This window comes from Lynx canadensis, chromosome A3, assembly GCF_007474595.2.
Source record: "Lynx canadensis isolate LIC74 chromosome A3, mLynCan4.pri.v2, whole genome shotgun sequence".
Classification (NCBI taxonomy): domain Eukaryota; kingdom Metazoa; phylum Chordata; class Mammalia; order Carnivora; family Felidae; genus Lynx; species Lynx canadensis.
Genome location: NC_044305.1, coordinates 14,377,001 through 14,518,225, shown reverse-complemented (window position 1 = coordinate 14,518,225; position 141,225 = coordinate 14,377,001). Strand labels below are relative to the sequence as shown.

The following is a 141,225-nucleotide window of genomic DNA, read 5'->3' as shown; positions in this document are numbered from 1 at the left end:
CAGGCCCTGCGGGTTACAGCAGGCAGGCTGGAGCCCGCATGTGTCCCCATCCTCAACCCTGCAGGTCCCTGTGGGACGGGGAGCACCTGAAAAGGCTCTCCCACTTCCCCACTCTGTGACCTGGGCCTATCACTTCACCTCTCTGAGCCTCGGTTACATGCAAACAGGTGCAATGATGCGGCCGTTGCCCTTCGGGGTTGTGAGGGTCGGAAGGTACACCGCACTTGCTCATTCAGAAAATGGGGCTTTGTATTCTAAAGGGGTTACCAGGCCCGCACTCTAATAAGCAGGCCCCGGAAATTGCCTCCAGCGAGGGTAGAGTCAGAACCCAAATCCCTCAGCTGAGAGTGATTTTATTTTATTTTTTAAAAGGGAAACGAGTAACATTATCCTCAAAGGATTTTTCCCTTTTGGAGAGGGAGAGAGAGAGAGAGAGAGAGAGAGAGAGAGAGACGGAGAGAAATTTAAAAAAAAAGAAAGAAAAACTAATATCTTCATTTCCATCCCCCCCTTTCAAGCTAATTTGTGGAAAATTAAAATGGGGAACTCACAGAGGCTGGCATTTTAATTGGATCTTGTCTGGCGTCCTCTCTAGGATTCCCTGATTAGCTTCCTTCATTAATTCCTCTGTACTCCGTTTAGCCTGTTTCCTGTTCTCCATAGGGCCCGGGTGACTCCCCACATAGAGAAGGGGGCTTCGGGCTGGTGCCCGAAGGAGGCTCTGGGGTCAGAGTGACCCGGGTTGGAATCGTGGCTCTGCCCGGTGATCTGTGCAAGGCGCCCTGCCGGCTAGGCCCCCGTCCTCGTCTGGAATCCCCCTGAATGATTTACCTGGTGCATACAGTCAGTGCATAGTATTTCCTCCTTCAGCCCCACGGTGCCTTTGTGCCCTGGAGGGAAAGCTTTCTCCCGCATCCATCTACCATCCAGCCTCTGGTTAAAAGGACAGTTTGCTGCTTTTCTCACATTCAGGGATTTGAGTAATTAAAAATAAAAATGATGTTTCTTGAGGGCTCACTTCCTGTCTGGCGTGTCACCCGCAGAAGCCGATTTTGTCCTCATGACAACCCAGAGAGGAAGGGACTATTATTATCTTCCCATTTTATGGATGAAGAAACTGAGGCCCAGAGAGGTTAAGTAATTGCCACACAGCTAGTTTAGGTGGCCGAGCCAGCATTGGAACGCAGGCGGTTTGGCTCGTGAAGCCCCCTCAACCCAGCCTCAGTTTCCCAGGTTTGGGTTTAAGACTTGTGTCTCCTGGCCTGGGGTTTCTGGCCCATTCCTCTGGGGCTCAGATCATAGCCGCTCCCCCCCGCCCCCTCCAGGAGCCAGACTCTTCCAGAGCTGGTGGGAGAGGGACCAGGTGGATGAGAGGGACCCCCAGTGCCCTGCACTCCCCACCCTGCAGGCCCAGCCTCTCTGCCCCGCGGGGGGCTGCAATCAGCGCTAATCAGCCTGGCTAATTACTCAGCCCGTGGGGAGGTGAGCAAGCAGAGACTCTAGGAGGGTTCCAGCCCCACGGCTTGCTCAGTGGGACGCTGGCACGTCGCTCTTCCTTTCTGGGTCTGGGTTTCCCTGGCTACACGCAGGCGTGGGTGAAGGCAATAGGTCTTTAACTCTGAAAGGCAAGGGGAAGAGCCTAGCCACCCACCTCAGAGAAAACTACGGTGGCTGCATAGCTCCTGACCACAGGTATGGAGGGGCTCAGCCGGCTGCCGGGTTTGAAACCCCGCGCTGCCCCGAGATGCCGGGGTAACCAATTTAGCTGGTCAGCTCTCACTTTTCCCATCCATCAGATGGGGATATGGGGATAAGCTTCAAGGACTCCTATCTGCTTAAGATGATTGTTACGAGGATTCAGTGTGGTCCTTGGAACAGTTCCTGACACACTGCAGAGCTCAATAAATGGCAGCTATGGTTACATTTCATTCCCAGAACAGCTTCCTTCTCACAGTTGAGGAAACTGAGGCATCGAGAGGAGAAGAGCCTTGCTTTGCGGGGCCGGCATCCGTTCACCCAGAGCATTTGCAGAGCCCCGACCAGGCTCTGAGCCCACTGCTGAAACAGACAGAGAGCTCCCACCCTCTCGGGGCTCAAGTTCCAGCAACGTGAACACCACCCTGCCCCCCTGCCCCTGCCCCCGTCCCCGACTCTCCTGGGGAAGGACACTTCCCCACACCCTTGTAGTAGCTGGGAAGGAAATAAGGGGAGGGGGGGTCCCAGCAAATGGATATCCTTGGGGTTCGGGTGCCTAATGATCCCCTCCTCATAAACATCTCATGTAAATTTCTTTCATAATTACACTGAAAGCTATCAAACTATCTAATTTAATTTCTTTGCGAAAATAAATAGCTAAAGTGGCCCTAGGTACTGGCATAAATACTTCAGGCAGAACGGTCCGGGATTGCTGCTCGTGCAGGCCTGACTGGCCGCTGTACACACTTAATAAGTACATATTTATTGGGCCTGTGGTTCCCCCCCCGCCCCCCCAGAAGAGGCAAGCATTCTGCTGACTCAGCCAGAAGGAGAGGAAGGCAATTGGGGCCATGGTGGCAATGTGGGAAGGAGGGGAGGGAGCGGAGGGAAAATATGCCGGGTAATTAATTATCCGTCTTCGTACATCCATAACTTTTTATTAAACAAATATGCAAATGCTGCCTAACCAGCTGCCTTCGCCCGGGTCTGCCGGGGGGATGACTGTTAATCTGTGGCCGGCCCGCGGGGGAACAGGCACGTTCGCAAAGTGGGTCAGGGCTGGGCCAGCCTCTCCTCCTTCCCTCACTTGCTGGGGCTCCTCTGGTCCACTGGGCCCAACGCCGTTACTCCGATCCGCTTACCCACGGCCAGTGGATTTCGCCTTCTCTATTCTGCTCCTCAAGCTCCCACCGCTCGTCCTTGCTGCCAGGGCTCAGCATCTGGCACTACCCTCCCTTGTTCTGGCTTCTGTCTACTACTTCTGCCTCATTTCCTGTTCTTCTCCCTCTTGGCTAGTATACCTCAGCCTGGCTGGCCTCCAACCAAACCCGCTCCACCCCAGGACCTTTGCACTAGCTGTTTCTCGGCCCGGAGTGCTGTGTTCCCACAGCCAGTTCTTTCTTGTCACTCGGGTTTAAAGTCAGTGCGGCTAATGTGGTCATTTCTGCTTTTATGCTACTCTGCTTTATCATTTTCCTCATGGCATCTATCACTTCGGTAATTTCCCCTTTTATTTATTAGCTTTCTAAGTTTATGATTTTTTTCCTTCCACGAGAATGTAACTTCCGAGACAGAACGGCCTTGTGTTATTTATTGCTGTATCTCTGGGTGCCTAGAGCAATACATCGCCGGCCCTTGCTAAATATCCATTACCCAAATGAATGAACGAAGCAAGGAAGAGCCTCTAACTCCTCTCTTTGTCCCCAGCCATCCTCTTCCATTCTCCACACGGTTTAGGATAGTCTTTTAAAAACACAAAACTTACTGTGGACAACCTTCCGTGGCTCCCTAGTTCTTTGGAATAGTATCCAGATCCCTTTACCTGCCTGCCCCTTTGCATCCTGGCCTATCCTGTTCCTTCTCCGTCCTCCCTTCCTCCCCCCCTCACGCTGGCCTTCACACAAAACACCAGTCTTCCACATGAGCCGTGACACAAGTTGCTCTGCTGCCACATTTTCTCCCACACTTGTCTCTGCTTGGCCAACTCCGCCTTCCCTCTTGTTTCTCAGATTGGGCATCACCTCCTCCAGGCAGGCTTCCGGCTTCATCTGTTTCGCCTTCCTCCGCGAGTGCACTTTCCGTCTCACTCTCTGACTTTTCTGCTTCTGTCTAGATGGAGAGCTTCCGGAGGGTGGGGCTGGTGTCTAACTTCTTATCATCCAACCATCAGACGATCGTGGAGCTGGGATATCAATCGGGTTCATGGATTCCGGAGCCGTCTCCCTGGATTCATACCCCGGCTCCACTATTTACTGGCCGTGCCACATCCCCACTAAGATGGCTTCCCAATGGGGTGGTGGCCTTTGCGGGGTACCTTTTTCTTGAGTGTGGCTTGGACCTAGTGATTTGTGTTTGATACACACAATACAGCAAGAATGGTGGGCTATGACTTCTGAGAGCGGGGTTATAAAAAGCGGAGGCTTCCCTCTTGGACACCCTATCCTGCCGGCTCTCTACGAGGGAAGCCGGCCGCCATATTGTCAACTGCTCTATGGGGAGGCCCACGTGCCAGGAGCGGATGTCTCCAGCCAAGAGCCGAGAACACTGAGGCACCCGGGTAAATGGTGTCTAGATTCCTGACCTACAGAAACTGCGATAATAAATGTTGGTTGTTTTACGCTGCTAAGTTTTGATCTAACTTGTTATACAGCAGTAGGTGACTAGATACTGACTGGGTGATCACGGGCGCGTTACTTGACCTGTGTCTCAGTGTCTACATCCGTCAAATGGGCATAATAATCGCACCTACCTTGTAGGGTTGTGCAGACCGAATGAGTTAGTACTTACGACAGTGCGTGGTACACAGCAAGTGCTATCTTGGCTATGATCCTATTCTCAGCGCTTTGGAGATGCTTAGGAAGCACTGAACAGAAGCAAGCATAGGAAGAATAATAGTCACTAAGTTTATCGCTCTCTGGGCACGAAGGTCCAGCGTCTCAAGATGGTACTCAAGTCACTTTATGATTCCTCTGTTTTCTGGCCAGCTTCATGGCGGTGGTACTGGCCATTCTGTTCAGCCCGTCGCATCTTATACCCTCCTTACAACATGCCTGTGAGGTGGGGACTGTTTTGTAATACACGTGGAGGGCTTGGGGGACACAGTTCGGTTGGTTACGCGTCGGACTCTTGATCTCGGCCCACGTCGTGATCTCACCGTTCGTGAGTTCAAGCCCCGCGTCGGGCTCTGTGCTGATGGAGCGGAGCCTCCTCGGGACTCTGTCTCTCCTTCTCTCTGACCCTCTCCAGCTCGTGCTCTGTCTCTCCCTCTCCAAATAAAGAAATAAACTTAAAAATGTTTTTATAATAAACATGGAGACCTGGGTACAGAGAGGTTAAGTAAATTGCCCAAGGTCACACAGCCAGAATGAGATTAAACTAAGTTTTGCCTCCAGGAATGTCTGGCTTCCGGACACACAGCCTACCTGTGTGTCCCCGGGGCTCCCACAGGCCTGGCATAAAGCAGGAAGTGGGTGCATGGTCCCTGAGGGGGCGCCTGCCTGGATGGATACTGCGTCTCCCCCCACCTCCCATTTGTCAGGTGAAAAGGCAGCAAGAAAGCTCAGCCTTGCCGAGAGACGCGGAGAGCAATGCCTAACCCAGAGGACTGACTGGCCAATGGGGCCTGGGGCATCAGCCCAACGACCCTGTTCGGTGGCCTGCTTTGACAGAGGAGGAGGCATCAGGACCCAGCAGGGACAGCTGCCATTAGCCCTAATTAGCAGCCCGTCTGGAAAAGAGCTTGGGCGGAAATTAAGATACCGTCAGTGGGTCCCAGCTGGGTCATAGCAGAGTGGCAGCTGCAACATTTCCAGAGCCTGAGCTCAAACACTCAGCTGGGAAGCCCTCTCTGCCTGATTCCACCTGAACCCAGCGGCCCCCGGGAGGCAGCCAGACCCTGCTTCACCAAGACGATGATTGCCCAGAGCCCCTCGTACGTCAGAGGACTTCAAAGCTCTGGCCATCGGATCATCTCCTCCCACGGTGCTGGGAGATGGCACCTTTGTACCCATTTTGCAGAGGAAGAAACAGAGGCTTGAGAGTCTTAATGATGTTCCTAAGGCCACACGGCTGGGAGGTGGCAGAGTTTCGGGGGACTCTCGAGCCTGTGCCCGTCTGAGGCTGGGGGCGGATGGCAAAGGGGAGGCCCAGGAAGATGCCGACTAGGTCTTGGGTGGGGGTAGTCACCAGGAGGGCAGGGGACGGTGCCCAGGCTCCAAGTCGCTATCTTTGACTCCATCCCCTCCTCCCTTGCCGGGGCAGGGTAGAGACCTTTGGGGGAAGAATCAGAAAAGCAAGAATCAAGAAGGATCCAGCCTGCCCCCAACTCTCCATTTTTTTTTAAGGCGCTAAGAATAAACCAGGCTTTAAAATCAAACTACAAAAAAAAAAAAAAAAAAAAAAATCACAAATACCCTAAAGCTGCCTTCCAAGAAATCGATCGCAGTGATTTGTGCAGCAGATGTGTGGCGGGAAAGCCCTGCTGGACAGCGGGAGGGGCTGCGTGGCGGGAGGTGAGCCAGGGGGTGCTCCGCCTTGGGTGGTCAGTATTGTTATTCATAATAATAACAGGTACCGAGTTGAGGGCTTATTACCTACTAGATACTTGGTGAGTGCTTTGTAGAGATTAACTTTTTTTTTTCTCCCTTGCAGTTCACTTTATGAGGATGGGTACGTATCAGTCCTGTCCTTTTCTTTTCTGTAGCTGAAAAACACCAGTGCAGAGGGTGAAGACGCTTGCCTTCATGACAAGTGAGGAGGGAGAGTGGAATTTCAAGTTCAAATCCGTTAGGGTCCAGAAATTTGTGTGTGTCTGGGCTATGCGGGGTGGAAATGCCCTGTCAGCTCGGAGGGAGTCCCGTGATTTCGCCTCAAAGAATGACTTGGAGCTTTTCCTACGAGTAAGTTTTGAAAGGGGAGAGAAGGGAGCAGGATAATGGTGGCCCAGGAAGCATGTGGTGGGGCATCCTGGGACTTCACAGGGGACCTACGCCTGGCCCATTGCAGACCTTGTGGGGATTTCCTTTGACCCTGGGAGCTCCTAGGTCCTCCTGGATCTAGACTAGGGCTTAGCAAACCACGACCTTTGGTGAGTCCCTGCCTATCCTTGTCCAGAAAGGTCTACTGGACCATAGCCATGCCCACTCGTACTGTCTGTGGTGCTTTCACACTACAGTGGCACAGATGAGCAGTTATCCAGTACCGTATGGCTCTCAAAGTGGGAAATGTGTATTATCTGATCTGGCCCTTTGCAGAAAAAGCTTGCCAACCCTCATCCTAGACAATATTATCATCCCCTTTTACATCTCAGAATTTTAGACTATCAGAGCTGAAAGCATCCACAGAGGATGTTCTGTCGAACTGAGGCACGGAGAGGGGAAAGGATTCACCCCAAGACACACAGCAAATGGCAAAAGGTTCAAGGCGAGCAGGCACCCTCAGCTGTTGCATTGGGCCACTGCAGCGGCCGGGCAGGTCAGCCCTGAGAAACCCTGACAGCACCAAGCCTAGTGTGCTTCCAGAAGTGTGACTTCCATGACCTCAAGACCCATAAACAGCATAAAAGAACACCGAACTGTCGCTTGGCAAGAAAGGGGGCTCCTTCTCGGCTCTCCTTTCTTCCTTTCTGACTGTGTCAGAGAAAGGATGGTTTTGGTGCTAGCGTGTCTAAAACACCTGTCTAATTCTCCATAATCTTCTTTTGTTATAAAGAGGGTGTGAGACTCAGATTGAAGACTTCAGCAGGACAGGATTATCAGAGCAGGGGTTGATAATATCATTTTACCTGAGTGTGTTTGTTTTTACGTCACCATCTATGTCCTGTGTTACTGTTTTTCCATTTAACGTATTGATGCACATTTTGCTTCCCAAATAAAATTAAGTGTAAAAAGGGGGTCGTTGGAAGAAAAAGATTCAGTAAATAATAGCCCAGATGGTACTTGGAGATGGCAGAAAATCATGAATATGGTATTCGAATAGCTGAAATGGGGAAAATGCTGATCGATTCAATAATATTTCTAGAGCTGAAGTTCCAAGGTTGTGTGATTTAACAGCAGAATCTCATTTCAAAGCAAAGAGAGGGCTGCTATGCATGATGGTGCGGGCTGTCCACTGCACAAGGTTGCCAGGCCCTCCCCTGGAGGAAGGGGTTGCTTTTTCTAATTCACGTGAAGGTGTTCTATGGGCTAGCAGACTCCCTAGCCAGGTTCCATCACCCCTGTCCTCTGACTTGAGATGCAAGTCCCACGGGGCTGGGAACTCGGAGATAGCCAGATGACTGGCAGAAGTCAGAGGTTAGATGTCGCCGAGATACAGGCTGTTCTCTGTTGCCACGTGGCCACTCCTGTCTGCAGTGAGGCTGCCCTCATCCCAGGCTGCTATGTGGCAATGACCTTGGTGCCATTGGGCGACCTGGCTTCAGAGGCTGCCAGCTGCCTCCGCAGAAGCCAGGCTCTGGAGTCAGATCAGTTTGGGTTCAAGCGCTGACTCTGTCACATCCTTGCAATGTGACATTAGGTAACTTCCCTCACCTCTCTGAGCCCCAGGTTCCTCGACTGTGAAATGAGGCTCCTTAGTGATCAGACCTGACTGCTAGGGCGGAACGTGAGGGTCTGGATTAGGTGGTGCAGGGGAGTGGGTGGCATACAGTGGGAGTGGAATAAATGGAAGGTGGATGGAACATTCCTCATCCTGCAGTGGCCCTCTGGGAGGTACTGGGCAGTCAGCTCTGCCAGGGGTCATGGCTGGATCTATACAGAGCTGGCAATTGCAGAGGCGGGGCTGGTGACTACAGCCTGTGTACCCCTGTTTCAGCCTACCTGCCCACCCCGCTGCCAGGCAGAGTTGATGGCAACTGGCTCCCCAGCCAGCAGGCAGCTACTGCCATTGTTATGGGCAGATGACAGGTGATGAGCTTTCCTTTCAGTACCTGGGGGACATCCTAGAAAATGGTATTTGAATTGGAGAGTGGGAACAGGGAGAGTAGAGCCAGGAGGTGAGAGGCCCTCCCTGCCTCTGCCCATCTCCATCCCTACCCCCATCTCCACTGCAAAGGAGAGAATCCGGTGAAGCCATCAGGCTCACATGGGCACCCAGAACCACTAGGGGTGAGACGGCAAGCGGGCTTGTCTTCTGTTTCGGGATTACTTTGTGTCGAACTCTGGTCCCAGAGGCTGATTTCCTGGAATTACCGATGGCACTGATTTTGCCTTGAAGGTCATCCTTCCTTCCTTCCTTCCTTCCTTCCTTCCTTCCTTCCTTCCATCCACCATCCATCACCCATCCATCGATCCATCGATCCCTCCATCCCTCCACCATCTGTCGATCCCACCCACCCATCCATCCACCCACCCACCCACTTGTTCATCTGACAGGTAGTTATGGAGCATTCTCCTTGGCTAGGCACTGAGTAAGGTCCTGAGGAGAAGGTGGCCAACAGGGCAAAGAAGTTCCTGTCCTTCCCAAGAACCTTCACTCATTCATCTATCCAAAGGATGTTTATTGAGCTCCTATTATGTGCCAGACACTGTGGCTAATGGAGATACAGTGATGACCAACAAGGACACAGTCCCTATGCTTGGGGGCATCAGTGAGGATGCCGACCCAGGGCTTTGGAGATGGACACTGATGGGTACTCCTGAGAGTGTAGATGATGGGCTTGCAAGGGAACTGAGGATGAACCTTGATGGTGCCCCCAGATCACTGTCAGTGTCCTCAGGGGATTGGCGCTACGTGTTGTTGTGCTCCCAAGGACATTGTTAATGACCATTGATGGCGCTCCTTTGGTATCAATGGTGGGCACCGGTGCTGAGCCCTAGCGATGCTCTCTGCAACGTTACCCACGGGCACAGGGAGGCTTTGCTCCTGACTGATCTCAGTTCGCCCTCCCCATTTGGTCTCCCTTTCCCCCAATCAATTACAACTCCTGCAGGCAGACAGACCTTGGGATGACACCGGGGTCCACAATGTGATGTGATGGTGGTCATCCCACCGCCTTCCCCCACCGGCAGGGCTGGCTCCCCAACTGGAGGCTGATTGATCCCCTTGCTGGGGATTTTCTTCGTGGCTAGACTGTCATTTTCCACAGAAAAACCCTCTTTCTTGCAATTACTGAGAATTACTTATGAAGAGAGAGAGAGAGTGTGTGTGTGTGTATTGATTACCACCCCCGAGAAGCTCAGGAATCATTTAGAGTAGATTAACCTAACTTTCTTTTGCCTTTTGGGAAGTTGGACTGTAAGTTATTTAAGGAGATTAATCAGCTCATCAGAGAACCAGACAATCTTCCTGGCTCTCCTTTTCTTTTTGGACTACCTGGGACCATGTCATTTTCATCTGGCCTTTGAAATATCTTTTTTTTCCACAGCACTGCCTGTATTTTCACCATTACTTCTGTTCAGTCAAGCAGGGTCCTCTGTGTGGTCCTTTTTGGGGAAGAGGTAGGCACATCTCTGGCTGCCATTAGTTTATCCGGATGGCCTTGTTGCCCAGACCTCAGTCTGGACACAACCTCAGAGAGGCCTGGGCCACCCCGGGCAAGTCTCCCTCATCCAAGCCCTGGCTCTCTGCAGCTGTCACCTAGGAAGGGTCCAGCCATTCCATTTACTAAAAGGCAGTGGCTTCCAGAGGCTTTTCTGCAAGGCTCGCACATCGATTCTGCAGATGTCAATCCTATGCATCCACACCTCTGAGTTTCCAGGTGCAGCTCAGGCCCTCCTCCTGCTTTCCAGGAAGCCATCCCAGACTGTGCCATCATCCCGGGGACATCGGTCCTGCTTAGGAGGTGGAGAGGATGGGAGGTGAGAGGAGAGTGAGACAGCCAGAGAGGTGCGAGGGAGAAGGCAGGAAGGAAGAGAAGGGAAAAGGCAGGGAGAGGGCCTGCGTAGGAGTCAACATCCACCTGACTCCACTGCACATCTTCCGGAGTCACCCTGTGCAGGTGGATAAAGGGCAGGTATGGAGTCAGACAGCCTGGAGTTCAGGTCGCTGCTCCAGGCTTTCCTGGCTGTGTGACCTTGGGCAAGTCACTTCACCTCTCTGAGCTTTAGGTCCCTCATCATTCAAATGGTTCAATAACAGTTCCTATCTCGTGAGGTTTTCTGATGGCAAATGGTCATGCATGTAACATGCTTAAAACAAAGCCTGGTGCTTAGGAGGTGCTCTACTGACATTAGGCAGCTCTCCCTGGGCCCCCGACGTGACAGAGTGACTCCCAGGAGATCTTCTGTGAAGACTTGCTGTGTGGTCTGGGACTTTGTCTCCGCCTTGGGGACCTCTATTCCTCTTCCCTGTCCCCAGGTAGATGCTGATGGGGCAGCCGGTGCCCCTGGGTCTCTGGGAGGAGAGTCTGAGAGTCTCAGCTCCTGGGGTCCGGGCTGGGAAGCAGCTCCTTTTCAGAACACTGCAGGCCCTCGCTGCCCCCTCTCTGCCATCTCTCTCCTTTTCCGGGAAAGAAGTTTGAAGTCGAATGGGTCCCGAGGTGGGATATTTTCCAAATGTCAGTGCAATCTGTGGTACATTACAGCTAAATGTGATCATCTCAATGCTGGGTTCTGAATGTCAGCGCACCGGTCGTGATGGAGTGACAAACAGCAGGTTGACAGGGAGGGCCTTGGCTCCCTGTCTCCTGGGAAATCACCCTGGGGGCAGAAGGAACTGGGCCATTTGTGGGTTCAGCAGGCAGGACCATGGGTGTCTGTGGGGACATGCAGAGGGCCAGTAAGGTGCGTTGTGTGTTTTGTGTGGGTGCGTGTATGCACCTGCGCCCGTGTTTCTGCGCCTGTGCGCCTCTTCACTGTCATTGTGTGTCAGTGTCACATGCTCAGACACCCTGGGGGGATGTTCAGTCAGTACAGCCTGAAGTCTGTGTGTGGCTGTGTTTACGTGTCCCCTCCACCTCAAGGTGTCACCGTCTGTCCGTCTGTGTGTTCCCACACATAAGCAGAACTCCTGGAATGCTGTACACATATTCCCACCAACCGAACACAAAACTGTGTGTCTCTGGGTAGATACAGACACCATCTATCTCATGGGGCCTTTTGTGTGTCGTGTGCTCTCTGTGCTTCTATGTGTGGTTGTGTGTGTGCGTGCAATTGTGTGCACTTCTGCGTATATGTGATTGTGTGTATGTGTGTATACAGTCTCAGGATTTCAGCGTGTGTGCGTGTGTGTGCGCATGTGTCTAGGTTTGCAAATCCCGTCTCGACTACAAAGGCAGGTGGGGACACCGGAGTGAGGAGGGGGCTCTCTGCTTCGCTGCCCTCGTGGCGGGTCATTCTGCTTTGCTGCCTGCTCTGTGGAGCCTGTGATTGGCTGGGCGGGATGGAGATGAAATCGCCTCCAATTGCCAGGGAGTGAATGGTGAGCTGTGAGGCCAGAGGGATGCTGTGTATATGCCAGCAGCTGCCAGCCACAACGGGATTAAAAGGTCCTGTGTGTGCAGACGGGCTGTGTGTGCGCGTGCACGCGGATGCCCGTGTCCGTGTGTTTTGTGACTTTGCGTGTGGGGATACAGACCTATGAGAAGGCACGTGAACAGAGGTGCATCGTGTGCGATGGTGAGGCCATAGACGTGTCCCTGCGCATCCGTCTCAACGTGGCGGTCATTGTGCCCAGGTGGATGTGCTAACACACGGCCGTGTGTCTGGGGAAGGCGTGTGAGTTGCGGTCTGTGTCGGTGCACGTGTCCGTGGCTGTGAGCAGGTGCGTGTAGGATTAAGATGTGTAGGATTCTGCCTGAGTGTCTGTGTGTGTGTGTGTGTGTGTGTGTGTGTGTGTGTATCTGCAGTTAAATATAAGGTTCTGAGTGAACCAAGGTGTATGAAGGAAGAAGAGAAGAGGAAACTATGTCCCATCCCTACCCCATCCCAGCTCATGTCAAGGTCCCAAGACCTCCTCCCTCAGACCGCACCAGCCTCCACCAAAGGGTGGAGGTCACACACAGCCTCAGTAAGGGAGCCCGGCAAGGGATCTGCGGTGACAGGGGTTGCTGAGCCCGAGACGGGGGATGTTATGGGCTGAATTGTGTCCCCCTAAAATGCACGTACTGAAGTCCTTACCTGCAGTACTCCAGACTGTGATCTTATTTGGAAATAGGGTCATTGCAGATGTGATTCGTTCACACAAGGTCATACTGGAGTTGGGTGGAGCCCTAACGCAATGTCACTGGTGTCCTAAGAAGGGGAAATTTAGACAGAGAGACACATACAGAGCAGGAAGACAGTGTGAAAAGACAGGAGAAGGCAGCCGGGGAGAGGGGACCGACTCTCGCAGCCCTCGGAAGGAAACAAGTCTGCTGACACCTGCATTTCAGCCTTCCAGCCTCCAGGACTGCGAAATAATAAAATCCCGGTTGTTCAGACTACTGGGCTTCTGGTGCTTTGTCGCAGCAGCCCTACCAGACCGATGCAGGGGATGGGTGGGGTTAAAAGCGTTTCTTCCAGTGTCTTCTGCTCCCGGAAGACCCATTTCAAGGTTTCCGTGTGGTCCTCAGCTGGCTGGCACCTCTTCTCTCTGCCCAGGGGGATCCAGCTCAGAGCACACAGCTCGCAAGGCCTCAGTTTATCAGGCCCTCCTCTGGGCTAGCTAACCCTACCTCTCCGCCCCTCTCCCAACCCCTCTCCCATCCCCGGATCTTCACTTTCTCCCATCACTCCTGGCAAGGGTGGGCTTTGTCACCTTTCCAGTGGTAAGCGTGTCTTCTCCCCGTGTTGTCCCTCTCCCCACCTGGCTCTCTGTTCTGCATATAGCAGTGGCCCCCTAGAGGTCTCAGCCAAGGAGCCCAGGGTTCCAGACTCTTTCTGGGCTTGGAGCGGGAAGAAGACTCATCCCCAGTGCTCCTTTGCCCACGTGAAGCCCTGTGACCACGTCCTGACGGCTGCCATGTTTTGTTTGTTTGTTTGGTTGGTTGGTTGGGTTTTTTCCCCTTTTACTCTATGCCAGGGCTGAGCTGGGCAAGAGCGTGGGTCACTTTGTCCTCCAGACAACCCCATGAGGTAGGTACTATTCTTAGCCCCATTTTCCAAAGGGAAAACTGACCACTGGGAGGGGAAATAAGTGGTCTGAGATCACACCTTAGAATTCTCGAATGTTAGATCAGAAGGGAACTTTAGGGATCAGTTAGGTCACCCCTTTCCGCTGCCCCCATTTTACAGCCGGGGAAACTGAGGTCCAAATGGCTCCTCTCCCTCCATCCGCCCGTGAGGCTTTCTCAGAATTCACCTAGACCCTCTGATCCCATGACTCCACACTCTGCTCAGGCCTCCCTTACTCTTATGGCTGTAGCTGTCCTGTAGATGGGGGTGACAAGCAGAGGTCGTGAGCCCCTCCTCTTTCCTGAGCTCCAGCCCTGAATTTCCACACCTAGGGCACATGGCCTGTAGGCCCCTTCAAACTCAGGATCCCCAAACCAAGCTGACTTCCTGTGATCCCAGACTGTAGGCTTCTCTGAGTTCCCTGGCTCATTACCAGCTCCGTTGTCCGTATCACTCAAGCCTGACCTTCTTTACCCTTTGACTCTGGACGTCTTCTGTCCCCCGTCCCTACATACACACCTACTCCTGCCAGATCTTCCTCTGAAATATTTCTCAAATCCACTATCGCTGGCCCAGATTCAGCTTCAATGTCTCTCACTGAGATTCCCGTGTCAGTTTCTCGTATCTGCTAGAATTAAGCGTGGCTGCTTAGGACAGGAAAAATAACAGTGACTTCAACATGTGGGAAGTTTATTTCTCTCTCATCTAATCCAGGTGTGGATGGGGGCAGTTCAGGGCTGGTATGGTGGCTCCATGAAGTGGAAAGGAGCTAAGTCTCTTTCTACTTCTTTGTCCATCCTTAGGGTACAGCCTTTGCCCTTGTGGTCCAAGGTAGCTGCTTGAGCTCCAGCCATCTCAGCTGGGTTCACGCAGAAGAAAGGAGGAAGAGCAGGAAAAAGAGGCAAAGGCATTGGTCAACAGTCTTTTTATTTAAAATTTTTATTATTTATTTTTGAGAGAGAGAGAGACAGACAGACAGAGACAGAGTACGAGCTGGGGAGGGGCAGAGATAGAAGGAGACACAGAATCTGAAGCAGTCTCCAGGCTCCGAGCTGTCACCACCAGAGCCCGATGTGGGCCTGAATTCACAAATCGTGAGATCGTGACCTGAGCTGAAGTCGGCTGCTTAGCTGACTGAGCCACCCAGGTGCTCCTGGCCAACAGTCTTTCGAGGAGGTGTCCCAAAAGCTGCCACATGACAACTCTGTTTCGACTGTATTGGCTGCAACTCGATCCATGCAATGCACAGTTGTGATGGAGGCTAGGAAGTGTGGTCCTCGCAACAGATGGCTATGTGCCCAGCTAAAAATTGGGGATTGCTTGACGAAAGAGGAAGGTGAGGTTGTGACCTCCTCACTTCTTCACGGGTCTCTCTCTCCCTCTCTCCTCTCACCCTCTAATCTATCTTGGACGCTGCAGCCATGGGGATCTGTCTGAGATGCTAATCCATAAATAGAATTGGCAGATTTGGCAAATAAAATACAGGGTGCCTAGTTAAATGCGAATTTCAGATGAACAACGACTAAGTGTTTTAGTGTTGTGTCCCGTGCAATGTTTAGAATATACTAATGCTAAAATAATTATTTGTTATTTATCTGAAACACACATTTAACTGGGCACCCTGTATTTTATCTGTCAACCCTAAGTACCTTTTATGGTTCTCTGTTGTTCTCGGTGAAAAGGCCCCAGCCCTTTGGAAGGGTTTTCTGGGCCCTTTACAACTTGCCCTCCACCTGCCCTGCCCAGCGTTTCCTGGACAAGCCCTGCATGGCTATTGTGCCTCCAAGCCTTCTAGTTCTTGCTTATGTTGTTTTGTTGGCCCGGAATGCCGTTCTCCATCCAAGCCCCACGCACTGAGGGACTGTGGCCTTTGTGTTTCTGTGTTCCTGTGACATGGGGTGAGAGATGGTTTGGTGAATGAAACAAGTCCAAGCCTGCATAGCAAACAAGGGGCGAGCTTGGAGCGGCCGCCTGGACTCATGACTCCCTCCCCAGTGCTCTCGGCATCCGGGCTGGCTTGCGTGGGCCCAGTGCTGCCATCCGTCTCCTGGGCCTTCGTGCTCTGCGAGCATGGTGCCCCCGGCACACAGGGGGTTAAGCCAGCCTTGGAATTGGGCGCTGGAGCCCATGGAGTCCTTCCTGACAATAACGCTAATGAATCCCTCCTTGCCGGTTTCTCTTGCACAATAACAGTTAATCATCATGTGCACAGCGGATGAGAAGTTTGCGGCAGATGCAATTCTGCACAAGTGGCGATTTCTGTGTGTGGGCACTATTCCTGCTGTCCCCAGCACACCTGACAATCTGGGACTGGGGCAGGCTGCACCCCGGAGGGGGATGTGTGCACCCGTGTGCCAGGGCTGTGACCTCACACACACAGGGGAGCTGGGCTTCAGAGGCACATGACTGTGTGCACGCTTGTGTGCGGAGTTAGGTTCAGATGGCGAGGCTGTGAGTGATCCATGGTGGCCTGCCTGAAGGGACGCGTGGATAGAGCTGGTCAGGTGCCTGAGGACTGCATTCTGGAAGCGGAGGTACACACGTGGAGGCTGGCAGCGGCCTGGGGGTATATATCGTTGCACGTGTGTGCGGTTCTGAACGCTTGTATGTTTCTAAGAGATCGTGTTCGTTACGTACACACGGACTTATGTGCCTTATGTGCTCATGCAGGCAAACGGATCCATAGGCATTATGTGCTTGAGCTTAGAGTTGGTAACAGCGTTCCTGAGCCTATACATGCTTTCCTATGCAAGCACGCAAATGTGCATATGCACTATGAATGTGTGCATGGAGCTATGGGTTCGTGTGCATGTGCACGTCTGAGGGGATACGCATACATGTGCGGGGTTACTGCGTGGGGGTGCCGTGAATGCGCATGGGTGCACGCCTGGAGGGGAAGATGGAAGCGTGCCAGCGGACACACACGCACACGCGTGTAAGAGAACACAGCTACAGAAGGCGTGTGTATGGTTTGTGTACAAATGGGAGTGTGCACGTGAGAGCTTGCCTCCAGTACACGTGCGGTGTATGGGCATGTGACCACATTTGCAGAGCTGCAGATACGCTCTGTGTGCATGGCATACGTCTGCACCGTGCACGCAGATAGGAGCGTGTCTGGGGGTCCACATGTGCATGCATCATGAGCCGGCATGGGCACGTGGCCGTGTTCCCACACTCATGTGCAGGCACTGAAGCGTAAACCCTCTCGCCTCAGAGTGAGGGCTGACAGGGTTACGTCTTCCAAAGGCTCAGCGGCCAGTGACAGAGCTGGCCCGAGAGCGCTTGCTGGCAGGAGGTAAGTGGAGCTGCTGATTCGTGACCCGGGGGTGGGCCGCGATGACGGCCGGCTGACGGATGCGGGCGCTTAGCCGCCCCCTAGGACAGCAGCCGGCTCTCTGGGCCGCCGGCCCCCGGAATCCGGAATCGGGAGGCGGGAGGTTAGTTCTTGACCCGTGTGCTTGAGTGCTGGCTTCCCACTTCTCCGGTGCGTGCCCACAGCCACATGCAGACACACGCACATCAGGACGCCCCGGAGATGCAGAGCTGGGCACGCACCGCAGCCCCGGCCCCACTGCCACCTTGCCTCCCGGCTCGGCCATCTGTCTGCAGGCCCCCCCCTCACCAGCTGCTCCTCTCTCCGCCCCCAGCCCCAAAACTCCACTCCGAATCTGAGCTGTCCAGGTCCTGGGCAGAATCGAGGGGCGGTGTGCGTGCAACAGTCCCGCCCTTACAAGCTCTGTGGCCTCCGGCAAGCCTCTCCTCCTCTGCGAGCGCTGGATCCCTCGTCCGTAAACTAGGGCTAATCACCGACTTGTTTGCAGTTCAACACTGCAACTTACGTAATGAGCTGAACACAGTAAACACAGAGCCCACCCTCCATGGCTTTTACCTGTGCTTGTGATAATTACGTTCAGGGCTCAGAACAGGGCTTAGGGCACGCAGCAAGCGCCAGGCAAGTGGGCTGTCACCGTCACCGTCATTACCATCACCGTCGCGGTCATTAACGTCCCTGGTTCTAAAATCCTTGGCCAATTACATGCCAATTCTTGCTCGTGACCCCGAATCCCCTTCTGTCCTGTGACGAGGACGGGGATGGAGATGATGACAATAAAGGGGGATTCTTTTCATTTCCCCAGACGCCTGGCAGAGAGGGCAGACATGGTAAATGGAACGCTCATTGTGTTCTGAGCTCCCTGATGGAGCTGGGTGTGGCCAGCGAGAGTCTGGGGGGGGTGGGGGGGTGGGGGGGGGGGTGGTGGCCGCGCTCTCTGCCTGGCACAGGGAGAGGATTTGGAGCTCCCCCGGGGGAATTTGGTGGGAACCCGGGAGACAGATGGCGAGAGGCCGTGTGCTCCACAACAGGACCCTTCTCCGCGCCCCCCAGCTCATCAGAACAGTCGCTCGCAAAATGCTCGGCATCAGTGGACGCCTCGCGGAGCCCAGCGCAGCAGCTGGACCCACTGCACTTCCCTCTTGGACTGGCTCAGAGTCCAGTGGGGACGGTGAGTGTGGCCACAGGAGCCGGAAGCAGAGGAGACGGGGGAGGCATCGCCTCCACACCCCACCCCGGAATTGGAAGAAATCATGGGGAGGCTTGAGGCCTCCCACGGGCCAGAGACCGCAGCAGGGAGCGGAGAGCAAGCTCTCCCGGGGCACAGGCAGCGACATCCCGATGTGTCCAGGCCACTCGTTCACGATTTCCTACGGGCCGGCCACTGGGCGTGCCGCTGAGGGTGCGGGTGCCGAGGGCCAGAGCACGTGGCTGAAGTCTTGGCATCTCTCTTTATCAGCTGTTTGATCTTGGGCAAGGTATTCAACCTTTTTTGTGCCTCCGTTCCTCACCCATAAAATGAGGGCTGCTTACCGGGTGGTTGTGGGGTTAGATGGGTTCGTTCACCGTGACATGCTTTGGGCAGTGCCTGGCACGTGAGAAAGCCTCAGTATCTCCAGTCATGACAGCATTTCATCCTCGCCACAACCCTATGGAGCAGGTGTGCTCAGCGTGGGCACTTTGTGGATAAGGAAACGGAAGCACAGAGAGGGCAAATGGTACGTCCAAAGCCACACAGCTGGTTAATGGTAGAGCCCGAGGCTCAGAAAGTGAATCTGGATGAATAATGTTCTTGATTTCTGGCAAGATCTTTAAAACTCTGTGTGACCTTGGGAAGGTCATCCCCCATGTGTGGAGTTTGGACAAGATATTCAAGGAGGCCCGTTTGTACGTCCCTCTGGGCATGTAACCTCTTTCTTGGCAGGGTCAGACTCTGTCAAGGCAACCAGCACATGTGCAAAGAACAGAGACTTGGAATGAGGGGTCCTCTGTTGTCCCAGCTCTGTCCTGTACCAGCCGGGCCAAGTGACCAGTCACTTCCCTCCTCTGGGTCTCAGTTTCCCCCGCTACAATGGAGACAGCAATAATCAATCTGAGAAATGTCGCCGGGATTCTGTGACAGTGGAGTACACGCGGGTGAGGGAGGGGATGGCGTGTCTCCCCACAGGGCCCTGTTACCGTGCCCACTTGTAGAAGAGCTATGGGAACCATGGGCCAAGTGTCCTGCATGGGAGGAGGGTCCCAATACCACCCCACTTGGGACTGCCTCACTCAGCCCATATACCTGCCATGAGCCACCCTCAATGGACATCAGCAGACATGCTCGAGTTGAGGAAGGTGTGTTGGCCTGGACCTTATGTTCTTTCCCCTCCTGCCTCCAACCAGCCTTCCCTGCCTCACATCTCACCGTTTCTCCACCCACTGATCCAGCCCCTGGGACCATACGCTGTCCCCGGAACCACCACAGGCTTCCGGCCTCCGCCCCACCACCGCCTTGGAATATGCTCTTTCCTCTGCTTGGAACGCTCTTGCTTGCTTGGTCATCTCGTACATCTCATTCTTTACGATCCAGCTGGAGTCACCTCCTCCGGGAAGCCCTCCACAAATGATTCAATCTTTTTTCAGTGCTGGCAGGACCTTGTTCTGTTAGTTCTGCTACAACTCTTATCAAGTGCGTTATGATTGGCTGCGTCTGCCCACCGCACCCGGCCCAGTGGGGCCTTGGCTGGCTGGAAGGCAGGAAGTACTTATGACCTGTGTAAACTTGGGTGCACTACGACATTCTGTGCCCCAGTTTCCTCACCTGTGATGTGGGGCCGACAGTATCTAACTTAGATGAAATGATAAGGCACTCAGGACAGAATGACCATCTCTGGATGTGTCACAGTGGACCTTGGCAAATGTGGAGGGAATCAATGAATGTTCCCTGGAAGAGTTTAAAAAAAAAAAAAAAACGCTAATGAACATTTATTGAGCACTTGCAAGGCGTCAGGAAGGCACTGGGATCAGAGCTTAACATTCATTAGCTCCTTTAAGCCTCTTAACAACCCTTTAAGGGAGGAACTATCATTAGCCCCATTTTACATATGAGTAAACTGAGGCTTCAGCAGTTGAGGACCTTGATGAAGGCTGCCCAGCTAGCAGGGCTGGAATTTACAACTGATCAATGCGGGATGAATGAATCACTTGGGGGTGGGGCAGAAGGACAATTAACCAACCAGTCTTTTAGAGCTGGAGGCTCTTAAAGACGACTTAGCCCTGAAGTTCTTAACTTGGGGTCCATGAATGGGGAGACTAATGGGCTCCTGGACCGAACAAATAAGGTCCCCATTACACCCAGTGGCTTCTGGCCCCTCCACCCCCTGCCAGCCCTCTCACCTCACCCAAGTCCTACAGCTGCCCAGCTTCTCCTCTCGGCACCCCTGCCAGGGGTCCTCTCTCTCCCAGTCCCACCTGAGACTCTGGAAGGGTCCACTGTCCCTGAGAATGTCCCTATTCCCTACTCAGGGCAGGGGCGGAGCCAACAGCTGGGACCATTTTCTTCTCCCTTGGAGATGTTGGGGAAAGGGGGAGGGTGACTGGTCACAGAGAGAGCCATAAGGGGAGGCAGACGCGGTGGGCTTCTAATAACGACAAAGATAACAGTAGTGTCAAAGGCTAACATTTATTGAACACCTACTATGTGCCAGGCACTGTCCTAACCACGTGACACATACGAACCCTTTTTTAATCCTCAGGACTCTTCGAGGTAGGTTCTGTTATTAGCCTCACGTGACACAGGAGGAAACTGAGGCCCAGAGAAGTGAGGTCACTTGCCCAAGGCCAGGCAACTTGGTAAGTTAAGTGCCAGAGGCTCCACCGTTTTGGCTAGGTGTCCTTGGACAGGTCACAGCCACTTCTCTGGGTGGCCTTCTCCCTCTGTTCCCTGCAGGGCCCCACCTCATGGTTTCTGTGAAAACAGATGGTCTCTGCAGTGTCCCAGCACACAGTAGGCGCTTAGTAAATGAACAGCCTTCCTTCTCTCTTAACTCCGATGGGGGAGACCCGGGAGGGGGGACACCTCGGCAGCGTCGTCCCTCCTCCCTCACCTGCCAGGAGTGAGTAACCCCCCTCTTCTCCACCCAGCAACGCGGCCCTATCCCCCCTTCTCACCCCAGAGCCACGCAGTGCCGGGTCTCGCTGCAATTTTAATGACGTTGGTGGTAATTCCCGTATGTCTGGGCAAAAGCTGCCCCACCCCACCCCCGGGAGGGGGGGTGGGGGGCCAGAGGGGGCGTCGGGGTGTCCGCCCCCAACGAGTCCTCCCTCCCGTCCGGCCGCCCTGGGAGGGTGGGAGAGCTGGGGAAGGCGGTGAGCAGGGGAAATGCTTGGTCCCGGGGCCCCGTCGGGCCCTCAGTGGGCCTGGAGGCGCGCCCCGACGGCAGGACGGGGGGGGGGCGCTAGGAGGGCTGGGCCTCGTCGTCCGCGCGGTGGCCGGCGTAGAGCGCGGCCAGGGGCCGGAAGCGCGGGCCCCAGCTGCTGAGATAGGCGAAGTCCTGCTCGGAGCCCGACGAGCCGCTGTGCAGCGAGCTGAGCGAGGCGGCCGGCGAGTCCGCGCCCTCGAAGGCGTAGGTCTGGAAGGCGTCGTAGGGCGGCACCGACAGGTCCCCGTCCGCCAGCGCCACCTTGCGGCTGATGAAGTCCCTGAACACCGAGAAGTCCGGCTCGGGGCTGGGCGGCCCCTGCGGGAGCGAGTGGTGCTCCGAGGGCAGGCGGGCCTGCGGGGGGCTGCCCGCGCCCCCGCCGCCGCCCGGGCCCCCGCCCGCCGGGCCCCCGCCCCCGTCGCCGCCCTTGAGCTCGCCGCCGAAGTCGTAGAGGCTCCGCAGCGCCGACATGTCGTAGGCCTCGGTGTCCTGCTCGCCGCCGCCCTCGTCGTTGTATTTGATGACGTTGTCCCGCATGTCCTCGTCCTCGTCCGAGCTCAGGTGGCTCTTGTGGTGGCGCCTGAGGGTGAGGATCAGCAGCACCAGCACTGCGAGGGAGACAGAAGGGGGCGAGTGAGGGCCGAGGCCCGCCCAGGGCATTCCGGGGGACCCCCCCACTCCTCACATCCCAGTGGAGCTGGCCCAGCCTAGACACTGGTGCACATTTCCTAGATTTCTGTGCACAAAGACGTTTCTTACGGTCAGAACTGTGCTGGCTAGATGGGCAGGTAGTGAGCTACCCATCTTGAGAGGCGTGCAAATAGAGGCTAGACCACCGTGCCGCGGTGTTGAGGGATTTCATGGGTGTTGGGGGCTGGACCCAACCTCTGAAGTCTCCATCCTCAACTCTACGGAGATACAACCTGAGACGTCTCTAGGCTCTGGGGGTGGGGTGTACAAAGGGGGCAGCTGACGCGGGGTAGGTGGGACTGGGGGAATGAAAGATGTGTTGAACCTGACCTCTCTTTCATCCTGGCCCTCCAGAAGGGGGAGCACCTGCTTAGCCCTTTGGGTCTCAGGTCAAGATGGTCTCCAGCAGGAGCCCTTCCCCGAGAGCTCCAGGCCAGCCAGGTTGAGTGCCTTCACCTCCAAGCTCCCCTGGTGAGCCCTTCCTCCCTCTGTCGCAGGGGTTCTCAACGCCCACTTGCTGGTCCAGCAGCATCAGTATCTCCTTCGAACTTGCTGGAAATGTGACTTGTCTACTGGCAGTTAGAGCCGCCTCAACATACACACTCTAAACTCCCCTCCGGGACCTGGGGAGCGTTCCCCTAGCCTGGTTCCAGGCAGGCGGTCAGCCCCTTGAAGTGTGCTTGTTGGCTGAATGACTGAACGAAGAGGCGGATGGAGACGTGGTGCGTGTAAGGCTGAGACAATGACTTTGCTTTGTGCCCTTGACTTCCAGGACTCCACATTCTCTCCCCCGCCCCCATCACCTCACCGAGCACTCATTCTGGGTCTTCTAAGCAGGTTTCTCCTCGCCTGTCTGACCCCTTAACATCATATGTCCCAGGATTCAGTCCTTGACCCGTTATCCACACCCCTGTCTGGGGGCTTTTGTACGATCTGCTGGCTTTGCATTCCACGTGGAGGCTGATAACTGCCCCCCATCTCAGGCCCCGGGCTCGGACTCACTTCTCCCCCGAAATCTAGATTGTATGCCCAATTTCCTACTGAGCAAGTCCTCCGGGTCGACCCGGAGCATTTCAAACTTAACACGTCCAAACTTGAAATAATCTTTCCCCTTCTTCAGTCTCCCCCGTCTCCGTGATGGCTACTTCAACTTTGTAGTTACTTCAGGCTTTTTGTTTCTTTTGTTCACGGATGAATTCCAGCGCCCACAATAGGTTAGCACATGGGGGGACTCACTGGATGGATAAATAAGGAGCCGATGAACCAATGAGAGAATTAAATGGGTAGGTGAGGAGGTGGATGGAGACACACACGCTGGGTACCACGCCAGGCTCTGGATTTTTCTTGCTGTGCCTAACACCTCCGGCCGGGCCAGCTGCTAGGGCCATGGGGCCGGGTTCCCGCACACGACCTAACAAGGTGGCGCGTGACAGGGAAGGGGGTAGGGCCTGGGAACAGCTCCGGAGGGAGGGAAGGTGTCAGGAGAGAAGTGGGAAAGATGGATGGACGGCTTTCGGAGCGGAGGCTGGGAGCGGCGGAGGGGGATGCCCGAGAGAGCAGATGGTGGGGAGCGCGGGCAGCGGGCAACAGATGTGCCAGGCCTGATCAGCGATTCCGCCCGTCACCTTTAGAGCACTGATGTGCACTTTCTTCGTTTGTGGGCAATTAGGCAGAAATTTGTTTGCACTGCCTCGGAAAATGAAACCGCTGTAAAGTGCACCCTCTGGAAAAAGGGTTTCTGAGCCATGGGCTGGGGAGGGGAGACAAGGGGGGGGGCGGCCTCCCAGCTAGGAGGAGCCAGCCCGGGGCCTCTGCAGGGGGGGTGGGGGCTGGGGAGGAGCAGCGTGGCCGCAGGCAGGTTCTCAGGGGGTGGGCAGGGCCACGCCAGTGGCAGTGGGTGGGTAGCTGACATCTCCCAGGGAACTGGGCCAAGCTGGTGTCTGCGATCTGGACCGCGCTCGAGTTCCTGGGGCTCTGGCTGGTTGGCGAAGTCCAGCAGCCAGAGCTGAGGGGAGGCCTTTGTGCTGCGACAGTAAAGAGGTGGCCTTATGGCCACTGGGATCCCCCTTAGCTCCTGGAACTTGGCCTCTTCACTGGTGACACCAGGTGGGTTCCACTGGCTGCCCATAGGATTGCTACAGGAGGAGAGTTTGCTTCCACTAAGTGTCTTTCGGATTTTGCCCCAGCTGCCCCAAGAGTTTGTCCCAGCTGCGATTCGTAGCAGGTGGTGTCGTTAAAGGAGCAAGGCACACGAGGTGAGCAGGCCTGATTTCAAGTCAGAAGACCACGTACCCTTATGTAAGCCACTTAACCTCTAGGGGCCTCAGTTTCCTCATCTGAAAAACGGGGACGATAGCCGGCTAAGTGGTTGTGAGATTCACAAGAGCCCTTTTGTCTAAAGTCCTAGGGCAATGGACATATTTTTATAAGATGCTTGGTTTTTTAAACATTTTAGGGAGAATTTGGGCTGTGTAGAGGGCGGCCAGCATGAAAGTGGTCACGGGTGGGGGTCGACACTTTCTGGAGCTGGTGGGGGGACTGCCGCGTACTTAGAAGACTTGTCACGGGAGCCTGTCATTCGGGCCACCCTTCCTTGTGGGAGGGGCAGCTGAGGCCCCGTGGGGGCGACTAGGAAGGAAACCCAGGGCCTCAGGGTGAAGGCCAGTGGGGCGGGGGTAGACTCACCGACCAGGATGAGGACACAGACCAAGAGGGCAATGAGGGCGCCTGGGCTGAGGGAGGCGGCCATGACGAAGGCTGTGGTGTTGCAGGACTGGATGGTGCCGGAGCTGTCGCAGCCGCAGATGCGGATGGTGAGCGTGCCCGTGCTGCTCAGGGTGGGCGGCCCGCTGTCCACCACCAGGATGGGCAGGAAAAACACATCCTGCTCCTGCCGGTTGAAGCCCATGTGCTGTGTGTGCACCGCTGCTGTGTTGTCTGCTCCGGAAGAAGGGAGGGGCGTGCGACTCGGGGTCCGGGGTCAGCCCCCCCCCCCCCCCGTCCCGGCCACCTCCTGATGCCACCGCGGGATTTGCCTCCCTGTGTCCCCAAGCTCCTGCCTCCCAGGTGGCCCACGGATCCTTCCCCCCCACTCCAGCTCCCCCAATTCCGCCCGAAGATCCTGTTCCCAGCCACATAGCCCCCGCTTCTGTCCTTGGCTGTCACGAGATTCTATTCCCAGCTGTCTGAAGATTCTGTTTTCAGCTATTCCAAGGTTTTGTCCCCAGCTGTGCCAAGGTCCTGTCCCCAGCTTTTCCAAGATTCTGTCCCCAGCTGGGCCAAGGTCCTGTCCCTGGCTATGTCATTTTTTTTTTTTCCCTCATTCATCTCAACACCCTGTTTTTGTTCCACCCCGGACACCCAGGCACCCTGACCCTGGGGCCCCGCGGTCCTTGGGTTGTGGCTTGCTGGGCCCTGACAAGTCCCGGGTCACAGAGAAGACTAGTCTTCTCCAGCACGGGCTTTGGCTGAGGGCTCTTTCTGGCTGGAGTCTAAGTGGCTGAGCCTGGAGGGCTGGGACCTGGCCCCTGGGGCCTGATGAGGGGACCCTAGTGCACCAAGGTCTCCTTTCTACACGTGTGACCACAGAGGACAGTGAACTAACACCAGCCGTGGTCATTGCACCACGCCAGCCGGTTCCCGGGGATGCCAGGCAGGACGGCGGTGGTGCTCCAGCCTCCGAGCGCGGGCTCACGCGGTAGGTGGCGCCCACTTCTCCTGCCCTTCCTGCCTCCTCCGTCCCTCTCCTGTACGGGCCAGGCCATCCCTGAGCCTCCATCACCTTGATGGACGTCAGTGCAGTGACCCAGAAGCACTCAGAGCCCGGCGCTGCTGCCCCCGCCCTTTGCAGCCAGCCCCACACAAGGGGGCCCTGCCTTCCTGCCCAGGGCCCAGGCTTCACTCCTGCGTCCTTCTCCCTGCCCCCACAGTCTTTCCGCTAACCCCTCTGACCTCAGACTTCAGCAGTCTGGGTCCCTTCCCTGGCTTGGTGGCCCCAGTTAGCCCAATTCAGTCCCCTAGTCCTGTATCGTGGGCACGATACAGGAGAAAAGGGCTGGCCTGTGACCTTGAGCACACCTATGAACTACAGATCCAGCTCTCACAAGATGAATCATGGGTCGAAGCTCATGGGATGAGGAGATTTCATGGGATGAGTATCAGGAGATACTCATGGGATGAGTATCAGGAGATTTCAGGAGATTCTATCTACTTTTATACATATTTTCAAGTTTCCACTAAAATGTTAAAAAATAATGCCAAGTCGATCGTTTGCCAGCTCAGGAGCTCACTAAGCTACCCTGGGCCTTGGGTTCCTCATCTGTAACCGAGAAAGATGGTAACACAGAGGTGTGAAGGGTAAATGGTGAGATTCACGAATAACCCTTAGAATGGGTCCCGGCACAGAGAAATTCTCGGTAGCTGCCGGCCGCTAAGTCGTTTGTGCCCCACCCCCTGTTCCCTACGCGGCCCACGTGCCCACTCTCTGGGTGGGCCCACTCCACCTTCTTGCCTGTGCAAATTCCTCATCTGTCATGCTCGAGCTAAATGTCACCTCCTTTCCGTGGCCTCCTTTCTCTGCCTCCCTGGAAAGGAAGGATTTATGGCTTGTCCCTCCTTGCTCTGACTATGCAGGTGCCACGCACACTTGTGTTACAGGACTTGTCACGCGGCATTAGGTTCGCGTGTGCCTGACTCTCCCCTGGCACCGAGCCAGACTTGAAGAATGACACTTGCATGACCTGCAACGTTTAAGGTCACTGGTGGTCCCGGGTCAGCTCCTCAAGCTCTGCCGCGACTCCAGCCTCCCCGTCAGAGGGAGAATCACCCCCGGCTGTGAAAATATCTGCCTTCCCCAGGGGAGGAAAGGAGGCTCGAGAGCAAGACGAGGAAGAGGAAATGATGTGGGACTCCTTTGTGCTGACTGCATGCTTTTTATGCATCAAGGATTGTGTAGATGCATGAAATATATAGTGATGTTTAATCATCACAGCCACCAAGTGTTGTGACATTATTCCCATTTTATACACGTGGAAGTTGAGGCTCAGAGAGAAGTGACTTGTCTGAATTTAGTCTGTGAATTGGTGGCATAGCTATATTTTCCATTAAATCATCCATCCATCCATCTATCCATCCATCTATCCATCCATCCATCCTCCATCCATCCATCCATCCATCCAATAAATCTTTACTGAGTAAGTACTATGTCCTAGTACCCTACTAGTCGCTGGAAGAAAACAATGGAGAGCTGAACCAATCATAGTCCTGGATCTGAGCTCAGATCCTACTGTGAGAAACAGATGTTAATTAAATAAACTCACAATTTAGTCTACAATTACAAACCATGGTGAGTGCTAAGAAGGAAAAAGTACAGGAAGAGCACCTAACGGAGGACCTGACTCGGTCTCAGAGGTCAGAGAGATCTTCTTGGAAGAAGTGATATTATTGCTGAGCCCTGAATGATGAGTTCAAGGAGAGGGAACAGCCCATGCAAAGGCCCTGAGGTCGGAAGAAGCACAAGATGTTCAAGGAACTAAAGCAGTGCTTTGTGACTGGAGGGATGAAGGAGTGGCTAGAGTGAATCAAAGTGAGTCTGGGAGTCGGGGTGGGCTCCTCATGGGAAGTCTTGGAGGCCGTTGTAAGGAATTGGGGTTATTTTCTTAAAAGCAACAGGAGGCCACTGATTGGTGGGTTTTAAGCAAAGAGACTAATCCCACAGCAAATACTAATTGAGCACCCTCTGTATGCCAGGATTAGTCTAGCCCTTGAGGATACAGCATTGAACAAGACAGACATGGTCCCTGCCCTCGCTGAGCCTATGTGTGGGGCAAGGGAGTTTCTAATCTAAAACACGAGTGGATGTGGAAGATCAGTCAGGAAGACACTGTGTGTTTTAGGTGTGAGAGGATAGTGGTTGTAGAGGGACAGAGAAGTAGACAGATTTGAAAAATGAGTGCCTGGCTCTGGCTCAGCCTCAAATTCCCAAGCAAGAACAGAGGAGGGGAGAGATGTTTGTTTCTCGGGGTTGCTGTCTTTGGCCACGAAGCCATATGGTCTGAGAGCTCTGGTCCCTGCCACTCCTCGACAAAGGGGAATCCCTGGGCATCATCCCTGAACCTCCCGAGCTGCCCTCCTGGGCAGTGGCTGGCTTCATCTGGGGAAGTCGCTGGCCACCCCAGACCCTTACCCCACCCTTCCAGGCAGGATCTGCGCCCAGCACCGTATCCATCCATCTGGCCTGACATACATCAGTGTTAATCCCTGGCTGGGAAAGCAATATTTATAAATCACGTTTCCAAACTGGCTACAAATGTGTACAAAGAAACAGATGGGTTGGGGTAGCTGTTTGTCACCCAGGATATTTATACGGTGAGGAGGAGGGGGCTTGGCAGGCCGTGGGAAGGGGCTAGGGGGCTGGCGGAGGAGCCCTTCAGCGGCTGTGCTGAGCTCAACACATGGCCCGCCACCCTTCTCCTGGAGCTCACACCAGGTGGTCGCGCCGGATGGGAGCTCCTGGCGGCTCCCCATCAAAGAGAGGCAGTTGGGACAGAACTTTAGGCCCCTTGGGTTGGAAAGACTTGCGAACTTGATGAGGTTAAGCCAGGCCTATTTGTGTCTCCCGGGGCCAACTCAGGATACCACTGGAATAATGAGCAGGCGAGGCACTACCAGTTGTTAAGATATTGAAATACTTCCAGAAAGGCTTAAATAGCTATGACTCTGAGTGTCCCACGTACCTCCCTGCTGCCTTAGCCTTTTCCCCATGCCCACCCCCAACAATCAAGCCATTGAGGGGGTGAAGCCGGGCCCAGCAGGGGTTCTAGGGTCCCGTGCCAGGTTATTTATGGTCAGTGTCCCTTTTGATTGGTTGTGAGATATTTTTAATATGACTCTCGGAAATACAGAAGGTCTGGCTTCCGAGACCACTGATGTCCCTTCTTTCGGAGGGAAGCGTTGTAAGGGTCTTGGGGGTGATCCCAGAGATGTTCCGGGGTCAGAAAGAATCAACATGGCCTGGTCTCCTAGTCCTGTCACCCCCTCATTCCAACCACGCAGGCTTCCTGTTCCTTGAACATCCCAGGCCTGCTGCCTCCTCAGGGCCTTTGCACTTACTGTTCTGTCTACCTGGATCATTCTTTGTCCAGTTATCAGCATGACTTACTCCCTAATTTCCTTTAGATCTCCACCACTCTTGATTCCCTCAGAGAGGGCTTCCCAGACCCCTTTATTTAAGATAGCTCCTACTCGGGGCGCCTGGGTGGCTCAGTCGGTTAAGCGGCCGACTTTGGCTCAGGTCATGATCTCACGGTCCGTGAGTTCGAGCCCCACGTCGGGCTCTGTGCTGACTGCTCAGAGCCTGGAGCCTGTTTCAGATTCTGTGTCTCCCTCTCTCTGACCCTCCCCCGTTCACGCTCTGTCTCTCTCTGTCTCAAAAATAAATAAACGTTAAAAAAAAAAAAGTAAGATAGCACCTACTCTTACTCGGCTTTACTTTCCCCCGTTTTGTTTAACACGTTTGATTGCACACCCACTATGTGCCAGGCACTGCTCTAGGCACTCGGGGCCCAGCACTGAACAAAACAAGGTCCAGACTCTTGGGGAGATTGCATGACCCACGTTCCAGCCACTTAGCATGCCCGACATATTATTTATTTGTTTACTTTCTACCTCCCCTCACCAGAAGGTCAACTCCATGAGGGCAGGGGTTTCGTCTTGTTTGCCACTGTATTCTCAGGCCCTAGAATAGTGCCTGATATATAGGCACCGTGTTTCAATAAGCGCTCAATAAATAATTGCTGAAAGCAGGAAATGACACGTTCTGGGTACTAACAATATACCTTGGTAGCCCTCATCTCGTTGGGGCCACCTAGCCACCTTCGGCCGAGCTAAAGGGCGAGGACAGGCGTTTTCAGCCCCATTTTGCAGATGACACAACGGAGGCTTAGGGAGGTACAGACCTTGCTGGGTTTGCATCGAGAGGCCCTGGCTGAGCCTGGGCCAGGGACCTCACTCCCAGCGCACTGACAGTCCCCCTCCCGTAGCTCATTCCTCAAAGGTTCAGACTGAGGCTTCTTGAGGGATGTCTCACAGTGCGATCAGCTCAGGCTGGGCCATCACTTGCAAGGTGGTGAGTGAGCTAAAGCAGGAAGCGTGCTGGATCTGAGACAGGGGTGGCTTGGAATCCCAGCCCACCACTGACTGACTCCCTGCATGGCCCTGGGTGGGTCCCCTTCTCTTAAATGTTTATTAGAGACAGAGAGAGAGAGAGAGAGAGAGAGAGAGCGGACGCGTAAGCGGGGGAGGGGCCGAGAGAGAGGGAGCAGATCTGAAGCAGGCTCCATGGTGACAGCAGAGCCCATCGTGGGGCTAGAACTCACGAACGACTAGGTCACGACCGGAGCCCAAGTCGGATGCTTAACCGACTGAGCCACCCTGGCCCCCCGGCCCCTTTCCTCTTAGAGTCTCCGTTTTATCACAGGGGGCAAAATAGGAGGAGGGGTAAGAAAACCACCTCCCACTTCCCAGGACGGCCGTGAGGAGGCAAAGAGAAACATGAGTGGGACACAGAGCTTTTTAAACCGAAGGGTGGGAGTGTGTGCACGTGGGCTATTTCAATCTTCACTCAGACCCGGGGCTCTTTCCATCCAGGACTCTGGCCAACCCACTCCTCATCTGTTCCTTTTCTGTATCTTTCCATTCTCTTCTCTTGGGGTGCCCCCTCTCCACTCTGCCAACTCACCCCCAGCTTGTGCTCCAGGGTTTGGCCAGTGGGCTGGCTAACAGCTCCGGCCTGGCCCTGATTTTCTGGGTGATGTTGGACCCGACGCTGGTCCTGTGCGTGCCCCAGCCTCTCCCCCTGTAATATGGGAAGGGGAGGCTAGGCCCCTCCCTCCACGCCTCCTAGGATTTGGTGGTTCAGAGGTGACTCACCTTGGATGTCAAGCAGGGAGAAATGAGGGTTGCTGGGTGCTTCAGGCACCAGGCGGAAATAGAAGCGATGCCCGCCCTGAGGCTCGTCTCTGTCCACCACGCTGATGGTCTGGATAAGCTGAAGGGTGAGGACAGGGCAGGGAGCTGAGGCGAGGCTGAGCCCACTCTGGACCTGGATAGAGGGTGTCCCGGCCAGTCCTGGCAACAGGCCCCCGGCCCCAGCCCCTCAGTGTACCTGTCCTGGCTTGGCATCCTCGCACACCGCTGCCTCGTAGGGGGTGGCCAGCTCCGGGGGATTGTCGTTCACATCCAGGATTCGGATCCTTAGGGATGCCCGGGAGAGCTGGGCATGATTGTCTGCGGCGAGATCACAGGAGCAGGGTGAGAGGCATCCAGTGCGAGATCTAGACAAGCCCCCATCTGCTGCTAGGACCAGACTAGGCAGTGGGATCATGCTGAGAGATCTGTGGGTTGATCAAGCAGGTAGGAGGATCAGGACTGAGGACGTCTGGCATGAGTGGGTCACCAGCACTGTTGCCGTCACCATCCATCACCACCCACTAGGTCATCGGTGTAATCATCACTGTCACCGTCACCGTCACCACCATTGCCTTTGGCACTGGCACCACTGGTATCATATCATGTATCGTGGCAACCTCCGCCACCATAACCCCCAGTGCCGCCCCATCACCGTCGTCAACACCATCGCTGTCACCCATTACCAGCGCCATCGTTACTGCCATTAGTCCCACCGTAAAGACCCATATCACCGTCATATCACCACCCCTACTCCCACCCCCAGCAAAACTGTCACCGCCGTTGCCATCAGCCAACATCCTACGCTCAGCATCCCATCACCATCGAGCGCACAGAATGTGCCTGGAGTATTCACATCCATTATTTCAGGTACCCTGGCGGAAATCCTGGGCTTTGGTTCCATGTAGATCCCCGCCTGGCAGCAGAGAAACTAAAGCACGAGAAACATGAAAGGAATGGGCCTCTGGCACCTGGACCCCCAAACCGCTGCCCTTTCGAGAGCTGATCCTGAAAGGGCAAGACAAGGCCACTGGGTGTGAGTCTTGGCCGGGGCCCTCAGCAAAACCATGACCTCCCCACGCTTCTACCTGTGATGTCTTTGAGGTCAAGGTCCCTGTTGTATTAATCCCTGGGCCCCCGGCATTGTGGGATACGGCCCAGAGTAGGTTCTAATACATCTGTTGGACGAATGAATGAAGTCTGGGAGGACTTTCACGGAAAGAGGCTTGAATTCCTGGCGTGGCTCTGTCTTTGACCCAGTGTCTGATCTTGGGTAAAACCTTTCCCTCCCCGACATCGCTTTCCACGTGTGGACAATGAACGGAGAGCATAGTGATTCAGAGCAAGGTCTCCGAGCCAAGGTGTTCCGATCTCAACTCCGCCACTTAGTAGCTGTGTGATCTGTGGCAGGTCGCTCGACCTCTCTGTGCCTCCACTTTCTCACCAGCAAAAAGGGGCTCCTAGTAATGGGTTGGTTAAGAGGACAGATTGAGTTAATTATCTGCAAAGCACTTAAAAGTGCGTATGTAACACATAGCAAGTGCTATATGAGGATTTGTTAAATAAACAGACATCCTTCAAGGGTCCTTTCAGCAACGACATCAAGTGATTCAAGGATACCTCGTCCCAGCCTGTCCCCTCTGAGCAGCACCTTGCGTGCTGGCCTTTTCTGCCCCTTGCCCCTCAAACCTCTTGGGTGCTCGTTGGTGCCCTGCTCTCAGCTATCTTAGTCATGAGTTCGTTACCGACAAGCTTTACCAGCCAGCGACCTCGAGGACTAGGAGAGGAAGCCACCCCTTTCAAGCAGTGACCTGATGGCTGGGTCTCTGGCCGGGAGCTATTTTGGGGGGAGCCTGGAAGCTGCCAGGCAGCCAGGAACCCCACGAGTTCTGGCGGGGAGTGAGGTTGATCAGCTGCCTCTTTTCACTGAACTCAGGGGCCACCGCACACAAAGAGAAATGGGGTTGGGAGGCAGTTGCAGCCATCTCCCGGGGGTCAGGGAAAGGAGGGGGGCGAGGCCTTAATTAACTCAGACCCTGACCCCTCTCTGGAGCTCCCCGTAGCCAGGGGCACCTTATCTTCTCAGCTCACCCAGACCTGCTGCTTCAGTGATTAGAGGGGGCTTTTCTGGGGGCGGGAGATTGGAGTCGTGACTGGGAATGCCCGGCAAGCCGTTATTTTTAAGAGCGTGCTGCCGGAGAACTTAAACAGACAGAAGGTGGGTGCATTTGGGAGGAGAGGAGGTGGGGAGGGTGAGGCCCGCTGCCAGGACCAGGCACCTCTCTCCCCGCTGAGGCAGAGGGAAGGGGTGATGGAGCCTATGCGCCATGCAGAAGCGGGACCCCAGAGCGGGGCGAGCTTCTCCGCGGCAGACCCACTGTGGAGAGTGGGGGTGGGGCGTGGGGGGCTGGGTCCACTGCTGGCGAGACCCGCATTATTGCACCATTCCTTTGGGATCTGCTGGGCCTCTTCTGGCTCCCCCCCCATCTCTAGCTTTATTGAGACAGAATTGACATATAGCCTTGTGTAAGTTTAAGATGTGACGATCTGAGACACGTGTATCTCGTGAAACGTGTCCCATAACCAGGTTAGTTAACCCATCCCTCACCTCACACAATTACCTTTTTGTTGTTGTCCTACCTTAAAATGTCACAGGTCACCACTTGGGAAAGGCCTGAACCCTTTGGCATAGCTGAGGGTCCGGGATCTCAGAGGCGGGGCAGCTGAGTGAGCGGGGAAGGGGGTGCCTCTAGGTTGCCAAATTTGCCACCTGCAGAGCTTATCCCGGGGCCCCCTGAGTTTGGGGCTGGCCTGGCACCCCCAGAGCTTGTGGGCCAGCCCTCCGTCAGTTTCCGGTGCCCATGACATCACGGCGGCCTCCAGCTTGGCTGCACATTTAGAATCGCCTGGGAAAGCCTTGAGAAAGCACTTATGCCCAAGGCTTAAGGTTTTTTAACAGCTCCAGGAGTCTAATGTGTGCCAAGGGTTGCCAGCCACGGCCCCGGGTGACTGGCGGGTGGGGGGAGTCCCATCTGACGTCTTACTTCTGGTGGGCTTCCTCCAAACCCCTCCTGATCAACATCGTTTGTGATAATTGCTAATAATGAATTTGTAATGTTACCCATTTAAATGTTTCTGGGAAAAAAACAAAGAATCCATCAGTTAATTGACCTTCACCGCTGTGCGGGACGTTCCAGTTTATAAAAAACTTTCGTATCTGTGACCTCATTTGACCTCAAAACAACCTGTAAAAGAGGTCTGGCTAGACCCATTTTGTAGAGGAGAAAACTGAGGGCCAGGACTTTGCCCAGAGCCCCAGGCGAGTCCGTGCAGAGCTGGTTTGGGACCTGGGTCTCCTGCCTCTCAGGCCAGTGCTTGGTCTAGACACAAGGCCGGCAGACTCTCCTGCAGCCTGGATGTGTGGCCCTCTGGTGACAGCTACTGCTCGGACCCAGGCCCAAGCCGACCTTCCCCAACACCCAGCAGCAGGTGCCCTGGGTGCCCCATGCGCCTCAACCCCCCTCTTGGCATCTATGTTCAGCTGACTGACATGCAAATTAGTTTAATTATTTCTTCTTCTAAAATAAATTATATTTTGCAGTAGCTGCAATATGTTGTGTCAGGCAAAATTGCATTCAATATTTTTAAACTAATTGATGCAGCCTTGAGGAAGGCTGATTGACAGCCCGGAGCTGAGCAGGCCTGCAGCCTTAACAGATTCCTAAATGAAAATTAAACGTGCTTCGGCCTGGTGCTTCCTCCCCGAGCTAGCTCACTACGAATCCGAGAAGGTGGCAGGTGAAGCCCTGGGGGCCTGCGCGGCCGAGGAGGCTGGACAGTTCAGTGGGTGCCCCAGGAAGAGACTGGACTCGGGGCAGGAGAACTGCTGTACCACGTGGGCAGGTCTCCTTCCTTCTCTGGGCCTCAGAGCCCCTGACGTATAATGGACAGGGGATTGGACTGAGCGGTTTGGAGCTGAGACTTCTGGGTTTTGCTGACAATTATGAATTGAGTGCCTCCTTTGCGCCAAGGACTTAACGGTGAACGAGACCAACGCGGTCTGTCAGTCTGGTGGCGGGGATAGACATCACTCCAGACTCCGATAAGAGCTAAGAGAGAAAGGTTCGGGAGTGGGGTGGGTGCAGGGATGTTTTCCCTGAAGTAAGTGACCTTTGGGCTGAGATCCAACGAGGAAGTAATCAGGTGAGGGGGATGGGAGGGAAAGGGCGGGCTGCAGATAATGAGGTCCTGGATCCCCTCCAAGGGAGACCCCAGCCCCTGGCAGGTACTTACCTGGTATCTGAACCAAACCGGGCTTGGAGGGCTGGGGGCCACTGGGAAGGGAAGAGGAGCTGGGAGCTGGCCTGGTAACTGTTAGGGGCACCCCTAGGAACGTGAGCCTGCCCGGAAAGACATCAGCAAACACCTACGGAGCATGTGCTGTGGGCCAGGGTCTGTGCTGCCCCATTTCATCCTGTCAACCGTTGTGGGAGGTAGAGACTCGTATTATTGGCGTTTTACTGATGAAGAACCCATTCAGAGAGGTCTCCTAGGGAACGACCGATCAATCTGGGATCGAACCTGGGTCTGGCTCCAAAGGGGGAGCCTCCAATCACCAGGCGGTACTGCCTTTCTTGCCGTCTTTAGCTGTCAGAGTCCTACTCGCCTCAAAGTCCTGAACGAATGTCTCTGCCTCCTCCTGGAAGCTCTCCCTGACTGCCTCAGTCCTGGGCCATCAGAATATACACCCAAGTCCTACATGCTCGCAGGCCGCACACAATCTTGCCGCTATCATCTCCCTGGCTTTGTCCCTCACCCACCCCTCTTTGGCTCTGCCCCAACTTCGATCCTTCAGTTCTTTGCCCAGATGCCTTTTCAGAGAGGCCTCTCCTGATGACCGTATTTAAATACGCCCCTTGCCACCCCACCAGACACTCCCTTCCCTGCTTTCTCTCCATAACGCTTACCCAACACCCCCTCTGTTTTGCCTTACTTGAACTTGCTCATCACCGATCTCCCCCACCGGAAAGTAAGCAGAATTTCTGTTTTGTTTACCGTGATGTGCATGGCACATAGTAGGTGCTTAGTAAAGATTGTCGAAGGAATGGATGTCACTGTCTATGGCATCCCTGACTACGCTGGGATGCTGGGGAGGCCACAGGGAGAGACCAAGCCCTCTCCGGATGGACTGACCCTGTGGGGGCTGCACCCCCTCCAAGGTCTCTCCGTCTGGGAACCAGTCAGCCCGTGTGACCCTGTTCCTGCCTCTCTCTTTGGACTAAGGTTTTCTCATCAGTAAAACAAATAGGAGCTGCACTCTGAAGTTCTTGGCTGCCACAGAGAGAGTGAGAAGTCAGGGCGAGGAGGGAGGGACTGGTGGGGAGGGGGTGGGGGGAGGGGCAGGGGGAGGGGAGGGAGAGAGGTCGGTGGGGGGGGCAGCTCAAAGGCACCTCCTTCCCACTCACTTGCAGTGGGGGGTGGGCAGCAGAGCCGGACCCTCTTCTCCAGTCCCCCCCCAGCCCCTCCCTCTCCCGAGAGAATTAAATTGCATCCAAACACCAGGCTCTGATTAGAGCTGGCCAGCTGGGCAGGAAGATTTATCATCCCAATTACCCGCTGGCCAAGACAAGCGTGCAGACCGGTGAGGGGGCTGGGTGAGCAAGTGGGGGCGCTCCAGGGGAGGGGAGTCAGGGCTGTCGAAAGCGGAGTCCTTACACCCCTGCCCTGTCCCAACTCCCCTGTAGTGGGACCACCAGGTTTAGGCACCCTTCCCCGTCTCTCTCGTCTCTCTCGGGGCTTTGAGATCTCTTTGGCTTCCTCCTCTGGAGGCTCTGACTTTGCTGGGGGGAGGGATGTGTAGTCCTTCAAAGGGTGAGGGGGGACTTCGGGGTGAAACAGGAACCGTGGAATGGGCTGGGTGGGAGAGAGTTTTCCTTCCTAGGGCTGAACTCGTCCTGGAGACTCCACGGACGTCACGAACGCTTTATTCCAGGCATCATCTGTTAGGTATTCAGATGGCACAGGATTCTGGGAGGCACCCATGGCGCGAGGAACCCAGGCCTGGTTTACATACCTCTGGTGATGGGGAGTCCAGTGCCTTTCAAAGCAGCCCCTTCCATGCAGGGTCGTGCCAAGCCTCTTGCCCAGACTCTGCTCCCCTGGCCCTCTTCCTGCCCGTCCTAGCCCTGCCCTCACACCCCCGGTTCGTGTCTAAGCCTGAGTCTTCACAACGGCCTCCCCTCTGTTTTCCTGCTCCGGGCCAGCCCCCTCCTGTTCAGCCATGAGCCCAAGCGAACGTTGGGACCGCTCATCTGACCATATCAGTCTTCTGCTCAAAGACTTGCATTGGTTCCCCATTGTCTCCAGGAGATGTCTGGCTCCGCACAGGACATCCAAGGCCCTTCCTGTAGAGGACCAGTGAGTTTCTGCATGCTCGCCTCACCGGCCTGCTGCAGCCGGCCCCCAGCTCCGGCCCCTGGCCACGCTCCGTCTCCCTGTTAGAATGGCCAGTGGACTGCCCGGCTTCTAGGTCTTTCTGCCTGGAGCCTCCAAACCCTCTTTCCTCAGCCCTTTAGACCCAACTCAGATGTGCCCTCCTCTAGGAAAGGCTTTTTGCCTTCTTCCCCTCCGGGTGGGCAAGTCCCTTTGTGTTCCTCCTGAGTGCCCACTGTCCCCTTACTTCCACTTTGTGTTCTAGCTGACTGTTGGCGTGTCTAGCTCCTGCCCCACCCCCCTCCATGAGCTCGGAAGGCAGTGGCCAAGCCTTGTTTACCACCAGGTCCCAGCACCCAGCCCAGGATGGGTGGTGGCCAGAGGCCCTCAGAAAACACTGAAACACTGGCCCAGGGTAGACGTGGGGGAGGGGCGTGTCCTTGTGGCACCCTCTCACTCCTCTGCAAGCCCTCACCCCCATCCCTGCTCCTTCCTCCAGCCTCCTCAGATCCCCCTCTGTTGTCCTCCTAAGGAGCACTGGACTGGGAGTCATAAGGCCTTACTGGTGGACTTGAGTAAGTTGCTTCCCTTCCTTGGGTTCAGTCTCCCCAGCTATGAAGCGGGGGCGGGTGGCGACTGCAGTCCGTCATCTCTGACATTCCTTCTGCCCTCCGATTCTTTCTCTGGCTATAAATAGCACATACTGTGTGTTGGGAACCATGCTAGGCACTTTACATGCACAGATTAAAATGTACACGACATGAGATGCTTTATATAAAGCCTTCGACATGATGTCTGGCATACCGTTAAGCGTCAAATAAGTAGAAGCGGCTATTATCGTAAAGACATCGTAAAGTTATTATGTTTGCAGCCATCTAACAACAGTGCCACTTTACAGATGAGAAAACTAAGGCAATGAGTGGGGGGGGGGGAAGACTGACCTGTCCAAACTCACCCCGCAACTGGCACAGAGTTCTTGCCTGCCACGCCCCCTGCTTTCCTAACTGGGCGGGTCAGCCCATTCATCCGTCCATTTGGTAAATATTTACACACGCCTACTAAGTGCCAGCCCTGCATGAACGGGGCAGATGCAGATGAGACCCTGCCCTCATGGAGGGTACCGCTTCCTGGGGAAAAGAGATTAGCTACACACGTAAATGCATATGTAAATCATAACGCGAGCTCCGTGGTATGACGGAAAAACCAGGGTGCTGTAAGACGTACTCGGCCCGGGGTGACCCAGATGGGGAAGCTTCTTGCTAATCTGGTTAACTCTTTGCTGTTCCTGGCAGCTAGTGACCACCCCCTCCAGACCAGCGTGGGGCCAGACGATGCTGGGGGAGTGGGCCGGATGCAGCCCCTGGCACCCCCATCCCTGACACTGGCTTTCCAAGTCCACACCCCCGTCTCTTTGAAGACTGTCCCTTTACAACTGCCCTTTCCACCGAAGGATTCAGACACAAATTGTACTTTAAATTCAATATTGGTCATTAATATTTCATGATTACAAAACGTTAAAGATAATGTCAGTGGAAGGAGCGTCTGCATGGGCAGAATGGATGACTCAGAAGTTCGGGGAGAGGGGAGCCGGCATACTAAGTGGCTCGGGAGTCTTTGAGGTAATCCAGTATGACAGTGGCGGTGGCTCCTGACCGAGTGCAACGTTCTCCAAGGGGGCTCACCAAGCTCCGCCACTGTGTATAAATATTTCCCCTCTGATTCTTGTCGCCTCGTGTTTGTTACGCCCGGAGCAAGTGGGGCCACTGTGACCCTGCCAGCATCCTCGGTCTCTGAGCAAGTCAAATGGATGCTTCCGCAGGGGGGCATGGGCGGGCAGACCCACTGGCATTGCACTTGGCTGGCTGCTGGGAGGCAGGAGGGCTGGGGTGGAGCCCTGGCGCCGCACGGATTTGCTCTGTGACCATGGTGCCGTCGCTGTCCCTCCCTGAGCCTTTATTTCCTCATCTGTAAAGTGGGGATAATCATTTTGCCCCTGTCTCACACCCATGGTGAGAAGCTGGAGTGGGTGGGTTATTTGTGACACTCTCGGATGTGTGCCTGGCACCAGAGAAACGCGACTCGAGGGGCATCTGGGGGCGAGCCGGGCTTTGGGGTCAGACGGGCTGGGGCTGGGAATGTGGACGAACGACTTCACCTCCCATCCACACGTTGGGGATAAGGGCAGAGCCGACACCTCTCAGGTGGGAACATTCAGCGAAGGCAACACTGTAAAATGCCTTGCGCCGGGTTGGTGCTTAAGTCAAGTGCACAGAGTCAGGATCAATACATACCACTAATTGAGCACTTATTAAGTACTAGGCTAAGTTCTTTCCAGGCGTGATCCTACCGAATCTTCCCACCAGCTCTGTGAAGTGGGAGCCATTCATTTTCCCATTGATTAATACCTGGTGAAGGTTGGGCAGGGGTTGTTGATTGCAGCTCAGAGGGGGAGGATGTCTAGCCCAGTAATCAGTCTTCTCCCTTCCGAGCCTCATCTACCCCATGCTCAGCTGCTAGGGACGGGTGGGTGCGAGAGGGGTGGGGCTGGCTGCCGAGAGTACCAGGAAAAGGGAGCCCACGTGGCAATGGCGTAGAGGGAACCAGGCAGGCTTGCTGCACCTCCTTGGGCCAGTTTCCTCTCTGGGCCTCCATCTTCCCATCGGTAAAATGGGTGCTGATAGGCTACGGATCCTGATTCAATAAAAGTCCCCCCTAGAAAGCATCTAGCCCAGAACGTGTATTAGGTTAACGTTGTAAAATGTTTGTGGGAGGGTGCCCTCCACCTTCTCCTGTGCGATGGCAGCCTTACCGACTTTGTCTGCTACTCTAGCTGCTTTCTGAAAAGAGACCCACTGGCTTCACCCAAGAGTGGGGTATCAGGCAGTGTGACAGGCTAGCGGGGGACACGTGTTTGCGGGCAGGGGGAGGAGGCATCTCGGCCCAGCAGCCAGGCCTGTCCCCCCAGCTGCCCAGGGAGCAGGTTCAGGGAGGTAAGGGGGGGGGAGCTCTCCTCCCCCCTAGTCCAGCCGCCACTTCCTCTCCAGCCACCTTTCTTATCTCCCTTTCATGCCGTGGAGGAGTGGATTCAAAGGCTCCGGAGCTTTGTATTTTCTTTTAAACTGCAGTTGAAAGAGACCAAGGGAACTTCAGCCGAGGGACTTCCTTGGCCCACGGGCCAGTGGGGCCCGCAAAGTGGGAGGGGGCCAGCAGGCGGAGGAGGAGGAAGGCCGGCAGGGGGGCTCACAGGGGCAGGAGGGGCTTGGGGCCGAAGTGTGCAGAGGCAAGCCTGAATGTCGCCCACCCAGCCGAGGCTCAGAGGCTCTCTGCTGTGTCAGGGCTGCTTCCAGACAGCTCTGCTGGCTCCTGTAGCCTGAGAGCTGATGGGGGGCGGGGAGGGGGGGAGGCTTGGGGCTTGGGGACCAGGGCCCGGCAAGTGCACTCTCCCCTCTCCTGGGGCTCTGTCAACCCCTGCGCTCTTAGCTCCTCACTTCCATGGCCTTACTTATCTGGACCCCGTGCATAGACACCCCCCCTTTTCCCTCCCAGCCCACACTCCTCCCCGGTTGCCCACGCACACACGCCCTCCTCCAGAAACCCGGGCCAAGCACCTCAGAGTAGTCCTGGAGCCCTCTCCATCTCTTACCTCCAAGTCGGTCATTCTGTGGTGCCATTTTCAGCCTGTCTCCCAAAGCCGATCACATCTCGCACCCTCCGTGGCTGATCGCCCCGGCCCAGGCCACTGTCACATTTAACTTCCAGTTGAGCTCCTGCTTTCCCCCTCAGCCCCCAGTCTATTCTCGAGCAGCCACCAGAGGTATCCCGTCAGGCAATGACCCCTCCTTGGCTCAAATGGCGACACCATCCCGTGATTCCCACCTCATTTAGAGTCGAGTCCAAAGACCTTACAATGGCTGATCACTCTGCCCCTCACCAACCATGCTGGTTTCCTCGCTGTTCCTCCAACGTGCTGGGCAAACTACTACCTCAGGGCCTTTGCACTGGCTGTTCTCTGCCCTTAGAACACTCTTCCCTTAGACATGGGCCCGACTCCTTCACTTCAGTGAGGTCTCTGTTGAGATGTCTCCTTCTCAGAGAGGCCTTCTTCTAAGAGCAACAACACCCTCTTCTTCCCAGTCCCTTTCCCTGGCCTTCCTTCCCGGTTTCTTACTAGCCCTTCACACATCTGACATATGTACACCCTTTCCATCAGTTTGCTGACAGTCTAGCGCTCCCCCACAAAGCCAGGAGCTTTTCTGTCTTGTTCAGGGCTGTATCCCCAGACTCTAAAACAGGGCTTCGTATGTAATGGGTGCTCAATAAATGCTCAAAGGAGGAAGCCAGCTTCAAGACCGGCTCTTCGCCTTTCAGCTTGGGATCCTTCCCAGGTCTTTGCTCCTGCCCATCAGCTTTTGCCTCCTGCAACTCAGCCATCAGCGCTGGGTTTCTTTCTCTTTGCCCCGCCTCAGCCCCGCCCCTCACTCTGCCCTCGTCCCTCCCCCCCCCATATCCGCCCCGCCCCCCGGCTCACCAGCCTCCATGGCCAGCACCGTGATGTTGTGCCAGCCCGCGGTCTCGCGGTCCAGCCCCTTGCCCGTCACGATGGCGCCCGTGTCCGCATCGATATCAAAGATCTGATCCAAATCCGAGTCACGGTCAATGGCGTACCTGAGGGAGGCAGGGAGGGGCTGATTGGAGGTGTCCTGGCATCAGGTGGAGCCCATGCCCATGTCCCCTCCAACCCACCCTAAAAGAGGGACCACCTGCCAGGGAGACCCCGGGAGCAGAGACACTCTTTCCAACAGAGGAGGGGTGGAAAGGGATCTGGGTTTGGATCTCTGCTGCCCCGGTACCTGCTGTGTGACCGCGGGCACCCTCAACCTTTCTGAGCCTCAGTTTCCGCAGCTGGGTAATGGGGCTAGTAATTTGCACCCCACAGCTGTGAGGGCTGGAAGCGGGCAAAGCCCCTGGCACAGCGCTATAGCACCCACTGCACATTCTATCATCTTTCCATAAGAGGTGACCCTAGAATTGGGCTTGTCGAGGGGGCGGGGCAGGCAGTCCGGGCGGGGAGGGAAGAGAGGTGCAAAGAATCCTTCCGAGAATGGCGGGCAGGGATTGTTCAGAGAATGGCAAACGGTGCCAAACGCGCAGAACGGGGAAGCAGGCAGAGCGTGGCCCCGGCCCCCCCGGGCGCAGAATTCAGGGCTTGGACGTGTCCGGGGGGGTGGGGAGGGGAATTCGGAGCAGGAAAGAGGGGGTCGGCGTGGAGGCCCCAGCCCAGGGACCCGGGCTGAGCGAGTGCGGTGGCGAGGGGTCTGGGCGGCGGTGGGGGTGGGGGTGGGGGTGGGGGGGTGGCCGGCGGCCCCTCCCCGCCTGCGCAGCACGCGCGAGCTAATCTGCGGCTTTTCAGTTGCCGCGTGAAAAAGCCCTTTGTTCCGCCTTCTTCCCGGGCCTTTGTGCGGCGGCTCCAGGCCTGAAAGGCCCGTGTCCAACACATGTCTCGGGCGGCGGCCCAGAGAGGCCCCGCCAGCTCCGGCCGCCGCTTCCCCCGAGCTGATAACGCGGGCGGGGGGCGCCGCCGGGCTGTGCGGCCCACAAAGGCCTCGAATGCCAAGCAAGGGCGCATTGTGCGACGAGGACAAAGAAGCTCGGCAGGGCGGGGCTCAGCCTGAGCCGCCAGGCCCCTCCCACAGGGCGGAGAGGGGCCCTTTCCCCATCTCCCAGAAGGGAAACTGAGGCCCAGGAAGGTGAGGACACGAGAAACGCCCCCTGCTGGAGGCACAGAGTCCCGAGGTGAGCCTTCAGTGGGGCTTAGCTGCATTACCAAACTTTCGGGGGCCTCCGTTTCTTCATCTGTTAAATGGGAATGATGACACCCAGTGGAACTGACGGGTCTGAGACAGAGCTGGGTTTGAATCCTGGCCTGCCTCCTCTACCGGTGTGACCTTGGACAAGTCACTGACCTCCTTGGCCTCTGTTTATCTGGAAAACGGGTGATTTATACTCACCTCACACCGGTGTGGGTTAGAGGAGCTAATTCATGGGACTGGGCATAGCTGACAGCCCTTATTCTTTGCATAGTTACTAGGTTGGGGGCAAAGGCAGCGAAGGCAAACTGTGTGACCAACTGTAAAAGGCTGTGCCTGTGGGGATAGTGGGCATTACAGCCAGGCTCCCCAGCCCCCACTAACTCTCCTTCCTGTCCCTCAGCTGCTAAACCCACCTCCTCCTTGCCCCTGACCAACCTGGGCCCTCCTGACCCGGGTGAAAGTGACCTAAGATGACACTTCCTTCCATTAGACAGCACTTAATAGTTTGTAGCCTGCTTTTCCTGCAGCCAGCTCTCTGTGCGTTCCTTTATGCCCAGACATTGAGTGCCTCCTCTGTGCTACGTCCCGGGGATAAAAGGGCAAAACGAGATAGATGAGGTGACCACCTAGCATCCTGTGATGCTGATGGGATCTCCCCCGTCTTACAGAGGAAGACACTGGGGCTCAGAGAGGAAACTTGCCAAGCTTAGGACTGCCACGTACGGTTGTGCAGGCTGTGTCCTGCACAAAGGTACCAGGCTGAAGGGGTGAAGCGGAGTGAAAGTCTAACCAGTCAGTGTTCAGCTTGCCAAGCCACGTGTCCTAGCTGAGGGAGTATCTTCTCAGAGAGGGATTTTTTTCCTTATTTATGCAAAGATGCCATGTGGGCTAGTGATGACCCTGCCTAAAATTGCACAGGGACTGTCACAGAATTGGAATTTGTACCCATACTGGGGACTCTATACCCAGAGTTCTTTTCAGCTCGTTGAACCGTCCAAAACGGCGAAGCACGGCGCCTCAGGTCCCCTTTGCCCCCAGCCTGGCCCTGACAGATGTTTGGGTCCAGAGGAGGAAGAACCAACCTCTGAGTGTCAGCTCAGCTGGAAGGAACCTCCTCTTGGTTTTACCGGTGGGAGAACAGAGTCCAGGAGAAGGCCAAGGCCTGCATGTCAGAGCTTGTGGAAGGCTGCCTACCACCTTCTTGCTTCTCCCCTTCCTGCTCAGACCTCCCTCCTGTTCTCTCTCCTCCCAGCTTCTCTCTTTTGTTCCCTCCTGGAGGGGAAGGGGGCGGCTGGAATCTAAGTGGAGGCAGCTGTTCCCAAGGCCGTGGGGCGGGCCGCAGGGACCTGCCATTAACCAGCAAAAGACTTGGGGCTGCAGGTCAGCGTGGCTGGCTGAGCCCAGGTGGTTTTGTTCCAGCTCAAGAAGCCAGCCAGTGAGCGGGAGGGAGGGGTGGAGGGGCGCGGCAGGAGGCAGGGAGCACGACCTGGCAAACATGGGGGGGCGGGAGAGGGGAGGCTTGTGGACCTCACGTGTAGGTGCATGAGTTGTGCAGCTGGTCTGTGTTGTGGGTGGAAACCGTGTGTGTGTGTGTGTGTGTGTGTGTGAGAGAGAGAGAGAGAGAGAGAGAGAGAGAGAGACTGCTGTGCTGTTGGAAAAGCAAACGCTCGAGAGAGGCAGCCGCTTAGCCCTGGGTGTGCGTCCAAGTCTACGATGCCCCTGACAAGTCACTTCCATCTTTGAACCTTAATTTTGAGCAAAATGGAAATGATAATCCTACCTTGCGAGTTGCTGGGAGGATTAAATGCCTAGCTGGGGGATAAGGTGCCTAGCTGAGCTCTAGGAAAATTACTCCGTGAGAGGGAACTATTGTTATTCTAATTATTATTCAGAACCGTCTGGTTAGGGGTACGCAGGAGCCCCTCCCACCCAGAATGTGGTCCGTGTGCTCTGGGTTGGGGGGGGGGGGGTTGTGGGAGGCACCCTGTATGGACGGCCGGGGCCTGGAGGGCAGGAAGGGGAAGTAGCACAGGTGTGGGTGGAGAAGCGCAGCGAGAGAGTGTGGGTAGGTGTCAGCTAGTGTGTGTGCGCGTGCGTGTGCACGCTTGTGCACGCGTGCAGGGGAGGCCCCGGGATGGAGGTCTGCAGTGCCGATCTGGTGCCCAGCGGCGTACGTTTGAAATCTAGCTGTGTGGCCTTGGGTAAATCACTTAATCTCTCTGTTCTTCAGTGTCCTCCTCTTAAGAATGGAGATACTATCAATACCTGCCTTACTGCTGACCCCGTGGCGGCGAGGATTAGACAAGCGACTAGCAGCACAACACTGGCGAGAGCACTGGGCACCTGCCGCGTGCCCGGTGGGTCAGCTCTGATGCTTTTTGCCAGGCCTGAGGGCGGGCTTTACACGCGTGAGCTCCTCAGATCTTCCCGGGTACTCTTATCACCCCCATGTCGCAGATGAGGAAACTGGGCTCTCAGAAGCCGGACGCCTTGCCCTGGGTTGAAAGGGCTGCGTAGTGGCAGAGCCAGGTTCCCAGCCCACACGGGTCCAGGGCCTCAGGTCTTAAGAACACTCCCCTCAGGGCCAGCCGGGTACACCTGCGGGCACTCCCACACACTCTAACAGCCCCAGCTGCCGCTGTCGTCAAGGTTAAGGGTGGGAGGAGTGGGGAGGGTACTGCTTCCTGGCCCCAGTGTGCATGTGGTTTTTCTCCAGGTAACTATCTGTATAGACAGCGCACACAGGCACGATAAACACGAAAGGCTGAGGCTCCCGCGTGTATGGCCTGCCCAGCGCTCCCCTGTGGGCTCGGTAGGAGGTTGAATGACGGAGCTACTGGAGGGAGAATCTCTTCAGATGCAAAAGGGGCTCCCCCACCCGCCAGCAGGGAGTCCCCTCTGCCCCCTCCACCCTGTCTGTGACTCTCTCTCCTACCCGCCCACACCCTGCCCCCCTCCCCAGCCCCGGCTTAAGACACCCACTTAAAGCCCACACATGATGCCTGGGAATTCGTATGTGGTTAGTACTGGCTGCGAAATGAAGGGTAGAAACGGGTGGCCAGGCCACGAAGAAAAATAGTAATGTCCATTTCCTGAGGACCTACTATGTGCCAAACAAGCCTCCCTCCAACCCTGGGAGCGCAAGTACAGAACCTAGTAGGGCACAGGAGACATTTAATACCTTTTTTTTTTTTTTTGAGTAAAAGAATGAGGCAGGTACTATCGTGATGCCCATTTTAGAGATGGGAAAACTGGGGCTCGCTGTGGGCCCAGCGATTTTCCCACGGTTCTATAACTGAGCTGGGATTCCGAGCCAGGCCCTCTTTGATTCCAGAGCCTACGTACTTTCTGCCGCACCCCACTGTGGAGAGCTGGGAGGAAATGAGATATTTGCTCCCTCTGGTCCGGTGTGGGCTTGGCTGTTTTCAGTGTTCAAGGGAGACCCGCCCGGCTGTAGGGCTATGCTGGGCTGATCAAGGGCCTCTCTGCCCCTCAGAGATGAGCCCATCCGAGCACCGTCCTTCCTCCCTCCAAAGCTTCCAAGGCTTCCCATCGCCTAAGCACAGAGTCCTACTGCTTCGCCTGATGTTCAGGGTCCTTCCCAGCCTGTCCCAAGTGCCCCTCTGTCCTCATCGCCGCACACCCTGACACGAGCTCGTCCAGCTAATCATCCTGCGGCTGGACTTAACCTCCTGGCTCCATGGCTCTGTTCCTATCGCCCGGCGCTCCCCGTCACCCCAACCTGGAGCGCCCTCTCCCTGGTCCAACCTCGCCTCTTCAGCCTTGCTCTGGGGCCTTCTGGGGAAGCCCGGGCTCACTCCCCTCCGTGGTGCGCACCGATTACTTGCCCTTCCGTGGAGTTCTGTACTCCCCCAGCCCCTGCCTCAGGCCAAGACCACTGGGACTTAGATCTGTCACTAGATGCCTTCACGTGGGGGCCTAGCCCTCCTGTCAGCCCGCGTCTGATTCGCCTCTGTGCCTTCCGCACAAGGGAGGACACCTAACCACACAGAGAGTAAGAAGCAGGGGTGGACACGAACCGGAGGCTGGACTCAAGAAGCTGACAATAATGGGTTAAACCATCCCTTCCTCTTTCAAGCGGCATGACACTGGGAGAGCCACTTCTCCTCTCTGTGCTTCAGCTCCCTCTGTAAAACGAGTATGATTCCTCCTGAGGGGGAAATGCCACAATGCGAGGCACTGTCCACTCTCCCCAGTGCAGAACTCAGAAGGACATCACTCTGTGTATCTGCACCTCTGCATTCCCCAGGTGCCTAATGTGGTAGGCAAAATCTCCCAGGACACCACTTAATGTCTTCACCTCCAGGAACATACCAAGCCGCCCCTGCCTCAGGACCTTTGCACTCGCTGTTCCCTCCACCTGAACCTGACCGCTCTTCCTCACAGCTTCACAGGTCGGCCTCTCTCTTTATCTGATCTCAGCTCATCTGTCAACTCAACTACTCATTCCATAGTAGCCCCTGCTGCCCCAACCCTCCTTATCCCATTACCCTGTTTACTCCCTTCATAGCTCTTCTCAGCAATTATTTCAAGACTGTCAACGAATGCTTCACTACTTGTAGACTGTGTCCCCGCCCCGGGAGAAGGCAGACTACGCATCCGGGGAAGAGGTTTTTTTTAACCTTTGTTTCCCCCTTGACTCAACGTGTAGGTGGTGACTTGAGTCCCTGACCCTTAGAGACCAGGAGCTGGGATACAAGCTGGGCTCTGGGCAGTACATGGGTCCCATGAGGAGCCCTTCTGTCTCTCAGTGGCACCTCACCGGCCTCTTGTTTCCATGTCTGTCCTCTGTAGACGGGGGTGCTCCTCCCCAGCTCTGCCCTTGGCTGAGTCAGCTTCCCCGGGCCTGGCTCAGGGCCGGGCGGGCATGAGGAGGAGCTGGGTAAATGTTTGTGGTGTTAAATTGGACCCGTCTCGAGCTCCTCCTCGCTGAGGAGCCCCAGGGAAGGGGCCGGCAAAGAGAGATGAAAGAAGGTGAGAAGCTGGTTTCAAAGTTGGCCCTTTCCGAGCAGATAAAAGCCGGAGGAAAGGGAAGCCAAGGGAGGGAGGAGGGGGGAGACTAGGAGGGGATGTGAGAGCCACACTGCAGGGGAGGGGAGCAGGCAGACAGGAGCACTAACTTGGGAGGCAAGGACTCAGCTCCTACTCCTGGCTCTCAACTCCCTGGGAAGGTCCGGGGGCACCTCCTCCCCGGCCTGGCCCTCAGTTTCCTCCCGAACGTGGGTGTCGATTCCCTCCTGGGAGAGGTCGGCGGTCCAGCCAGAGGCTAGGGAGATGCCGCCAGATGCCTGGGCGGAAGGGCAACGGAGGAGCTCAGAGGCGGCAGGACGGCTCTGGCAGTGAGGAGGGCAGGAGCGGCCCAGGCCCTCTGGATAGAGGCCCTCGAGGCCCGTCAGACTTGGCTTTCGCTGCCTCGTCTCCCTCAGTCCACTGTAGCCATCACAGCTGCTCTTCTCCAGGCACATCTACCACTCCTCTGCCTCCATCTGTCTGCACATGCTGTTCCTCTGCCTGGAATGCCCTTCACCTCGTATTTACACCTGACCATACGCAGGGACCAGCTCGGTTAGTTTCCTGCCTCCTCCAAGGAGGTCTTTTAAGACCCCTGAGGGCATTTCCCAGTCTGGGAGCCCACAGACAGTGGCAGGATGGCCTCTCTGCGTCCTCACCCGGGGCTGCCACGTAAGATTGCACAGGCTGTGCACTGTACAACTCAGAGAACCATTCCCGTGGATGGTGATGGGAATGTTACCCATCCGGAATTGTGTAATGCAGAGATCCTCAAACTAACCTCCTTTCTCCCTCTCTTCACTGCTCAGCCACATAGTTGGTTCAGGGACAACTTACTGATTATGTACAGGGGTTTCGGGGAGGAAGCAGGGAGCTCAGGAATCTCCTTCCTGTCTGTCCAACAATGGCCATTGCCCCTACCCCCTGACGTCCTCTGGATCAGTTTCTGCTGCAGCCTTTCTTCCCTTCTCTTCTGTCCGACCTTCTTCCAGCTTGGGTCACAGTCAGGGACACCGACAGAGCTGCAGCGTCCCCTCCCCTCGACCCTCCTGCCTCCCTCCCTGCTCGCCCCTCTCTCTCCCTGTGTCTGTTTCTCTTTCTTCCCCTTTCTGGCTTTCTCAGCAAATCTCCGCTGTCTCTACATTGTCAGGTAGGCCCCCTGCCTCTTTTAGGTACTCCCCCTCTTTCCACTGGCTCCCCCCTCTCTCTGGCCTCCTCCTCCCATTGGGGGTCTCTCCCCATCCCCTTGAGTCTCTCTCTGTCTCTTTTCTGTCTTTCTCTGCTTTTCTATTCCAGTCACTCACCATGCAGGCAGTGAGTGTCCACTGAGTGCTGGGCGTCAGGCTAGGCCCTGAGGGTAAACAGAATCCCCTACCCTCACGGAGCTTATCTTATAGTGGAACGGAGACACGCAAAGTAGTCAGAAAAATAGGTCGTATGTTAGATCGTGATGCGGTGGGGCTGGGGGTTGGGGGGGGTGCCGAGCAAAGACCGGGGGGAAGTAGGACGACAGATTGCCGGGGTACTAAGGAGGGGAACATTCTAGGCAGAGGAATCAACAGTCACAAAGGGCCGGGGGGGGCCGAGAGTGAGCTTGGTACATCTGTGGGGCTGTGAGGGGGCCAGTGTGGCTGAGCAGAGAACTAGGAAGCAGGGCCATGGGAGCAAGGGTCAGAGAGGGTACAGAGCTCATGGCTCTGGGGGTCATTGTGAGAGCTTGGTCTTTTATTCTGAGCCAGATGGGCGCCTCTGGGTGGTGGGGGGGGGGGGGGGGCGGGGAGGCTCTGAGCAGAGGAGGGCGGTGCTCTGAATTCTGTTTGGGCAGCATGGAGAGCCTCCCGGGCCAGTTCCGGATTAAAGAGGGGGAGGGGCAGGAGCAGGGAGACCAGCGCGGGGTAGGGGGAAGTGCAGGAATGGGGGTAGCAGCAGACGTGGAGAGAGGCGGTCGGATTCCGGATAGCCTGCTAAAGCGGGGATGGCGGGGACGTGCCGGTGGTTCGGAGGGAGGTGTGAGAGAGAGGCGGGAGTCAGGGGGTCTCCAACATTTTTGATCTGAACAACCGTTAGGGCGTTTATGTTTTTGTTTTCTTTGGGTGGAGAGACCTGGAGCTGAACATGGTGAAGTCTGGGGTGCCTAGGGGAGCCAGATGGCCAGGTGAGCGAGAGTGTGGAATCGGGGGTCATAGGCATGTGGATGGACAGGCTGAGGGCACCGAGGGAGCCAGTATAGACAGAGGAGAGGGGCTGAGCCCGGTTCACTCTGCGGCGTCTGTCGCTCCTGGGTCTCCCTCCTTGTCCTGAGTCCCTTGCCTCTCGGTGACCGTTCTCACACCTGTTTCCTTGGTCTCTGTGTCCACCCTCCTTCTCTCCCCCCCCCCCGACCCCTCCCCCTGTGCCCGCAGTCCGTCCGCGGGGCGGTGGCGGGATAGCAGGCAGCAGGCGTGGCCCCGGGCGGGGGTCTCACCGGACGGGCCGGTTGGCGGCGTCGGGGTCCCGCGCCGTCACCACGCCGACCAGGGAGCCCACCTGCGCGTCCTCCTGCACCTCCAGGAGGCCGGAGGGCGGCCGGAACTCGGGGGGCTCGTCCACGTCGGTCACGGCCACGCGCACGATCGCCTGGTCGCGGAACGTGCCCAAGTCAGCGAAGCGGGGATCCACGAACTTGTTGAGGGCCTCCAGGACCACGGTGTGCACGGGCTGGGACTCGAAGTCCAGGCGCTGCGGGGAGGGAGCAGAGGGCGGGTGAGGGGGCCGGTGGGGTCCGCGTCGGGAGAGGAGGTGAGGGGGGCGGGCCCAGAGGGGGCGGGGCTGGCCCAAGGTCACGTCGACCCTGCCGGGGAGCCCGAGTAATGGACTGCACCAAGGAACCGGCGGTTGGAGACCCAGACCAACCTTCCCTGGTCGCAGGTGGGCAAAGTGAGACGGCAGGGGACAGTCTTGCCTAGGGACACACAGCCCATCAGGGCTAAAGGCCACTGCCCGCCCCCCCCCCCAACTTCCCGCCTCCCAGCACAGAATGTTGGGGCATTTGATTCATGTATTAATTCACGAAGCACTTACTAGGCACCAGTGCTTTAAATACATTAACTCATCTGATTTTACAACATCCCTAAGAGGCTTGGGTTGTGATTCATTTTACACAGGAGCACGTGGAGGCCCAGAAGGCTCTGTAACTTCGCCCAAGGTCACTTAGTCACCGGCAGAGGCAGGATTCAAACCTGGGCCAGCGCAGCTCTCCAGTCCTGGCCCCTCCTCACGGGAGAGGACAGCGCACTGGTTCTGCGGCTGACTCGCTGTGTGCCTGTGGGCCATCTACTTAGCCTCTCTGGGCCTCAGTTGTGAGGGTTAAAGAGACATTCCCCCGGTGTGCTGTGTAGGCAGCAGCAACTAATGTGAGTTGAGCCTGATAAGCCAGGCTGCCTTAGAGCTTTCCTTGGAAATCTGGCTAAACCCATGCTGAGCCTTGCTTCTCATCGGGGAGTACTAATGGGTGACCTTCTGATGAATGAGCTCCAGGGCTGTGTGTCCGCTCCGGCCTTCTAAAGACAACGCCTTACAGCAAAGAGAAATCACAGTGGCGGAGCTCAGCCACCTCAGTAGTGTGGGGGGAGCTATCTGAGTGGCAAGGGTAACCTTCCCGGGGACCTGCCCTGTGCGTAGCGACCCTCTGTTTCTCTCAGAACATCCCCCCCCCCCCCGCACCTTCTCCAGCAGCAAAAAGACCACCTCCGTCCTCTGTCCTGTTGCCTGGGAAATCAGGACGCAGGGAGGCTGGCGGTAGCCGAGCCTGTGAGTGAGCGATGGGCTTTGGAGCCAGGCCATCAATCAGGCATGGGCTCGGCTCCCCGAGCCAGCGTGACTCCACAGAGACGCCTCAGGCGCCAGGGCTGGAGCAGGTGGGAGGGGCCCGGGATGGGGGGAGGGGATTAGGAGCAGCCTGGGGATGAGAGCAAATGCAGAGGCGGGACTTGGGACCTGACTCTGCTGCTCTGTGATGCAGGTCCCCATCTGTGAAATGGGCTCATCTTCCAGTGAGGACAAATGGAGCTCAGAAGACTGAAAGCCACGTAAGCTTAAAAGGGTAGATTCTGGGGGCGCCTGGGTGGCTCAGGTGGTTAAGCATCCCACTCCTGATTGCGGCCCAGGCCTTGATCTTACCGGGTTCGTGAGATTGAGCCCCACATCGGGCTCCGTGCTGGCAGCACTGAGCCTACTTGGGTTCTCTCTCTCCCCTCCCCTCTCTCTCTGCACCTGCCCCCCCAATACATAAATAAACATTAAAAAAAAGTGTGGGGTGCCTGGATGGCTCAGTCATGATCTTATGGCTTGTGGACTCGAGCCCCATGTCGGACTTCACCCTGACAGCGTGGGTCCTATTTTGGATTCTCTGTCTCCCTCTCTCTCTGTCCCTCCCCCCGCCCCAAATAAATAAAAACATCTTTAAAAATTATTTAAAAAAAAAAAGGGTGGATTCTGGAGCCAGACTGCCTGGGCTCATAGCCCTACTCTGCTCTGCAAGGTACGTGACCTTGGATGCAGATTATTGAATTTTCATGGCCTCAGTTTCTCATCGATAAAACGGGCAATAATAGTACCCTAGGGACCGAATAAGTTAATACATGAAAAGCAGTTGAAGAGTGCCTAGCACACAGTCTACACTTTATTATTAGTAGTAATAGCTATTATATTTTAATCTTATGGGAAGTAGCTGGAGAAACTGGGGGTCTTCTCTTTTCCCACCCTGGAGGCCAGGTAGGGAGCAGGTCGTTAGATGCTCATTGAGTGAAAGAAGGGCCCTCGGGGCAGGTGTTGCTGTGGGTCCCAGAAGGCAGGACCCAGGCTGACAGCAGCAGATTTAGGGCGACACAATCTGGCTGAGTAGGGGCGGGGGGAGAGCTAGCTTCTGGACAAGGGCAGGGAGCGAGCATCCCATCCTGGAGTGACCAGACCAACCGGGGTTCAAATCCGGACTCTGCCCCCTCCTGGTGTGACCCTGGGCCAGCCCTTTTACCCCTCTGAGCCTCTGTTTTCTCACTTGCAAAAATGGGCCGTGAAGGACTGAAGTCTCTTCAGAGGGAAACACGAGAATTAAAGGAAATGATGAGAGTCAAGGGTGTGGACTCGAAGGAGCCCGTGGCAGTGATTACACGAGCACAGAGCCAAATCTGGTTTGAATCCTGGCTCGCGTAACTAGCTGTGCATCCTGCACAGGCCGCGTATCCTCTCTGGGCCTCATTTTCTCATTTGCAAAATGGGACCGGTACCATCACTGTTTCCCCAGGCTGGTCCTGGGTCTGCGGAGCGACCTCATCTCTGGAGCCGAGTGGGGTGGGGCTGTCTGGCTGCTGTGAGGCCTCCCAGACCTGGTCACCCTGGGTCTGCCTCCCCTGTCCCTCGAGGCGGCGGGGGCGGGGGGGGGGGCACACCTTCTGCACTACAATGATGGCCTCCTGAGTGTCGCTGTCCGTGGTGACCTTGAACACATGGCCGCCGCTGCCGCTCTCCTCCTTGAGGTGGTAAGTCATGTCTGTGTTCTCGCCCACGTCTGAGTCCTCGGCCTTCACTCGTCCCACAGCCGTGCCGATGGGGGCCGACTCCTGAATGCTGAACTGGTACATCTCTGTAGGGGACACAGCTGTGAACAGGGATGGGGAGCAGCCCCTACCCTGACTTCCACCAGCTTTAGGGGACAGGAGAGGGGGGTCCAGATGGGCTCCGGGGAGGACAGTGTCTGCAAGGGGCTCCCGAGCGGGCAGTGCAAAGAGGAGGGTCCTCATTCTGACCCTGGGTTTATTTGCTGATTGGTTAGGGAAAGTGCCTGCAGATTGGAGGGCTTCGGTTTCCCCATCTGCCCACGAGGGGCACAGAGGAGCACAGCGGTCAAGGCCCAGGCTCTGGAGTCAGCCCTGGCTGTGTAATCCTCAGCCTTGGTGTCCTCATCTGTAGAATGGAAATAATAATAGTGTCTTCCTAACAGCCCTGCCATTAACCCGATTAACTGAGATGATGGGGCATGAAAAGTGCTTAGTACAGAGCCTGGCCCATGGTGGCTGCTCGATAACGGGAACAAACTATATTACGGTAGTGGGGCTTCATGCTGATTTTTCTGTTGCCGTTGGTGTTCATGACATTGATTCCTTCATTTCCACAGATTTGTTAAGCACCTGCGACATCTCAGATGCAGTTCTAGGCACCGGGCTTATGGCAACAAGCAAAACAGACCCAAATCCCAGCTCTCAGTGCCTTCCTCTTAAACAGGAAGAGAAAGACACAAACAATCACATCAGTAAAACAGGCAGTATATCAAATGGTGATAGGTGCTTTGGAGAAAAATAAAGTAGGGGAAGGGGAACGGAGAATACCGATGAGGGTGTGTGTGGAGTTTTAAATAGGGGAATCAAGAAAGGCTCCCGGGGAAGATGACATTTTTGCAAAAGTCTGAGGGAGGTGAGGGAGTAGGCCAAGCAGATATTTGGGAAAGAGCATTCCAGACAGAGGGAATGGCAGGTGCAAAGGCCCTGAGGTGGGTGTAAATGCCTGGCGTGTTTGAAGACTGGCAAGATGGCCGTTGTGGCTGGAGGGGAGAAGCAGAGCAGAAACAAGAAGAAATGAGGTCAGATGGGACACAAGCAGTACCCTGCTCTCGTCCCAGAGTCGAGGCCGAGATGAGGGTCATTTGCGAAATGATGGGCCAGTGCAGGTGATGCAGGGGCCGTGGAGCTGGGGATGTGCCTCTTGGAGTCCCCAAGCCTGGATGACTTGTGTGAAACGGCGGCCTCTGATTCATTCTCACACAACAGCCGGCGCGGGGCTCTTTCTAAAACAGGCTGATGGTGCCACTCCCCTGCTTGAATCCCTTCCATAGCTCCCGCTGCCCTGAGGTGAGGCTGTCCGAGACCTTCGGCCTGCCCCACAGGACGCTTGCTGCCTGGCCCCTGCCGAAGTCTGCAGCCTCAGCCTCCCTCTCCCCGAGCCCAGACCTGCCCGAGGTACTTGTAATGCCTTATCTCCCTCTCTTTTCCCTTCTCTTGCGCCCTCCCCAATTCCTACCCTTCCTTCAGTCTTCCTGAATGTTCCCCCCTCCAGGGAGCCTTCTCAGACTAACCTCCAGGCTCTGCTCCTGTGCCCCAGGGCCACCAAGCTCATCCCGCTTCGTAAGGCTTCCCTCATTTCCCTCTCCCTTTCTGCCTGTTTTCTCCCCGCTCTCTCCTCTCTCCTCTGTCTGGGGTGTGAGCTCCTGGAAGGCAGGAACCGTATCTCTTATTCATCAGGCGTCCTCGAAGCCTGGCAGAACACCAAACTGTCACATAAATGAAATGTGTGAGTGACTAGGGAGTGAATGAACGGAAAGGAGCAGGAGTTACTCGTCTACGCTCGCCGGGTTAACCCGGATTCAAGAGTCTGACAATAGCAAGTGGTGGTGAGGATGTCCTACAGCGGATGCGTGCATTTTTTCGTGGGGGGGGGGGCAGTCTGGCTTCATTTAGTAAAGCTGAAGATGAGTACATCCCATGAGGCAGCTATTCCCCTCTTCCTCTGTACATACACTGGGGAAATGCACGCCAAACGCGACTTGGAGATGTTCAGCGAGGTGCAACAACGTATGCAGCAGTATCCTTCATAATGGCCTCAAACTGGAAACAAACCAAATGTCCGTGGACATAGAATGGGTACATGGTGGAACACGATCCAGCAATGAAAATGAAAACATTGTAGCCACAAGCATGACCTACGAATTTTAAGAGGGGGGGGGGGAGCAAGACAACTAGGTTATATGGTAGGATTCTGTTTATATAAGGTTAAAAAAACAGGTGAACTTAAGGAGGGACGTCAGGTGATGCGCGTATAGGTCAAGTGACTCCAAAGCAAAGAGGTGGCAATCACAAAAGCAGATGGTGGTGAACTCTGGAGGAGGGGGTGTGGGGGTGAGTTATGATCAGGAAAGGCACATGGAGGCTTGGGGGGGGGTGGTCTTCAAGGGTGGTTGCGGGAAGTGTCCGCTTTAGAATTATTTGCCAAACGGGCCATTTATATTTTACACCCTCCTGTTTGGGTGCGTGGCTCACAATAAAGAAATGTTCAAAAGACGGAAAGAATGAATGAACGAATGAGTAGACAAGAGTCTTCCGGGGGCCCGGGGGCCCTCTCCTCTGCTCTGCCCCACTCCTTGCAGCTCAGAGCTGGCACAGAGCCCCGCCCAACTGGGCATGAGACTGGGAGGTCCCCACCCGTCCCCACGCTGCCTCCAAGCGCCCCCATCAGCAGTGCGGCTGGGCCGGGGGAGTGGGCGGGCCAGTTTCCGCACCGGGCTCCCTGGCCCCCCGGCGACACAGAGCTGGCTCCCGGCTCTGCCCACCCCACTCTGAGTCTGGGCCGAGGCGCTAGGCCCTGATGATGGTGCGCTCTCAGCTAAGGGATTGGATTCCCTTATCTCGCGGGGGTCAGTCCCCTGTGGCGGGCCTAATGTGAGAGCAGCAGACCTCAAGTAATGACTCTCCGATAGGGATCAGCCGGCTCCCCGCGGCATTTAGTCTCTGCCAGCTTCGGCAGCTTCCCCAGCGCGGCTCCCAGCCGAGGCCTGGACAGAGGGGCTGGCTGGGCTGATGGGGAGGTGAGGGGCTCGGCCAGAGAGCCACCCTCCCATCCCCGGTTGTGCCAGGAGAGGCGGAGAGCGGAAAGAATTCAGAACAGGGTCCTGTCCTCTGGGCTCACTGTGGGGACGGGCCTGTCACCCCGGACCTCAGCTTCTCCGTGCAGCGTGGGTGGACCTCGGCCTGGGTCTGGCTGCGGTCGCTGTCTGTACCCCCGTGTCCCCCACCAGTCCTACCCTTTGCAAACTTGGGTCTGCGGCACATCACATGGAATAAGCCGAGTGGGGTGTGCGGTCGGGCCAGCGAGGGGCTGGAGCAGGTGGACGGATGGGGCTCAGCCTCGGCAGGAAGCAAGGTGAGGGGTGGGAAGGTAACCGCGTTACGTGGCCGCGTGGGAAATCAGACAACTCTGAGGGCTTCCTCTGCGGGCCTGGGGGTAAGTGGGTGACTTGGATGGACAGACAGACAGATTCCAGTCCTTCCTTTGGCCGAAGCCGAAGGGGAAGCATGAGGTCATGCGGTCGCTTGGTGGCCTGGAAGGAAGAAAGGACACCCCCAGGACCCCCACCACGGCAGCCCGACGGGAGAGGTGCTGGGCGTCTACCGGGCAGATGCAGATGTGACCGTGTCCCCCTGGGAAGGCCTCACTCACTCTGCGGGAAGCGGGGTGGGTTGTCGTTGACGTCGGTGACCACAATGGTGACGGTGGTGGAGCCCGAGAGGCCGCCCAGCTGGCCCGCCATGTCTGTGGCCTGGATCACCACCTCGTAGCGCTCCTGGCTCTCGCGGTCGAGGTCGGGCACGGCCGTCCGGATCACGCCTGTGGGTGAGTGAGAGTGAGGCCACGGATGCGGCCCCCCCCCCCCTCCACGAGCTGGCGGCTGACACGGAGACCCCGCCACGGGCAGCGGCCGGGCTCGGGCAAGTTCAGGAGGGGAGCGCGGCAGACGCGGAGGTGGCAATGTCCAGAAGCAGGCCCAGCGGCCGGCGCGCACGAGGGCACACGCTCCCCCACGCGCTCACGCAGATGTGCTCGTGCAGATAACTCGCACTCACACCTGCTCAAACAGATGTGCTCTTCATCTGTCGGTGGCGCTCACCAGAGCCAGGCAAGGAGCAGCGGCTCGCGGAGTGACTCACCCGGATTCACACACCGGGTACGTCCCATACACTTACATAAGAGCGCACGCAAGAACATACGTGAGATCGCACACACGCCCACGCACGTGCACCCTCACAGCTACAAGTGCGCACTCTTATTTTCACACACCCCTCTCCACCCCGGAGTCAGCCCTAGGGTCCCCGTGCCCGGCCCTAGATGCTCTGTCCAGGCGCTAGCTGATCACTGATCAGGTGATCCTTCAAGCTGTCAGTGCAAGAGGGGCAGGGGCCGCAGGAATGGGGGTGACCGCAAGATTAATTCTGCCGAGCGGAAGGCCGGGCTTCTTGTCTCCCTGCCAGTGGAGGGGAGAGTCGATGAGGCATTCAGAGCCTCCCCCCCGCCACTCACTCCAACCTGCCGAGGACCAGGTGGTGACAGGTGGTGCCCGGGGCCTGAGCGCCAGGTGGAGTCATGCACCAGCAGCCCCGCGATGCGCCCCATAAAACCCAATCTCCGGCTCCTGATGTCCCCAGACAGCCCCCAGACTCCAATACAGGCAACGGAACGAGGGGAGAGGTTGCAGCGTGTGTGTGCATTTGTACGTGTGGCTGGGGGAGCCAGGGGGAGGGCACCTAGGAGGTGGCCCTGCGTTTATGGGATCGCACGGAGATACGGAAAATGTGTCGTCTGTCTGATCAAGAGCCGTACAGACCCTCCATCGGCGGCCTCCCAGTCCCCTCAATAGGCTCCCTGCTGATGACCCCTCTGAGAATGGTCTTCCCCAGGTCAGAGGGGTCTTAGAAGCAGCTGAACTTTTGGGATAAGTCCCAGATCTGCCATTTGTTGGCCATGTGATCTTGGGCAAATCCCTTCCTCTGAACCTCCTTATCTGTAAAATGGGACAAATACAATACCTCCCCGAAGAACGGGCATTCTCAACCTTGGCGCGATGGCCGCTTTGGGTGGCATAACGCTACCCACTAGATGTCAGTAGCAGCACCCGCCCCACCAACCCCAATTCTGGTCAGAGCAGGCCCTCCTTGACCCGCCCCAGGTGCTGCGCCCCGACACTGGGACTGGGAACAGGGCGCCCTTCTGGTGATGAGGGGAGGGCCCAGGGCCTCTGCTGGTCTGTCCGCTGAGGCTCTGCAGCCCCAGATGGCGGGGACTGAACGGGGAAGGTGGGCCCACCAGTGCTCTCTGCCCCGGGGGGCTGGAAGGAGGGAAAGAGCAGAAGACGAGAGAGAAGAGACAGGAAAGACACGGGGGGCCTGGGGAAGAGAGATGGAGAGGAACCTAGTGAGAGGCAGGAGGGAAGAGACGAGAGAGACAGGCACTGGGGACAGTGCCTTCGTGACCAGGGAACAGACGGTGAGGGAGACCTAAGGAGCCCAGAAAGAGAGAGGAAAAGAGGGGAGTGGTCAAGCAGAGAGAAATGCACACTCAGGAGGACACACGGAGAGAGAAGAACGGGAAGCCAAAGCCTGGAGAGAGAGGAGCAGGGAGAGAAAGAACGGAGCGGGGAAAGAAAGGCAGAGAACAACCGAGACACGCAACGGAGTCACAGTGCTGGGAAGGGGTGAAGAAAGGTGGTGGGAGGGAGGAAAGGGAGAGCAGACAGACCGATGGTGGCATGGCCACCGGGCCAGAGACAGGGGCTCCCTGAGTGCACCAGTCAGAGGGGCCCAGAGGGGAGCTGAGCAGTGGAGTCTGCTAAGCTGTGTGCATTCGCTTTGCATCCAGGACCTCACTGAATGTAGAGGGGTGTTGGGGTTCGGGGCCGCCGAGCATCTGTGAGCTCGTGCTCCAAAAGCTCGTGAGTGGGGCTGAGGGCTAGGCTCTGGCCGAGGTCCACCCCCGTGGGTGGACTCCTTGCTGCCCCTGCCACTTCTAGCTCCAGAGGACGTGGGGACACTAAACTCTTGGAAACTGGTCACGAAGGCATGTAGATGATCAGCTGTCATCTCTGGGAGACTAGGAGGTGGGTACCCAGCGGCTCTGCCGCCTCTAGACCCAGCCCTGGGATCACACCCAGCGGTAGGTTGCAGTGCTCCCCCTAAAGCACACCAGCTGCCACGCACACCCTTGGGTCACCGCCTCGCACACAGACTCTTGGCCACGCAGTTTGCTTTGGCCAACGCGGCATCAGCGAGTGTGACAAAAGCGGAGGCTCGACAAGCCCTTGTGTGCTGGGGGCCTGTCCTCTTGGAACCCCCAGACCACTGTGCTGGAAAAAAGCCCAGGAGGAAAGGCCACACGGAGGGAGGGGCCCAGCCACGCCAGCTGTCCCAGCTGACTGGCCCGCTGACTGTTGCCACACGAGTGACCCCAGCAAAAGAACTGCCCAGCCAACGCACAGAATTATGACCAATAATAAACTGTTGCTGCTTGAAGTCACTATGTTTGGGCGCAGTTTGTCATACAGCCGTAGATAGCTGATGGCGAAATCACGTTCCCGGGCCCGTTCCTCTCCTGGGCTCACTCGTGCAGCCGCGTTTCACTGGCTCATCAGCCGTGCGAAAGGCCCAATGTGGCCTCATGCCTCATACGTGTGGCAGCTGGTTCTGGCTGTCAGCTGGGGCTTCTCCTGTCTCTAGCAGCCCGGCTAGCTTCCTTAGATGGTGGTCTTCGAAGAGGAAGAGTGAAGGCCACGAGGTCTCCTAAGGTCTAATCTGGGACTTGGCAGAACACAGTCTCTGCTCCCAGATTCAAGACTCCGCCTCTCTTCTTTCTTTTGTTTTTTTCGGTAAGCCCAACGAGGGGCTCAAACTCATGACTCTGAGATCAAGAGTCTCAGGCTGTACAGATTCAGCCAGCCAGGCACCCCTCAAGACTTCCCCTCTCGATAGGAGCAGTGGCCAAGTCACTTTATCTAGAGGGGTGGGAGGAATTGACGGCATATTTTGTTAACCTGCTATGTTCCGCTCCCCACTTCCCACCTTCTGATGCTGGGAGGAGCACCCTGGAGGCTGGTGCCTTTTCCCCCGGCTCTGGGGGAAAAGTCCCAAATCAGCCCACGACTGAGTGAGACTGAGTGAGAGAGACAGAGACAGCACTAGTGGGGGAAGGGCAGCTAGAGAGGGAGAGAGAGAATCCCAAGCAGCCTCTGTACTGCCAGCACTGAGCCTGATGTGGGGCTCGAACCCACAAAGCTGTGAGATCATGACCTGAGCTGAAACCCAGAGTCGGACGCTTAACTGACTGAGCCACCCAGGCGCCCCTACAGTCGTTCCTGAAACCTTCTGGCTCGGTTAAGTCCCTTCGTTCACTCATTTATTAGATCTACTTACTGAGGACCTACTATGCTACTTACTACTTATTGAGGACCTACTATGCATAAGGGCCACAGAGTCACATATGAGGCAGTACAAAAAGGAGGGACTTTGGAGTCAGACAGACTGGTTCGAGTCTTCTTTCCGCCATTTACATGCTATCTGACCTTGAGCAAGTTCTTGAGTCCCCCTGAGCCTCAGCTTCCTATTCTATAAAATGGGGCTACGGTTCAATGAGACAAAGTTGCCAGTGACAGGTCTCACATTCCGGGGATGCCTTGATGATCCCCCCACTCCTCAAGTCCTGGATTTGGGTACCCGATAAATAAGTTCCATGAGGGCAGAGGTTCATACTGGCCTTGTTCATCATCTTACCTATCGGGTCTGGCACATAGTAGGTGTTCAGTAAACACCTGGACTGCCTGACCTACGGCCACGGACCCTCTGTCCCCCCTCTCACTGTGTGGGTGGCATTGTCTGTTGGTCTCTGGCTTCTCTGTTGGAACAGAAGCCCCGTGGGGGCAGAAACCGGATTTAGTTTATCATCCTGACCCAAGGATCTGGCACTTAGAAGGCGCTCGGCAAAGGTTTGTTTCATTCATCCCGGGAAAACAGACATGTCTGGCCCCAATTGAGACTTTTCAGCAGGTATCTTGAAGTCTCTGAGAGAGCCTTGCTATTCCTGCGGGGGCGGTGGTAGTGGAGGGGGCTGGGAATTAGAACCTGGCCACGGCTCCCTGCAGCCTTGTCCTCACCCATCGCCCCCAGTTCCAGCTGTCATCCTCGCCACCCCTGCTGTCCCCTCCAAATTCTGCAGAAGGGGCCCTGGAGCCCAAGCGATGCCTCATTAGCCCACAAATGCCATCCCCGTAGCCCCTGTGGGGGGCTTGCTGGCAGGCCTGGCCTTTAAAACACACAAGTTAATTCCTCCTCTGGCGCTCGGCCTCATGGCACCCCGCCTCCTCCTTTCCCTCACACCTTCCTCTCAGGGCCCGTTCCGGCTCTGCTCCCTGCTATCTGCACAGCGAGAACAGACTGTACCTCGCAGCAGCTGCTAAATATAGACCCGCATCAGCGGAATATTCCTGGCTGGGGAAATGGAGCTCGGGCTGGGAATGGCACCAGGGCGGCTCCTGCAGTGGGGCTGAAGGCAAGGGTAGGTGGGGGGCGGGGGAGGGGAGTCTGGTCCTTCCTGGGAAATGTCAGCAAAGACCTTCTCCGACTGAGCAAGTTGAGGACCCTAGGACGGGGAGCTCGTGTGCGCTGCCTCACCTTCCTAGCCTGGTGCCCGCCTGCTGGTCTCTTGGGAGCCCTTCCTGCCCCACCCCCCGGGCCCCACAGCCTCCCACTCGCCACCCTCCTCCATGCTCTGGCTTACAACCTGGCCGTCCTCATCGTCTTGGAGTCTGGTCTTCCAACTGCTCACCCCTGCCACCTCCCAGACTCAATCCCGGCCCCTCCCTTCTTTCCACGTCCGGTCTCTTCCTCTTTCTGAAAGGGGATCAACTCTAAGGCCCCCTCGTCGGGCTGAATGAATGAAGGCTTCAGCAGCGGCAGCAGCCCCTCGGTGTATGGGCAGGTAGCAGATACTGAGCCGAGCACTTCGTATGCTTGCTGCTCCCTTGGCCTGCACGCTCCCTCCTAGACACTCATACCCTCACTTCACTCGCATCTCTGCCCGAGGTCACCTCCCCAGAAAGGCCTGTCCTGATTTCTTCAGCTAAGTCAATCCCCTTACCCTGCTTTCTGTGTCTTGTTGCTACCTGACGTTCTGTTACACATTGATATGCTTACTGTCTGTATTCCCTCCTTGGATGAAAGCTCCTGGAGGGTAGGGTCTTAGATTTGCCTCCTGCCATATGCTTAGAGCCGGGCACTTAGTAGGCACTCAACAAAGAGCTGTTGAGTGAGTGAAAGAACTCTCCCGTTGGACCCTCACAGTAATCATGTGAGATGAGAATTTATTATCCCTCTTGTGTGCATGGGAGACCAAAGCTTAAAGAGCCCCGGCTATTCAGAGAGCTCTGGGCCCATATTTCGGACGGCCTCCTAGATGTTCTAAACGTTTCTTTCCTCCCTTCGCTCATCTTAAAGCCACTATGGTTAAAATGGAATTAATTAGCTCTGCACCAGATCCCAGGGCACATTCACTCATTCTTCTGCTCCCAGTTTTCTTAATCCACATTCCTCCTTCTGTTGCTGTAGATGGGGCCCCTTCCCATCCCAAGACCCAAAGGTGGGAACCCCTCAATCTAGTCCCCTACATTCATCCAGGTCCCCAAGGTTTGCCCTGGGCAGGATCTCACTGTCATCCCTCATTCTCCCTCCTCCGCATCTCAACTAACCCTCACCACCAATCCTGTGTCATCTTTGGCTCCCTAACTGGATGGAGCAGGCTAAGGAGGCTGGGTAGGGGCTGAGAAAAGGCACAGACCTTGGTGTTTGTCCTTTGGGGCTCTCTGCTGGGCACCCCAGGCTGCTGAGTCTCCCTGAATTCAATTCCCGCCTCTGAGCCATGCTATCGAGAGCAGCCCGAGGGATCTTGTTAAAATGAAAACCCGAGCATGTCACTTCCCTGCCTAAAAGTCATCAATGAACCCAGAGTGTTGGTGAGGAGGAGGGGAAACAGGTGCCTTCCTACGTGGCTCTCGGGAGTGTAATCTGGTACATTTCGGCATTATCTATCCAGACTCCAAATGCATGTGCTCTTTGACCCAGCTTCTCCACTTCCCCGAAATTATCCTGCAGATATACTCACACAAGCACAAAATGATATATGTATGAGGTTATTCACTGTAGCATTGTTCGTTGTAGCAAAAGATTGGAAACAGCGTAAGTGTCCATCAATAGGGGACTGGTGAAATAAATTTTAGTGTATCCACAACAGCTGTTAAATAAAAGAATGAGGAAGCTCTTTATGTACTGATATAGAATAATCTTCAAGATGTATTGTTAAGTGAAAAAGGCAAGCAGTGTGTATAGTGTGTGTTTATAGCTACCGTTTGTTAGAAAAATAAAACAAATACATGTACCTATTTTCTTGTACATGCATAGAATAGCTCTGGAAAGATATCCAAGAAAATTACATTGGTTGCCTTGGGGACACAGACTGGGCGGCTGGGGGACTGGAAGGGGTGAGGAATTTCCACTAAATATCTGTTTGGACTACTTTTTGAGTTTTGAACCTTGAAGTGTGTTACCTATTTAAAAAACTTAATATTTTTCAAGTGAGTGAGTCCAAAATCTCCTAGGATATATACACCAAGTGGCTACCTTTGGGCCACAATTACTGGAGATAAGGGTAGGAATTTTGTTTTCTTTTTCCTTTTCTTCTTTCTTTCTTTTTTTTTTTTAAACGTTTTTAAATGTTGGAATGTTTCCTAAAATGTATTACTTTTGCAAGGAGGAAAAAAAATGACAAAGATACTATGTGTGAGATAATACAATTATAACTGTGCTCATAGCCTGGAATCCTTAACCCCCGACCCCAAGAAAACAAACACACAAGCAAAAACCCAAAACCCAGATCCATCACTCACATACACCCTCCCCCACTACCCTTAGAATAAAATCCAAGGTCTTGAGCCTGGCTTGTACTGACTGGGCCCAGTCGGGCCCCCGCCAGCCAGCCCACGTCACATCTCAGCCTGCCTGCTTCCCCAGTCTTGAGTTGCTTACAATTCCCCTCATGCCTCAGGCTGTTGTTTCCCTTCCTAGTTTTTTGCCCGCACCATGCCCGCTGCCTAGAATGCCCCTCTCTGAGTCGCGTTCAGGACCGCACTTTCTGGGCCTTTGGGGGATCAGCTGCCACCACCTCCCACAACTTTGCATCCCAACTGCTCGTGCGTGTGCCCCAGCCCCCGTCGGACTGTGAGTCGCAAGACGGCACCAGGTAAACATTCGGGGCTGCCGCGTCTCATCTCCCGCCGTGGCCCCTGCCCTGCCCTGCCCTGCCCCTCCCCGCTGGGCGCCCGCAGCCACGCCCCGCTGTGTGACCTCAGCGCCGCGCTTCTCTGGTCTGGGCCTCTGGCAAGGCCCCTCAGAGACGTCATCGGGTTCTAACCTCAGACGAAGGGAGTGGGGGCTGTGTTTGGTGGTGCCGGGGGAGGGAGAAGAAGCCAGGAAGTCATTCTTCTCCAACGGGGTCCTCCCAACAGATCCGTAACAACTGCCCTTTGAACAGAGCGTTCGCAACTGCTGCAAAGATGCCCTCCACCAGCTGACTCCCCCGAATACACGTACGACCGGCCCCCTAAGGGCTGCAGACCACACTAGCCTCACTTTGGCACCAAGGACACGAGGGCCGCTTAGTTCGGACCTCCGAAGTCCTTTCAGGGCGCCCCATGTGGCCGCATCCTGCTTCTTTGTTTCTCTGCCAGTCTTGCCGGCGCCCCCAGGCCTATTCTTTTTTTTTTATTTTTTTTTTTTTAAAAAATTTTTTTTTTCAACGTTTATTTATTTTCGGGACAGAGAGAGACAGAGCATGAACAGGGGAGGGGCAGAGAGAGAGGGAGACACAGAATCGGAAACAGGCTCCAGGCTCTGAGCCATCAGCCCAGAGCCCGACGCGGGGCTCAAACTCACGGACCGCGAGATCGTGACCTGGCTGAAGTCGGACGCTTAACCGACTGCGCCACCCAGGCGCCCCAACCCAGGCCTATTCTTTTCTGTCCCTCAGCCCTTCGCTCTTTCTGTCTGGCCGCCCTTCCCTCTCTGCAACCCTGGAACAGGCAACACGCTTCCCGCTCCGGCCTCACCCTCTGCGCTGTCCGGTTAGAAGGCGGATCGCAGACCTTGGCCCGCCCTCTGGCCCCGCCCTCTCACGCCCCTCCTCCGAGTCCGCCCAGGCCCCGCCCCTCTGGCCTGGCCCTGCCCCTCACCGGTCTTGGGGTCCACGGTGAAGTGGTGCTCGCCGTCCAGCACGCTGTACACCAGCCGAGCGCTGCTGCCGTACGTGGGGTCATCCGCATCCGAGGCCATCACCTGCATCACCGACGTGCCTGGGCCCGGGGGACCAAGAGAGACGGGGGGGGGGGGTCACCCGGGGGCCGCTGTGCCTGTCCTCCCCACCCCAGGGAAGCTGGGGGAGGAGATGCGGGCTGGAGGTCATGGCTAGTCCCCTCACAGTCCCCATCCCCACACCGACTCCCAACCCGCTTCCTGATCTGGGGCCTTCCTGTGGCTCAAGCATGACCATGGAATCAGAGCAGGATTCAAATCTCCCTTTGGTGGCTCCCAGCTGTAGGAAGGCAGCCTCTCTGAATCTGTTTCCTCGTCAGCAAATGGGGGTAGTCCTTGGTTCTTAACGTCGAGGGAATGCATTTCAAACTCTCAGGGCAGACTAGGCTCAGTCTCTCAGTGGGTGGTGGCAATGGTCATCTTCATCAGTTAAGGCCATAAGGGTCAGGGCTAGAGCCAGGACTGGAAACCAGGCACCTGACTCACAAAGCAGGGGTCTCCCTACCCACCCCAGCCCCTCCTGACTTCTCAAGGGAATTCTCTTTCTCCTGCCTCCCTCCCCCTCCAACCCGATGAGAGTTGGGGCAGCCCAGAGGATAACCAAGTTCCCTGGGGCTCAGAGGCCAGTGTCATTTGTATCTGGGGCAGGAGGATGGCAGGGCCCAGCTTTCCCTTTGGAAAGTAGTTGGCTATGGGCCCTCCTGCCCTCCTCGCCCCTCCCCCTAGGTGCCCAGACAGTCCCTGCCCCCAGAAACACACACACACACACACACACACACACACACACACACACACTTCTCCACATGCTCCGCACGCTCTGCACGTAGGCTGCTGGGGAGAGTATAAATTGGATAAAAGTCCATCAAACAGCGGCAATTAAGTTATTGATTTTCGACGCTGCCTCATTAAACTGGGAGCTTCTCTCGGCCTGTCCCAGAGATGGCTCTAATTTGACATCATGTTCAATTTGACGAAATCAGGGCTTGGGACGTGAGGCTGGACAGGATGGGGGTGAGGGGAGGGGTGGGGGAGGGGTTGGATGGAGACACAGGCAAAGCCTTCTGGGCCATCTGAACCTTTCCAGAAAGCAGGGGGTGAGGTAGAAGACTCAAGAGGAATCTCGGGGAGGGGGCTGCTCAGGACCTCAAGGGGATGAGACTTGAGACCTCAAGTTTCACCCAAGGGGATGAGACTCAGACCTCACTTCCAGCAGATGCTGTCTTCTGAGTGCCCTGCTAGGGAGGGGATGGCGCCCAGACCTGATGAGGTTCTGGGTGGGGCCCTCCTGTGGCTGAAGTTGGACTCTCTGGGCCAGCAGGGTGGCACGCTGGGAGGGGAGGCCCATTCACTGCTTGGCTAATGAGTGAGGCTCTGGAAATGCTACTGCAGCAATTCTGCTAAGCCCAGCCTGCCGCCCGCCTCTCCCGCCTCCAGCCTGGGGCCCTCGATCATTCCAGACAGACACATGTATTTATTTTTCACTCTTTTGCATTTCTCATTTCCTTCTCCGTGTCCCCCCTCCCAGCCTGAGCCTCTTAAACCGGCCCTGCAATGCACCTCTCTTTGGCAGCTGCGGTTCCATGTCAACCACGTCAGGGCTGCCCAGAGAAGCGAATGTCCAGCTTCACCCGCCACTTAAATCCATCATCTCTAACCCTCATAGTGTTTCTGAGAGGCAGAGTGGGCCCCTTCAGGGTGCAGGTGAAGAAACAGGTCAAACAGGTAGAAAGACTTGACCAAGAGCACACAGAGAGGAAGTGGTGGGATTTGAGCCCAGGACTCTCTGAGACCAAAGCCCTCCTGGGTGGCAGAGTCAGCACAGGCAGAGTGGCTCTGGGGATGGTGGCCCAGGGTACTTAATCAGGATCAGTGATGACTCCACCACTTATTAGCAGTTTGACCTTGAACACATCACAAATCCCTTTGTGCCTCAAATTCCTCCTTTGTGAAATGAGGATGATAGCACTACCAAACTGCTGGGATTGGTTTTGAGAATTCAAATAGATTTCCATGTTCAGCACCGAGGACAGTGCCTGGCCCTTGCTAAGAACTCCGTGAACGCAGGTTGTTGTCTCGGAGGCAAGGCACGCCAGTATACAAGAGTACAATCATGCCTCCCTCACAGACATGCTGAAAAGGGCGAAGATACATAAAGCATCAGGCTCATGGTGGGTGCTCAATAAACAGTAGCTGTTGTAACTGTTATGAGAGAGGGTCTCCCTGTCATTCTCCTCTGCCTGTTCCCCCCACCCTTGGACAAGGCACAATGTCAGGCTGAGTGACTCCCCAGGGACATGGTTGATCTCTCTCTCTCTCTCTCTCTCTCTCTCTCTCTCTCTCTCTCTCTCCCTCTCTCTCCCTGTCTCCCTGGCTGCATCCCAGGGACTCCTGCGGGGATGATGGAATCATTTCCCCAATCCGGGATTCTTTATTGCAGCCATTATAGTTAATGCCGACACGTGGGGATGGTGAAGGGCCAGTGATTCACCACTGGCTCCCCTAGCTCCAGACCCCCTCCTACTTTCTTCACAAGTCAGCCGTAGCCCAGAATGAGCAGAGAAAAGGGTGCCAGGCCTATGGCTGCTATGAGGCCACCTCAGGGTCATACCCCCTACATTCAGCAGTTTGTATTTTATAATGACCATCATGTCCAATCCCTCCTTTAGTCCTCAGGTCAACTGTATGATGTGGATGCAGTGTTGTGCTGGTAAATGTTTAACCATCGTCTCCAAGGGGTAGATGGGTGGGGAGGAAGGCCCTGCTTTGTAGTGGTTGTTGATTTCCATGTTGATTTCCAAATACTCTCACCAGGGCCAGTTTCAAGCTACCAATGTGCATCAACTGGCTCACAAAACAGAAAATCACTATTTCCCTCTTGTGAGCTGATAGGAACAAGCATAGTACAATCCTACATCAGTCCCATTTTACAGATGAGGAAACTGCTATGCACAGGGAAGGGTGAAAATGTGAATTAATAATAAATGATAACAAAACCCACTATTATATATCATTATCCGATGATAATGATAGATTACATTTATTGAATAACTACTTTGTGCTAGATACTACAATAAGCCATTTACGTATATTATCTCATGGAATTTGCAAAATAAGCTTGAAGTAAGCTCTAGTAAGATTTCCCCTTTACAGACAGAGAAATGAGGCTGAGTGAGGTAATGAAGCCCTTTGTGCCTCAATTTCCTCATTTGTGAAATTAGGGTAGTATTACTCCCAAACTCTCGGGATCATTGTGAGAACACAAATAGATTTCCCATGTTCAGAACTGAGGACAGCGCCTGGCCAAGTTCACCTGGCAAGAGGCGGGATTCAAACCCAGGCCGATCTGATATCAAAACTCACACGTGTCTGGACTTGTAAAGTAGGAGGTCAATAAGAGTCGAAGTAGACAGGCAAGTGAGAGAGGGAAGAGTCAGAGAAAGGAGAGGGAGGGTAGAGGAGGGGAATGGCAAGGAGCTGCATTCAGGATTCTTCCTGCCCAACAGCTGGTTCAAGCTCAGACTTCCAGAGGCAGGACTGGGATTGGCTAGGATGAGCTGGTCACTGTCGTGGTGCTTATGCCAGCCAGCTGTTGAGCTACATGGGGTCAAGGGCCTATAGGCTGGCATAGGAAGGGTTGCCCAAATGATTCTTGGGTAAAACAGGATCTCAGGGCCCAGGGTTCCATGTGGAATGTTAGCTATGGAAAGGCTGGTCCTTGGAGAGCACAGAAACCAGTGTTTCTCAACGTGGCTGCACATTAGAATCTCTTAGGAGCTTTAAAATAAAACTGATGCTGAGCCCCACCTCAGACCAATTCAACAGCGCTCTCCTGGGGTGAAGCACAGGCAAGGGTATTTTTAAAAGCTCCCACAGTGATTCTAAGTTCATCCCAGGCTAAGAACGGACGCCCTAAACCAAACCCCTGATTGAACTGATGAGGAAACTGAGTCATTGAGCCTTTGCTCCATGACCCTCCCAAGGTTCTACCATTAGTAAGTGGTAGGGAAGGACTCAAACCCAGGTCTGTTGGAGCCACCAGGTCACCCTCCTGGACTCACTGCACTTGTGCTGAGACCGGAACCTGGAAGGAAGAAGTGAGGATGACACACGCCACCAAGTCAGCAGTGCTCCTCCCAGGCAAAACCAGCACGAGACAGCTGACCCTCCTGCGAGGAGATGACCCTGGGTGACCCTTGGGTTCAAATCCCACCACTTCCTCACTCTCCCTGTTTGACCTCTTTCCTCACCTTTAATCTAGAGGACGCCCCTCTGCCTCTCAGGGATGCTCCGAGGACTAGAGATAATGGATTTACCCGGCTGCTAAAGCTGACCATGTAGCAGCGCTCAGTCGTTTATTCCTCTCTCCTCTCTCTGCATGGTCAGAAGGTCTCTGGGGCTGCGTCCTCGGCCTGGAGTAGGAGATGCCTGGGCACCATTATCAGGAGGGGGTGGGGGGACATGGTCACCCCTCATCTCTGGTTTATCTGGGTGACTCTGACATGGTTTGTCATGGAGTCAGAATTGGAACCCGGGGCCTGGTTCCCAGGCCAGAATTCTTTCCTTTCTTGTCCCCTCAACTTGACTATCTGTGCTCTGGGACTCCCAGGAGGAGTCCCAGTTAGCTCAGGAAGGAGGTGGTGCTGTGTGGAAGGGACTTTAAGGAAGTCATCCCCACCGACTCCTCAGCTGAGTGGCTGTGGGAAAAGTAACCTGACTGGGCCTCAGTTCCCCTTCTGTGAAATGGAGATAACACCTCCTCCTTCCTGCCTCCCTGGGTGAGGGAGGCCCTTTAATGAGATGAAAGAGAAGAAGCACTTTGGAAAAGAACAGAGTCCTCAAACGAGGTGACCAAGTGTCATTATTACGAAGATGTTTGTAATTATTACCATCCTGCCTCTTCCCTACCTCCCTTTGCTGCCCTGCTGGGCCTGGGGAAACCCTCAGCTCACATTTAGCTTCTCAAACATTTATAAAAAATGAGTCCCACCCCCTGCTGCTGCTAGAACGGCGCGGAATGCTTTCTATTAAAAATTAAAAACCACTTGTCGAGTCCCTGGGAACGTTCAGATTACACGGGAAACAAACCCCTTCTCAAACTCTCCCTCCCAGCTCCCTCTTTGATCATCACTTATAACGCCGGCTCACTGGGCTGACCTCCACAGCTTTCGCCCGCCCAGCCAGGGCCGCCTAATGACTTGCTGGAGAATGCAGGAGTGTGGCTGCAGGGGAGGGGGATAGAGGGATAGAGGGGGAGGATGCAGGCCCAGAGACAAGTGACAGAGAGGGTGGCACTGAGAGAAGGGGCTAGAAAATGGGTCAGAGACAGAGAGACAAGGGATTAGAGGGGCAGAGATTCAGAGAGACGGGCAGCAAGAAAAGTGGGAAAACAGATACTCCGACATATGGGCAGAAATTAGGACAGAGACAGAGAGATGAGCAGCAGAGAGGCAGAGATACATAGAGACAGGGAGAAAGTGGAACACGGAATGTGACAGAAAGAAGTAGAAATGCAGAGATAAAGTCAGAAAGTAGACTTATATAGAAACAGAGACAGGCAGAGATACATATTAAGCAAGAGGAGAGTGGGAGAGAGTGGGAGGGGGGACAAAAAGAAGAAGCAATTCTGGCTCCGTTGGATGAGGCTGCCCTATGTTGCCAACACACTTCTCCAGGGGCTCCAGTGACCTCTGCGACACTGTCCCCTCCCTTTCTCCTCATAGGTCCCAGCCACGGACTCACCCGTGCAGGCCACCCCTGAATATTTGTGGGAGCCTAATCTGTCCCCCTGAGAGAAAGGACTCTCCTCCATTCCAGTGTGAGACCCTTGTGCTCTCTGTCCTTTCCGCGTTTAAAGGGGACCCTCTAGTAAGTAGTCTGGTCACCTTGTTTGTTTGGGACAGAAACATTGCAAGTGTCTGCGACAGGATCCCTCTGCCTGTTGCAGAAAGCAAACATTTTTTTTTTTTTTTTTTTTTTTGCTTATAGTTCAGTTCCATTCAGTCATCCGACATCTACAGAGCACCCACTGTGTGCCGTACCCTTTTGCACGGGGCCTGGCCTAGAGACGGTGCTCGTGTTTGTTGAATAACTTGTTGATGGAAACGACAAAGAAAGGCAGGGATACCGTCTTCACCGTCCAGGTTCCCTGGGCCATGGGGACGACTCTGAGGGCCAGGGCCTCTGCTCCTCTCTGCCACCTCTCCCCACCAAAAACTCTCCTGTCCTCTGCCCCCCACCCCCGCCCCCGCCGATCCTGGGTGGTGAGAGCCAGTGCCGTTGCTAGGCAAGGAGATATTGCACATATAGATCTTCCTGGACTTTAATTAAAAACATCTTTAGAAGTTGTCTCTGCAGAGGCCAGCGATTGATTCCTGGCTTGGGCCCGAGGGCTGCTGAGCCACACTCTCTCTGGCTGCAGACAGGACAATCGGAGGCTCCCAGCTTGCTGCTGCCCTCCCCAAATGAGACCCTTGGGGAACACACTGCCTCCTGCCCTCCTCCTTTCCTCCCTGCCACCGCCCCCCTCCCCCTAGCACAGGATTCAGCAGTCAGAGAGTACGTTCTTCCAATTTTTATCTCCTTCCCCTCATGAGTCTCAGTTTCTTCAGCTTTGAAATGGGCATGTCAGCACTTGACCCGAGAGCGCCCGGGGGAGCGAAAGGAGATCAGGGACGTGAAAGCGCTTTTTGCAAGCCGTCAAGGCCCTGTGCCTGGCTGTTTCCCACACAGGCTGAGGCCAGTGGCTTGGGTTCTGTTTCCGGGTTCTGGGTCCGGTTCTGGCCCCAGCTCTTACTCTGGAAACTCAGGCAAGTTACTTTATCGCTCTCTGCATTTATTTCCTCATTGGTTAAATGAGGACAGTAATACCTGCCCTGCTTATTCCCCAGGATTGTGAGGATAAAGGGAAATAGCTCTGCGAAAGCAGTGTTGGCTGACAGCTGTTATTTAGTAAATGTCCCAAGAAGCGTGGACTGTACTGCAAAACGGCCTCTTTTCCATCTATTAAAGATGCTGCTCACAGAGGAATTGGGATACGTGGAAAAACCAGCCATGGCAGAGCCCCTGCCCATTTCCACAGCCCACTGAGCCCCAGTCCCAGGGCCCAACAATGCCAATCCTCTGCCGAATGAGCCACCCCGGGGGCGCCTGGGTGGCTCAGTCGGTTAAGCGTCCGACTTCAGCTCAGGTCACGATCTCGCGGTCCGTGAGTTCGAGCCCCGCGTCGGGCTCTGTGCTGACGGCTCCGAACCTGGAGCCCGCTTCGGATTCTGTGTCTCCCTCTCTCTCTGCCCCTCCCCTGTTCATGCTCTGTCTCTCCCTGTCTCAAAAATAAATAAACGTTAAAAAAAAAAATTTCAAATGAGCCACCCCGTTCTCTTGCCTTTGCTCGCAGCAGACATCACTAATCGATTGCGGCGTTTTCTCCAGAGTTTGAACGAGGCCTCAGACTCCTTCTCAACACAACCCTACAGTCACTGCCAGTTGACCGGAGTTGGCCCCAGAGACAAAACTGATCTGACACCACTTTGAGGTCAGGGGGAGTGTCTCGCTCATCTCTCCATCCCCACATACCTAGCAAAGTTGCCATGTACCCAGTAGGCACTAACACGTGTTTATTGAATTGAAAGCAATTGCTTATTTTTCTACCCCCTTGGGGCTATATATAAAGTAGGTGCTAATAAATGTTTGCTAAGTTAGGTGACTCATCTTTGCAACCCCGACAGAGCCAAGTATACTGGAGGCCTTGTACATAATGGGTGCTAATAAACATTTGTGGATTTAATTCAATTACTTATCTTTACATCCCCTGCAGTGCCCAGAATAAAGCAGTGGCTAATAGATGTGTGTTGGCTTGAACTTCTCATTTCTGCATCCTCAACAGTGCCAAGCACACTGTCTTATACGTAGTTGGCATTAATAAGTAGGTGCAGTTGGATCGTGCATGAAAGCCCTGCGGAGACTTGCTGTCCCCTGGCCAGGTTGTGACACTCGTGGGTAGGGGTCTGGTGCCCCCAACATGAAGCGATTGTCCAGTCCAAGTCTTTTCTCTCAAAACTCACTCTCTTGTTGATTTCATCCAGCCTCGACCTTTAAGTTCCTCCTCTCTGCTGATGACTTCCACAGTTGAATCTCTGACCCTGATCGAGCTCCTGACCTCCAGACTCAGAGATCCAACTGTCCCCTTGACAACTCCACTGGCATTTCTGGTAGACGTCTTAATGTTAACATGTCTGAGAGTGGAGTCTTAATTTTGTGCTGTAATCTTGCTCTTTCTGGAGCATTCCCCATCTCAGCATCATCCTTGCCTTGTCTCTCTTTCACCCCCCAATATCCAATCCCTCCCAAACCCCGTTGATTCTACCTTCAACAGGCATCCGGAATCCCATTCCTTCTTAAACCCTACACTCGCCTACGAATCAGCCTCACCTCTCGCCCGCATGATCGCAGCTGCCTCTGCGCTGATCTCCCTACTTCCAAGTGTGTTCCCGAAAGTCTATTCTCAGCATGGTGGCCAACAAGTCGGCCTTTAAAAGTATAAGTTCGATCACGGCACAACCAAAATCCTTTCAATGGCTACAACGTCCTACATGATCCGGCTTCCGGAACCTCTTCTGATCTCATTGGACACCCTCCCCTCCTCTCTTACTCCTCTCTTCACCCACACTGACCCCTTGCTATTCCTCAAAGGTGACAAACACACAATGCCTCAGGGCCTTTGCACTTGCTGTTTTCGCTGCCTGAACAGTCTCCCTCCAGCTTAGTGATTCTCCAAGTGTGGTTCCTGAGCCAGCAATAGCAGCATCGCCTCGGAATTTATTAAAAATGCAAACATTTCTAAAAGCCCAGACCTGCTGAATCAAAAACCCTGGGGGGAATAGGGGCATCAGTCTGTATTTTAACAATACACTGTAATGTGGGTGCACAACAAAGTATTAAACCGCTGTTTCACATAGCTCCTTGGTTCCTTCAAATGTCCTCTTTTATTAAAAAAAAAAAAGGCCACCCTGACTCCTCTTTCTAGAATAGCACTCCCCCAATATAATGCCCAGTTCCCTTAGCTTCACAGCATTTGGACCACAGGGCTGATGCTATATTGGCTTGTTTATTTCTTTCTTGTCTGTCTCCTTGCTCTATATGTATGTAGGTTTCCTAAGCATCCCCAACGCCCGGCACAGAGTAGGCACTCAGTAAATGTCTGTTGCGTGAACGAACCCCTTCGGTGCTTAGAAGAACACTTTGTGCCCAGAGAGAGGCAGGGACTTGCCCAAGGTCACGTAGGGAGCCAGGCCTCCTGACTGTCGGCCGCAGGACCTGCTTCACCGCATCAGGCTCGGCCTGCCTGGCTGCCCCTCCTCAGAAGCGTGGCTCATCGGAGGCCCCCGGCACACTTCCCTTCCTTTTTAAGCTGTGAGCGGTTTAATTTGCGAGTGCCGCCGCCTTTCATGTCCCAAGCTGCGTCCCTGCTCCCTCTGATCTCCGAAGCTGCCCAGATCCTGGTGCCGCCTGTCGGGCCCGCCCTCCTCAGCCCAGATCAGGAGGCTCAGTAATTGTGACTGATTTTCAAAGCTGCCTGCAGTCTCCGCAAGCACCCCGGTGTCAGATTTGCTTCCCCTTCAAAAAGTTGCTCAAATGAAATAAACTAATTTAATTTCTGCTTCCTCCCTCCCCCTCCTGGGTTCCTTGGCTTGTCCGAGTTGAGTCCCAATGCCTGACTCTTCCCTGAGCTGAATGTCAGAGTCAGTAGGCTGGGAGAGGGAGGTGAGGCAGCACAGGGGCGCCTGAGGCTGATACGAACCCGGCGGTGGTGGGTGCGGGGGGGGGGGGGGAGGTTCTGCCTCCAACAATCTGGGTGACCTTGGATGTGCCCTTGCCCTTCTCTCGGCCTTGGTTCCCCCAAGTCTGACACAGAGACATTGCCACTCCAACAGTCTGGGACCCAAGCCCTGACTTCCTCAGTCACCGGCTTGCTGTGTGACGGTGGGCACATTTTCTCCTCTCTGAGCCTCAGCGTTCCCATCTGTCCAATGGGGATGCTACCATCAGTCCTGCCATCTCTCAGAGTTGAAGTGGGGGTGAAGTGGTGGAGACCTGGTGGATGCCTCCCTCTGAGTCCCCTGTCCCCACCCGTTCTCCGAACTGTAGTAGAGGGAGCTTTCTAAATGTCCATCGCGCCCTTGCTTAAGTCTTTCCCAGGTTCGGTGCCTCCCTCAAGTCCTTCGGGTATGGTTCTTGCTTCCTTCTCCAGCCTCATCTCTTCCCACCTTTCTGGTCTTTTCTGGTCTTTCTGGTCCGTTAGGGATGAAGCGAGACAGGGCCAGAGTCTGAGTGGGTGAGTAGGGGCTGCAGGACCAAGGAAGTCCGAGACTTGCCGTGTGACCGTGGACACATCACTGCCCCTCTGAGCCTCAGTTTCCCCCGTTTTCAAAATTGATTTCTAGGTAATCACTGGGCTCTGAAAGTCCACGGGTCTTTGCTCCTGACAACTTCCGATTTCTCTCTCCACCGAGCCCATATATTGAAGTGCCTTTCGCAAGGTCTCCGCTTGGCAGTCTCATCAGTACTTCCAACTCAGCACGATGGAAACCAACTCCTGATGTCCCTCTGTCCTCCAGACCTATTCCTCCAGCTGCTCCTCCCGTCTCAGTAAATGGAAATCCCATCAGTTTAATTGCCCAGGTCAGAATCTCGGGAATCATCCCCGAATTGTCTCTCTCTCGCACCCCGCATCCCATCCATTAGCAAATGCTTTCAGCTCTACTTTCAAAATACACCTCACAGTCGACCTCTTCTCTATACCCTTACTGGTCCCACCTCGTTCCAAGCCACCATCATTTCCTGCCCAGGTAATTGCAATATCCTTCTCAATGGGCAATCTGCTTCTGTCCCTGCCCCACGGCCAGCCCCACCACCATCTAATTTTCACCGAACAGCACGGGATCCTGTTAAAACTAAGTCAGATTGTATCCGTCCTCTGCACAAGCCTCTCCACTGACTTCCCGGCTTGCTCAGCATAAAAGGCAGAGCCCTGACTGTGGTCCACAGGGCTGCACGACCCGATCGCCTCTCCACTTCTCCTCCGGGCCTTTGCAGCTACGGTTCCCTCTGCCTGGAATGCTCTTCCCCCAGGGCCTATCCTTCACAAACTTCAGGCCTCCATTCAATGTCGTCTCCTCAGATAAGCCTTCCCAGACCAATGACGCGTGTGTTCACTTGCTTCCCGCCTGTCTTCCTCAGCCAGAAAGTATCCTCCGTGATGGGGAGACTTGTCTGCCTTTTCAATGCCATGTTCTCAGTGCCTGGCACCTAGTAGGTCCTTGTACATGCTTGTTAAGTGAATGAATGAATGAATGCACTCAAACAGACACATAGCACGTCCTGTGCACGCACAGGCCTTAAAGTGCCGTTTGACCAGCCACATCTGGTCACTGCACACTCACGTGTGAATGCACATGCACACCAGGCATACGTGCGGACCTGCGCGCGCGTGTGTGTGTGTGTTTACAGCAGCCTACACCCACATTCATGGCCTCCTGTAGCTACACTCTGGTGGAGCCTGGCCCGCGGGGGGTAACGTCTGTCTGTGGCTCTTGCCCGTGTCTCTGTAGGGGTGGCTGTGTCTGTGCGTCAGCTCCATGTGTGTGGGGGGCTGTTTCCTGAGTGGGGTCGTATGTGGCTGTGCTGGGGGTGAGGTCATGTCTGGTTGTGTGGCTGGGCCTCGTTTCAGCTGTGTTCGGCTCTGGCCGTTTCCAGGTACAGGTGCGCCTGCGGGCAGGTGCACCCGTGCCTGTGTAGGGGCTGTGGCCAAGGGCCGTGCGAGGTCTGCGTGGGGCTGAGCTCCGGGGAAGGGCCGTGTGCAGGTCAGCCGAACTTGTAAGTGGGGCTGGGCCCGTGTGCGTGACTGCACGTGGGGCGTGTCCGCGTCCCAGGGTGTCGCTGCGTCCACACGTAGGGCCGTGTCCGTGTGGGGTCCGTGTCCGTGAATGTGCCCGAGGTCACGTGTGTGCCTTTGTCCAGGGGCGCAGCTGTGACCGGGTCATAACTATGCCTGAGCCCCTGCGGGCACCTGGGCTCATGCCCGTACCCCCTGCCTGTCTGGAGCAGCGGTTCCTGTCTCTCCTGCCCCTCTAGGGTGTCAGCCAGTCCCCACGGCAGGCCCCCACTCAGAGCCCCGTAGCTCCCCTTCCCCCACGCCCTGGCTCAGCCCCGCGCCTCTGGAGCCCGCCGCCCACCTGTGGGTGAGAGCTCAGCCACGCTGCCAATGTAGGGGCCGTGCAGGAAGCGGGGCTCGCTGTCGTTGATGTCCTGGACCTTGATGATGAACTCCGACTCAGGCTCCAGCAGGCGGTCGGTGGCGCGATCCCGGGCCTGAGCCCGCAGCGTGTAGAACGTTTTCTGCTCCCGGTCCAGGCGCTCCATGGCATGGATGTCTCCCGTCAGCTCATCAATCAGGAAGATGGTCCCAGCGCCCTCGCCTGAGATGGTATACTTGATGGCCCCGTCACCCTCGTCCGAGTCCGAGTGGATCTGGGGAGGCAGGGGTGGGGGGGCAGGTCAGTGGGTCTGGCGGGGGGGGCCTCGGTGCTTGCATTTCGAACAAGCTTCCAGATGGCTGTCTCTCACCTCATCCTGAGTTCTAGGTCCAACCCCCGCCAGACTCTGAGCCTGGCATGTGGTGGGGACAGGGAGCAGAGAAAGGGAGGGGGGAGGAAAGGGAATGCACACCGAAGGGGCACCTCCTCCGTGCCAGGAGCTGTGCTAAGCAATTCACGTACTTCTTTAAAAAAAAACAAAAAACAACCTGCTAGAGGAGGTTTTCTATCCTTATTTTACAGCTGGTTTTCTTTTTCCTTTTCCTCCTCAGGACTAGAGTAGTGTTATTTTACAGCTGGTTTTCTTTTTCCTTTTCCTCCTCAGGACTAGAGTAGTGGGATGGTCTGCTCAAGGTCAGACAGCTAGAGGAACGGATCTGGCCTCCGGCTTGGGCTTTCTCACTCCGTCGTCAAGCCTTCTGGGAGCAGCCCTCGGGGAGGAGGAGGCAGTGCGACGTGGCCCTGGCTAGAGCATCATACCCCTGGGTGTCCCCGCACAAGTCACTGCACCTCTCTGGGCCTCCCCAGTCACCTCCTCTGTAACACGTGGATCATACGGGCACCTCCCTCCTCGAGGTGCTGGGGGGCTCAGTTTAAAGTCCACAGAAGATATTAGCACTTGCCTGGCACCACGGGGCACGTGATATTTACCAGCCAACATGGCAGGGGCACTGCCATGGCATCGCAGCAGGGCCCTTGCTGGGCCAGGCAGGACCCTGTGGCTACGGGACCAGGGAGAGGTCCAAGATGCTGAGGCAACTGGGGCCAAGGGAGAGGAGAGAGATTATTTACTTTTCCACTATCTTAACGACCGGCTCAACTGTACTGGTGTGTACCAGCTGAAAATCAGCCCTGCCAGAGACATAATAAGTGTCCAATAAATGGTAGCTATCGTTATTATTATATTATTTACTAAATGTTAGCTATATATAACTGGGATTTAATCCAGGCACAGTGAGGCTCCAAAGCCCAGCCTGTTTTCACTGAACTCAGATTTCTTAGGCAAGGGACCAGGAGGAAGGCTATTCTCCGAAACGGAAACACCTAGGTCCTGATCCTCCAATGCCCAAATTTCTGAGGCAGCTCTAAGCACAGGGAAAATCATCCAATGAAGCTGGTGACCTTGGGGGGGGGGGGTCCCTGCCCCGCTCTAAGCTTCTACAGAGATTGAATGCAAATGACAGAATCTTTAAGGCCCCTTTCGGGCCAGAATGCCACGTACCCCAGCCCACTCAGCAGGATAACAGGTGCCAATGAAGTCGTCGCGGAGAGGGACGAAAGCCCACCCCTTGCCACGCGGGAGGAACCCGGGTATAAATTCTGCTAGTGGAACTCTGTGTCTGAAAGGTGGATTATAGAAGTGCCATTTGGAAGATTGAATGGCCCATAAACATTTTCATATTTCATTAGCCGATTAATGGGCATCTCTCTCTTTTTGGCGAGTCTGCTGATTCTCAGCAGAAATTGCGGGGAGTAAATGGAGGCGTCTGGTGGAACCTTTCCGGGTCCCCGTCCTGTTATAGATTGCCCCAATTAATGCCCGTTCTGGGCTCCACCGAGAAGCCTTCTTCCTGTCCAGTTACTGTTAATAGATTTCTCATAAGTGGCTGGATTGTAAAAACCTCATAACTCAGTTTAATGCCCCCAATAAAATTATCTCAGGACGTCAGCCCTGAATCATCGGCAGTGCCGGGGATGAGGAGACCCGTCTCTCCTGTTTGCTGTTTATGTCTTCCCTCCACCTTTGCCCAGGGGAGATGGGGACAGGAGAGGGTCAACTCGTTCCGTCTGCGAGTGCCTCCACGCACTTTCCAATCAGACGTGTCGCCTGCTTGTTGTGTCAGTGAACGTTTCTGAGCCGTGTGGTGGAACAGACAGCCTGGGGGGTGATTCTTAACAGCTATCATCTAAGTAGTTTTCAGCTCTGCCCTAGGAAATATACTATTCTCCCCATTTCTCAGATGAGAACACTAAAGCACAGAGAGGGGAAGTCATTCACTGTGTCACACAGCTAAGGTCGGGAAGCCGATCTCCTGATCCCATCACTCACCCACGCTGGGATCATGGGCTTGTTCATGTTTCCTCTCTGAGTCTGTTCTGGGTGCAGTGAGGATTAAAGGAGAGCACTTCATAATGACCCGAACCCTCTGTAGATCATCGCCGCCTTCCCTTTCTGTCCCCTGGCTCTCTATCCTGTCCCTGCAGACCTTACTTGCTTACATGTGAACTCAGACTCCGGGCAGGGATCACTCACGAGTGACGGGTGGGGAGGAGGGAGTGGAACCCAGCGGTGATGTCACCGATGTCCTTCTGTGAAGAATGACCTGGGGCTTACGCGGTGGCCCAGTGGCTACCCTCCGGGGACCGCAGAGTCAGACCGGGCTGAGTGACGTGGGCCAGAACCAAGAGCTCAGAGCTGCGGGTTTGGGCCTGGCTGGGGCTGCCTGCCCAGCCTGCCTGGGTCCCAGCTCCGGAGTCAGAAAGTGCACCTGGGTCTCTATCCCAGAAGGACACTTCTCAAGACTCTCGGTTGTGAGTGGAGGCTGGAGGACAGTGCTCTTATGTACAGAGCGCCTACTATGTGCCAGATGTGTTGTGGGGCCTCTGTAGAAATCTAATTCCACGATGGAATTAGATGCACATCAATGTAACCCCCTTTCCCAGGTGAGGAGACTGAGCTGGGCCTACATCTGTTTGACTCCAAAGTGCAGTTTGTCCGTCTGTGGCCCCTGCGAATCTGTCAGTCTGGCTGGAGGAGGGGGCCCGGACACACACCCCTTTTGCCTCGTCCCGGCCCCAGTCACAGGCGGCCTCTCTTTCATCATTTGGGAGAGGACTGCACATCACAGATCAGGAGAGGTGACGGGCTTTGGCTTCAGGACCAGCCACCGGAGTAGCCTCTCCACTGCCCTGCTGCGTGGCCCTGAGCCAGAAGCTGCCCTTCTCCTAGCCTCAGTTTTCTCATCTGTAAAGGACACGCTGTTGCTCCCCTGCGCTCCAAAGATCCATGAGACAATGTGGGGAAGCTTCTGGCACATGGTAGGTGTTCGATGCAAATTAGTCTCCTTTTCCCACCCCGGTCTCAGGAGGGGGCAAGGGTCACCCTTCGTCCCCGTCTCCTGACACAAGACCACAGGCTGAAATCCTGACCTGACGGAGAGACAGGGGCATCATCTAGTACCTTCTAGTACCGTCGTCTGCCTTTAATGTTCGTTTTTGAGAGAGAGAGAGAGAGAGAGAGAGAGGGGGGGGGGGGGCAGAGAGAGAGAGGGGACAGAGGATCCGAAGCGGGTTCTGTGCTGACGGCAGCGAGCCCAACGTGGCGCTTGAACTCTCGAGCCGCGAGATCATGACCTGAGCCGAAGTCAGATGCTCAACCGACGGAGCCACCCAGGCGCCCCTACCTTCTTGTCTTTTAAACCTAGCTGGTTTTCTCCTTCAGGCTACCCTCTGAGGTGCCCCCCACCCCCACTTCGTCCTGCGCACGCTCCCCCCGCTGCTCCACACTCCCCCAAACACCTCAGTGTCGCACATCTGTCTCCCCAGCTGTCCTGAGCCTCAGAGGTGTGGACTAACTTTGATTTATGGCCGCTGAACTCCCCATGCCTGGGCCTGCAGAGAAAGTATGGGGGAAGTGAGAGAATGGAGTGTGCGCGTGTGCATGTGTGTAAGAGTATATGCACGTGTGAGTGTGAGACGTGAGCGTCTTGAGGACCAAGCATGTGGCTGTTCGTTCCCATCTACCCAGGACCCAGCACACAGCCTGGCACCAAAACGTATTGAATAAATGAACACGAAACACACAGCTGCCAGTAAGACTCCCCAGCTGCCTTCTGGGATTTCTGGAGGATCCGATCACTGTTAAACCCCAGGTGGAGAAGGGCCACCAGACACACGGCTAGACCCTTTACCGTAACCTCACTGATGTCTCATTATGATCTTGTGAATCAGAGGTTTTTCTCTCCCTACTGCACAGATTGGCAAGCCGAGGCTCAGAGAGGGTCTATATTCTACCTAAAGTCACACAGCTAACAAGAGGCAACCCTGAGGCCTCACTCTGCATCCTGGGTTCTTTCCTCCACGGCCTCCTCCTCGAGTGTGGACTGGCCCAGAGGAAATTCCCCCTCCTCAAGCCCCAGCCCTTGATCATAAACAATGTGGAAAACACAAGAGTGATGGCTTCTCATCCCGGGGGGAACTGAAAAATGGGATTTATGAGGCCATTAATTACTTCCTCCTAATTAAATCAAAATTAAATGCGAGCAGAGGTACGTTTTCCTTATTAAAGACAATTAAACGGACAGCGCAGCTACGCAAATAAAACGAGTCCAGGATTTAAACGGAAAGCAAATCAAATAAAAAGCCTCCCCCCCCCAGAATGAGGGGGTCTGTTCACGCCTGTGCTTCTCGTAAACCAGGAGTTCATCAATTTTCTTTAAATATTAGCAACTTAATTAAATCTGCTCTCCTCCCCACTTTAATCCTGCTGTATATCTAAAATAGATCTCACCGCCCACAGGAGTTGGTCATAAGTGCTGACCCCATAATTCTATCTTTTTAAAAAAAAAATTAAAAAATCCTACAAAATCCACATCCAGCTGACAGAAGCCCCGGGGGAAATTACAGTTCGGAAAAGGGATTAGTCAAAGTACCCAGATTGTATGGAAATCTGGGAGGTTGATTTGAGGGTGGGTGCTGCGGGAAGGTTCCTGGAAGAGGTGGGCCGGGCTGCTGAGGGGGCAGGACTACGGAGGGAGCCGCCGGTGCGGGGCCTGGGTGGCGACCGTAGCGGGTAGTGGCCCCAGCGGTTCCTGCGGGTGCCGGGTGGCGACAGGAGTCTGGCGGTGAGTGATGAAGAAGGCGCTTGTAAAATAGGTTACCGTTGGGCGCCCGGGGTTCACTCGGCGGATGGTGCTGTTGCTAAGCTACCTTTGGAATTCGACAAGGACGGATGCTCCCAGCGGCTCCCTGGGGCGGGGGACCAGGAAGCAGTGAATTCACGGAAACGAGAAGTCCTTGTTTCCCAAAGAGCCAGAGAGTGTGGTATGAGTGTGTGTGTGTGTGTGTGTGTGTGTGTGTATGCGTGTGTGCACATATGACCGCCCACACGAAGGTGGGGCTCGGCTGGAAAGGAGACAGGTGGTTTTTAAAAGTCCAAGCTCATGTTCTTCATATTCCTATCGAATACGGAATATTCAGAGACCACCTGCCCCCTGCCCACCCCCCTCATCCCCCGCACCGCTTCGTGGTGAGAAAGCAGGACATCGGGTTGCCAAGAAGGCTTTCGGGGTTTGGGGCAGGGGTTTGTAGTGTTCCGTGTAGCTGGGAGGCTCGAGGTGGTGGGAATACCAGGCGAGACCTCTAATAATAAAAGCTAATACGGAGCACATGCCAGGTGCAGGTACGAGCTAAGCTAGGTCCTTGACATATGCTAACTCGGGGGACCCTCACTGCAACCCTTTGAGGAGGGGATAGTAACAGCCCGTCTCAGCAGATAAGGAACCCAGGGTTCAGAGAGGTTAAATAACGTGCCCAAGATCAGAGAGACAGTAAGGGGCAGAGCTGAGATCCGAGCCCGGCTGCCTGGCTCCAGGCGGCCCCCTTGAGCCACACGCTGTATGCTGCTTTTCCGAAGAAAGCGTGCTCTGAGCAAATGTTTGCAAAGGGGTGGAAACTTCTCTCTCCTCCCCGCACAGAGGTGGGCTCTGGGAATAAGAGAGGGGGCTGGGGTGAAGATGCCGGAGGGGAGGATAACACCGTCGTGGCAGCAGTGGGGATGTTGGGAGAGGCTGCCTCAAGGAGAAGAAGGACGCCGGGGCGGGGCACGGTGCTTGGCTCGCAGCCAAGGGCAGTTACACTGCACTGGGCCCGCAGCTGGTGTCGGGATATCGGGTCTCTTGGGTTGGTTTGGTCACCGGGTTGCTAGGTGACCTCGGTATGATGTTCTCTGCCTCAGGCCTCAGTTTCCCAGCCTTATAATGAAGGGACTTAGGCGACAGACGGTGTTTCCTGGAGACAGAGGTAGGGTTCCACGCGTGCCGGATGCAGTGCAAAGTGCTGAATCAGGGGCGGGTTTCCTTCATCCTTGCAGGACCTGGGTGGCTGGGGGGGCCTCAGAGCCCCAGTGGCCGGGCAGACAACAGAGCCCAGGTACCCGAGATCATCAAGCTGACGTTTAGGCAGATGTGTCCGAGCCCTTCTCCGTCTCTCTGGGGTTTTCCTGGACCCAAGTCCATCTCCCAGGCCTGGATGTCTGGGAGAGGTTTGGAGAATGTCTGGGAGAGTGTTTCAGAGGAGAATGAGGAGGAGACAACAGCGAACATGCGGCAGGCTGAACACCGAATAGGCTGTTTTCTTCCTTAATCCTTCCAACAACGCTAGGACATGGTCTCTTGTAGCCGCCCTTTTACAGATGAAGACACAGGTTCAGAGGGGTGAGGTAACTCGGTCAAAGTAATATGGTTCACGGGTTGGCAAAACCAGGCCCGAAACTCAGGTGCATCTGGCCCCCGAGCCTGCCTTCTTAGCTTTCCTCACCATCAGCTACGGCCCAGACGGTACTGGTTCCTTCTTTCCCACCCCCTGACTCCATTCTGCCAGCCCCGCCACCTCACTGCCCTGGCTGGGAGTCAGGAGTCCTCAGCTCTGCCACTAGTTGGCTGGGTGACCTTGAGGCCACGTCTGGAGGGAAAGTAGCCACGGACCAGGGATTACTGTGTCTAGACCTAAAGAAAATCTAGGTTTCTTGCAAGACAAACCTAGAGATTTACATCAAGGCTTTCCTCCCCTCCCTGATCCCTGAGCCTCCGAAATGAGCATGTTGGTCAGTCTCCCAATTCTCAGACTCGTTAAGCACACAGGCAACTCCAGAGTTGGTCTCTTCCCCGTGTCGGCCGACCAAAACTTCCTGGAAGGCTGACCGGCCTCAGCAGAAACCAGAGAACTGTACCCTAGAAGCAGCTTCTGCCTCCGTATCTCAACTGCTGACAAGCCTCTGAATAAGCCAGCCTCCTTCAGGCCTCCAACTCTTTGCAGAGGCTATGCCCTCTTCTTCATCAGCCTGATGAACTCCTACTCATACACCAAAACCCAGCTCAGGTGTTTTTCTCCTCCACGAAGCCAGCCAACAGATACCATTTGTTGACCGTCTGCTCAGTGCAAGGTGCTACCCTGTAACGTGTTACCAGAGCATTTCTGCTACTCCGGGGAGCCTCCAAATGGCAGAGGCTGGATCTTACTAGCCTCTGCCTCTCCAGCGTCACACCCATGCGGGGCTAGGGACTGGAAGGGCTGAACAAAAGTCCTTCCCAGCTTCATACGCTCCGAAGGCACAGATCTTTAGCCACATTCACGAGCATTTACTCAGGGAGTTTGAGAAAGTCACTTTCATTCATTCTTCATTCATTCATTCATTCATTCAATGAACAGTTTGCGAGCAATGTCTGTACTGGATTTAACAGTAAGCAAAACAAACAGGGTCTAATAGGAAAAACATACATGAACTGCACAAACAAACACATGCCTAATTAAGTGCTATGAAGGAAAGCTATGGAGACCTTGGAGGGCACATGACAGGGAGGGATGGCCACACACAGGGGATCTGTCCACGCCTGGTGTGGTCAGGATGGCTTCTTTGGGGACGTGGCATTTGAGTGGAGACCTGAGTGTCAATACAGTGTAATCAGCAGAAAGAGCAGGACCGACCTGTTGCGGGGGAGGAAATAACCCAGGCAAAGCGGCGGGGGCAGGACTGGGCGGGGCACTGTAAGGACCCGCGGGAGAGCCCTGGGGCTGAAACTCAGAGGAGTGTGGCAGAGGGGGCTGCAGGGGGAGCCAGATCTCTGTGGGCAACGGGACGAAATTTGGACTTGACCCCAAGCGCGTGGGAAGCTATTGAAGAATTTTAAGCAGAGTGGAGAGAATACGTGTGTGACACGAGCAGATCTGCAAACTTGCTCCTACATTCTAGATGCACGGCTAGATGCAAGACGGGGGGGCCTGGGTTTACCGGGGAGAGGGACCGGAGGAGGGCGTGGGGCAGCGGAGGGAAGCGGCGGGCAGGACCCAGTCGTCTGCCCCAGGCGGGGCGCGGCGGGGCGGAGGCACCAGGGACTGGGACGGGGGTTAGGGGAGCTGGGGTCCCTCGCGCCTCCCAGTGGGTGTCTCCGGGGTCCAGGGCGCGGGGGCAGCGGGTGCGGGGGCCCACTTTACCTTGCCCACGTACAGGGGCTCGGTGCCCGTGTACTCCTCCACCACGAAGAACTGGTTCCACACCCAGCCGCGCTTGACGCGGCCCGAGCCGGGCGCGCCGTCTTGCCGAGCCCCGGGCGTCGCCGGCGCGGGTGTGCCCGCCGCCCACAGGCGTCCCGGCAGCGGCGGCGGCGGCGGCAGCAGCAGCAGCAGCAGCAGCGCGGGCGACAGCGCGGCTCCCGCCCGGAGCCCCCGACCGTCGGGCCGCGGCCTCATGCTTGGCGTGCGCCGGGCCGGGGCCCAGGAGCATGGACGGGAGGCACCAGGGCGTCGCCGCTCGGTGGCAGCACGGAGCGGCGCCGCGTCACATGGTGGCTTCAGCGCGGCCGCCGGGGCGCCGCCCCCGACGGGGCACCCGGACAGGCCCGCGGCCCTGCGCGCCGCCCAGCGGCGGGGGCGCCCGGCTGCAGGGGGAGGGGGCGCGGCCGCTCCCGGGGCATGGACTGGCCCCCGGGGTCCCCGCCCGCGCCCCCCTCGCGCCGCCGCGGCCGGATCACCAGGCGGCGCCCCCGCGGCTCCCGAGACAGCCGTGCGCCATGGTCCCCGCGCGGAGGGGTGCTGGTTGCGGCCGGGCGGGTCCCTGGAGGACTAGGGGCCGTCCCGACCGGACCGATCCTGCGAGAGAAACAAGAGAAACGTCAGAGGGGGCGCCTTGTGGTGGCAGGGCTGGTTGAGTCGACGGCTGTTCTTTTAGGTACTAATTAGACACCTGCTGTGACCCGTCGTGATCCCGGCCTTCTTGGGCCAGGGTCTGGTCTGCCCCTTTTCCCCACCCCCACCCCCAGGCCCCAGCCCTGGATCCTTCCTTTCGACTCCCATCACACGCCTGTCCTCTCTCAGCCTCCGCCCACTTTCTCACGGCCCGGTCCGGCTCCTTCCCCGTGGTCCTCCCTCCAGGAGTCCCCATGCCCACCGGAGCAGGGCCCTTACCAGCTGTTCCCCCTGACGCTGGCTGACAATCTATCTAGCCCGGCCCAGCCCCTGGAAATCCCCCGCCCCAGAGAGGGAGCAGGTCCTTCTAGAAGGGGTCGTCAAGGGCTGCCAGGACCCAGGCCTCCTGGGTGCACAGAATCCAGCACCCAGCCTGCCACCCACACTCCTGCCTTCTCACAGCAGGTGAGGGGTCACTTCATCCAAACCAGGAGCCCAAGGAAGGCCCTCGGATCTCCTGCTCGTCCCTGCACAGCCCCTTTCAGAGATGGGGCACATGAGTCCCCAACGGCCTTGCTTGGAGGTGTCGAGTGACTTTGGGCAGGGCCACAAGCCCTCTGAGCTTACCACGGTGTCTCACATTCCCCCAGAAAACATTCCTTTTGCAGGGTCTGAGACACACTTCTCCCCCCCACCCCCACCCTGGACCAGCACCGCGGTCCCCAGATCAATCCATCTCTCCCTCCCTCACCCCTCCATCAGATCCTGCTTTCAGCAAAAAAGGATCTGAGGGACTAACTCCTACTCAAGCCATAATGATGAATAATGGCTTAATGTGGGTGTTTACAGGGGACAGCAATGCTGCTTTAATGGAGGAATTTTAGGCACCGACAAGAGTGAGTGGAGGTGAGGGGCTCAATCTCCACCCCTCTCCCCAAGCCCAGTTCAGCTCAGTTCAACAACTCAATTCCACGGGGCATCCGCTTGGCCAGGTTTGGGCTGGACAAAAATAAGTTCACAGTTTAGAGGCGTGGGGATGAGACCTCCCAATAACAACCTAAATGCCAGGCAGAGTGTGAGCAGGGCTGTAAGAGGGGCTCCGGGAAGGGAGTGGGCACCTGTGTCTGCAAGGGGAAGGTGGGTGGGAGGGAATTAGGGCTGTTTCTTGGAAAAGGGGGCATCTGAGACGGTGGGAAGAAAGGGCAGAGGAGCAGAGGCAGGCAGTCTAGGAGGCGTCCGGCTGGTGGGGGGAGTTAGGTGGGAAGCATGAGGGGTGTGGCTGGGCAGAGGTCCACCTGCGGGTGACCCAGGTGGCTGGAATCTCGGGGGGCAGAAGAAATGTAGACCACCCCCTATGAGCCGGCACCAAAGAGGCCAGTTCTCATCCCTTTAACTGACTTGTGTGAGTCACGGCAGCTGTGAAGGTTGATATTTTATACCCGTTTTGCAGATGCTTGATTCCCCAGTGCTCTTGCCGGGCACGGGCACCAGAATTTCCTTACGAAAGGGGTTCCGGGTAGGGAATCTGTTGGAAGGGGGGACGCAGGAGGTTGACGCTGCATTTGAGAGCCTCGCAGCCCCTGGGGAGGAGAGGAGGGAGGAGTCCCGGACATGCTGGTCCCTCTTTCCCTGCAGGCCCCACCCTGAACTAACGGAGGTCAGGAGGGCCCGTGACCCTGCTGCGAGCACCCCCAGCACCCCGTCCCACCCCCTCCTCACCCGCTCTGTAGGGCCTGGGCGTAAAGGCGGAGCTGAGGCCTGAAGACACCCCCCTCCCCTTGGGGCCCTGCTCTGTGATCCCGGAGATGTGCTCCGGCCTCTGGGGAGCTGTCTCTGATTCCCCACGTTACAGCCTGGGCCGGTCGTAATGAGGTTGGAGTTATGGGTGAGGAGAGGAGGCATCGCTCCGCAGTCTTCATTTCCTGGAGCTTATGACTTCCCTGCGGGCTCGGCAGGAACTGTTCCCCTGACTCCATCAGGCAGTTCCAGGACCCATCAGGGCCCTGCAGGGACGCAGAGGGGAGGGGCCGGCTGGAGGGCGGGTGGGGGGGGCGCTGGGGCCACCCCTGGGGACAGCTGCGGAGGCGAGGCGCAGGAGGTGGGAACAATGGGAGATTCCCCCCCCCCGCCCCCGTGTTTGCAGGCACCCCATCGCCGCTCTCCCTCCTTCCTTTCCTTTCTTTACACCACCTTTTCAAAGATTCTATCATTCATTCCTTCATCAAACATTAGCATCTACTACAAGTGGGGAGACAGAAATGCATGCATTCATGCATTCATTCATTCATTCATTCAACATACTTTCAAAATCGTTTCTCTGTGAAGACCGCAAGATACAATCGGTTGCCCAGCTATATATCAGGAGAGAGATGCATTTCTTCTGGTTATTCATTTACTCTTTCAACAACTATTTACCACACCTCCCTGATGCCGGCCCCTGTGCTGGGCCCTGGAGACAAAGCAATAAACAAAATAGTCCTGGCCCTCCTGGAGCTGACCTTCTAGTAATAAAGGAAAGAAATCTACCATATAATTTCTGGGGGTGAGAAGCGTTACGAAGGAATACAAAACAGGAAAAGGGGAGGAAGAGAATGATGGAAGGGCTGGAGTGGGTGTCTTACTCTAGATGTGATATCAGGGAGGGCCTCTCAGAAGAGGTGATATTTGGCTGATCTGGAAGGATGAGAAGAAGCCTGGCACAAAATGGTTCCACGCAGAGGGAACAGCACGTGCAAAGGTCCAGAGGCTGGAATAAGCTGAGGAACAGGAAGGAGGCCACTGTGGCTGGTGCAGAGCAAGAGGGTGGCTGCAGGTGACTTGGCCATTTTATTCTGTGTGTGCAGAGAAGGGCTTGGAGAGTTTTATACAATAAAAACCACAGGAGACCGAAACGGTCTATGGCCATAAGGGGATTTCGTGATGGAAGGCCCTCAGCACAGAAGGGCCAAGCACAACACAGTGGGCTGTGGGGTAGAGGAGGTGTCACCTGAACTTCAAGTGCAAGAAGGATTTGGACACATGGAATTCGGGCTCTTGGGGAAGAAGGAGCGCTCTGTGGAAGGTCTACGGGGTGGGGGGGGAGGGGGGCAAAGGCCAGAGGTCAAATTTCACTTTAGAGAAAGCAGAATTCAAGAGTGGAGGAGTGCGGTCTCGAACCCAGGCTTGGATTCCCCTTGGCGTGGGGCACCTTTGAAGGACTAGGAAAAGTCACCCCTCTCAGTGATAACAGCCCCGTGCCGGGCGGTGGGGGGACATGCTGGGCGGGACAAGGGTGGCTGCATCTCGGCCCCAACCTGCCGCCCTGGCTGGGCCCCCTTGGGCAGGGCACACCCAGCACTATGGTTTGAGGCCCCCCACCTGTGTCTCCTCCCCGGGCCTTCATCCCGCCCACCTGGGCCTCTCTCAGGCGCTGGCCTGGCCAGGGTCCCCAGCCACCTGCCAGGACTCCTGCAGCCACTTCGGCCTCTTGTCTCCCTCCCTTCCTCCCTTTCCTGCTCCAGCTACGTTTCCTGAGTGGGTGTAACCACAGGACCCTGTCCTGGCATTCAGTCCTTCACTGGGGGCCACTGTGGGGCCTCGGGCCTGCATTCCCATCTGCCAGGGTTTCCCAGGAGATCTTAGGCATGCTGGTGGCTTTCTCTAGGCTGCAGGTCTCAACCTGCCGCGCGGTTGTTTAATCCCAAGTGGGATTAAAAGCCAAGCCCCAGGCTGGCTCAGTAAACGTCGGCTGTGCTCTCTCCACTCTTCAGCCTCTGCTCCTATAACCCATGTGCTCTGGGGCCCGTGTACGCGTGTGTGGTTCCTGTGTGTGCACGCCTGTGCCTGCAATCACGGATGTCAGCGTGTGTGCGTGTATGTGGTGCACATTCACTCATTCCAGAAATGTTCGTGAATTTCCACCCTGTGCTGCTCTAGGCACAACAAGAAACGGGTAGAGTCCTCGCCCTTGCAAGTCTAATGGGGGACAGACGGTAAACAAATAAATAAAGAAACCAATAAATAACATGATAGATCATGGTAAATGCTATCGAGGGAAACAAAGCAGGGTTGGTGCCAGAGTGGGGGGATTTGATCTTTCTGTCTCTCAATCGTCTGTATAAATGAGAAGTCATACAAGGTGGCCATGGAAGGCCTCACTGCTAAGGTGACATTTGAACAGACCTCCAAAGGGAGGCAGGGAGGGAGGGAGCTGTGCACCTAGCTGGGAGAAAAGCATTGCAGGTGGCAGGAACGGCAAGTGCAAAGGCCCTGAGGTCAGTGTGTGTTTGGTGTGCGGGAGGAACAGCAAGGAACCCCTTGTTGCTGAAGTGGAGTGATGGGGTGTGAGCAGCAGATGAGCTCAGAGAAAATACGGAGGTGGGCATCAGAGCCTGCCGCGTCTTCTTTGGGTTTTTACTGTCCGATGGGACCCCTACCCTGGGAGGGTTTGAACAGAATGATGTGATCTAATTTATGCTTTAAACGATCATACTGGCGGGGCGCCTGGGTGGCTCTGTCGGTCGAGCGTCCGACTCCCCCTCGGATCTCGCGGTTCGTGGGTTCAGGCCCCACATCGGGCTCCCTGCCGTCAGCACGGAGCCTGCTTTGGATCCTCTGTCCCCCTCTCTCTCTGCCCCTCCCCCGCTTGCACGCGCACGCATGCTGTCTCTCTCTCTCTCTCAAAAATAAATACAGACATTAAAACAAATGTAAAAAATCATGCTGGCTAGCTATCGTGTGCAAAATAGAAGGAAGCCGGGGCTGGAAGGGGCTGGGGGTGCCGTTTCAATGATGCAGAGGGGAAGTGAGGGTGGCTGGGACCAAGGCGGGGACAGCGGGGGCTGCCTGTGTGGCAGGCTATGCTGTGGGCCGGAAATGGGGCGCCAGGGGAAGAGGAACCAAGCACGACCACCCTGCAGCCTCAGTGGCGGGAGTGGGGGGGGGGAGGACAGCTGTGGGCAGAGCAGAGGTGGGGGGATCAGGAACTCCGTCTTGACGCGTTACATTCAAATGCCTCTTAGGCGTCCAGTAGTGACATCAAACAGCCCAGGGCACCTTCTGCCAGGAGCTGCATTTGGGAACTTGGAGGGTATTTAGAGCCGAGACTGGGTGAGCCCACGAAGGACTGAGCGCAGGTGGAGAAGAGGTCGAGCACCTCAACCACGGAGATCTGGGAGACGGAGAGGGCGGAACGAAGGAGACTGAACAGGAGGAGAGAGGAGGGCAGGGGAGGGCAGCCAAGGGGAGGGGGGAAGCCCACTGGGGACAGTGCTGTAAGGAGGAAGGGGTCATCAGGCGTGCGGACTGCTCTCTCAGGCGAGCGACCGTCTGTCCAGCTTTGCCCGTGACAGTCCTGCTTTACATCCGGTGTCCCGGCAAACCTGTTATAGTGTTCCGCCCCCTTTTACTCCCAGTTTAGATGATGACCTATATGGTCATCCTACCGCCAGGTCAAGTCTGCTGTGGACTTCATTGAGTTGACCGTCGGTCTTGGCCACACGGAGGTCAGCGGTGGCCTCGATGAAAGCGAGTTTGGTGGCGCGGTGGGTGCGCAGGCTTGAATGGAGCGGGTCCAAGAGAGACTGGGAGGCGGGGAGGCAGAGACATCGGTGGGGGTGGGTGACAGCCCCTCTAGGGATTTTTTAAGGTCACTTTCGCCTGCTCCCCCAGCTCCCACCCCCACCGCAGCAGTCTGCTGGGTTTTATGGTATGTAAAAGAGACAGATGGTGGGGACGCCTGGGGGGCTCAGTCGGTTGAGCCTCCGACTTCGGCTCAGGTCATGATCTCACGGTTCGTGGGTTCGAGCCCCGCGTCGGGCTCTGTGCTGACAGCTTGGAGCCTGGAGCCTGCTTCACATTCTGTGTCTCCCTCTCTCTCTGACCTTCCCCGCTCACGCTCTCTGTCTGTCTCAAAAATAAACATTAAAACAAAATGTTTTAAAGAGACAGATGGGAAATACAGCCTTGGCCAGCTGCTAATAGCCAGTCCCTTTCCCAGTCCTGTCTTGCTGCGATTCTGTCTCAATATTCACAGAATATTGAGCTTGGCCATATGCTCACCCCCTCCCCTATGAATAGTGATTCATCTACAGGAGGGAGAACCTTTCTCCTCTCCCCACCAGTGATTGGTTTAGAAAGTATCATGTGACACAATTCTGGCCAATGAGATCTGAAGGGATAACTGCTAGAGAGCTTCTGGGAATTGTTTGCCGCTCTTTAAAAAGAGATGCCTTGAGGAGAAACTTTACGTTTTCTGCGTGTGTGAAGAGGTGATGGCTGGAGCTACAGCAGCCATTTTGGGACAATGAGGGAAGCCCCCCCACCCCCCCACCCCACACCCCCCTCCGCAAGAGGCTAAAGGGGCTAAGTAAGAAAGAGGGTACAGTCCGTGGCTTTGATAATGTTGTTGAGCCACTGACTTTTCCCACTGTGGGCCTTGAAGATCCAGTGCCCTACTTCCAGCCCCTACTTCCTCCAGACTCTCATTCTCTCTCCTCCAAACTCCCTCAGACCTGTCTGCCCGAATCTTCTCTGGGGTTCGGTGTCAGCTGTGATGGCAAGCTTCTGGAGGACAGAAGGCACGGCCATTCCTTCTTCTGTCCCTCCCTGCCCCTTCCCGCACACGCCTGCCAGAGCCAAGCACAGAGCTGGGTGCTGGGAAGGACTCCGGAGAATGTCGCCTCGGACAGATTGTGGGAGCTGCTTGGGCAACATTCTTTCCCTCTCACTGAGGGGCTGGCAGGCTTGCTGATTTGCTGTGGCCTTGTCTATGCTCCGGGCATCACTGCCACTGCCCACACTGTGTCCTCCCAGAGTCTAGGCTGGGTGGCCAGCGTGTCCTCTCTCGATTTCTCCGTGCCCTGGTGTCATTGTTGCCAAGGCTGTCCGACTGCCAGCTCCGTGGCTCCAGGCCCTCCTTTGTCATCTGGCTGTCTCCCTGGGGACAGAGGAAGGGCTTCTCATCCTATCCATCCCGCGTTTGTTTCCCAGCCTGTCTCTGTGCCAAGACCAGGAAGAGGGGCTGGGCACCGTGACCCCCCAGGCGGGACAAAGCAGGGAAGACGTCACGGTGCAGCCGGGACCTCCTGACCTCTGCCTCCTCCCCACGGTTCCTGATCATCTTCTTAGCCCCTCTCTCTGGGGCAGAATTTAGCGCTCAGGGGGCCTAAGAGGATGGGGTCCAAAGTCAGACCAGGGTTTGAGTCCTAGCTCCGTTACTGTATGCTCACCTTGGCAGTTTGCCCCGTTTCTCTGAGCCTCGGTTTTCTCATCTGAAAAAGGGGCTAATAGTGCTCATCTCCTCCGGCCGGTGGGAAGGCCAAATAGGACGACACCCACGAGGGCGTTTACGGCCTTTGGCAGTCAATGTGGGCTGATGAGATCATAAGGACTATGGTCACCATTCCCGCTAACTCGACTACTCCTGGACCCCTAATTTGTACATAGTATCCTGACCAGGTGAAAGGGGCTCAGAGGTATTTTTCTGCTCATTCGTTTAGTCACTCATGCGTTTATTTAACAACCGCTCTGGGGCCCACGGGCACACCTCGCTGCAGGAAGAGGGAAGGCGTGTGCAGGGTAAGGGGGTTCCTCCTGCACGGGTGCAAGGCTGCTGCCCGAGACGAGGGCCACGCAGGGAGAGGCAGCTCATTCATTTGTTCGCGCATTCGTTTACTCCCCCCGCCCCGCCCCCTGGCTTGGCATGGATGCGTCTTCTCTCCCTGCCCACCTGGCTCCCAGGTTTGCCAGCGGGAGCCGTGCCTGGCAGCCTGGCTCCTGTCTGCACTCTCTGTGCTTGGCTGCTGTCTTCTCCCTGGGGAGAAGGAAAATTATTTCTACCAGCTCTGTGCTCTCCCTTCCGGCCAGAAGGGATCCTAGCGTAAGGCAGGAGCTGTTGGAGGGGCCACCCCGTCTCTGCTCGCCACTCTTGCTTCCGGCGGCTCCCGGGTGGAGGGCCCCGTGAAGTCGCCAACAGAACAGACTAGTTATTGCCTCGCGTGCCTCGGGGCACCCGTGTGCCAGGGCCCATGTGTGCTCAGCACCCGGCCCCAGGGGCGACTCCCGGCACGTGTGGGCGCTCAGCAAGTGTGGCGCGAGGGGCTGCATGGGTGTCTGCTCCTGTGGGCTGGGCCCACAGGCTATTTCTGGGGCCGTGGGTGTGATGCCAAGCTCAGCAGTGTCCTGCTGGGGCGGGGTGGGGGTTCACATCTCTGAGTGTGTTTGGGGGTCGAGTCAGGATGCACCAGAGCTTCTAGGCTTGGTAGCCAGACCATTAGCTAGGGGGGCAAAGGTGGGGGGCCAGGGGAGAGGGGACGAGCGGGGCGGGGGCCATACGCACCCCATTCACGCGGTCACCCCATCTGCAAAGGCCGCTCCAGGGGCCCCCAGTCTTGTCCCCCCCGCCACGCTGAGCGTAGATTTGCCCTCACGAAGCCCAGCTCAGTCTGAAAGTTTCTCCCGGGCCAAACCTTCCCTGGCTGTCTTTCACCTTCAACGTAAAGTTAGTTAGTTACCATTCAGAGCAACAAAGGGACTTTCACGCTCAGGGGCTCTGCACACGATCCTTGGAGGTGAGCACTCCTATTTGCGCTCATTTTCCAGATGAGGAAACCGAGGCGTGATGAGGTCGTGTGGCACGATGTGGGGCTGGGGTTTGGACCTTAGGATGTTAGGTTCAGAGCCTGTCTGTTAGCCACCACACACGCGGCGGCTCAAGGCCCCGTGAGATCTGGACCTGCCCCCTCTGCATTATCGTCGCCGTATCTGACCCGTGCAGGTGCGGAGGGCACCGCCCGCTCTTTCCTACTGTCGTGCCTCAGGGCCTTTGCTTCTGCTGTTCCCTCTGCCAGGACGCTCTCTCTCCCTTGTTGCCCCACGTCCAACCCTGACCCGGTTCCTCCCCCCCCCGCACAGTCTCCCTGTCTCCTCCCAAGCCCCCGTGAGCTCACTTATCTGAGCCATGGCTCAGAGCCAAATTCGCCCTTGACTGGCCTCAGCACCTGGCCTGCTGGCTGCAGGCACCCCCGTTGCCGCTCTGCACCCTCCGATTCATACCTCTGTGCCCCGCTCAGAGTGGCCACTACTGAATGTGTGAGGGAGTGGGCGCAAAAGGGTGTGGATGGCTGGCTGGACAGAAGGGCAGGTGACGGGGGTGCCTGTTTACTGGCACGCCACCACACTGCCCTTCTGTGGCACACCTCCCTCTGCTTATTCCGTTTTCTGAGTCATCAGATATTTGTTGAGCACCTACTATATACCGGGCACTGTGTTGGAGGCTAAGGATGTAGCATTGGGTGAATCAGGGTCTCATGGTCATGCCCTTCCGGGGCGTGTGTGTGTGTGCGCGCGCGCGTGTGTGTGTGTGTGTGTGTAAGGGGACATATTTATTAAGCCAATATTCTCAGGGAAGCGCACAATTCTCCACAACCAGAAAGTACAGCCCTCCCTCCCCCCACCGTATTTCACAGGGGATACGATCTCATTAGGACCGGGTGGGGCCGGGGAGGGGCAGTCCGCTGAGCCAGGGGTTTTGACCTGATGCATAAAGAAAGCACAGATGACCTCACTGCAGGTAACAGAACGAGCAAAGCCACATTTGAGGGCCTGGGAGCTCAGGGGCCAGAGCGCAGTGTGGACGGCGAGGCAGCTGCCCATGGAGTTTAAGGAGTCCGGTTTCTGGCTCCAGAGCAACGAGAAGGCATTGAGCACAGGACAGGAAGCAGGGGACCAGTGAGACGGGGGTGGCGGTGTGGCCAGAGACCTCCCTCAGACCAGGGAGGCCATCCTGGGGTGGAGATAAGGTGACAGATATGAAATATTTAGGAAGCAAATGGGCCAGACTTGGTGACGGATCAGACGAGGCGAACGGGGTGGGGCGGGGGAGGGGGGCTAGATCAAGAGCGACCCATGATTTGGTTGTGTTTCAGCGGATGGCTGTTGATCACCTCCTAAGAGCCGGGCACTGTTCTAGCACTTTGTGCCTCACCTTACTTACTGTTCCCAAGAAACCCAGGTGAGTCATCATCACCCCTTCGCAATCTCACTTCTCTCTGGAAAGAATGCCGGGGCAGTGGGACCCCCTGGGCTTTGTCCCAAACCTGGCTCCTTTGGGGGACAGCCTTGGTGGATCTAAGGGATGGAGAAGGGAGACGGGCAGGCGGGTTGCAAATACTGAGCTGATTCTGAGTCAGTGAGAATAATGACAGACAACATTCATAGAGCTTTTACTGTGTGCCAGGCACGGTGCCATCCAATTAGCTAATAATGAGGGGTAACACTTAGTTCTCTGCAGAGCACTTTATGTCAGTGGTCTGATTGCATTGTCGCAGCAGCTGCCTTTAAAATTTCCATTACAGAAGGGACAGCGGCTCAGAGAGGTTGAGGGACTTGTCCGAGGTCACACAGCTCATGGATGGTGGATCTGGAATTCAAACGGGCTGTGGTAGGGGAGGGAGAGGAGGATGGGCACAGGGGGCGTTCGACGACTGCCGGGAAGGACAGGCCTGCGATTGGCTCTGAGCATGAACCATGTCCCTTCCCCCCAGTTCCTCCTGACCCTGCTCACCCCACGCCTAGGCGTCTTCTCAAGGCCTGGTCTCCCATGCAACTTATGAACACGCACGTGTACGCATGCACCCGCACACGCATAGCCCTTGGCTGCCACGGCTCGCCTGCCCGGGGGCGTGGCTGCTCAGAACCTTCCGCCCCAGATGCCCCCGGCCTGCACCTGCCTGTCTGCCCTGCCCCCACCCTGCCCGCCTGCTGGTGCCGCAGGCAAAGTCCGCTGTACATCATGTTGACAGTAGAAATTACATCCCGAGCCGCTGTTTTACACCGCGCCCTGTCAGAACTCACCGCAGCCCAGTGATCAGGACAAATTGAATACCATCCTGGCCGTGTCAATATTTATTCCATTTTACAAACGCGGCCGGATGGGGGACAGGGCACGCTGTGGTACCAGCCAAGCATGGCCCCGGGAACCCCTTCTCCCTCTCACGCTCGAGCCGCCTCGTCCATCCTCTCCTCCCCTCTCCCTCCTCCTCTTTCTCAGCTTTTCGTGCGCAGTCAAAATCGTGAAACTCAACATCGCTACCCAAAAAGCGCGCAGACCATAAATGCAGAGTCGAACGAGTGATTAAACAAAGTAACGCATGTTGAAGTGCTCAGCACGGTGGTCAGTCACGGAAAATGAACTGCCCGTCGTGGATCCACCCGTCGATCCAAACACTGAAAGTGGCCCCCCTGCTGTGACAGGAGCCCACGGCTTCCCTCCATCCTGGCTTTTACGACAACCAGCTCCTTGCCTCTCGTTATAGCCCATCACCCGATTACGCACTCTTTTTTTTTTTTTTTAATTTTTTTTCAACGTTTATTTATTTATTTTGGGACAGAGAGAGACAGAGCATGAACGGGGGGGGGGGCAGAGAGAGAGGGAGACACAGAATCGGAAACAGGCTCCAGGCTCCGAGCCATCAGCCCAGAGCCCGACGCGGGGCTCGAACTCCCGGACCGCGAGATCGTGACCTGGCTGAAGTCGGACGCTTAACCGACTGCGCCACCCAGGCGCCCCCCGATTACGCACTCTTAAAATCTCATTTTAGTTCTGCCTGTGCCTGAGCTTCATGTGGATGGAATCATACTCCTTTTTTTTTTTCATTTTTCTTTCTCTCGGCGCTTTGTTTTTGAGATTTGTCTTCGTGCTTGTGCGCACGCCTCTTCACTGCCGTGTAGTACTCCCCCCGCGTGGATGTACCACGATTTCCGTCTCCGCTCTGGCCACGCTCCCCTTTCCCTTCTTTCCCCTTTTCTCCTGCTCTTCTTCCAGTCGGTATCTTCCTCCCCTTCCACCTCCTTCTCCCCTGTTCCACCTCCTTGATGGTCTGTCTGCCGTACCTGCTCACATCACACACACCTCATCCCAGCAGGGGATGGCATCCCACCCGGTGCCCCCTCTGGGTGTCTCCCTGCCCCCACCCAGTTCCTGGACTATGGGCTCCAGCCAGAGGGAGGGTCCCCCAGACCTGAGCTTATGACAGCTTATTGGTTGCAGGGGATCCCCGGGGGCAGCGACTGGGGTCCACGGCAGGGCCCCTGCCCTTGTATATCCAGCTGCTATGCTGACAACCTGGGGAGAGGAGGACTCCCATCTTGCTCCCACCCAGATGGTAAAACACGATGCTCTGTCCAGGCTGAGAATTGAGGTGGTCCCCGGGCGCCTGGGTGGCTCAGACGGTTAGGCGGCCAACTTCAGCTCAGATCATGATCTCATGGGTCATGGGTTTGAGCCCCAACATCGGGCTCTGTGCTGACAGCTCAGAGCCTGGAGCCTGCTTCGGATTGTGTCTCCCTCTCTCTCTGCCCCTCCCCCGCTCATACTCTCTCTCTCAAAAATAAATAAACATTAAAAAAAAAAAGAACTGAGGTAGTCCCAAGGGGCCTCACCGCCATCAGTAGGAGGCACAAAGGATGGGGGGGGGGTGGGGGTGGCGGTGGGGAAGAACCCGGGCCGGACAAGGGCCAAGCCCCACCCTCAGCTCTGCTCACTTAAAGTCTCAGGCAGCACCCATCCCGTGTCTAACGGTGAATCTCACCTCCCCACCAGCAGAGGAGACCAGCCGACTGTGGGGCAGCCTTCCAAAAAGTCACCACAAAGCCCGCTTCCACACCCCAAGAGCATATCTGACACATTTCATTTGTCTCCCTTAGTCCCTTCTCTGTCTTGGAGCTGCTCTGATGATGACATATTCAGGGTAGTTAATTTTTATTGCAACCCGAACAGATGACATTAAGGAATCTGTCCCTTTGCAGTACGGGGGAAAGCTCTCTAGACTGGAAGGCAAGAGGACTAGGTTGGAGCTGGGCTTTGATCCCCCCACGCTGGGTGACCTTGGGCAAGTCCTCACCCTCTCTGGGCTTCTTTACAATGAAACGTCAAACTGTGATTTCCAGGAGCCCTCAGAGGGCCAGGGCCGTGCTGGCAGTGTTACTAGGGGGACTTGTTCAAGATGCACATCCTTGGGTCCCCGGAGCGTCTGATTCAGTAACGATGATCATAATACCAAGAGGCGACATTTATAGGGTGCTTTCTGTGTGCCAGCACTTGTATATTTGATGAGCTAAAAATAAAGAAGCCACGCTTATTGGCCGGTGTGCTAAGTACTTTACGTGAGTTACTTTGTTTTACAGATGAAGAAGCTGGGTGCAGAGAGGAGAAGGAACTTGGACGAGGAAAGTCTGAGCCCGTCCTCGGTCTGGGCTAGCTCCCCAGCAGACTCTGAGGCTGACCTGGGAGCCCCGGACCAGGTGGTCAGAAGCGGCGAAACGGAGATCAAGCCCCGCGCACCTACTGTGAACAACGCATCTTGGTAGTGAGTCATCGAGATGTGTGTGAAGGCCCCCGCCCCCGCCCACACCCCCAACCAGTATGAGCTCTTATGGTTAATATCTTAGGCCACCCCCACACCAGCCTCCCGAGATGGGCTTTCGCCTCTCCAGTTACTGATGAAAAAACAGAGGCACCAAGAAGAGGTCGCGTGCTCTAGACCACGTGGCTAAGGGTCTCGTGGGCTTTTACCCTAGGACACTGCTTCCGTTACCCCCTCTCCCCTGCACCTAACAGATGCTGAGTCACACCCCCCCCCCACCAGCTTTCTGGGCCTCAGTCTTCCCAGCTGTAAAATGGAGGTGTTGGACTCATGGGCTGGGAGTCTGGCGTCCCAGCTTCTGCCCCTAACGCCATAGCTCTTAGGTAGGTTTCTTCCTTCTCTGGGTCTCCCCATCTGGAAAAGAAGTCTCTGTGACCCTATCCCAACCCTACACACAGTCGCTGCTTTAAAACAAGCCTCCCGGTGATGGAAAGCCTCAGGTCTGCCTCCCTGGAAACAGGCTCCAGGGGAGAGGTTTCCTGGGGGGAGAGTCGTGAGGAACACCGCGGAAGGGGTGAGGAGAAGGTGAACCCGGATGCTGTCCCAGAAGGGATCTCAGCCGATCCGCGGGCACTCTGGAGCTGCAGTGCTCCCAGTTGAGGAAAGAGACCAGCCTCCCAATCCGTGCGTCTGCCAGACATCGGAAGTAGGTTGCCCACCCCTCCAGAGGGCGTGACCTTGAGCGAGACAGCTCCCTTTGGCTTGGGCAGTCAGTAGCTGCTGTCACAGCCGTCCTGGGCGGTCCGTTCTGCTACATAAAATCTGCTGAAAAACCCGGGGCCGGGCCTCAGCTCCGGAGATGACAGCAGACACGATGTGGCCTGAGCCCTTGGCTTAGCCAGCCGGGCCCTGGCCCGGCTCTGAGCCCCGGTGCCCCGGCTCCACCGCCTGCTGTGTTCACAGCGGGATCAGCGCCCTAGATCTCGCTTAAAGCCAGGCCGCTGCCACCTGCCTTGCGGCTCATCTCCCGTGCTTCCCCGAGGTCCCAGCGATTATGCCACCGAAAATTCCGCTTTCATCTTGTCAACCTCGCAGTAAATTACAGGCCCGGGGAGGCGTGGGCCTCCTCCTTAAACAAGATTCAATTCCACTTAGCTGCCCCCCTTCCTGCCCCACACGTAGGTCCCTCCCTCCCGCCACCCCGGGCGCAGGATTTATGGCCTCTCCTTGCAGGCAGCTGGTAACCATGGCAGGCTCCTTAGGGAGGCTTCAGGCTGGAGCCTCGTCAGCCCCAGACTCCAGTGCGGCCGCTTCCTCCTAGGATGGAGGGGAGAGGAGAGAGAGGCCAAGACGGCGGAAGGGGCTTCTGGAAGCCGAGGCAGAGAGATCACAGTAACCCCAGCAATAACAGGAACATCGATGCCGTCGCATCGACTGCCCTCACACTGCCCGTGATGCAGACCCTGTCATCACCCCCATTTTATAGATGGGCAAACTGGGGCCAACGAGCGTGAGGTCAAATGCCAAGGTCACATTCCAAAGAAGCATGCCAAGGCAGTGCCAGGGCTGGGGCACTTAAGCGCTGTGGCCACCGCCTCTTCCCCCAACTGCTGTTCTTGGAGGGATATAGAGTCTCTCAGGGGGTTTCAGGCCCTCTAAGACCTTGGCTCCCTCATCTGATGTCTGATTCTCTCTTAGATCTCCGCCCCTGCCCATATCCGCCCCCAGGGATGGGGAGATCACTGCCTCTCCGGAGGGCCCATTATCTCCCTAATGACTAGACACAGTCTCCAAATAATTGATCAAGCCCTGTCACCTCTCAGAAGCATTGTTTTGGCATTTAAGGTCCTTCGTGATCCGGCTGCTAACTCCCTTCTGCTAACTTCTCTTTTGTGGGTCACCAACACTGCAGGCTGCCTCGGGATCTCCCCTACCTGCTCAGCGCTCAGCTCTGCTCCTGGGTCTTTTCTTATACTCCCCTCCCCCCGCCTCCACCTTACAATCGCTACCTCCCTTCATCCTTATCCCAGAATATCGGAGCTGGAAATCACTGCTGCCTCATTTTCCCGATGGAGACAGGCTCAGAGAGGGGATGAATTTTCCTAGTGTGCAGGGGGGAGCCGGTGGGCCCAGATCTTCTGCCCATGAAAATAACAACCCGTAATGAAATAGCTAACATCCACTGCGTGCTTGATCCCCCCGTTCTAAGCATCTCACGTGTATAATCCACTTAATTCTTAACAACGCTATGAGGCAGATACTATTCTAGTGCCATTTTGCAGAGGGATGAAGTAAGGAGAAGTCAGGTGACTTTCCTAATGTCACAAAGCCGGTCTGACGTCAGAGCTACGCCCCTAACCACGTGCTTCCCTTGCTCCGTGCTGCCCCTCCCCACACCACGTGGCTTGTTGGTGAGGGCAAGAGCAGATGCGGGTGCCCAGAAGAGCCAACATGCCAGCGAGAAGTAAGGATGGTTGATTTGCCAGGGGACACTGCCTGTCACTTGCGTTCTTGGGCCTGAGGCCTAAAGCCAACACTCCCCCTGCCCCAGCGCCCGTTAGGGCTTGTTACTTTCCACTTCTGCAGCTTCCCATCCACGTCCCCAGGGACCTTCAGCATCGTCCTTCTTCCTCCTGGAGGCCAGGCCAGGATCTGATGCATCTCTACCTCCCAGAGCCTAACTCGGGGACCGGCACATTGTAGGTGCTCAATAAAGCCTTGCCCTTATCTAACAGACTCAAGGAGGGCTTCCTGCAGCAGGTGACATTTGAACTGCTCCTAGAGGGATAGGTAGGGTGTCGCCGTATAGAACAGGGGGGAAAGCGGACTCCCACGTGTGAGGCGGAGGGAGGGGCTTGAGCAGAGTCTTGGAGGAAGGAACATTCAGAGTGTGGGAGTGGGGGCTGGGAGGAAGGAGGACGAGGATAGAAAAGTATGGGGCGGCCAGGCTGAGCACCTTGGTAAAGGGCCGGGTCTCAACTTGGGTGGGAGCATCCATTACGACTTGTGCCTGGGACAGATGGGGAAAGGTCATAGGGACAGAACATTCCTCACGGGTCCTACATTCACAGGCCGAGGCTGCCTGGGCTGCCAAACCACCCCCCAGACTAGGCACAGGACCTCGTCTGGGGTGACAGATGGGCAGCACGGATGCCGGGGCTGAGGGGCATCTTAGTTCATTTTCTCTCCTGACGAGCGATGGAGCCGGCAGAAACAGCATCTTCTTCCCTAATCTCCCCTCTCCGGCTGGGGAGAGACAGCAAGTGGGGCCTGGCACCTTGTTCAGACCTTAATCCTCTCCTTCCTGAGTTTAAAGCTACAGATTCTAGTCACGGATGCCCCGCCTCCAGGGAACACGGCAAGTACAAAAGAAAACGGAGCCTACGCGGAAGGCTACACTGCAGTGGCCGCAAAGGGGACGCCGAGGTCCCAGAATCTGCATCCCCTTTACAGAGAACACAGGAGTCGGATCTGGACTGGACTCCAGACTCTGCTGCTACCAGCCGTGTGACCTCAGGCAAGTCCCTTCGCCTCTCGGAGCCTCAGTGTTCTCCTCTGTAAAATGGGTAACATAAATCTATCCAGGTTTGTTGGGAGGCTCGAATGGGTGCTGGATATAAAAGTAATCCTCTGGGAAGAGTCAAGTGCAGGTGAGGCTTGATTACTATCATCCACTTGCAAGAGGAATAGTAAATCTCTCGGAGTCGTGAGAGCAAAAGATCATAATAATCGGGGCGCCTGGGTGGCTTAGTTGGTTGAGCGTCTGACTTCGGCTCAGGTCATGATCTCACGGTTCATGAGTTTGAGCCCCACGTCGGGCTCTGTGCTGACAGCTCAGAGCCTGCTTCGGATTCTGTGTCTTTCTCCCTCGCTGCCCTCCCCTGCTTGTGCTCTGTGTCTCTGTCTCTTTCTCTCAAAAATAAACATTAAAACAAAAAATTTTTTAAAAAGATAATAATAATAGCGGCTGTTTGTAGAGCGTTTACCACCTGCCTTTGCTTCCCCAGGTTGGGCCTGTTGTAAACATCCATTCAGAGTCCCCACCCCAACTCCCTGAGACCGTCACTGTTATTATCCCCATCTTCGAGATGAGGGGACATAGCTATCTCCATCATGACTGCCTTTTGCAATGGAGGAAATCTCTCTCCTGGCAGAGCACGGTCCCCTGATCCGGGTTCTAGAGCCCAGTCATACCTCCCCTGCATCTGAGAAACCTCACACTGTGGATTCTCTCTTCTCCTGCCCTGTCTTCCCCCTCTCTGATGGGCTCCTGGCATGACACCTGCTCAAGTACATTCCATCTTAAAAACAGCAGCAACCACAAAGAAGCACACACCTCCCAATACCTCCCAGCCCCCTCCCGTACCAACCAAACTTCTCTGAAGGCTGGCCGTACTCACTGTCTCCTTCGCTCACCCCCTCCTCACTTCTCAGCCCACTGTCCACCTAGCTGTCATCCCCATTAGGATGGCTCACAGGGGTCGCCAATGGCTTCTGTCTTGCTAAATCCAATGGATGCTCTCCACCCTTCATGGTACTGGACCTGTCAGCAGTATTTGACAATTGGGTTTCTTGCCACCCCTCAAATTACACCTGCACTCCCCCCACCCCTTGCAAGTTCACATCCCTGCACTCCACCTGCAGGCTCCTCACTCTTTGCTTACACAATGTCAGCCATGCCAGTGCCTCCAATTACCATCAATACCATGGCGACTCCCAACGTAGGCTCAACCTCCCTTTCTGAAAGCCTGTAGATAAAAATACAGTTGCCTTCTCAACACGTCCACTTGTCCAAGATGCCTCGGAGACACCTCAGAGCCAACATATCAAAAGCCAAATATAGGCTATTCCTCAATACTGGCCCTTTGCCTGGGTGCTCCACCTCATGAATGGTACCTATCTCTGTCCGGTGGTCCAACCCAGAAGGCTGGAAGTCATGCTTGACAACTGTCATCCCTGTGCCCCCAGTGGGCAATCTATCATTAAGTCTGGTTCACTGGTACAACTGAAATGACTCCTGAGGTTGACCACCCTGCATCATCTCCAGCACTACCCTAATTCAAACGAGGGGTTCAGGATGACTCTTAGGTTTTTGCCTTGGCACCAGATGGTGTAACACTTGACCCTGATGGAGTGAATGAGGGGAGGGAAGGTTGAGGAAGGAAATAAGAATTCCTTTTTAAGCATGCCTGAGACTTTCACGAGACATTCAAGTGGAGATGTGTAGCAGGCAGTTGGATGCAACAGTCTGGGACTCCAAGGAGAGGGGACATAAATCTGAGATCATCAGTTTGTAGTGATATTTAATGCTGAGGAGATGAATGAGATCACTTGGGGAGAGACAGAAAGCAGGCCCAGAAGCGAGCCCTGGGGCACTCCAATATCAGAAATGAGATAGAGGGGAAAGGAGGCACAGAGACTGAGAAGACCTGCCAGTGAGGTTGGAGGCCATCCAAGAGACCGTGGTGTCATGGAAACCCAGAGTGGAATGAGAAATCAGCACGTCGAAAGCTGCTGAGAGGCAAGGTAGACTGAGGACGGAGAAGTGACTCCACTAGGCAATGCAGAGGGTGTTAGTGGCCTTGATAAGGTGTTGATGTCTGTCTATTCTGCTGGACTGTAAGCCCCACGAGGCAGGGAATATCATTTGTTTGCTCATGTCATACCGCTAGTGCTTAGCTCATTAGCATTGCTTTCTGGCATGTCTGTTTATCTTTGACTGTGTGTTGGCCATTGTAATTGGATTTTTTTTTTTTTTTGGAGGAAGAATTTCAAATTCAGCATGAAGGTGTTTTCTTCCAAAAAGGATTTGCATTTGGCTGTGGTGCTGCCATTCTGATATTGCTTTAAACAAAAATCCAAGGCTGAGGTTCCCTGGAATACCCAAGTAGTGTGGACGAGGCTGCCAATCCGTGATTCAAGGCTGGACTACATTTAGTTCACCCTCGCCCCAAGGGTGAAGCCCTCTGGAGTCCCAACTTGTTTCCGTAAGGATCTCCTTCTTGATTGCCCACCTTATGCAGGCCATGGACTTGGATTTCAATTCCCTTTATGCTGTGAGATCATCAAAAAATAAATTCAAAATTTCCGAGATCAGCAAATGCCCTCAGGACAAAAGCAGATTCTATGCTCTCAAACTTCTCTGGGTTTCTGTTTTCCCTTCAGTTTTGACCTAATAATGCCTGGTAATTCCTTACAAAGAGCTTACTTGTCAGCGCTTTGATGCTTTAATAAGATGCTTTTTCTATTTTATCCAGCATTCTTAGCTCTTTTCAGCTGAAGGGTTGGTCCAAAAAACCTAGCCTCCTGTTTCTAAACACAGAACTTGCTCATCTCTAGGGCTTGGCACTGTGCATGGCACATTGTCATGGCTCAGTGAATATGTATTGATGGAACGGGTGAAGTGGACCCCGGTCTCCAACACCCCTGCTTCTGCTCATGCACTAGCCGTCACACTCCCAGGCCAAGATACTGACAGAGCACTGTGGTCAGAGCTCAATGAGCTGTGCAAAGAGGCAGGGCTGTGAGTGCGGAGCGGGGAGTGGGAAATCTCTGTGGGATGGGGAGGGACAATGGCAAGGGGTAGAGGATAGGATCAGGATGAGCACAAAGATGGAACTTGACGGCAAATTAGCCGTTGGTTTAGGAAAGGAGAACCCACAGGAAGTGGCACTTTAAGTAAAGGCCCGTGTAAGGGATCCAGCAACCAAAAGTGGGCAGAGAAGCACGGGCCAGCCAGGGGAAAGTTGGAAGGCCAAGGGGGCGGGGGCCCTGGGCCCGCTGTGAAAGCAGAGGCAGAGCCCTGGCAGAAGGAGGGAGGAGAAACAGCTTTGTGAAAATGCACACACGATAATTGCGGAGAAGAGTATCTCCCCCAGTTTAAAAAAGCTCTCTCCTCTGAATTTTCCTTGGTCCCAGTTTCAAAGGAATTTTAATTGCAAAGAAAATTTGTCATCTCCCTGGGGGGAGAGGGCTCTGTAGCTTCCAACAGTCATGCCTGATGCTGATTCTTTCTCCAAACTGGAGATTTCCACGCTTTGGCTGCGTGGAAGCTGTCTGGGGATTGGGCAGCATGGAGGGAGTGGTGGGGGTCGGGGGGGGGAACAGGCCTCCTCGCGACTTTCTGCGGCCAGGCAGGCCGGGTTTGCAGCCAGGGGTTTCCTGGCCTGGGTCCTACACGAGGGTCTTTGGTGCCAAGTCGGTGACAGTCCTAAATCCTTTCTCCTCGAAACCCAGTGGGTTTATTTAATTAATTATGGCAATTAACAACTGGTCTCTTGGCCTTCCATCTTTGCTTTTGCTCTGGGCTCGTCTCTGCCCAGCAGCCCATTTGGAGAACGATTTGGGAGTTTCTTAAAAAGTTAAACATAAATCACCATACGATCCAGCAATTTCACTCCTAGGTATCTACCTAAGAGAAATGAAAACATATGTCCCCGCAAAGACTGGTAAGCAAATGTTCAAAATAGTCAGAAAGTGGAAACACTTAAAAATCTATCAACTGATGAATGGATGAACAAAGTGTGGTATATCCACACAGAGGAATACTATTAAGCGATAAAAAGGAACAAACTGCTGATATATTCTATCATAGGGACGCATCTTAAAAACATTATGCTCGGGGCGCCTGGGTGGCGCAGTCGGTTAAGCGTCCGACTTCAGCCAGGTCACGATCTCGTGGTCCGTGAGTTCGAGCCCCGCGTCGGGCTCTGGGCTGATGGCTCGGAGCCTGGAGCCTGTTTCCGGTTCTGTGTCTCCCTCTCTCTCTGCCCCTCCCCCATTCATGCTCTGTCTCTCTCTGTCCCAAAAATAAATAAACGTTGAAAACAAAAATTTAAAAAAAAACATTATGCTCAGCGGAAGAGGCCAGAAGCAAAAAGAAACCCCACGTATGGTGCGGCTTCATTTACATGAAATGTCCGGAAGAGGCGAATCTGTAGAGACAGAAAACAGATTAGTGGTTGCCTGGGGCTGGCGGTGGGAAAGGGGATTGACTGCAGATGGGCACGGAAAGATCTTTTTGGGGTAAAAGAAATGTAAAACTGGATAGCAGCAGAGGTGGGTTTAATTTACTAAAAATCATTGAATTGAACGCTCACAATGAGCAAATGTTACAGTATGTAAATTACACCTCAATGAAGCTGTCGAACAAAAATGGCTCCCGTTTCTCTCGGAATAAAAGTCATAGTTTCTACAAGGCCTTACGTGATCTGCACCCGTGGCCTCTTTGACCTAGCTCCCTCCTCCCTTCCCCCCCCCCACAACTTGGCTCCCACAGGCTGCTGGCCTTCTGGGTTGTCCTTGAACATAGTGGATGTGCTCCTACCTGACTGCCTTTGCAATGGCTCTTACCTCTGGCTGGAATGTTCCCCTCCCTAGACAGTTGCAGGGCTCCCTCCCTTGCCACTTTAATATCTTTGCTCAAATATGATCTTTTCAGTGGAAACATGACCACTCCATCTAAAACTGTAGCCCCTCTCTAAGGTTCTGCCAAGCCTCCTTTCTCTCCTCATTTTTTTCATAGCTTTGTCACCTTCTAACCTGCAATTGATTGATTTATTATGCTTATTGCTACCTTCTCTCTCTCTCTCTCTCTCTCTCTCTCTTCTCTAGCATATATGCTTCCCTGGGATAGGAATTTTTGTTGGTTTGAGTCACTGATGTAACTAATCCTAGGGCATAGAAAAATCCTGCAACAGAATGGTGCTCAATAAATCATCGTCGAGTGGATGAATCAATACGTGATTTCTGAATGCCCTCTCTGTGCCAGGAGCCGAGCACACAGCAGTGAACGGGAGGAACAAATGTCTCTCCCTTAGGCGGCTTGCATTTTAGTGGCAGAGAGACCAGAAGCAAGAAAACATTTTAAACCTGTTGTGGAGGGAAACCCCTAAACCCCATCACCAAGAAATCATGAACTTGATAAACTTTTACAAAAGGCTGTTGTTATGGGGGCAGGATGAGGGAGAGTCTTCTGGGCCAGTGACCTGATGGATAACTAGGGAATTGGCCAGTTGGGGTGGAGGAGAAGAGAGGATTTCACAGCATGTGTGAAAGCCCAGAGGCCAGAGAGAAAGGGTGTCCTGTTTGGAGATATGTGTGAAGTTTGCTCCAGTTGAAACATAATCCTTAACATGGAGAGTTGGGGCTGGTGTCGTTTAACAGTCAATTCCGCAGGGCACCGACCAATCAGGAAAGACACTGGCCATAACCGGTGGGGACATGCGAGCTGAATCTCTGTTTCGCATTACCCCACGAGAGCCTGGAGTTCAGACGTGCTGGTGGTCGCTGGAGGGTTTAAACAGCGGGGAGTGACAGTTTGGGGAAGGATACTCCAGCTACCGAGGACAGAACAGACGGGAGGAACCAGCATTGATTCGGGGAGGCCCGGGGGGAGGCTTTATGCCAGTCCTGCTGGGAGAATGGCCGGTTGAGGGCGATTGATTGAACGATAGGTGGTTGGGAAAGGGAGGGATCATGGATAATAATGATTGCCACAGCCAGCATCTGCTGAGCAGATATCGTGTGCCAGGGGAGGCTCCGAGCGCCTGACTGGTACTATCTCTTCATCCACACAACACACGAGGACTCTGAGCCACAGGGAGCCTCGATGACCCACATGGTGCATCCAGGATTCGGATACACTCTCCAGATGACGTTAGGCCTTCAGGGGTGACCCCTGAGGTTGCTGGCTTGGGTGCGAGGCAGAGCCACTGGGGGAGATGGGTGGGGGGGGGGCGGGGCAAGAAAGAGAGAAGCCAGTTTGTGAGGGAAGATGCTACACCCACAAAAAATGTGTGAGGTTCTGGGGACCACCCAAGTGGAGGTGCCAACCAGACAGCTGAAAACGTGGGTCTGGGATCCAGAGAAGAAGCGAGAGGTAGCAGCAAGTGATTTGGGTGTTATGCCCACAAAGACACCGCCCGATGGCGGCTGAGATGGCTAGAGACCAGGCTGAGAAGTGAGAAACGGTCAGGTCAGCTCCAAGATCTCAAGGGGGCAGGAGAAGAAAGCAGGGTGTCAGCATGATCGCAGTAAGTAAGTTAGCTTCGCGGTAAGTAGAATAACGTACAAACATATGTGCTGGAGTGTGAACAAAACAAAACATATTTCTAGAAGGAATTAGGAGAAAGTGGGAACAGGGTTTACCCCTGGAGAGCAGCTGGGAGGGGGGAGCTCTCATCCTACACATGTTCCGAGACGTGTGATACATGGGCCGCATCTATTTCTTAGAAATACCGATGGGGATCGAATAAGCCATTGGTGAGAGTTAAAGTCACTTTTGCAAGTTTTGTCTCTATAGACTCCTCTGTTTTTTTTTTTTTTTTTTTTTTTTTTTTGCTTAATGATAAAGGTTTTTAACAAATGAAGAGGCAGGTGGAGGAAATGGTGGCAAAGGTGACTCAAAGGAGCCACCAAGAGAGGCGGGGAGAACACCTGGACAGAGTGGGGCGGGGAGATCAGGGGAGGGAGATTTTGGAGGAGCCCTGCGGCTCATGTCCCGGTTCGTAAGAGGCCCAGCGCAGTAAAGCGATCCGGGCTGTGGCACAGTGTAGCCTGGAGGCCAGGGGCCCTGTGGGAGGTGTAAGATTATCGTGGCTGGAGGGGGAAGTGAGGCAGACAGGCTGCCGAAGGAGGGAGGAGGAAGGGTCAGAGGGGGGCAGGTGGGGAGGCCTGTGTGGTGAGGGAGGAGCTCTCAAGGGAGGGAGCATGGAGCCTGTTCGGTGCTGTGTGGATGGGCCCGGGGGGCTGGAGAGGGGGTACCCAAGACTGAGGGTAGACGCAGGAGGCAAGGGGTCTGGAGCCCTGGCAGAGAGAGGACCCGCAGAGGGGAGGGCAGAGCTGGGAGCTGAAGTCAAGCCTCAGCGAGCTGGGGCCACCCCTCCTGTTCCTTCCCATTTGGTTGTGGCTTTGCGGGGACAATGCCTGGCTTGCTTCTCATGGTGACCACCAAGCCAGGCTTCCGGGCCCCTTTGGTCAACTTCTTGGGCCACTGGACAAGGCGGCCTCCTGACGGTGCTTGTCCCCTGGCTTGTGGCGTGACCTTCAGTGAGTCCTGCCCACCCCCACCACTGGGCCTCAGTTTCTCCTTAAAGGCCAGTCCCACCCCAGGATCCAAGGACTGCATGGTCCAGTGTGCCCACCAGTCTCTGCCCCGACATCTGCGTGAAGAAAACATCGCGAGGGGCAAGATTGTTCTCCAAGGCGACAACAGGAGCCTCCCGGCCCAGAGAGACCCTGGACACGTCTCATAGCACCAGAAGACGCCTGCCACTTGGAGTTTTGTGGGTTCTGGGTTCTGGGTCCGGCACAGTCCAGTTTGTTTTTCCAGAAATCCCTGCCCTAAACCCCCATGAGGGAGAGACCACTGCTGAGGCAGGGGGCGTGCTGGGCTGAAGAAGGCCGCGTCCCGGTCCACAGTCTGTCCCCACCCAGCTCCCTGGCCGTCAGTGAATCCCACGGGGTTCTGGATCTCAGCCTTCTCATCTGAGAAGCGGACAGGATCATTGCTCCCGCATGGTTTTATTTCAAGAGTTAAAGGAGGCGATGCACATGACGATCCTAGAACAACGCCGCACAACTCAGTATCTGATAACTATTATCCTGAAAAAGCCGCACCCCCATCTATGAAAACTGAAAATATATGAAACCCATGACCCAGAAGAAGTGCAGCATGTACTCCAGGAGATGGGTGCATAGTCACCAGAGCCATCAGGGAAAAAAGGGAGAACATTCTACGTGTCTCTTGGTAAGGGAGTGGACAAAGAAAAATGGAGTATATTCATGCAAGGGAATGCAGCCACTTAAACGGAATGAACCGGAGCTATATGTATCAACATTGATAGCTTTCAAAAACATTTTTGGAGAGAAAAAAGCAGGTGGCAGAGTGATGATACATCGAGCATAAATCCATTTACATTAAAAAATACAAAACAATGCTACTTATTTTCTGTGGGTGCATATCGTGTATACCACGGTATAAAAACAGGACACGGTACTATATAGCAAGCTCATCACTGGAGGGACCCCCGAGGAGGGCGGAAGGAGACCAGATTGGGCGTGGTGGCAAAGGGGAGTCCCCAGCCTCGTCGGCAGGGTCCTGATTTCTCAGAGAACGGGTTCGTGGATTTCTTATGAAATTAAAATTAATTTTTGAAAAGAAATTAACTTAAAAAAAAATCCCTGCCTGCCTGTTTCACTAAATTCTTTGGAGGATCAAATGATATGTGCACAGAGAACGTGTAATTCATTTCCCAGTTGACGGAGCGTTGTTTGAGTCACGTGACCTTCCTCTATCTTCTCAACGAGACTCGAGATGGATGGATTGTAATTTCTGTCCTGTTGAGGAGGAAACGGGGGCACGGGGAGGCGAGGCATCTGTCCCGGGTCACACATGTGGAGTGGGGCCAGAGCTGGGACTCAAGCCTGGGGCTGTCTGGCTCTGTCGGGTCCTGCTTTCCACTGCTTCAGGCTCTAGGGTGAAAATGCCTTTTCCACGGTCTCCGGGCCACTGTGGTCATCAGGATAATGATGGTGGGGGCACATCCCACTGCTAAGCTCTCTCTCAGGGGCGAAATCCCTGTAGTCTCCAGGCAGAAGTCCTATTGTCCCACCTGAGCTGGCCCTAAGACCTCACCCACAAGTTTGGGAGGCAGTACGGTGCTAATGATAGGCCTTGGATATTGGCCTCAGAGAGACCTGGATTTGAACCCCAGCTCTGTTACTTACTAGCTGGCAACCTTGAGCGAGCCACTTCCTTGCCCTGCAAAACAATACTGAGTTTACAGGTTGCTGTGTGCGAAGGGTACGTAGTGAGCAAGCCACGAGTGTCAGTGCCTGCTCCTTCCTCCTTCCCACGGCTTTCTCGACTCTAAGCAGGGGCCTGACTCGCCCTGGAGTCCTGTGTCGGGCACAGTGCCCGATATAAGTAAGCGCCCAGGGAAGCTTGTGGCGTGGCTTCTTGTGGGCTTAGATTATCAGTGACAACAGGGAAAGTCACCACGATCTAACTGGTCCTCCTAAGCAAAGGTCTTCTCGACCCCAGCTGATTGCTGGGGTTAGATTACTGGGGCCGTTTTGAACTCTACCTTGAAGGCCACGGGGAGCCATGGAAGGTTTAATCAAGAGAGTGACGTGGTTAGACAGATCTCAGAAAGAAGACGCCGTGTGGAGTGTGGCTTTGGGACGGACAAGCCCAGAGGCAGGGACGCCTGTGACGAGGCTGTGGTGAACAGTTCAGGTAACAGACTGAGCCCTGAGGTCCCTTTTCATCCTGTGAGATACCTAGGGGCAGGGGGACACCAGGAAAGAGTGGGTGGCTAGGCCAGATTTAGAAAGACGCTAGGATTTTATAGATTGAGATAAAACACGTGATGTATATGAGAACGTGCTTTGTGAACGTAAAAAAAAAAAAAAATCACGTACACCCACCCTGATCTCATTGTCACGGTCACAGCCTTTCTTGGGCATACAGCATCCCTGCCCCTTTGTATTCAGGGAGCATCGACACAGGTCTCCAGCAAATTCCCAGCTCACCTGAATCACTTGGCAGAAACAAGCTTTTATGTCAACTCACAAAACCGACCCATGTAAGCCCGACAAACAGCGCGTTATTGCAAAAGCAGATAGCCAGCTGAGCGGAATGGTCAGCTTTCCTTTCTCCTGTTCGTCACAGACACGTCCGTTGACCGGCACCTGGCATATGCAGGATGATATCACGCGTGCCCGAAACTTTCGCTTTGAGGGCAAAGCAGGGAGGGCAGGTGGGAATAGGACCAGCGTGGGGGAGGAGGGTTACGGCTTCTCGTACAAACAGCACCCGCCATCTCTCGGGTGCTTACTGTGTGCCGGGCACATGCACTAAGTCTTGGACCAAGCGCTGACACGGGTGCTGTTTTTATGTATGCCTTTTCCAGACGAGGGGGACGCAGACCGAGGCAACCGCAGGATCTCCCCCAAATTCACGCAGCTGGGGCTCAGAGCTCGTGTAGCTCTGAGGTCTACTGTGACCGCTTGGTGTTTTCCCGGGGCTGGTGAATCCCAACCCTGTCCTTTTGGTCCCCAGAGACACTGATGCTGATGATTTTAATGGTGTCGCTTCATTGATTCATTTAAAAAGGAATTCCCGCGTAGCTCCTCTATGCTTGGCCTTGAGGAAGGGGCCACTCGGGGGAAGGGTGCGGGCAGAGGTTGGGAGGCAGGGATGTGCGTGTGAGGTGCCCAACCCGCCCTGGACTTGCCGGGTTAGAGCCCGGCTGGGTGAGGAGGGGTGGGGTGTTCTGTAAACAGTGGGCGGAGATGGGGGTGGGGCAGGAGAGCACGGAGGGAGCAGAGAAGGAGTCTCGCTTCCTTATTTATTACCTCTGGGCTCTCAGATGCCTGACTACCGGGCAGAAGTGACAAAATAAAAAGGGAAAGGAAAAAATGCCAGCTACAGCCAGAATAAAATCAGGGCAAATAGAATAAAACCTGACAGCCAAGTATAAATAAATATTCGTAAAAGAGTTAAAGGACAGATTAAAATAAAAACACCAAATGCAATTCTTACCCCTTGACAAATGCAGTGCGAATTGGGTTCTTTTAATCAAATGTTTGGCAGGTGTATGAATTATTTATAATTCAATATCGGGTGGTTAAATGGAAAATGGAAGATGTTCCCGTCGTCTTCTCGGAGCTTATCCGCCTCCCTCGGTGAGCTCTCTCGGGAAAGGGGGGGATCGACCCTCCCCCACGCCGGGCACAGGCGGGGACCCCAGGGTCCCGGAGCCCTGCCTCTCTCTCTGGGCGTCGCCACTTGTCCACCGGCTCCCTGGTCACAAGCCTTCGTGAGGCTCAGGAGCTTGTTCTGGAAGGAGGCCCCTCAGTTCAGGGCACAGGAGCGGAAGCAGCTGACCAGAGGCAGGGGTGCTGGGAGTCCAGAGACCTGGGGTCTGGTCCCCGCCTTCCACATACCCCGAACGTGCTCTTGGCCAAGTCTTTGCCCCTCCCTGGGTCCTCCTCCCTCACATGAGCTTCTCCGTTGCCATCTTCTACTTTTCCGCCTCACATTTCAGTTCACCAAATGCATTCATTCCGACATATGGGCCTCGCCACACCCTTCTGTGGCAGGAAGCATGATAACCGTGCCCATTTGACAGAGCAGAAAACCGAGGCTCAGAGAGGTGCCTGGTCGTGCCTCTGGTCACACCGCGGGTATGAACTCGAGGTGACGTGGGAGCCCAGGTCTTCAGACTCCACGTTCACTGGGAGTGTGATTCTGGGAGCAGGTGGAGGTCCGGAATCCGGGTAGAGTGCACAGGGCACGAGCACCATAATCAGACAGACTCAGGATCCAATTCCAGCTCGGAACTCACGGTCTGTGTGATGGGGGCACGTTACCTAACCTCTCTGGTCCTCCGCTTCCTGCCCTGGACACGGCGCTAATGAGAATAGCTACCCTTGGGGCCAGAGTGAGGATTAAGAGCGGGTGGGGTCCCCTGGGCAGTGCCCGGCCTCAGGGAAAGCGGGACATCCCCTGTTACTATAGCTACAAGAAATGACACTCATTGTACAGATGAGGACACTGAGGCCCAAAGAAATAATGTGACTTCCCCAAAGTCATCCTGTGAATCAGTGACGGAGAACCTAGGGGTCTGGGAGCTTGCCAGGTCACGTGTCGCTGGCTCGTGGCCGCACCTGCCCGAGGTTCCCACCTGCCCCCAGTGCTGAGCTGGCTCGGTCCCCTCCTACCCCCGCCCATAGGCTACTCAGCTCCTGTCTGTCCCAGCTCCCCATTTGTCTCTCTCTCTTTCACACACACACACACACACACACACACACGCCCTGTGGGTGAAAGCAGAGCGAGGAGAAGCCCCCCCCACGGCAAATGCTGCCTGACTTCCCTGAGCAGCCGATGAATGGGTCCAAGCAGCGAACAAACGGCTGTCGGAAAGGTGGGAGAATGAAGGTAATTAGTCCCCTTAATGCCGATTTCAGACTAATCTTTCACACTTAAGGAAATTGTTCCAATGATTTTCTTATTTTCAGGGGAGCTCGTTAAGTAAGAATTAGAAAAATAGATATGGTAGGAGATAAGAAAATGGATCTGGTAATGACAAGCTGCCTGAACACACCAAGAGGGGGCTGGCTAGGCCAGGATGGAGTGACAGATCCAGGTCCCGTCCGGGGTGGGTGACAGCTGGATGTCCCCGGGCCCCTGGGCAGGGCGGAGACCCCGGGAGCCTCGGCTTGGGGCCTCTCTGGAGTAGGCGCTCAATGCATGCTGGTTGTAGCTGCTGTGTTTGGACCCAGCACATCTCCATCAGCCTCTGTGCTCCTAGGCCCTGGCCAGGGGCTCGGGGTCAGGGGGGCGCTATCAGACAACTTTCCTGAACATCTGGAAAGACAGAGTCTTTGCCAGGATGCAGTGGGGAATTCAAACCTCAGCACCTTCTAGATCCTCTAGGGAAGCTAAGGAACATTCATTGATTGCCTGCTGTGTGCGAGTTGCTCTGCCGGGCGCTTTATCTCCATTTTCTGCACCCCCCCCAACCCCCGTAGCCTCAGGGGGTGGATTGGAGAGTGTGAGAGCCTCTCCATCTCTGTTGTATACACAAGACTCAGAGGCGGAGCCCAGGACGCTGGGACAGGTCCTACTGGTTGTTTTCGGGTGTTCTGTCCTGCCTGGTCAGTGCCTGTGCTGTTCCAGTCGTATCTAAAGACTGAGTATCGCCCTTAGTCCCGTGACTTGGCCAAGGCCACGGTGCTGTGAGTTCCAGTCTGCAGCTAGAGCCCCCGGCAGGCCCCACCGAGGCACACCCCACTTCTGCCCCTCTGCTTACTGAGTCCCAGTGGCGGGAGGTCGGAAGAGGAACACTTAGAGCCAGGAGAAACTGTGTCCCCTGTGGAAAAGGGCTGGCTTCCCCAGGTGGGAGAGTGGGAGGGGGGCCCACTGGAGGAGGAAGGATGTCCTGTGTCTGTCCTCCTGGAATGGGCACAGGCTATTTTTTCCCTCACTCCCCACCGCCACTCATGCCTGCCTTCTCATTTCTGCTTGGCTCTAGCTGCCCCCCTGACCTGTCTCTAGCTTTCCCGTCTCTCCAAATCCCCCAGAGCCTCCCCGGACTCCAGCTCGATTGCTCCTGGCCTTCATCCCCGACAGCCTCAGCTTTCTCCCTTACCTTTGAGCCTAGAAGGGACCCAGCAGTCCTACTTTTGGCTGCAGTGCATTCTGGGAGGCTTAACCTTGCATATCCAGTGACCTGCGTGGCCCGGGTCAGCGCCGTCAGCGAAAACCGCCTGGTGATTGGCTCTGGCGAGAACTGCTCTTTAACAGGCCAGGTGGGAGGCTATGACTTTGTGAAAATGTCAGTATGACATTTCTCCTCTGGTCATGGGTGAGGTCGTGCATTCAAGTCTCATCTCTCCTCTGTACCTCCAATCACAAGGTAAACCTCCACTGTTCGGCATTTGTGCCTCGTTGGAGAGAGCTCCTAGGGCAGAGGTTGTCAAGCAGGAGGGATTTTGCCCTCCCCCCCCACCCCGAGGACATTTGCAATGTCTGGAGACATTTTTAAAAAATGTTTTAAGGTTTATTATTTATTTTTGAGAGACAGAGACTGCGCGTGAGTGGGGGAGGGGCAGAGAGAGAGGGAGACACAGAATCCGAAGCAGGCTCCAGGCTCCGGGCTGTCAGCACAGAGCCCGACGCAGGGCTCAAACTCACGGACCTTGAGATCATGACCTGAGATCATGACCTGAGCCGAAGTCGGATGCTCAACGGACTGAGCCACCCAGGCGCCCCTGGAGACATTTCTGATTGTCCAACTAGGGTGATGTTACCAGCATCTGGTGGGGGGAGGCCAGGGATGCTGCTAAACAGTCTACGGTACACGGGACGGCCCCACAACAGAGTCACCCGACCCAAGATGTCAACGGTGCCAAGCTTGAGAAACTCCTCTGCAGAGTCATTAGATCCAATGTCCCCATTACGGAAACTACCTACGAGGTAAGGGTAGGACCCAGCTCTTCTGACCACATCTGTCCATGGGATTGGATGGTAGAAAGGCCAGTGACCCTCCAAGTCAAAGATTCCGGGTCCTGACACTTCTTGTTTTCAATCCCACAAACGTATATTGCGTGCTTATTATGTGCCAGGCATCGTGCAAGGTGCTGGCTGTTCAGTAGTGGACAAGATAGAGAAAATCTCTGCCCATTTGGAAATCACAGCGTAGTAAACCCTGAGCTGGGCCACCTTAGATTTGTCTCTTTCCCTCTCTGAGCCTCCGTGTTCTCATCTTCTCATCGCTACAGTGGGCACAATACCATGTCTCTTCCTCTGTGGTTGTGAGGCTGCCTGAAATGTAAATGTCAGATACAACTGTAGATGCTCGACAAATAAGGGGATTGAAGGTTTCTCCCTTCTGGAGAGGGCTGGGTAGGTGGTGGAGATTGCTTTGCAGGCGGTGGGGACAGTCTTCTAGTAGGAGAAGAGAAGGGGGGGGGGAAATGAAGGTATTCCTGAGCACTTACTGTATATGCTTCTCATGGATCCCCCTATCAACCCTGCAATGCAGGTGTTTTTACGCTCCAAGTGCAGACGAAGAAACTGAGGCTCAGGGAGGGAAAGAACACGGAGCCGCTGGATTTGAACCCAGTTCCCCTGGCTCATTCGGCTCTCTCCTTTTTGCCATCTCCAGGGCCTTTTAAGGTGGCGCTGGGCAGGAAGTTGAGGTCTGAGCCTGACCAGGCCTGGCCTTCAAGCCTTATTCCCCAGCACCCCCCCCGGGGTCTGGGTCTCACCCCATTAGCGCTGCTTTAAAAAGTGCAGACCGACCGGGGCGCGTTATTGCCCACATAAATCAGGCGGCTCCGAGTACCGAACACCTTTAAACAAACAGCTGATGGGAGTGAAGTTCCAGGATCATTATTAATAGCTTTTCATTTCGGTGGCCGCTGTGCTGTGACATGCCTTCCCAGCAGAAGCCCCGCGCAGCCAGCCCCCGATCGGCTGATCCCCTGAGTCCGCCAGTCAGAATGAATGACTGTACCTTTGTGTTAATTGTGGAGCCCAAGCCACACGCGGAATGCTAATAGGGCCAAGTGGGAGGGGGCAGGTGCCAATCTTGCCTGGCTGCTGGGCAGGGAAGGACCCCAGCTCGGGGGGCCCCCCTCCACAGCAGCCAGCAGCGGGGTCTTCCTAACATACTTATCTGAGCTCCGCCCTCTTCTGCTCCAGAAAGCCCCACAGTTCCGTGGCCCGGAGCCAACTCTGGGCTCATCTGGCTGCCATTCAGGGCCCTTCTGGTCTCATCCCGTCTACCGCTCCAGCCTCCCTGCTCGCATTCCCACACCACCAGCCCTGTACGGCCCGAACTCCTACTCATTTATTCATTCATTCATTCAACATTTACTGAGCCCTCTGAAGGAGGCAGGGGACAAAGCTCTGAACGAGACAGACCCGTCTTCCTCAGCTTGTTTAACATCGAGCAGGAAAGACAGACGTCTGCGGGCTCTGGAGCCAGGCGGCCTGGGCCCACATCACGGTTTGTCTCTTTCCTAGCTGCGATGTTGCGCAGAGAACCTCCTCCAGACCTCAGTTTCCTCCTCTGTACGATGGGAATAATAACAGTAGCTACCTCCTGGGGTTGCGTGAGGAATCCAATGGCTAAAAATATATGAAATATATGAAATATATATGAAATATATGAAAACACGTAACGTATTAGCACTTCTGGTGGAGCACAAAGTACTCAATAACTTTTCTATTATTACCATTCACTCACGACTGCATTAAATTGGGGGATAATGACTACAAAAGAAAGGTACGGGGAGCAAAGGGGGCATCATGGGGGGGGGCGGCCCCAACTCTAGGAAGGGTTCCCTGCCAAGCCTAACTCTCTCGGACTGGAGAGAGGAGTGGGTGCTAACTGAACCGGAGGGGTGGGCAAGGGGAGGAGACAGCAGTCAGGTGCAGGGGGCAGCGCGGGTCAAGGTCTCGAGGCTGGCTGGACGCCCAGGTGAGAAAGTCAAAAGGCAGCAGGAGGTGGTGGGTCAGGAGAAGTAGGCGGGGCCACGCCACACAGGGCCTCCTGGGTCAAGGTACACTTTACGTTGTGTCCCGAGAGTGATGGCAGGTGAGAGAAGGCTTCCGAAACAGAAGCTTGGGGTGAACCTTATTCTGCTTTTAAACTCACCCGGGGCGCTGTGTGTGTAAAGCAGACTGGCTCCCCCTCACCCAGCTGGGGCCCTCCTGGGGTGCTGAGAAAGAAACAGGGAAATGGGAGAAGGTACTGTCCAGGTGAACGGTCCAGGGTGCGGGCAGTGAGGGCAGAGAGGAGAGGCCTCAGGACACAGTAGGAATGCACCTGTCCGGGAGGCCTCCACGGCGGCCCATGGGCGATGTGGAGAACAGAGGGAGAGCAGCGGGTTTGGAGGGTTGGAGACCACGAGCTCAGTTTGCGTGCCCTGGGGTCTGTAGGCCTCTGAGCCTTTGCATGCACTGTTCCTTCTCCCTGGAATGTGCTTCCCCAGTCTCGTCTAAGAGGGATTTTTAAAAAAAATATTTATTAATTTTTAAGAGCAGGGAGGGGCAGGGGCGCCTGGGTGGCTCAGTCGGTTGAGCGTCTGACTTCAGCTCAGGTCATGATCTCAACAGTTCGTGAGTTCAAGCCCCACGTCGGGCTCTGTGCTGACAGCTCAGAGCCTGGAGCCTGCTTCGGATTCTGTGTCTCCCTCTCTCTCTGACCCTCCCCTGCTCATGCTCTGTCTCTCTCTGTCTCAAAAATAAATAAAACATTAAAAAAATAAATAAAAAAAAAAGAGCAGGGAGGGGCAGAGAGAGAGGGAGAGAGAGAACCCCAAGCAGGCTCCCCACTGTCAGTGCAAAGTTCGACGCAAATCTCGATCTCATGAACCGCGAGATAGTGACACGAGCCGAAGTCAGATGCTTAGCTGACTGAATCCCCCAGGTGCCGTGCGATGGGGGAATTTTTAACTAATCACTCAAAGCCAGGTTCTGACATCACCTCCAACATAGGGAGCCTTCCCTGGCTCTCCCAGATTTGGCCTCTCCCTCCTCTGTATCAGCTTCTCTATAAACCACAACTTCAGGACGCCTGGGTGGCTCAGCTGGTTAAGTCATACTCTTGATTTGGGCTCAGGTCATGATCTCGAGGTTGGTGAGTTTGAGCCCCATGTTGGGCTCTGCGCTGACAGCGTGGATCCTGCTTGGGATTCTCTCTCTCTCTCTCTCTCTCTCTCTCTCAAAAATAAATAAATAAGCGGGGCACCTGGATGGCTCAGTCGGTTAAGCGTCCGACTTCGGCTCGGGTCACGATCTCATGGTCCGTGAGTTCGAGCCCCACATCGGGCTCTGGGCTGACAGCTCGGAGCCTGGAGCCTGCCCCCGATTCTGTGTCTCCCTCTCTCTCTGCCCCTCCCCCACTCACGCTCTATCAAAAATGAAGAAATGTTAAAAAATAAAAAATAAATAAATAAGCTTAAAAAAAACCCACAACTTGATGAAAAAGTGTGACAAAGGCAAAGGTAAGGTACATCACATGGTCCTCCGACTCCCCGCGCCTCACTGACCCCAAGGCTCCCTCTCCTCTGCTGTTTCCACCGCATCTCTGTCCATATGGAGGGTCCCAGAGCTTAATCTTTGGGTCACTCCTCCTTTCTGTCAACAGTCCCTGGGTGACCGCACGCGAGCCCACGGCTTGAAAGCCCATCAATTTGCTATTGACCTCCACGAGTGAAGGCCGATCTCTTCCTGCCACCCCACCTCCTAAAGTCTCAAATGCACCTGAAACTCAGGATGACCAAAACGGGACTCCTGACTTCTGCCTGCAACATACACACAAGTAATAATCGAATCAAATAAATTCTGGACCGCTCCTTGTCCGGCTTCGCCCATTTCAGGATCTGGCAACTCCATTATTCTAGCTGCTTCCACCAAAAGCCTCGGAGTCATTCCTGACTTCACGCCATCTCACACCTAGCATCCAATCCGTCAGCGAATCCCGCCCGCTCTACCTTAAAATAGATCCAGAATCCGGCCATTCTCGCCACCTTCCTTGTTAGCAGGCTGGTCCCAGCCACCGTCATCTCTCACCTGGGTTATTGCGACAGCCTCCTCACTGGTCTCCCTGCTTCTGCCTTTGCCCCCTGCAGACCGTTCTCAGTGATGGGTGTTATAAATCAGATCAAAACACTCCTCCTCCTAAACCCCTTCGACTTCTCATCTCACTCAGAGTAAAATGGCTCATAAGACCCGACATGATCTGGCCTCTTGTTATCTCTCGCTTCCTCCCACCATCCCCGCCCCCCTAGTCCAGCCGCACCGGCCTTCTGGATGTTCTCTGAATATAACAGGCATATTCCCACCTCAGGGCCTTTGCATAGGCTGGTCCTCCTGCCTGGAACACGCTTGCGCCTGATATCTGCCTGGCTCACTCTCCCCTTGCCTTCGACGTTCGGCGTACATCATGGCTGAGTCTGTGAGGCTTTCCCTGACGACCTGGGTAGAACAGCTCCTCTGTCCCTCATCCTCCCTCAACCCTTAGCCTGCTTCCCCCGACCTAGAACTTAGCACTGCTCGGCATTTTACACTTTACTTAGTTCTTTTTTTTTTTTTTTTTAAATTTTTTTTTTTCAAATTTTATTTATTTTTGGGACAGAGAGAGACAGAGCATGAACGGGGGAGGGGCAGAGAGAGAGGGAGACACAGAATCGGAAACAGGCTCCAGGCTCCGAGCCATCAGCCCAGAGCCCGACGCGGGGCTCGAACTCACGGACCGCGAGATCGTGACCTGGCTGAAGTCGGACGCTTAACCGACTGCGCCACCCAGGCGCCCCCACACTTTACTTAGTTCTGATCTGCCTCCTGGCCCTTTAATGTGAGCTCTGGGGGTCGAGGCTTTGCCCTTTGTGCTCAGTGCTGTATCACCGGCCCTTAGAACAGTGCTCGGCACTAGGTAGGTGCTCAGTGGCGATTTCTCGAATGATGCCGGAATCATTGCTTTTAACTGTTTCCTTTTTTCCTACCTCTCTGTCTCCCCCAGCAGATAGTAGGCAGCAGTGGGGTCCGATTCGCCACAGGTTTTCTGGTGTCCAAGGCAGAGGCCGCAGAGAGTGAGTGTCCATTAAAGGTTCGAATAAACAAATGGATAAATAATAGAATTTCCAGATGGGTTGCCTGGGGTGATTTGAGGAGGGCATTTTGAGACAGACTGAGTTGCCTCCTGGAGCCTTTTATTCCTACAGCCTTCCTGCCTCTCCCCCCCCCCCCCGTGATCTGGGGCTACTTTAGAGGGAAAAGCCTGGAAGCTTGAGCCAGAGACTCTCCAGAGGCCAGAGACAGACAGAGGGACGGATTAGGAGCCGGTGCCAGCAGGATATGGAAGGTGTAGGTTTCCTGCTGGGGCTAAGCTTTGGACTGAGAATTCTGTTTGAGGTTAAGGAATCTGAAGTTTTGAAACGGGTCAAGGGTTTAGGATTAGGATTTGAATTGAGGGTTGGGGTTGGGAACAAGGTGACCTTTTGGATCTGAAGTTAAGATCCAGGGTTTCTGGTTAGGGCCGAGAGTTGGGGAGTTGGGCCTGATGCTTGTGACCAGCCGGTGTGGGGAATGGGTGAAAGGATTGGAACTTTGGTCAGAAAATGGGATAAAGTTGAGGGCAGAGCCAGGGGCCTGAACTGAAGACAGTCATTGGGTTTTAAAAGGTTCTCTGCCAGGGGCGCCTGGGCGGCTCAATCAGTTGAGCAGACTTCAGCTCAGGCCGTGATCTCACGGTTCGTAGGTTCGAACCACCAGTTGGGCTCTATGCTGGCAGTGTGGAGCCTACTTGGGATTCTCTCTCTCTCTCTCTCTCTCTCCCCCAAAATAAATAAACTTAAAAAAAAAAGTTTCTCTGCCAGGACACTGTAAGACAGAAACTCACATTGTTTTTTTTTTTTAATTTTTTTTTCAACGTTTTTATTTATTTTTGGGACAGACAGAGACAGAGCATGAACGGGGGAGGGGCAGAGAGAGAGGGAGACACAGAATCGGAAACAGGCTCCAGGCTCTGAGCCATCAGCCCAGAGCCTGACGCGGGGCTCGAACTCACAGACCGTGAGATCGTGACCTGGCTGAAGTCGGACGCTTAACCGACTGCGCCACCCAGGTGCTCCGAAACTCACATTGTTTTAAAAAAAAAAAAATGTTTTAATGTTCCTTTCTTTTTGAGAGAGAGAAACAGAGGCAGAGAGTGGAGGGGTGGGAGCAGAGAGAGAAGGAGACACGGAATCAGAAGGAGGCTCCAGGCTCTGAACTGTCAGCACAGAGTCCGACACAGGGCTTGAACCCACGAACCGTGAGATTATGACCTGAGCCAAAGTCGGACGTTTAACCGACTGAGCCACCCAGGCGCCCCCAGAAACTCACATTTTATAGCAAAGTTCTAGAATAGTAGTTCCCCGCCAGGGGTGATTTGGCCGCCCAGGGGACAACTGGCAACGTCTGGAGGAGGAAGGGAGCTGTTGGTATCTAGCTGGTGGAGACCAGGGATGCTGGTAAATGCCCTGGGAGGCACAGAGACGCCCCCTCAACAGAAAATGATCCGGGGCCCCACCTGCCGATAGTGCTGAAGCAGAGGAGGCCCGTGCTAGAGGGTGCTGGAGAGTTCTTCTGTGCTCTGAAGGGTGGGCCAGGCGCCCATCCAGGTGGGCCAGGGCTGGGGTATGAGCGCTCGGGGCTGCGGGCTGGTGTGATGGGGCCAGCGTTAGGGAGGAAGGAGCAGGTGCACACCTGTCCCCCCCCCCCCCCGGTGGAGCTCCCCCTGGCTCTGGGGGTGGAGCTGGGATCCTAGAAGTCACAGACCAGCAGGGCGGGGGCTGCAGGGAGGGAGCCCCACAGCCGGGCAGGGTGGCAAAAGACGTGGGCGGGGTCTGCGGGAGGCCTGGGTCAGGGGGAGGAGGGCCGGGGCGGACAGCTGTGGCACCCGCAGGGACGAGTGTCTGAGACACCTCCCGGAATTGCACCCGTGCCTCCCGGGTTCCAGACGGAACCCGCAGCGCAGCAGCGACCACGGACGCGGTGGTGGCAGTGGCTGACGTGGCAGAGCGCTGCTTCTGAGCCACTCTAAGTGCTTTACATCTGTTAGCTCGTTTTTCATCGGCCACCCCCCACCCCCACCCCGTCCCCAGCCTGCGGGGCGGCTACTGCTTGTAATCCGCATTCTACACGCGGGAAAGTGAGGCACAGAGAGGTTAAGGTGTCCAAGATCCCACGGCTCGGAGCGGCAGACCCCGGGAGTTTGAGCTCAGGGGCTCAGGGCTTGTGTTGGCAGTGGAGGGGCTCGGGGTGGGGGTCCCCGGGCTTCCTGGGTTGCCGTCTCCCTCTGCTATCTGCCTGTGTGATCTCCTCCCAGCCTCTCCGCCGGCTCCCGAGACAGGCACTGTCATTGCTGCCCTGTTCCCGCGATGAAGGAACCGAGCCCCGGGGAGGTTAAGTACCTCTCCACGCAGCCTGTCCGTCTGCGTCTCTGCGTTAGAGCGCGGGGTGCATCTCTGCACGGCCCTCGGTGCCCACTCTCGTGGCTCATTTGATCTCCACCCACCAGGCTCCCGTGGCAAGGCTTCTCTGCCTCGTCACTGTTGCCATTTGGGACCAGATAGTTCTCCGTGGTGGGGGCATCCTGGACACGGTAGGAGGTTCAGCAGCCTCCCTGGCCTCTACCCACCAGGTGCCAGTGGCATCCTTGTCCCCCGGTCGGGACCCCCAAAAGTGAGTCCAGAAACTGCCAAAGAGCCCCCAGTGCCTCCCCCCGCCCCCCACGCTGCCCCGGGGAGCAGGCAAGGAGGGTCCTCCTACGACACGGACGAGACACAGACGATCGTGGAAACTAAGACCTGGACAGCGGTAATGTCTTCCCCAAGGTCGCTCAGAGAATCAGGGGCAGGACTGCAAAGAGGACTCAGGTCCACTCAGCCGAGAGAAAGGTCTGGCAGCCAAGCCCTCCTGCTGGACTCACGCTCCTCCTGAGCGAGTGTTAGTGCCAACGGTGGGACAGGAGGGCATAGGGCAGGCTGTCCTTGCCGGGCCCGCTGCTCTCTAGCTGAGCTGAGGTGCTGCTCCCTCTGCTCCCAACCTCGGTTCGGTGAAGATCGCTCAGCCTTTCACACCCCATAGACCAGCTTTCAAATCCCAGTTCTGCCATATCCTTACCGTGGGGCATCCCTGGCCCTCTGGGTCCCCATCTGAAGAACGGCAAGCTTGGACTAGAGCCTTTCAAAGCCTCACCTAGCTCCCATGTTCTGGTTGTCTTTCTTTCTTTCTTTTTAATATATTTTTTAAATGTTTATTTTGGAGAAAAAATGAGCACAAGTGGGGGAGGGGCAGACAGAGGGGGACGGAGGATCCGAAGCAGGCTCCACGCGGGCAGCGGCGAGCCCAGTGTGGGTCTCGAACTCACACACCATGAGATCATGACCTGAGCCGAAGTCCAACGCTCAACCGACTGGGCCACCCAGGCGCCCCTGATGTTCCGGTTTTCCGACAAAGTTATCTTGTGTCTCAGTCCCGGCTGTGCCCCAACTTGAGGTGGCACTTTGGACAAGTCACTGCCCGTCTTCAGAACCCAGTTTCCTCAAAGGCGGCCAACATTTGAGCCGAAAGAACTTCACTAGCTGTGAAAACTTCCCTGCCTTGGCTTATGCCGTCACCGCTGAAATACCATTCATCCCCTTATCTACCTGGAGAACTATTCATCCTTCAAGACTGAGCCCAACTCGTTTGCTCCAGATCTTTCTTATTCCTGCAGGCAGAGCTAATCACGCCTTCCTCTGGGCTCCCTCGCTACCTACCGCCCGCGAACCCTCTAGAGCACCTGTGGGTGTTGGGTGTGCGTGCCTTCCCTTCTAGAATGAAAGAGTCCTTGAAGACAGGGGCTGGGGGCCCCTAATCCTTACATCCTCATGGCCCACACAGTGCCTGGTGCAGAGTAGATGCTCAATAAATGCTGAATAAATAAGAATGAATGAATGGCAGCCGTAGATGGTTGCCAAGACCCTTGGCGGATCCAACACTCTAGAATCCAGGGAAGGAAGCCAACCTCTTGCTGTCACCCAGTCTCACGTTCAGAAGACTACCCCCACCCCCACTCCCAGCAAGTGCCTGCCTGCCGCCCCAGCCACCCCCACAGTCTGCGGACCCAGGGAGAGCCTTGGACAGCGACCAGACGCTATTTAAAAAATGCTTTTATCCTCCGTGGAGTTGCCACTACAGAGAGCTGTCTGTGCAGACCTGCATCCCACGTGTGCCCGGCGATGAGTATTCATAGAAAAAAGGCCTTGCTTCTCCCATTTTCCAGGCCATCCCAGTGTGAGGACTAGGCAGGGACCTGCATTCTTCACACTTAGGCTCTGAATCCCCGGCCTCAGACCCAAGCTAGCGGAGGATCTGAATTCCCTCCCTCTCTCGTCTCCTCCAGAAATCTCTCCTCCTCGTCCTCTAAGCCACACGTCTGCAAATTGCCCTCAACCCCCTCTTCCAGGAAGCTCTCCAACTGAAGAAAGCGGGTCTCAGTCCCTGACTGGCGGCGGTGGGGGGGGGGGGCAGGGGTGACAGAGGGAGAGAAGTGGCCTGTGCTCTTTGAGGCCCATCCATTCAACAGGTATTTTCTGACAAGTTACAAGAACACTTGGATTAAGCTGAACTTCTCAGGGCTCAGCTTGTTCACCTGTCACACACGGGTAGGGGTGGGGTAGGGGTCCTACAAGCTCAAGTCCTTAGAAGGGGACAGCTCTGTGGTTTTATCTGTCAGTCCCTCAAAGCAACATGTCAACTCCAATCTCCCCTGAAAAGCAGAACTTTGTGTCCCAATTCAGCTGCTTCCGTCCGGTGTGGCCCTGGTGAAAGTCCCGACCTCCTCTGTGCCTCTGGAGGCAAAGGGAGTGGGTTTCTGATTTGGGTTCAGCTCTGGGGGCCTGACTTTCTAGGATTCTGCAAGGAAGCCGCCTCTTTGCTCCTCCTATCCAGGGAAGGGGCTGGAGCCTCCCAGGGTGGGTAGGAGGGTGTAGGAGGGAAGGATGTGTCCTAGCCCGGGTGTGAGAGACGAGTTAACAGCTCAATTGTTATTTCAATTACACGGATTATTTGAAAACAATATTATGAGTTTCATCACTGACAACCCCAGGAAATGGCTGCTATGGCAACCGGGGAAAAGAATGGTCCTGACCAGCCAATCAGAAGTTCCAGCCATGCCCCCAGTTTGTACAAACTCTCTCTCTCTCTCTCTCTCTCTCTCTGTCTCTCTCTCTCTCTCTCTCTCCTCCAGGGGTGCCCCTCCCATCGTCTGCTTGGGGAGGAGTCTTGGGAAAAGGATGGAAAGAGAGGGGCAGGAAGGAGGACCACTCTGTAAACAGGAGAAGGTCAAATGAGGAAACTGAGGCCAGGGAGAAGAGCAACTCCAGGAATTGGCTCTTTCTCCCAAGTTCCTCGAGGGCCAGGACCAGTGTCTGGAGTCCCCAGCCCAGTCCCCGCCCGGAGCAGACGCTCTGAATCAGGGCTAGTTCCGGGTAACAAGGGCTCCTCCCGGTTGAGGAGGGGGCTCCTGGACAGCCCTCCCCTCCTCGCTCAGCCAGACAGCGGGAGGGAATTCTTGCAGACCCCTTGACAAAGCGTCTCTGTCCCCCTTCAGACAGCAGCAGGGCTCACCTTTCACCGACAGGAAGTGTAATCAGGGGCCACCGCTGGGCCAGAGAAAGGGCAGGTGAATTTCGTGGGGCTCGGAGGTACAGCCAAGGGCCCTGGACCCCTTCCCCCTCCGCCCTCTCCAGAGCGTGTCTCTGCGTCTAGTGTCCCTGCGCCCGGCCTTCTCCCAGAGAGGCACTCGAGTGGTCTCCAGAAAAAGCCTTTTTGTTTCGAGAACACCCTGCGCTCTCCTTATTCAGAAAGAGCCCGGTTTGGCAGGCAGCTGGCTGGGCTCTAACTCTGCAAAAACTCAGCTCTGAAAGCCCAGTTCCTATCTCGCCCGAGCTCCCCCGCTGTCCACTCCTATGTCCCTGCATCCTCATTGGTTCTATCAAACAGACCCTTTTATGGGCCTGACTGGCGGCAGGCACAGTTCCGAGTCCTGCACAAATACTGACTCACCGAAGCTGCACCATAACCCTGCGAAGCAGGTACAGTGGTCACCGGCCCCATCTTACAGATGCGGAAACCGAGGTGGTTAAGTCGTGCAAGGTCAGGCAGCCAGGGAGGGGCAGCAGAGGGACACAGATAGTCGGGCGAAAGAGTCCGCACTCTCGGCCGCTATCCTAATTCCTTCCGACGCAAGATGCCCTCACAGCCAGAAGACTGGTAACATTCGACTTCCATTGCTTCGTCTTCTAGCAGGAAACCCCCCAGATCTTGTCCTGAAGTTCATGCACCCTCATTTTGCATCTTCTCGGTAGGGGAATGGAGGGCAGGCAAGTGGGCGGTTGGGGATGTTGGTAAGTGGACGTTCGTGGCGAAACCCCGGCCCTCACGGCGCGAAGCTCTGACCCAGCTGTGAGGGGGTGAGGGGCACCTTCGTTACTTTGGTACCTCCTGCGAGCAGCGCGCCGTGTGCCCATTACTTCAGTCATTCCCAGTCCCAACCCCACAAGGGAGATCTCACTCTCCCCATTTTACAGATGGAGAAACCGAGGCTCAGAACATCAAAGAGACTTGCCCGAAGCCACCCAGCTAATATGTGTCAGAGGAGGACTGATGCCCAGATCTGTCTGCCTCCGTCTGCCTTTAGACAAGCTTCCTGTCCTCGAGGGACCGCCAAAGAGTCGGGACAGGTAACAAGGGCTCCCGAAGGGCTGAAAGGCGGCCCAAGTTCAGACCCAAGAGCAGGCAGAGTTCAGGCCACGTGAACAAAGGCCCGCAGGTGGGAACGGACCTCGGAGCCGTGGCTTAGCTGGAGCAGGTGTTGTCGGGGCTCTGCGGGTAACCATGTCAGACGATGGGATGGGGCCTCAAATGCCAAGCAGATGGTTTGGAGCGGATGGGTGAGGCCACAGGGAGCCATTGCTGGCTTAGGAGTCTCTTTGCCTCCCTCCCGAGGCGGCCTCCCTCTCGCGCAGCGGAGCAATTTCCCAGAGCATTTTCTCTAATTTGTGATTGTTTTCCTAACCCAGAAGCAGCGAGAGTCTCCAGATTCTCCCAGCCCACGAGCCAGCGGAGCTGAGCTGCCAAAGCTGCCGGTCTCCACCCCCAGTCCAGCCCACTTGGGGACCTCTGAGCCCCTCCGTCCCCCAACCCCTCCCGGGGTATAGAGCTGGCTGTTGGGAGGGGCTGGTGGGCTCACCGGGTGCATGCGGAGCCCCTGGGGATGGCTTCAGAGCAGGTGCCTGAAGGAGAGAGGGCCTGGTTCCTGGAGGTGGATGGCACCGGGGGCTGGCACAGGGCTCTGCGATGGGGGAGGGGGGGCCCCTGAGGAAACTGGGCTCAGGGAGAAGAGGAGGGTCCAGAAAAGAGACAGAATTCTGTTAGGAACAGGGGCCAGCAGCTACGTGAAGCGGTGCGGTGCCCAGAGAGGGGCTTGGGTCTTCGGCGGGGGGGGGGGGGGTGCTCAGGGAGAGGACTGGGGGCTCCAGGAGGGGGTGGGGGATCCAGGAGGGGCTAGGGCTCTTGCAAAGGGGAGCATGAGCTCTGCTGGCAATGCTGGGGAGTGGGGGCGGCTCCCTGCCGTGAGAGGAGAGAGCCTCCACAGGGAGATGGGGCTCAGAGAAGAGGGGGGGGGACTCTGGAGGAGAGGATTCTGGACAGGGACTCAGTTGAGGGGCCTGGGACTTGTGAGGAGAATGGGGGGGATCTTCAGGGAACAGATACTTAGAAGAGAAAAACATGGGTTCAGTGAGGGGACCGAGGGCTAAATCGAAGGGACAGAGGCTCCAGGAGGGGTCAGGGCTGTGTAAGAGGATAGGGGCTTCGACGGAAATGTTAGTTTAGGAAGGGTAGGGGGCTGGGAGAGGACCACGGAGGAGCCCTCGAAGGAGGGTTGTTTTGAGAATGGAGTGCAGCTATTTCCTCCCAAGCCATCACCTCGGTGCCTTATTTTGTCCTGGCTCAACGCAGCCACAGTTTGCCTCCTTGGCCCACACAGGTCCCGTCCCCTGAAGACCCCTCATCTTGGTCCTCTGCTTCTCCACGCCCACTGGAACATTCCACCCAGCTGAGCCCTGAGTCCTTCTCCACTAACTATTCCATAAATGCCCCCGTGGGCACCCATTCCCTTGAATTCACCCATGTGGATTTCGTATCCTGCTGCAGCCCAAACACATTCTCAGTAGGTACTTCAGACACCAGTAATGATCAGTAAGGTCATTCTCCCTCCAAGCTAACCTCAATCCCTTCAACTGCAAATGCGGCCAATTTCCTCTGTTTCTGTCCTGGGAATAGAACATGGCTGATCTGCAGGCCACCTTTTATCAGGGCATCTGTCATAGCTTCAGAGATGTAACGTCTCCTCTCAAATTTCTCTCTTCTAGGTAAATTAATCCTGGTCCCTCCATTGGTTTTTCTGATTACTATATTTATGAGTACGCATCTCCTAATGATTGTGGCAGGGCTTTAGCACAGCCTGGCACACTGAAGGCTCACAAGAAGTGTATCTTGGATGGATGAATGCATTGGCGGATTGATGGATGAATGACAGCAGGGAGATGGGTAGCAAAGAGATGAAAAGACAGGTGTTGGTAATGGTGGTGGATGACAGGTAAATAGATGGAGGGTGGAGGTGGGTGACCTGTGGGCAGATGAATGTTTAAATGGAGATGGGTGGGCAGGAGGAGGATGGATGGGTGGATGGATGGATGGATGGATGGATAGATGGATGGGTGGATGGATGGATGGATGGATGGACAGTTGAGTGGGTGGATGGATGGATGTATGGATGAATGGATGAATGAATGGATGGATGGATGGACAGGTGAGTGGATGGATGGATGTATGGATGAATGGATGAATGAATGGATGGATGGATGGACAGGTGAGTGGATGGATGGATGGATGGATGGATAAATGGAAGGAAGAATGGCTTAGACAGGATGCTGGACGGATGAATAATCTCAGTTGGCATCTCAACTTTCCCCCAAATCTCCCAAGTATAGAATCCTCAATTTGATTAATGGCACCCCAGTTCTCTCAGATACCCAGGCCTGAGACCTGTCCATATATCACTTCTCCTTCATCTCCCACAACCAAGCAGCCCTGAGACCTGATGATCTTATTTCCTTGACGACTTTTCCTTTTGGCCCCAGTCCTTCATGACCTCACTCAAGCCCCCAGCTCGTCTCCAGGATGACTTCAGCTATCTTTCTCTTTCCTTAAAGCTGACCCTGAAACAATGCCATCGACTTGACATGGCGTTCCTACCTCTTAACTCCAGTCAACAACCTTCGATGGCTCCTACTGCCTGGAGCTCCATGCTTCCTAATCCAGCTGAACCTCCCATTCATAGCCTCTCTCATTCCTCTCCCTTATGGACCCTCTACTATGCAGCCTGGCTGTGGCCCCAACATTCATCAAGCTTCCCCTCCTTTGCTCATGCTGTTCCTACCACTTGGACTGCCCTCCCTGCCACCTCCACCTGTGGCAACACCATCCTAGACTTCAACACACAGCTCAAGTGCTGCCTTCCCAATGAAACCTTCCCTAATCCCTTCAACTGGATGTAATCAAATAAGCCACTTCATCAAGACACATTTATTGAGCACCTACTATGTGCTCAACTGGGTGAAGGGCCCTCATGATGGCAGGGGGAGGATACAGGATGAGAAAGACACAATCTTTGCCCTCAAAGGCAGAGCCTACTTTTGAGCACACGCATGTGCACACAAGCACATACAGAATTCAATGGGGGAAAATAAAGGCAAAATCACATAACATTAATAGTTAATGCATATACAGCACTCACTGCGGCCAGGTACTGTTCTTTTTTTTTTTTTTAATGGAATCTTTTTTGAATGTTTATTTATTTTTGAGAGAGAGAGAGACAGTGTGAGTGGGGAAGGGGCAGAGGGAGACACAGAACCTGAAGGAGGCTCCAGGCTTGGAGCTGCCTGCACAGAGCCCAACGTGGGGAATCGAACTCACAAACCGTGAAATCATGACCTAAGCTGATGTCGGACAATTCACCAACTGCGCCACCCAGGTGCTCCAGGCCAGGTGCCGTTCTAAGGGCTTTACTTTCGGTAACTCATTCAGTCCTCTCAATGAACCTGCAAGGTAGGTACAGATGAGGAAACTGAGGCCGAAGGTGGGGCAATTTCTCGAAGGTCAACCAGCTAGTAAGAAACAGAGCAGGGATGGAACCTAGCATTCCTGCTCCTGGATCTGTGTCCTCAACAGCGCATAGCAGTGTGGTGGAAACAGGGCCGTGGCTGGAGCGAGAAATCCGTGACAGGGTGCACTCTGACCTCCCAGGCCTCCTGCCCTGCCGGAAGCCCCTCCTTTGCTGACCTAGTCCTCGGCCCTGCCAGCCCAGGCGAGAGGCTCCCTTGGGAAATGCAAACGGGCGCAACGAGGGACCAAGGACCCAGTCTGCCACTGTGACACTGTAGGACCCTGGGCAAGTCCCCTTTTCCCCTGGGCCTCAGTTCTCCGTCTGTTGGATGGGGTTGGGCCCATCCACCCCTAAAGGCCCTTTCAGCTCTAAAACGTGTAATCCTAAACACGGCTGCTTGGCTGATAGAAGACAGAAGCCCCGGAAGCCTCTTGGCTTCAGGGCCTGGCTGCATCTCCTAGGAGATCCCCGTTGTCCCTGAATACATCGCCGCAGCCCCGGTTCCTCGGGCCTCATGGGAGGCTGCAGTCCTATGTGTGGTCACCTGAATCTGTCCGGCTCGTCACTGCCCATCATCCTGTCTGCCCACTGACCTGGATCTATCTGCCTTGGCTACCCATCCATCAGCCTGCCTGGGCCCATCCACCTTGTGTTCCCCGCCTGCCTGGCGTCTGTCACTCTGTCCATCACACACACACGCAGTCCACCTCCCCACCCGCCGGTCCCCTACTCTGCAAGCAGCGCGGTGACAATGAGAGATAGGGTGGGGCTTCTCCTTTTTCGCTCACAGAGAAGTCCGGTCTTAACATCAGAACCCACTTTCCAGGAGCCAAAGCAGTTCTCTCTGCCATCCAGCATCCTCTCCTTTCCCCGGGGACCCCCAACCCCCTCCTTGCTGGGCCCAAGGGCTTCTACTTGAAGAAACTGGTCAGGGTCACATGGCTTCTGCCAAAAATGTCCAAGTGGTCCCCAAGGAAATCACAGGACAAGAACGTGAAGATGTGTGTACAAGGATGTTCATCGCGGAATTGTTTGTAAAAAATGATGATGTAGATGTATATTTATCGAAATGGCAAGACGTTCACAATATATTATAGAGTGAAAAAAGCAGGTTACAAAGGCATATGTATAAAGCAAGATGCCGTTTTTATTTTTTAAAAATCTATATATGTCAAGAAGGATATGCACTGAAATGTTAGCCAAGTGGTGGTGGGATTATGGCTAATTAAAAATGCTTGCATATATAAAAAGACACACACACACACACACACACACACACACACATGCATATGTAGTCACTCTGTATTGAAAACCACCAGCCCCACATTTGTCTATATCACCTTTGTCATAGCCTTTGTCTGTATCACCTCTTATGCTCTTTCCTACAGTCTTCTCGGGTAGGTTTATTAAAACCATTTTACAGAGGAAGAAACGGAGGCTCACTCAGCGAGTAAATGGCAGAGTCAGGCCATAAACTTGGCTTTCTCTGACTCCAGAGCCCATGCTCTACCTACTCAGCAGGTAGTTGTGTTTTCTCATTTTGTTTACCTGTAACTTGCCTGTTTAAACAAAGATAACATCTATTTACTTGGGTGGTAAAGAAATGGCAGAAGTTAACAAGACAAGGAAAAGACTACATACAGAGGGATGTCCTCAACCTCTGGGGTCTCTGGCGGCTTCTCGGCGGGCTTTCTCCCTCGACCCTCGACCTGTTTGTTCCTCCCTCCTCCACAAGTGCCTGTATATGAGGCAGGTGCAGCCTGCTGGGGAGGGAGCGGGCAGCCATGGGTAGGACTGGGCTTAGGTATTGCAATGCTGTGTGGCCTGAGGCCCCCTCCCCGAGGCCACATTGAACTCCGTGAGGGCAGGGAGGGCTTGTCTTGCACCATATGCTGCGCTGGATGCCAGGGAGACCAAAATGGAAAAGCCCAATGCCCCCTTTCAGGATCTTTTCATCCAGGGCCAGGTTTCTCAGCCTCCGCTCTATCAGCATTTTGGGCTGCATAATTCTTTGTTTGGGGGGGGGGGCTGTCCTGTGCATTGTAGGATGTTTAGCAGCACCCCTGGCCTGTACCCACGGGATGCCAGTGGTAGTTTCCTATCCAGTGGTGACAAACAGAAATATCTCTAGACATTGCCAAACATCCCCGAAAGGCAAAATTACCCCTGGTTGAGAACCACAGATCTAGTGGATAATACAAAGAAGGCAATAAAAGAAAATCTGAACTGGTTGCTATTGGGCTCAGTATGAGTGGGCGTCTCTTGTGCCCGGATGGGTCAGAGGAGGCTTCCTGCGATGCACCTGCACCTTGAAATGTGAGGGTCCCTTCTTTTCATTCTACAGACTCATCCTGGGTGATCTCATCCATTCTGTGGGTCCAAAGACCTACTTCTGGATGGGCTCAATCTTTTCTGCACAAGTGCCTACTGGGCGTCCCCACTGAATGTCCCACCAGCACGGCCTCCACCTCTCCTTGAGAGCCCCTTCTCCCAGGACCCCACACAGCCTCCCCAATCAGAAACAGGGGCTCCCCTGCTCCCCCACATCCTGGAAGCTTCCCAGCCCTGTCCAATTCTACCCTGCCGGCCCCCAGCCTCCAGCAGTGCTGGACCCCGTCTTCCCCACAAACTGTTCTCCACCCAGCAGCCGGGCCAGCCTTCCGAAGGCACACCCCCCACCATGCCACTCCCCTGCTGAAAACCCTTCAGCGCCCCCATGGCTCCCAGGTGAAGTCCAGTCTCTCCTTGTGGCTTCTGAGACCCACAGGACCTGACTACCGTCCGCCTGGCTGGCCTCATTTCCTGTAGCTCCCACGCCCGCACCCCAAATTCTATATGTTCCTCTTCAAGCAACTAAACTTGCCATTATTCTCCCCCAATCCCTCCTCACCTCCGGGCCTTGGTACCCCTCGCCTCTTGGCCTGGAGCTTGCTTTGCCTGCCCCCATCCTCTGTCCCCTCCTTCATCCCCTCGATAGCTGCTAACCAACCTGCAGGTCTCTGCTTAACCACTTCCTCCTGGAAGCATCGGCCGCCCCGCCCCCTGCACACAATTGACTCTTATCATGGCTTGTGAGAATTGCTTAATCGTCAGTCTCCTTTCTGGGACCACCAGACCCCCATTAGCTGGGATCCTGTCTATTTGGTCACGGGCGTACCTCGAGCATGTAGAACAACGCTTAGCACACAGTAAACACCTAATATGTATGCGTAAATATATACTTTTAACTGGATAATGCATGGGTGGACAGTCAGACGGCAAGACGGGTAGGAGGATGAAGAGGTCCTGTTTGAGTTGGGTTTGAGCGCTTTGAAAGATCTTCACGGGGAAGGGCGTTCAGGTAGAAGGGCAGGTGTGGCTGAATGCGGGAGTGTCGGGTTGGAGGCACAGTAGGAGATAAAGGAGGGTGCAGACAGATTACAAGGACCTTGAATGTCACGGTGCAGAGTCTGGACTTAATTCAGTAGGCGATGGGGAGCCATGGAAGGGTTTTAATCAAACAAGTGACACGAACCCACCTGCGTTAGAGAAAGATCGCTCTGGCTGCCGCCGGAATTGCAGATCAGAGGCTGGGAGGCCAGGGAGGAGGCTGTCACAAGAGTTCAGGCAGAGCCAGTGAGGTCTGGGTCAGAGCAGGGATCGCGGGATGCACGGAAGGGGAGAAAGGGCAGAGACCAGAGTGCAGTGAAGCTACGGGCACGTGGCGCATGTTCTGATGCCCCGGCCGCACGCAGGGACCGGGCAGCCCCTTGAAGGATCCTGAGGTCAGAGGCAGATCCCGGCGATTCTGACAGAATTCCACTCTCCTCCAGGGGTGACAACGCCTGCAGGGGCGCAGGCAGGCAAAGTTACGCGCCGAGGAACAACCGTTCGGCCCCGAGGGGACCAAGACCACAAGTGGGGGGACCCAGTAACAATACTGCCTCGTTTATGGAGGATCCGGTGTGCCAGGCCCTGCCCGAGGTCCGTACGCACGCATATTTCCTCTTCGTAACAACCCACGAGGCAGGCGTGACTGTTTTTCTCCAGCTCACAGGGAAGGAAACAGGCTCCGAGAGGCAAAGTAATTTGCCCAAAGTCGCACAGCCAGAAAGTCACAAATCCAGGCTGGTCTGCCTCCCGTGGCCATGCTCTACTTTATCTTGCACAATGGAGGGAGCTGGTAGCCAGTGGATGACTGGAGGCTGGTGGGTCTGATGAGGAAGCAAGAAGTTCCCAGCCTACTTGAACGTGATAGCACGAAGCGACCTGCTGATGAGGCATGTGTTCAGACCCGGACTCACATATTCAGAAAGGTGTGTCCCCATCGTGAGAGGACTGGGCTAAGGAGCGAGTTGCGCTTAACCTCCCGTTGGGCCGCCTTAGTGAGAATTAAAGAAAGGCATCTTCCTCTGGGGGGCATGTAGCCTTACAGGCCCATGACTGGTTAGGATAGGAAGGCTTTCTTGCAAATTAGGGAAAGATGTCCCTTTCTCCAGGAGGACATAGTCTGCCTTTAAGGCACCTGATTTGTTGAGTGGAGCTTACAATGGATTTCCACCCCTATTCTCCTCCTGCATTGAGTGCCCTGGGACAGTCAACAACCTGCCCAACCGTACACGACAGCTAGGCCTCCAACCACTCTGTCCTGTATCCATGTTCCAGCAGCCACTCTGTATCATCCTCAATGAGAAACACTCCCTCCGGCAGATACATAGAGCTTGTCAGTCCTTGCCTCCTCCGTGGGAGAAAAGACAAAGTCTGATTATACCCACTGCCCTGATGAAAAAGTTGAGGTCAGAGACTGTCCTCATGGTGAAAAAAACCAACCAACCAACCAACCCACAACACAAGGCTTTCTTTACAGAGGCTTGTATCAAAACACAAGATTCCAGGAAGCAAAGCCTCTGCTCAAGAGCTCCATCTTAAGGGCACTGTGAGGTGTCCAGGGAGGTAGAGGATATGCCCACCCTCACTGGGAACATGAGGCTTCTCTTCCTGAGCCTGGCCTGAGGCCTGGGTCTTCTCTCAGCCTGGCAGGAGTACATTCTGTCTTGTCCCTGATCCCTAGCGCCCTCTTTGGGTGAACTCTGGGGCAGGATGGGGAAGCCCCCAGTCCAAGCCACCTCCTTAGGGTCTCCTCTTTCCCAAGAACCACCTGCCTCTATCCTCAGCTCCCACCCCTTCCCAGGCCCCGCTGAGAGCCGGCTGCGGCCCGAGTTATATAAACAGAAATCATTCTCTCTCTCTCTTTGAATACCTGAGGCTGCATTTCCGAATGGAGCTTCCTAATGGAAGAAAAAAGCGGGGAAAAAAAAAAAGAACAGAGAGAGGGCAGGAAATTTAATTGGCTGACTCCTATCACCCATGTGGTGGTTTGGTTGCTCCAAACTTTGCTAACCGGGTGAGACAGGCCCTCCTGGGGTCTCTGCCCCCCCCTCCCCCCCAGAGCTTTGCGATTCAGTGCTTCTGTAGAGGCCTCTGGAAAAGCAGAGAAATGACAAGGGGATCGGAAGTCCTGCCTCTAGGCACATTATTCCAGACCACCAGAACCCACCTGAAATCACACACTTTCTAGCCAAGGGCTGTGACTTGCCTGGGGCCACAGGGCTCCTTTAGGGAGGGAGCTATGCCCCCCTCCCGTGTCTGCTGTTAGGCTCCTCCCCCAAAGGCATTTATTTCAACAGCTTTCCCTGGGCACTGGGGGTCCAACTTTAACATCTCTTACATTTAAGCGGGTATCTTCTTATTCTGCTTGCAATTCAAAGGCAAGAAACTGCTCCATTCACCGCCCCCCTTCCAAAGACCTGCCCCAAATATAAGGTAAGCTGGTGAGGCCTGGAAGTCAGGATTCCTGGGCCCCCTTCTGACTCTGGATGGAGCTTGCTGTATGACCCAGGCCTCTGTCTGCAACACTTTGAAATGGGAAAGAGGGGGGCCCAGGTGGTTGCTAAAGTGCTCACAGTCAGGAATAGAGGAAGGTGGGGGTTTCTCGTCTCCAGGAGTCAGCTGAGAGGGCCCCCGAGGAGGGGCAGCTGCCCCTTGGCTGAGAGAGACCTGGCTGGCTTTGCAAAGTCCCTTCCCCAGAGACACTGGCAGGGATGGTCTCAGAAGGGCACACAGACATGTTCAGGAAGCGGCGTTTAAATGTTGACGATGGCCTTCCCTTACAGAAGGAATGGAAGAGGGGCATCCCAGACACCGGGGAAGGGAGAAGGGTAGGGGTGGAGCGGAGCGGTAGCTGGGGCAGGCGGGGGGGGGGTACCTAAGAGGTGACCACCACAGAGAAAAACTGGGGCATGCAGGTTGGAAGACGGGCCGAAGAGATGGTCACAGATGAGCAAAGACCAAGGATGACATTATAGGTGTAGAGGCCAAGTTCCAAAAAGGGCTATAGAATAGGGGTAATTAGGGGGACAGAGTGGGCACTGATGGACAAGTATAGGGGGTACTAATGAGGAACAGAGGGGCACGACGGTTAGGGAGGAGTCTATGGGTTCCAAGGCCATGGCCATGCTGATATCAGGCAGTGGCACTGAACACAGAGGGAGAGGATGAGATCCGGAACCCCGCAGGAAGGGCCAACAGAGGGCTGGCAGCAGGCAAAGTCCTCAAATGAGCCTCTGCCTGTGCTGTGCACCTTGGCCGGCCCGAGGGACCCAGAGAGAGCTGGCATCAGACCCAAGGAAAACGGAGTTGGCATGCGCAACCTCTGGCCAGGCCTGGAGGGGTGGGAGGGAAGACTGCGAAGGAAGAACCCTCCCCAGAAGCACGAGCCTTGGAAGCATTGGCAGGCTTCAAACTGCGGCTTCTCTGCCCGCC

The 141,225-nt window shown here is 55.3% G+C and overlaps 1 protein-coding gene across 1 annotated transcript; it reads right to left on the bottom strand.

Moving 5' to 3' along the window:
* Nucleotides 1-21,494: 21,494 nt before the first annotated feature.
* Nucleotides 21,495-87,365, bottom strand: CDH22 (cadherin 22). Its single transcript, XM_030309471.1, has 11 exons — nt 87,111-87,365; nt 78,540-78,834; nt 66,231-66,350; nt 57,629-57,796; nt 53,812-54,005; nt 50,850-51,103; nt 42,073-42,209; nt 31,312-31,433; nt 31,077-31,194; nt 24,834-25,085; nt 21,495-22,066 (listed from the first exon to the last, which is right to left on the bottom strand). The coding sequence occupies exons 1-11, from the start codon at nt 87,363-87,365 to the stop codon at nt 21,495-21,497; spliced, it is 2,487 nt and encodes an 828-aa protein (XP_030165331.1).
* Between the last annotated feature and the right edge of the window lie 53,860 nt (nt 87,366-141,225).

Coding starts and splice junctions, on each gene's coding strand:
- CDH22 (XM_030309471.1), bottom strand. CDS start 87,365: ATGAGGCCGCGGCCCGACGGTCGGGGGCTCCGGGCGGGAGCCGCGCTG. Junction 42,210..50,849: donor GCCGCCAACCGGCCCGTCCG/GTGAGACCCCCG, acceptor TGCCTCCCTCAG/GTACGCCATTGACCGTGACT. Junction 31,195..31,311: donor AGGATGCCAAGCCAGGACAG/GTACACTGAGGG, acceptor CTCACCCTTCAG/CTTATCCAGACCATCAGCGT.